Genomic DNA, 121,896 nt, shown 5'->3' with positions numbered 1-121,896 from the left:
CCTCATCAGGAAAGAGGGAAGGAGAGGGAAAGACGAAAGGATGTGGGTTTTAAGGGAGAGGGTAAGGAGTCATTCCAATCCCGGGAGCGGAAAGACTTACCTTAGGGGGAAAAAAGGACGGGTATACACTCGCACACATACACATATCCATCCACACATATACAGACACAAGCAGACAAATTCAAATTTGTATTTGAATATGTCTGCTTGTGTCTGTATATGTGTGGATGGATATGTGTGTGTGTGTGAGTGTATACCCGTCCTTTTTTTCCCCCTAAGGTAAGTCTTTCCGCTCCCGGGATTGGAATGACTCCTTACCCTCTCCCTTAAAACCCACATTCTTTCGTCTTTCCCTCTATTTCCCTCTTTCCTGACGAAGCAACCGTTGGTTGCGAAAGCTAGAATTTTGTGTGTATGTTGGTGTTTGTTTGTGTGTCTATCTATATTGTAGTTTAGACATCCCTCTCTTGTGCCAACCCTTTTATTTCAGAGTAGCACTTGTATCCAATTTTCCAATATCTATTTTCTGCTACAGTTTTTACCTTCTACAGTGCCCTCAAGTACCATGGAAGTTATTCCTTGGTGTCCTATCATCTTGATCCTTCTCCTGGTCAGTGTTTTCCACATGTTCCTCTCCTCACAGATTCTGGAGAGGACCACTTCACATATCTTATCAGTTAATCTAATTTTAAGCATTCTTCAATCGTACTACATCTCATATCCTTAGTTCCTATCATTTTCTGGTTTTCCAATAGTCTGTGATTCATTTGCATATAAAGCTGTTCTTCAACATACATTCTTAGAAATTTCTTTCTTAAATTAAGGTGCATATTTGATACTAGGAGACTTCTTTTGGGCAAGAATGCCCTCTTTGCCTGTGTTAGTGTGCTTTTTATGTCATTCTTGACATGTCTGTCATGCATTATTTTGCTTCCAGGAAGCAGGATTCCTTCACTTCATCTGCTTGATGGTCACCAATTTCAATGTTAAGTTTATCACTAATCTCATTTCTGCTGCTCTCATTACTTCCATCTTCCTCTGGTTTACACTTAATCCATATACTGATTCTCATTAGACTTCATCCTAGTCAACATTCCTTTTAATTTTCTTCGTTTTCAATCAGGATAGCAATGTATCAGTGAATCTTATCACTGACATCATTTCAGTTTGAATTTTAATCACACTCCTGAACATTTGTTTTATTTCCATCATTGCTTCTTCAATATGAAGATCAAACTGTAGGGATGAAAGACTGCCTCCCTGTTTCACACCATTTTTAATCCAAGCACTTCATTCTTGGTCTTGCATTCTTATTCTTCCCTTTTGGCTTTTGTACATAATGTATGTCTACCTACAGCTTCTACCTAATTTTCAGACTTCTTAACAACTTGCATCATTTTACATTGATGAATGCATTATCTAGATTGACAAATACTATGAACGTGTGTTGATTTTTTAAAAATCTTACTTCCATTACTAAGCATAATATCAGAACTGCCTCTTTGGTATCCATATCTTTCCAAAAGCCAAAGTGACTGACATCTAACAGATCCTCAGATCTTTTTCTATTCTTCTTTATATTACTCTTGTTAACAATTTTGATGCAACATGGTTTTTGAATTTACCTGCCCTCACTGTCTTTGGAATTGTGAGGATGATATTTTTCTCGAAGTCTATGTTACATCTCCAGGCCCCTAGATTCCACAAACCACCTTGAATTGTCACTTGGTTGCCATTTTACACAATAGTTTTATAAATGCCAATGGAATAAATGTTATCTATACCTCCCACGTTTCTTGCTTTCAAATCTTTCAAAGTTCTATTGAATTTTGACACTAGTACTGGATCCCTTATGGCTTCCATATTGAATCCCATTTCTTCTTCTATCACTTCAGCATACAGTTCATCCCCCCACGTATTTCTTCACTGTCCTCTTTCCACTTATCACCTCTAACTTCTACATTTAACACTGGGATTCCTCTTGCATTCTTTATGTTGAAAGCTTTGCTTTTAATTTCTCTGGAGGTTGTTATGACTTTTCTATATGCTGAATCTGCCATTCCAACAACCATTTCTTTTTCGATTTCTATACATTTTTCCTGCAATGGTTTTGTTTTAGCTTCCCTGAAGTAACTATTTATTTCATCCCTGTTGTTGTTGTTGTGGTCTTCAGTCCAGAGACTGGTTTGATGCAGCTCTCCAAGCTACTCTATCCTAGGCAAGCTTCTTCATCTCCAAGTAATTACTGCAACCTACATCCTTCTGAATTTGCTAAGTGTATTCATCTCTTGGTCTCTCTCTCTATGATTTTTACCCTCCACACTTCCCTGCAGTACTAAATTGGTAATCCCTTGATGCCTCAGAATATGTCCTACCAACCAATCCCTTCCTTCTTCTAGTCAAGTTGTGCCACAAAGTCCTCTTTCTCCTCAATTCTATTCAGTACCTCCTCATTAGTTACATGATCTACCAATCTAATCTTCAGCATTCTTCTGTAGCATCACATTTCGAAAGCTTCTATTCTCTTCTTGTCTGAACTATTCATCATCCATGTTTCACTTCCATATATGGCTACAAACCATACAAATACTTTCAGAAAAGACTTCTCGACACTTAAATCTATAATTGATGTTAACAAATTTCTCTTCTTCAGAAATGCTTTCCTTGCCATAGCCAGTCTACATTTTACATCCTCTCTACTTTGACCATCATCAGTTATTTTGCTCCCCAAACAGCAAAACTCATCTACTACCTTAAATGTCTCATTTTCTAATCTAATTCCCTCAGCACCACCTGATTTAATTCAACTACATTCCATTATCCTCGTTTTACTTCTTTTGATGCTCATCTTATATCCTCCTTTCATGACACTGTCCATTCCGTTCAACTGCTCTTCCAGGTTCTTTGCTGTTTCTGACAGAATTACAATGTCAATTTCATTCCTAAGTGACTTATACAGCTGTATTCCTATCTTTCCCTCAACACTTTTGTACTTTCTTCTTTTCCCAATTAATTGAAGTATTTCTTTCATTACCCAAGGTTGCCTCACAAATAACTTCCTCATATCTACATTTATTTGAGCAACCTACCATTTTAGAGATGCCCATTCCTTTTTTACTGAACTGCATACTGTGATATAGATTTCCTCAGTATCTAGAGCCTTAGAGAACTTCAAACTCGCCGGGACGGTAGCTCAGCATGTTCGGTCAGAGGGTTAGCTGCCCTCCGGAATAAAAAAACTGAGTTAATGGATCAGCGACGAACTGAAACCAGTGTCTTGTAATGTCCACACCAAGCAGATACAATGAACAGAAATGAACAAAATGAGACGAAAAAAAACTCATGCTATCATTCCTCAGTAGTTCAGTATTCCACTTCTCATTACCAAATTGTTCTACGAGTATATATCTGCTACTGGATATGCCTTACAATCCACTATCTGATTCAGAATCTCTTGTTTCATCATAGTATAACGTAACTAGAATCTTACATTGCCTCTAGGCCATTTCCAAATATGCCGCCTCCTCTTGTGATTTTTGAACAGTTTATTTGCAGTTACTAGCTGAAATTTATTGAAGCACTCATTATTCTTCCACTTCTCTAATTCCTACTTCCAAACACATATTTTCATGTAACTCTGTCTTCTATTCCCTTCCACACTACAGAGTTTAATAACCCCAATGATTATTAGATCATCATCTCCCTTTCACACTGAATATTACACATTTAATATGCTCACATGCCTTCTGTCTTCATATTTTGTTTGTGATGTTGGTCTGTATACCTGAACTATTGTTGTTGGTGTCAGTTTGCAGTCAATTCCGATTACAAAAATCATATTACTGAACTGTTCACAGAAGCTCATTCTCTGGCCCACTTTTCTATTCATGGCAAATCCTACTTTCCTTACACCACTTTCTGCTGTTTTTGATGCTGCCCTATATTTGTCTGACCAGAAATCCTTATCTTCTTAAATATCATTTTTCTGACCTCCAACTTTACATTTCTCTTTTCAGATTTTCTAACTTCCCTAGGACATTCAGATTTCTGACATTCCATGCAGCCACTGGTAGGAGTCTCCCTTTTGTTGCTTATTCAGTCTTTTCCTCATGGTCACCTCATAGATATATGAATAGCTGACTAACCTGGAATCTTTTGCCAATGGAGAGGTCATCATAATCATCATGACACTTTTCTAATTATAAGTCTATGTCCTGTAGATATACATTAGGTGTATTTAACACAGTTGTCTCCATTGCATTCTGCATCCTTGTGCCATTGTTCATTGCTGATTCTTCCAACTTTTTGAGGCCGTTACCCACCCCAAGTACAAGAGAGCACCATGAACCTCTGTTTCCTTCTCATCCCTCTTTGACCAGGCCACTGGTAAGACATGGGTGCCTCCTTAAACTGGAAATCTTCAGCCACCAATGCTAATGATTTTAATTAGAATTTAGTGGTTGCTAGAACAGAACCTGGCACCCAGGGCATTTTGATTACTGGTCAAAGATGCTACCCCTAGACCAATATATCCATTGTTGGCACTTCTATTTAAGTCAATAAACAAACAAATCAAGTGCTATGCTAGTGAAGCAAAGGTAGCAGAATTAATAAATGTCCATCATCTAGTGTCACCTACTGTTGACAGTGGAAGCTCTTAGTTGGATGTGATGGTGGCAAAAGAAAAGGGGGGGGAGGTAGAGGTGAAGTCGTGCCAGAAAGTTACATGACTTTCAATTTTCCTGAGTGTCATGAAAGCCACATGGAGTGCCACTATATTGTTTCCAAATGTAGGCTGGCAGTCTTGAGTAAAGAAAGCTAATGGTGAGGGTATGCATATGTATTATCAATGCATACAGAAACTCAGCATTAGAAGTTAGTTGCTTACCTTTATAAAAGGGTGTTACAGATTTATCCCTATCAGGAAATGTATCTGTATTCACTGACTAACAACAAACATATCAACTCAGAATAAGATTTTAATACTCTAGTAGAAACACCATCACAGTGACAAGAATGCCTGCTTTTCAAAAATCCAACTCAAAAAATAGCTTCTTTTAAATCAGATGCACAACAAAATGTAGACCAAATCAATATGACACCTAAATCTCCCAAGTGCTACTATAGATGAATACTGGCCATTTGCATATTTTTTTATTCAATGCTTGTTTCTACAGTCCTGGGAACTGACCTCTGACTACCCTAAAAATGCGACAAGAGTCATGGCAGCGGCTAGCAGATTCCCACCTTACTCCAATTACAGCATTCTCCTGACGTATTTTAATAAAAGGCAGTGCAGCTTGAAATAATTTTTTTAATTTGATTATCAGTTTTGGCCTGTAAGACAAAGGCCAGGGCATGAAGCTGCTGTGTAGTACTGGCTCATATCTGTCACGGCAAGGTACCAGTCAATACTAAACCGCAGCCCTGCACACTGCCTCCTCACATTGTCTGGAGCCTTGGTCTGAGGATGGTCTTGTAGACCAAAATTGGTAACCAACATAAAAAATATATATATATGATGTCAGTCGAGGCGGAAGTACAGAGGCAAAGATGTTGTTGAAAGACAGGTGAGGTATGAGCGGCGGCAAATTGAAATTAGCGGAGATTGAGGCCTGACGGATAACGAGAAGAGAGGATATACTGAAGGGCAAGTTCCCATCTCCGGAGTTCTGACAGGTTGGTGTTAGTGGGAAGTATCCAGATAACCCGGACGGTGTAACACTGTGCCAAGATGTGCTGGCCGTGCACCAAGGCATGTTTAGCCACAGGGTGATCCTCATTACCAAAAAACACTGTCTGCCTGTGTCCATTCATGCAAATGGACAGTTTGTTGCTGGTCATTCCCACATAGAAAGCTGCTTGTGCGAGTGTATACCTGTCCTTTTTTCCCCCTAAGGTAAGTCTTTCCGCTCCCGGGATTGGAATGACTCCTTACCCTCTCCCTTAAAACCCACATCCTTTCCTCTTTCCCTCTCCTTCCCCTCTTTCCTGATGAGGCAACAGTTTGTTGCGAAAGCTTGAATTTTGTGTGTGTGTTTGTGTTTGTTTGTGTGTCTATCGACCTGCCAGCGCTTTCGTTCGGTAAGTCACATCATCTTTGTTTTTAGATATATTTTTCCCACGTGGAATGTTTCCATATATATATATATATATATATATATATATATATATATATATATATATATATATATAGAGGGAAACATTCCACGTAGGAAAAATATATCTAAAAACAAAGATGATGTGACTTACCAAATGTTTGTGTTTGTTTGTGTGTCTGTCGACCTGCCAGCACTTTCATTTGGTAAGTCACATCATCTTTGTTTATATTATATATATATATATATATATATATATACAAAGATGATGTGACTTACCAAATTAAAGTGCTGGCAGGTCGACAGACACACAAACATACAGACAAAATTCAAGCTTTTGCAACAAACTGTTGCCTCATCAGGAAAGAAGGAAGGAGAGGGAAAGACGAAAGGATGTGGGTTTTAAGGGAGAGGGTAAGGAGTCATTCCAATCCCGGGAGCGGAAAGACTTACCTTAGGGGGAAAAAAGGACGGGTATACACTCGCACACACACCTCGTGTGTATATATATATATATATATATACACTCCTGGAAATGGAAAAAAGAACACATTGACACCGGTGTGTCAGACCCACCATACTTGCTCCGGACACTGCGAGAGGGCTGTACAAGCAATGATCACACGCACGGCACAGCGGACACACCAGGAACCGCGGTGTTGGCCGTCGAATGGCGCTAGCTGCGCAGCATTTGTGCGCCGCCGCCGTCAGTGTCAGCCAGTTTGCCGTGGCATACGGAGCTCCATCGCAGTCTTTAACACTGGTAGCATGCCGCGACAGCGTGGACGTGAACCGTATGTGCAGTTGACGGACTTTGAGCGAGGGCGTATAGTGGGCATGCGGGAGGCCGGGTGGACATACCGCCGAATTGCTCAACACGTGGGGCGTGAGGTCTCCACAGTACATCGATGTTGTCGCCAGTGGTCGGCGGAAGGTGCACGTGCCCGTCGACCTGGGACCGGACCGCAGCGACGCACGGATGCACGCCAAGACCGTAGGATCCTAGGCAGTGCCGTAGGGGACCGCACCGCCACTTCCCAGCAAATTAGGGACACTGTTGCTCCTGGGGTATCGGCGAGGACCATTCGCAACCGTCTCCATGAAGCTGGGCTACGGTCCCGCACACCGTTAGGTCGTCTTCCGCTCACGCCCCAACATCGTGCAGCCCGCCTCCAGTGGTGTCGCGACAGGCGTGAATGGAGGGACGAATGGAGACGTGTCGTCTTCAGCGATGAGAGTCGCTTCTGCCTTGGTGCCAATGATGGTCGTATGCGTGTTTGGCGCCGTGCAGGTGAGCGCCACAATCAGGACTGCATACGACCGAGGCACACAGGGCCAACACCCGGCATCATGGTGTGGGGAGCGATCTCCTACACTGGCCGTACACCACTGGTGATCGTCGAGGGGACGCTGAATAGTGCACGGTACATCCAAACCGTCATCGAACCCATCGTTCTACCATTCCTAGACCGGCAAGGGAACTTGCTGTTCCAACAGGACAATGCACGTCCGCATGTATCCCGTGCCACCCAACGTGCTCTAGAAGGTGTAAGTCAACTACCCTGGCCAGCAAGATCTCCGGATCTGTCCCCCATTGAGCATGTTTGGGACTGGATGAAGCGTCGTCTCACGCGGTCTGCACGTCCAGCACGAACGCTGGTCCAACTGAGGCGCCAGGTGGAAATGGCATGGCAAGCCGTTCCACAGGACTACATCCAGCATCTCTACGATCGTCTCCATGGGAGAATAGCAGCCTGCATTGCTGCGAAAGGTGGATATACACTGTACTAGTGCCGACATTGTGCATGCTCTGTTGCCTGTGTCTATGTGCCTGTGGTTCTGTCAGTGTGATCATGTGATGTATCTGACCCCAGGAATGTGTCAATAAAGTTTCCCCTTCCTGGGACAATGAATTCACGGTGTTCTTATTTCAATTTCCAGGAGTGTATATATCTGACTACTCTAAAAATGTGACAAGAGTCATGGCAGGGGCTAGCAGATTCCCACCTTACTCCAATTACAGCATTCTCCTGACGTAACATTACAAACGTTTCACTTGCAGATTTTCCTAGTTTGAAACAAAATTTGATGTTAACACGCTGTTCTTTCTGTACACTCAACATTTTCCGACGCACAGACAAAACGTCAACTACTTAAAACAGACGCCACGGGCAGACTGAGTGCAGGAGGCAGATGAAACTCAAGCAGTAGGCGGAGCGAGAGTCACGTGACAGGCCACGCGACTTTCAGCCCACATCCTTTCGTCTTTCCCTCTTTCCTGAGGAGGCAACAGTTTGTTGCGAAAGCTGAATTTTGTGTGTATGTTTGTGTGTCTGTCGACCTGCCAGCACTTTCATTTGGTAAGTCACATCATCTTTATATATATATATACACACATGAGGTGTGGCTAGAAAAAAACCGGACTAGTACTGGTGAAACAATAAAACGAATGCAATAAGGCTGAAAGTCGCGTGGCCTGTCACGTGACTCTCGCTCCGCCTACTGCTCGAGTTTCATCTGCCTCCTGCACTCAGTCTGCCCGTGGCGTCTGTTTTAAGTAGTTGACGTTTTGTCTGTGCGTCAGAAAATGTTGAGTGTACAGAAAGAACAGCGTGTTAACATCAAATTTTGTTTCAAACTAGGAAAATCTGCAAGTGAAACGTTTGTAATGTTACAACAAGTGTACGGCGATGATTGTTTATCGCGAACACAAGTGTTTGAGTGGTTTAAACGATTTAAAGATGGCCGCGAAGACACCAGTGATGACACTCGCACTGGCAGACCATTGTCAGCAAAAACTGATGCAAACATTGAAAAAATCGGTAAACTTGTTCGACAAGATCGCCGTTTAACAATCAGAGCAGTGTCTGAGTTAACAGGAGTTGACAAGGAAAGTGTTAGGCAGATTCTTCATGAAAGTTTCAACATGAACAAAGTGTGTTCAAAAATGGTTCCAAAGTGTCTCACAATTGAACAGAAGGAACGCCGAAGAATGATTTGTTCTGACATCCTGGAAAACATTGAAAGTGATCCCATCTTCTTACAAAATGTTATTACTTGCGATGAATCGTGGTTTTTTACTTACAATTCCGAAACTAAACGCCAATCGATGCACTGGAAAACTCCTGGTTCTCCACAACAAAAAAAAGTACGAATGTCAAAATCGAAATTCAAGGCAATGATGATTGTTTTTTTTGACATCAAAGGGATTGTGCACATTGATTGGGTACCAGAGGGACAAACAGTGAATCAGCATTACTACATTAGCGTCCTGGCTACCCTACGTGAGCGAGTACGGAGAAAACGGAACGATTTGTGGAGAAAAAAGTCATGGATCCTTCACCAAGACAATGCCTGAGCTCACAGTGTGTTGTCAGTGAAGACGTTTTTGGCAAAACACAACATTCCCATCTTAGATCATCCACCCTACTCACCTGATTTGGCCCCCTGCGACTTTTTTCTTTTCCCTAAAGTCAAGTCAGCTTTGAAAGGAACTAGATTTGAGACTGTTGAAGCAGTAAAAGAAAAAGCGACGGAAGTAATGTATGGACTTACCGAAAATGATCTGCAGCATTGCTATGAACAGTGGAAAATTCGTATGGAGCGGTGTAGAGACCGAGGAGGAGAGTACATTGAAGGAGATAACATGAAATTGTAAATAAATGTTTTTTCCAGCATCAGTCCGGTTTTTTTCTAGCTGCAATACTGCCCTTTTTTTCTAAGTACAATTGCTGCTATTTCATAATGATGCCAAAAATTATTATTCTTCTGAAGGCAGAGAATCATTAAACATCCATATACTCTCACAATATTAGGTCTGTTCAAAATATTCCGGAACATTCGTAATTTTGCGCTAATGGGGTGTAACTGCCATAAGTTTCATTGTTGTATGTCTGCTAGTTATTATTCAGTGCTATATTGAGTAGAATGTTGGGTCACACAGTTTGCAGATTTCGAGATGGCTGAGTTAGAGGAGCAATGCGTCTGCATTAAATTTTGCGTGAAACTAAAGAAAACCTTTAAAGAGATGCACCAAATTATGCAGGAAGCCTACAGTGATGTGTGCTTAAGCCGTACTTGGTGTTATGAATGGTTGACATAGTTTAAATATGGCTGGATAGAAGTTAAAGATGGCCCTCGTTCAGGATGCCCTCCAACGTCTACTGACGACACTAAAGTCAGGAACACAACGTAATTGTGCAAGTTAATCAAAGACAGACTGACAGAGAGATTGCAGGGTCAGTTCAAATGTCAAAGCCATGCTGATAGTTTTCTTTAACTTGGAGGTCTAGTCCATCATGAATTTGTGCCATCGTGTTGTGATGCTTGTGAAAACATGTGAGAAGGAAATGGCCTGAATTGTGGTGAGACAATTCATGGCTCTTGCATTGTGGTAACACACCCACACATTAATCGCTGTTGGCGCAGGACTAGTGCACAAAAAACGAAATCACTGCGCTGCCTCATCCTCCGTACTCTTCAGAGCTAGCCCCTGCACACACTTTTTTATTTCCAAAGTTGAAAACCCCATCGAAAGATTGAAGATTTGCAACAATAAATGAGATAAAAGAAAATTCGCAGATGGTCCTTCACGCAATCCAGTAAGAGGGGTATCAGGACTGCTTGTAGAAATGGAAACAGCATTGGAACTGGTGTAACATTGTGGAGGAGAGTATTTCAAAGGAGACCATGCAAAATAAGTAAAAGGTAAGCGTACAGAAATTTTATGAACAAAGTTATGGAATTTTTTGAACAGACATCGTGTATTCATCGTTAGCTCTGAAAGATGGATCATCACTGTCTAGAACATTTTCCAGGGACATTAGCCTTCAATATTTACTGACTGACTAATGTATTTCACTGTATCACACCATGCAGGAATTGAGTAACATCTCTCATATTAACATTAGGATGGTAGAAAGGGTAAAAATGAAGCATCATACTTTTTTCTTCAATGTATATCCAGTTTTTTTTTTACTTAGTTCATGAAATCATATGAAATTTCCTAATTTTTCCCTCCTCTTTACAACAGTGTATTACATTTTACAAAATATTTTAATTTAATTAAATTTATTTACATATATTTCATTTACATTTCATTCAATATACCTAGAATGATGTAACTGGTCAATTTGACACTACTGTAATCTCTCTTCTGAATGTATGTAAATAATGCAACAATGAAGTGTCATGAATTGGCCCTTTTTTATGTCTTGGAATATGCACATTCCAATGTGCCACAGTTTGTCATGTCATTCATATGATATTATTTGTCCATGAAAGACAGTTTTCGACATATCTTGTCAGTGAGGACTTTCTGATAAAGAGATGTTATTTCCCTTAGACAATTCTGACACTGAATCAAAAACTGAATTCACTGATGAAGGTGAGGATTTTGTACCACAGATAAGTGAAGATATTGTGAATGAGGAAGGATTAGTCGAGGATTCAAATACTGATATATATCAATCCTCAAGTAATCCGTCACAGCACTCCCAACTGAATGCCTCTACAAAGATGGTTGCTAATTGGGAATTGAGTATGAGACTGCCAATTTTTCATCTCCTGGAAGTAGGTCAGCTGTGAACTTTCCAGAGGAGCTCCGACTGCTTAAGCTTTCCAAAGACTAGATGACTGCCATCAGTGCTTTCCCTCATATTTTAGAAGCAGCATGAAGAAATACACAGAATCAAATGCTCAGAAAGTGCAATATTGAAGTGTCACATGGGGCTGGGGAAGGGGGCGGGGGGGGGGGGGGGGGTGGTGGTGTCATTTGCGCAAGAGGTATGTCTGCAGATAATCTTTGGTCACATTTTTGGGGGGGCCTACATTCATCAAGGACATTATGCCAACAGACAGATTTCTGGCGTTTCTCACTTCTCCATTTTCATGAAAAATCAACCCGAGTTGTATGCCTGCCAGCCAACATATTTGTTCTTGTACCTCAAAGTTCGTGGAAATCAGTATTATTCTTACTGCTCCAGAGAAAGTGTAACCATAGATAAGCAACGTTTACAAAGAAAACTAAATGTAAGTTCACACAGTTTTTTCCCAATAAACCTGAAAACCAGTGTCTCAAATTCTGGATTTCTGCCGATGTGGGCATGAGGCATATATCTAACACTTTCCCACACCTTGGGAAACAGAATACACACAGGGACAACCATGGGAAGTGCTCCCTTCTGCTTGTCTAAGGCTATATTTTCTCCATTGCATAAAACACAAATCGCTTGTAGTAAGTGCATCTAGCAAATTTGAATGATGCGAGTAGAAAGTGCAAAAAAGCTGTTTGTAAACACATGCAGCGATAATATGGAGCATATATGATAAATGTGTCTAGAAGATTTTACAGATAGTTAATATACTGAAGGAAAAAATCACAACACCTAAAAATAATTAACATAGACTAATGAAATTTTGGGTATACATTTGTCTAGGTAACATATTTAAGCGATCAACATTGCAGTATCACAGGTTAATGTAAGAGCAAGATAAGCCATTGCAAATGTGAAATTCCGGTACATTACTAACTGTTGTGACTGCCAGAATGTTGAACACAAGCGTTCAAACAAGCATGCATTATGTTGTACAAGTGCTGGATGTCAGTTACCAATATGTGGGTGAGCATTATCCTGTTGGAAAACACCTCCTGGAAACTGTTCATGAATGACAGCACAACAGATTGAATCACCAGACTGACATAAAAATTTGCAGTCGGGGTGCATGGGACCACCATGAGAGAGCTCCTGGTGTTATACGATATCACACTCCAGATCATTAATTCAAGATGTAGGTCCAATGTTTTCAGCGCGCAGACAGGATGGTTGCAGGCCCTTAACTGGCCTCCTCCTAACCAACACATGGCCACCACTGGCTCCAAGGCAGAATCACCTTTCATGACAAAAGACAACAGATCTCCATCCTGCCCTCCAATTAGCTTTTGCTTGACCTCACTGAAGTCATAAATGACGTTGGTTTGGGCACAGTGGGATGCACACTACAGGGAATCTGGTTCAGAGCTGTCCTTGAAGTAATCAATTTGTAACAGTTTGTTGTGCCACTGTGATGCCAACTGCTGCTCAAATTGCTGCTGCAGATGCAGTTTGATGCACCAGAGCCATATGCCAAACACAACGGTCCTTCCCCTCAGTAGTGCCATATGGCATCTGTAGCCTGGTCTTACTGCAACCCTATATTCTGGTGACCACCACTGCTAGCAGTCATGTACAATGGCTACATTTCTGCCAAGCCTTTCTGCAGTATTGCAGAAGGAACATCCAGCTTCTCGTAGCCCTATTACATGACCTCATTCAAACTCAGTGAGGTGTTGTTAATGGCATATTTGTCACCTTAAAGGCCTGCTTAATATCAACTCACCACATCCAATCTCAAAGGTAACTGAAGGTCACAGCTGTTGCAACATAGACAAGATGTGATACAAAAGTTTTAAGACTGATTCATTACTCAGTAGGGGAGTGCGCACAGACCGGTTCCGCTGGGTGGGGTAAGTAATGGGGGCTCTCAGGGAACGAACTGACACTGAGGCAGTTGCCTATGGAACCCCGGAGAGAGTGCATCGCTGGCAGCATGAGAGCGTGTCATTGATCTCAGTCGAAAAGTGGGAGATTGGATTCTCCACTACGACAATGCACCCGCTCACACGTCGTGCACCGCCGCCGAAGTTTTCGTCAAGTTCAACGTGACAGCACTGCCACAGCCACCCTACAGCCCCAACTTGGCTCCAAGTGACTTTTTCCTCTTCCCCCGAATCAAGACAGGCCTAAAAGGGAAGCAATTCGACTTAAAAGACGCAGATTATGGGCTTGCCAAGTCACTCAGTGGACACAACATTTTCAGGAGTTGGCAGTTGATGAAGCCAGTATGGCGAGATTTTGATAATTTCCCTTCATAATACAATTTCGTCGAAGAGGTTAAGTTAAACAAAACATTCCACAACTTGGCAGTTGTCATTGTGAAGAGCATTAACACTAGAGGTTCTAACATTCTGAAATTGGCAGAAAGGGGTCATTTTGATCCCACTTAAAGTATTTTTATTTTCGACTTAAACAAGTACTCTATTTTAGTGTATGTTAATCCCTACCATCTTGTGAATTATAACAATAATTATGTAACATGATAAACAATACTTATTTAACAAAAAAGTATCTAACCAATGTATTGTTGCTCATGCTAACAAGTTTCTTACACTCTAGGGTTTCATATACACTCTGATGGAAAAAAAATCGCAACACCCAGTAGGAGTTGTGCGACATAAGCGAAAGTTGGTAGACGTTTTCCTAAATCCAGCAGATGATGTCTATTCAAATTTTGTGCCAGTTGCATAAGAGTGGCACTAGTAGCACCACTATGAGGATGCAAATCAAGTTTTCTTTAAATACAGGATGTGATTCAAAAGTTTCAAGACCCAACTCAGAACTAGAAATTTATTGGACATTTAAGTACAGTGGACTAAAATTCTTCAAAATATGATCCTTCAGCATCAACAGCACTGCCAGCACATCTTCCACTATTCATAGGCCTTCTGGAAGGCCTCAGGCGTCACACTGTCAAGGGCGCTCGTCGAAGCCTGCTGGATGGCCCCAGGTTCACTGCTTGTTATAAAACTGAGCACTGAGGACTGTCCCAGGGTTAAAAAGTGGCCAGGGCAATGGGCTCACCACCCTCCCCTTCCTAGTCCCATCTTGAATGACCTGCAGTCAGGCCTGACACCCATTCACAGTTTGAGTGCCACATGCGTTATCTTGTTTTTTACCAAGACTTCCATAAGAAACCACTTCCCACTTCCTTGCTCAAGTCTTCTAGCAATATTCTATTATATGGTGTCTACCAATCACTGCACATTTCTTCTTTTACTTAGAAGTGGGCAAAATCTGGTTTCTTCTGCCCATCCACCACAAAAGGGATTCAGCTTAGTTCTTTCTCTACTATTTCATGGCCACTACCCCTATTTGGCTATTATTTGATATGTTTCATTACCAATATACCCTCTTCTGTATCCAAATTCGCTAACATAAATCTACATGTTGGTGCTCTGAAGTGTATGAAATTTTCGCTACTGGTATTTAGATAGCACAGTCTTTGCACTAATGTCCTGGACTAAATTCCAAGCTACTCTACTATGTGTTAATGGTGATCCATACACAGGATGGGAACATTAGGCATAATGCCTGTCCCTTCATCTTCATCTCCCCATGTTCTCACAACAGGTGAGGGATCCCTCTCATCCTGGGGGCCAAGTTACCTGCCCTTGCCCTTCCTTTTTAACCTTCCTCTCTCTTTCCCGAGTGGGGAACTAATAGTTCCAAAAGCTAGTAAAATTTCATGTGTGTCCATTGGTAGTACTTGATACTTCACCTCCTGAACTAACCAGCAATTACATCACAATTTTACGACTTATGTATAATATTACTATTTAGAAATTCTGGTATGTACTAGAAAAGGCTGATGCATGTGCCTGAGTAAGGATTGGTTTGGGGAGGGGGTGTTAAGGAGCTGTACAAAAGTTGGCATGATTTGACATAACCTTCAGAACTTTTTTCTCTAAAAAACTGTAAACATTTGATGGAATAGTTTTTCTAGTATGTTGGCAAGTTGCCAAAAGCAAACTTAAAAAAATGAACAATCGTCAGAAATAAGTGTTAATATAAGTGTGGTATATACGAGATTATCATCACATAGCTGTTGTATCTCATTATGTATCATGAAACTAATAGACTAATTAAAAATATAATTGTACCGATACTGTGTAATGCAATAGTATATTCAATGGCGGTAGGGTCAAGTATTCTATAATTTTTTGTAACGATAATATTGACCAGAATGAGATTTTCACTTTGCAGTGGAGTGTGCGCTGATATGAAACTTCCTGGCAGATTAACACTGTGTGCCGGACTGAGACTCGAACTTGGGACCTTTGCCTTTCGCGGGCAAGTGCTCTACCAACTGAGCTAACCAAGCATGACTCACGCCCCATCCTCACAGCTACAGGTACTGGCAGAAGGAAAGCTGTGAGGACGGGGCGTGAGTCGTGCTTGGTTAGCTCAGTTGGTAGAGCACTTGCCCGCGAAAGGCAAAGGTCCCAAGTTCGAGTCTCAGTCCGGCACACAGTTTTAATCTGTCAGGAAGTTTGATAATATTGATGTATTTTATATCCACAGTGATATGTGTGTGGTCCTCAGGAACACATAATATTACATACAAATAAATAATCATTATCTCACAGTCTTATCCCTCCACAAACTAGGCTTCATAATGACAGTGAGCTTTAAATTTGAACATTAAAGTATGATATTGCACTCACCAAAACAAAGGGCTAACCTAAACCACAAAGCACTTAAGAAAAACCAGATCATTTAATACACCCAATGCAGTAATAATAAAATATCTGTAACATAATATTGTTTGACTTGACACACACATGCACCAATTTAAGCAGAAAGTGAATGTTTTGTATCTACAAATAATATTACTGCTAAGCCACATTACTCTTAACATCCCAATGTGTACTTTATCAAATTATTTTTAATTTCAGTCTTCACAGAATTTATAAAAGCACACCACTTTATCATCTTTTAACATTAGATTCCAAAAAGTCAAAGCAACCACAAAAGACAAATAATCTTCTATCCAATACACCTTATAAAAATAATTGAATGTGATTTACAGAAAATATTTACAACTCTGCAAGCTATTGACAACTGAAGGGTTTGGTGCGAGGAGGAGGTGGTAGTTGGACTTACATGTACTATCTTGTGGTAATAATAAAGAATAATGGGTGATTCAGAAAAGGAATTTGGGATTTTGTCAACCAAACAGCTGTGCAGTGAGCTACCTTAATTTAAGTATTAACTGTATTTTTCTTATTTGTCACTTCTTCTTCCGTGTGTTTTTGCTTTTAGGAAGCTTTAATTTTCAAGTGCTAGTAATAGTGTTCCATAGATTTCGTGTTTGTTTTGAATACAGTCAGAGAGAGTCCCTTTAGTCAACCATAGTGACAGTAGTGCTAGTGTTTGTTTTCAATACAGTCCAGAGACAGGTAGTGCTATTTTCATAGTTTTCTACAAGAAGTGGCTAGCAATCACAGTTTAGTCAACAATCAGCCTCCTTTAGTGAATTAGCAGTCTAGTTAAAAGTTCCCAGAATGAGATTTTCACTCTGCAGCGGAGTGTGTGCTGATATGAAACTTCCTGGCAGATTAAAACTGTGTGCCCGACCGAGACTCGAACTCGAGACCCTTGCCTTTCGCGGGCAAGTGCTCTACCAACTGAGCTACTGAAGCACGACTCACGCCCGGTACTCACAGCTTTACTTCTCCCAGGGTTTTAGTTAAAAGTTGATTAAATCTCTACAGTAAATTGATTCCTTAGGATGGATAGGATGTGTGACTGCTGTGTACGGACGCAGGAGGAGCTGGCCACTGTACGTGAACTGCTGAGCGTGTTGATGGCCGTGGTCAGCCGTCTTCAGGCTGCTGCCTCGGAGTGTAGCGGCAGTGGGGAGTCTGGTGCGTCGCATGGTACACCCCAGGTGTTACATGCTTCACCCACTGTCCCTGCTGTCGAGACATTTTCGCGGGTACCAGGCGCGGTTGGGCCACCCTCTCCCCAAGGGGAGTGGCGGGTTCAGCGGCGTTCGTGGCGCACGGGGGGGAGGGTAAACGTGGAGGCTGGCCGTGTGGCATCGCCCGCTCTGCCTGTGAGTGGACATGTGGCTGCTCCTTCAGCAAGGTCCGAGCAGGCACACGGGGGGAGTGGTTTATTAGTTATTGGGAGCTCCAACGTTAGGCGGGTGATGGAGCCCCTTAGGGAAATAGCGGAAAGGTCGGGGAAGAAGGCCAGTGTTCACTCTGTCTGCTTGCCGGGGGGTCTCATCCGAGATGTGGAGGAGGCCCTGCCGGCGGCGATAGAGAGCACTGGGTGCACCCAACTGCAAATTATTGCTCATGTAGGCACCAACGACTCCTGCCGTCTGGGTTCAGAGGTCATCCTCAGTTCGTACTGGCGGTTGGCGGAATTGGTGAAGGCGGAAAGCCTTGTTCGCGGGGTGGAATCAGAGCTAACTATTTGTAGTATCGTTCCCAGAACCGATTGCGGTCCTCTGGTTTGAAGCCAAGTGGAAGGCTTAAACCAGAGGCTCAGACGATTCTGTGGAGATCTGGGGTGCAAATTTCTCGACCTTCGCTATCGGGTGGCGAAATGTAGGGTCCCCCTGAATAGGTCAGGTGTGCACTACACGCCGGAAGCAGCTACAAGGGTAGCGGAGTACGTGTGGAGTGCACATGGGGATTTTTTAGGTTAGAGAATTCCCTCCCTAGGCCCAACAAGAGGCCTCCTGAGACGCAGCAAGGTAGGAGTGGGCAAAATGCAACAGGGAATAACAATATTAATGTGCTAATAGTAAACTGCAGGAACGTCTATAGAAAGGTCCCAGAACTGCTCTCATTAATAAACGGTCACAATGCCCATATAGTACTAGGGACAGAAAGTTGGCTGAAACCAGACGTAAACAGTAATGAAATCCTAAACTCAGATTGGAATGTATACCACAGAGACAGGCTGGACAGTGAAGGGAGAGGCGTGTTTATAGCGATGAGAAGTGCAATAGTATCTAAGAAAATTACGGAGATCCGAAACGATTTGGGCGAAGGTCACGGTTAAAGCAGGCTCACACATGGTAATTGGATGTCTCTATAGGCCCCCTGGCTCAGCAGCTGTTGTGGCTGAGCACCAGAAGGATAATTTGGAAAATATTTCGAGTAGATTTCCCCACCATGTTATAGTTCTGGGTGGAGATTTTAATTTGCCAGATATAGACTGGGAGACTCAAACGTTCATAACGGATGGCAGGGACAAAGAATCCAGTGAAATATTTTTAAGTGCTTTATCTGAAAACTACCTCGAGCAGTTAAACAGAAGACCGACTCGTGGCGACAACATATTAGACCTTCTGGTGACAAACAGACCCGAGCTATTTGAAACAGTTAACGCACAACAGGGAATCAGCGATCATAAAGCGATTACGGCATCGATGATTTCAGCCGTAAATAGAAATATTAAAAAAAGTAGGAAGATTTTTCTGTTTAGCAAAAGTGACAAAAAGCAGATTACAGAGTACCTGACGGCTCAACACAAAAGTTTTGTCTCAAGTACAGATAGTGTTGAGGATCAGTGGACAAAGTTCAAAACCATCGTACAATATGCGTTAGATGAGTATGTGCCAAGCAAGATCATAAGAGATGGAAAAGAGCCACCGTGGTACAACAACCGAGTTAGAAAACTGCTGCGGAAGCAAGGGGAACTTCACAGCAAACATAAACATAGCCAAAGCCTTGCAGGCAAACAAGAATTACGCGAAGCGAAATGTAGTGTGAGGAGGGCTATGCGAGAGGCGTTCAATGAATTCGAAAGTAAAGTTCTATGTACTGACTTGGCAGAAAATCCTAAGAAATTTTGGTCTTATGTCAAAGCAGTAGGTGGATCAAAACAAAATGTCCAGACACTCTGTGACCAAAATGGTACTGAAACAGAGGATGACAGACTAAAGGCCAAAATATTAAATGTCTTTTTCCAAAGCTGTTTCACAGAGGAAGACTGCACTGTAGTTCCTTCTCTAGATTCTCATACAGATGAGAAAATGGTAGATATCGAAATAAACGACAGAGGGATAGAGAAACAATTAAAATCGCTCAAAAGAGGAAAGGCCGTTGTGCCTGATGGGATACCAGTTCGATTTTACACAGAGTATGCGAAGGAACTTGCCCCCCTTCTTGCAGCGGTGTACCGTAGGTCTCTAGAAGAGCATAGCGTTCCAAAGGATTGGAAAAGGGCACAGGTCATCCCCGTTTTCAAGAATGGACGTCGAACAGATGTGCAGAACTATAGACCTATATCTCTAACGTCAATCAGTAGTAGAATTTTGGAACATGTATTACGTTCGAGTATAATGACTTTTCTGGAGACTAGAAATCTACTCTGTAGGAATCAGCATGGGTTTCGAAAAAGACGGTTGTGTGAAACCCAGCTCGCGCTATTCGTCCACGAGACTCAGAGGGCCATAGACATGGGTTCACAGATAGGTGCCGTATTTCTTGACTTCCACAAGGCTTTCGATACAGTTCCCCACAGTCGTTTAATGAACAAAGTAAGAGCATATGGACTATCAGACCAATTGTGTGATTGGATTGAAGAGTTCCTAGATAACAGAACGCAACTTGTTATTCTCAATGGAGAAAAGTCTTCCAAAGTAAGAGTGATTTCAGGTGTGCCGCAGGGGAGTGTCATAGGACCGTTGCTATTCACAATATACATAAATGACCTTGTGGATGACATCGGAAGTTCACTGAGGCTTTTTGCAGATGATGCTGTGCTGTATCGAGAGGTTGTAACAATGGAAAATTGTACTGAAATGCAGGAGGATCTGCAGCGAATTGACGCATGGTGCAGGGAATGGCAATTGAATCTCAATGTAGACAATGTAATGTGCTGCGAATACATAGAAAGAAAGATCCCATATCATTTAGCTACAAAATAGCAGGTCAGCAAATGGAAGCAGTTAATTCCATAAATTATCTGGGAGTACGCATTAGGAGTGATTTAAAATGGAATGATCATATAAAGTTGATCGTCGGTAAAGCAGATGCCAGACTGAGATTCATTGGAAGAATCCTAAAGAAATGCAATCCGATAACAAAGGAAGTAAGTTACAGTACGCTTGTTCACCCACTGCTTGAATACTGCTCAGCAGTGTGGGATCCGTACCAGATAGGGTTGATAGAAGAGAGAGAGAGAAGATCCAACGGAGAGCAGCGCACTTCGTTACAGGATCATTTAGTAATCGCGAAAGCGTTACGGAGATAATAGATAAACTCCAGTGGAAGACTCTGCAGGAGAGATGCTCAGTAGCTCGGTATGGGTTTTTGTGATAGTTTCGAGAACATACCTTCACCAAAGAGTCAAGCAGTATATTGCTCCCTCCTACGTATATCTCGCGAAGAGACCATGAGGATAAAATCAGAGAGATTAGAGCCCACACAGAAGCATACTGACAATCCTTCTTTCCATGAACAATACGAGACTGGAATAGAAGGGAGAACCAATAGAGGTACTCAGGGTACCCTCCGCCACACACCGTCAGGTGGCTTGCGGAGTATGGATGTAGATCTAGATACCTAAGAATAATCATTTATACATATATGATGATTATTTTTGGCAAAAGATCCCCATATCATTCAATCAGTTCCCACAGCACTATACACACTCAGTGCTGATTGAAGATGTAAATGTGCTTTATTTCTTCTCATCTTCGAAAATAAAAATCACATTTTAATGCAATGCCAGTTTTCTCTGGTTAAAAGTAGGTGTTTGCATAATTTATTTAAAAGTACTTAGAACTTGATCACAGTTTTGTGACCTGTGATTGTGCCTTTGGAAACATTGAAAAGTGAATAAAACACAACAATAAAAATGTTTAACATTCAAAACAATACCTCCTTAACATTAATAACTGTCACCAATTAAACTTTCACTCCTTCCCACTTAAGATGGATAAATATACATATACATAATTGAACTAATCAGCAAATACGTCATCAAAAATTGTAAGTGGTTTTATGATGGATTACACACAGACAGTACTCCAGATGTTATAAGGGAGAATGTAAAGATTGAAAAATAGAATTCTATTTGTGAAGCAAAAATTAATTAAGTATCTCCAGTTTTTCATTAAATAAATAATTACAATTTTACAGCGTATTTTTTATGAAATCCATTTCCTAAAAAAAAACAAAGAAATCTTTTTACATATGTACGGTGGCAAGAAAGGGGTAGAGTCCAACAATGAAGCATGTGCCACAATATCTAGAAGATATATTTTTAAGTGAAAATGCTGTCCTAATGTCTAAGAACCATTACAGAATTTCATTAGAATAAAAATTTCACAAACCTGAAAATTCTGATTTCCAAATGTTCTTTTTAATTACTAAAAACTTGGAAAATCCTCCTTTCTACAGCAAACCATTCTATTCCTTTCAGTCATTCAGTTCTCATGTACTGTCTCAGACCACTCTGCTCATAATCAGTTCACGTACATGGTATTCTGACAGATGCAAGGAACACTTCACCACCTTAGTGTTTAAGATGCAGTCTATAACCAGCCTTTCAGATTCAGTTAAGTTTATTGGGTCCTTTTCTTTAAATTTGTAGTAGTATCTTCATTTATTTACCACCACAATTTTTACAATACCACAGCACATCTGGGCACATTTTTCCTAGCTACAAGTTTCTCCTATATGTATGATGAAGGCACCACACATTTCTTTCTCATTACAAAACGTTCTCTGAATCATTTTTAATCTAATTGTAAACACATTAATACAATTTATACCTCCCATAATATGTTCATGCATGAAAGATATATTCCCGTGATATTTAAAAAATGAGAATATGAATTTGCTTAAAAAGAGCATCATACGTTTGGTGAACCCGTGATAAACGAACATCTCCACATCCCAAGAGCATTATTAAGTGTGCAGCACTTTGTAACATTTATTTTCTATAGGCTTCCATATTAATTGAAGCCCATTTGTTGCAACCCATAAGTTTTCGAACCCAAATTAGAAAGTTTTTCCTGTGACAAAATCTTATTCCCTGCAAAGACAAGTCAGCTCTACTTTGTTGTGTTACGTGGATCTAAACCTTTGAAGTTAAGTGGCATGATGTCCTTACTGTCAATATATCAGCTTACTACAACTATAAATCACTAAAATTCTTAATGATGTACGAAAGCTCTTCATGTGAAGATTAAGCCTGCTTGTCTACCCAGTCCAATTATCCTCATTTCAGTTTTCCCCATATCACTCAAACCAAGTGACAGGATAACCTCTATTATTAAATCACTAGCCCAGAACCAAGTACCAATTGCAGGTTGCCGATCTTAGGGCTTCCACGTGAAAAGAATTGATTTTGCATATTTAGTGCAATTATTGACCAAATTTAGGATGCTGTCATGTTCTCCTTATTAAGAGGTATAATCTCATATTAAATGTTCAACACAATAAGACAAGTATTGCAGTTAGAAATTGTCTGTCTCGAGGCAGTGTAACTGACGTGCGCAAATACAAGCACTATGGCCAGAAAAATTGAGAAGGATTCTACAAAAGACCTGTTTACACCTGCACATCAACATGCATGCCAGTGCAGAGATGGCTTCACAAATTCTGGAAAGTAGTTAGCAGGAAATGTTTTGGGTTTTAACAAGTCTTCACCATGCCACTTAAATAATGGAGCCGGATGAAGTAAGACTCTACAACAAACACCATGTGACAGATCTAATGTGAGAAGTGGTCAAGACTTGTGATGGTGTGGGAATTGAAACTACAGATTATTGCTGAATCCCTTGAATCAGTCTGCTTACAATAATATTCTTGACAATAAGATGGTGGCTACTGCTGAACATCCAAACGATGCTCACTGTTCAGCACTCTAGGAAGGTAACAGTCAGCACATCAGACCAGAAATAACAGGAACTGTTTTAAGGAGCAGTAAGGAAACTTTTCACACCTCCAGTATACCAGGCTAATTATGTTACTGTGATTCTTCAGAGACTCTGTGATAGTAGAAAGGACATGTTTGCAGAAACAAAGGCATCCAATGAACCTACCAGAGGAGCAGTTTATATGAATGACAGGCACTTTAATAATTTATTATATTTTCTACCCACAAATTTCTTTAGCAATACGTAGATGCCAAAATCGGGTGCTGAATTTGATGACCAAGGTGTATGTTTCATCAATTTGTACCCCCCCCCCCCTTCCTCCTCCCTACAGTCCTTGTACTACAGTCATCTCATCACATACATTTTTGATAGAATTGGTCCACAAGACTTGCTCGGTATCTAAAAATTATTGTTTTACCTTTTGCAAAATTATAAATCAAGGGTTTCTTTCCTGCATCCCAGTAACCACTGTCCACAGCTGTTCCAGAAGGTGAACTCATAAGTGAGATTGGCTTCTTTTAACTGATTCAGGTTCTTCAGTTTCCATCCATTGCTTATAAAATTCACATAAATCAGTTCCTCACATCAAAGTGACACTTGACTGATGTTAAGAAATCCATTCACTGATGTAACGAATACAAAATCCATTGATATTGGCAATGTGCCCCTGTCATGATAAGAAATATTCACCACATTAATAAAACCAACAAACTGCAGGATGGGGTTCTGACTGGAAATAGAAGAAAAAGGTCCTATGAAGATGTGTCCAGAAATGCATCGCTGCCACAGTGTTCCTCATGAGTTGTAGGCTGTCTTACTGATGCAGTGTACTGTAAGCAGCAGAATGGTCTGGTATTCATGTAGGGGAACAAGCCAACATGGTGTTTGTGTGTGCCAAGCAGATGGAAACGGTTAAGAGCAGCAAGGCTATACCAAAACAAGTGCACTAACAGACACTAATCACATCAAACAACATTTCAAATCCTTTTTTGTTCATTTGTGTGGTCAAGGGTCTTTTCAGATGGACGAATGTGCTGGGAGGTGGTGGACTTTGCAGTCATCACAGTTTGTCGGTTTTATTAATGTTCACGCGGTATAATACTGTACACTTCTGCAGCTTGTAATTTTTGGGAAGAAACCTGTACTTCTCAATAAAAGCTGTTTCCTGTCTTGTGGTGAACATATATGGTGGTATTATGAGAAAAGTGTGGGAGTGATAACACTTAACAGACAGTGGGGTAGTATTAAATGAATGTACCATGTGCTCTTCTAAATTCTGTCCATTTTCTATGTGATACAACTGATATTCACTTAAAAAAATATAAAAGTCAGGTAATCATCAGGGTCAAATAAATACTTTTGTATTTAATAAAAATAAAACATTTTTGTGACATCATGAAATCACAAAAGTTCTTGGTGATGACTACACAAAAATATATAAATAAGAGCATTAAAATTATTGCTAATCATATATTCACAATTTGTGGAATCATTTAAGGATAGTCCGTTGACTTTAAAATTACCCGCAATGGCTGGCACTGTTTATTTAGTACAATAAATATGTAATACTAGTGAGTCTTTTTATCTCATAAATAGTTTCAAAAGCATTTAAACACTTATTAAAGATTTAGGACAGCTGAAAAACACACATTATGCCTTATGGAACTTGTTTTATAATTTTAAATAAAAGTGTTGACATACCAAAAATTTCATGGGCAGTGTCAATGCATGTCACAAATGATATCGCAAAATTTTTAATTTAACTGTTCCGTTGCTTCTCATAAGCCTTTAAGTTCCTTTACACGAAACTTAAAAGATTCAGCTATGCTTCATTACCTGTAATATATTTCTTGGTATGCACTGGCATATATTAGCTTCAGTACACCAGCCAAATCTACTAGCCACAAAATATATTGGGACCTCATGACACATATCATGATTTGTCAGTAATTCAAATTTTAGACTAGTGTAATCTGTCAGTATGGATAACAGAATGTTATAATAGCATCATTCATTCATCCATTATGCATCTAGTCGCTGAATTGTCATAACTGGCATTAAGTATGTCTAACTTAGGACTTTCTTTTTGTTGGATACCAACAGGAAGAAAGTAATACACTGAAAGCTTTTAAGAAAACTATCAGTGACTACTGCACATTTTGAAGAAATTGTAATATATGCAAGAGATACCAAACAATAAATGTGTTAGATGTGTGATCATTACTTCCTTCCAAAACCTAGAAAAATCTTACAGTATGTGAAACTGTATTTTAAGCTCAATAAAATCTTCTAACTACAATACAGCTAATATCTGATACCATGATAGCTAAAATGGTGCCTTTTACATTAGCAATCTAACAGCATATCATTAAGTTACAAATCCTCAACTAAATTTTAGATTTTCTAAATTTGAAATTGTAACTGAAAAGAAGACTAAAATCACTATCACAGGAATGCATGTGTTAGTGCTTGCATAGCACCTGACAATAAAAATTAACTTAGGGTATCACAAAAAATGATGATAATGTCTTAGCACATTTGCTCAGAAGTAATAAGTCCATGAAGTTTATTTGCAACATTAAGCCTTGGCTGTAACTACCTGCATAACATCCAAATATCCACACATGTGAAGCTGCTGGTCCTAAAAATATTTTAGCATAAGTTGGCAGCTTCCATTTATTAAATTTATGGAATAACCATAACATAGACACACTATACCTTCCTGCTTAACAGTGAAAGCCACTATGATTTTGAGCAGCCTAGAACATTTGTACAGTAACAGTTATAAACATTAACAGTTTCAGCTACCCCTTCCCACTTTTAATTCTCACCACTAAGGAAAATTAAAATACTCTTAAAATATGGTGTAAACAGTGTCTTATCTTTTTAAAAGAATGCCAGTTTAGCTTTACATAAACAATAAATAATGACAAATTTTACATATCATTATGCCATTTCATATTATAACGGGAAACACAATGTCCATAAACTTACAGCACTTCTATGCAATGCTACACATTGTACATCATCAATAATCATTTCATTACTTATGCCTTGCTGTGCTACAACTGTAACTGGCTTCTGGCTGGGAAACACTGAGAGACGATATGTCAAATGAACTCATTGCAACAGTCTTCCCTTATCTTGTCGTTGAAGTTTCGCCATATACCACCACAGGGGGGTAAAAAATACACCCTTGCAACAACGAGAATGGGCCCCATATTAACTTCCTCCATAGCACACCTAGCTACAGCAAAAAGTGAAGAACAAGGATGGAGAGCATTTCTCATGTATTACACACTTATAGATTACAACAGACACTGCACAAAAGCAAGAAGTTTGTGAAACAATGTTATCCCAACATGCTGTAGCTCAGTACTTATTCATCATCACTCTCCATTCCCTTAAAAAGAAATCCCCCCCCCCCTCTCTCTCTCTCTCTAATACACACACACACACACACACACACACACACACACACACACACACACACACACACCTTTCTTTTCTCTATCTGTCCAATAAAAATTCTAAAAATAATTTCAACTACTTTATGAAGCACACTGTCAGTTTCTCTAAATTTTCAGACTATAAGATACGCATATACACCTAATATCCATAGATATCAACTCCCCCTCCATCACCCCCCCCCTCTCTCTCTCTCTCTCTCTCACACACACACACACACACACACAAACTGCTACCACAAATTAATAAAAAATCTTTCATCTGATGGCAATTAACAGAAGACACTGAATTAACACTACCATTTATCCTTAATACATACTTTTTTTGGTAATATATTACTGTTAGTTGCATGACAACAGAGGCAACTAACATCAATGTTGTATGTTTGCAAAGCATTTTTCAACAACATTTCCTTCTGAAACTGATGTAATAACTTCAAGAATACAAATATTCATTTTATTATTGACCCAATAAACTACCACAATTAGATTCACTATCATTAAATAAAATATTGTTAAGAGAACCAATGAACAGATAAGGCAACAAATTCATAAACTGTGACATCAATAAAAATTTAGATGGAAGCCTATTAAGTGACCTCAGAACAAGATGTACACCGGTAACGTAACTTCTAACATCACACATCAAAATATATTACAAACATAGCAAATTAATAATGGTCATATTACAACACAGAGAAGAAAATAATCCTGAAACCTCTCAAACAGACTACATGACATACTAGCACAAAGCAACCAATAGTGTCTAAAAATTGAAACAGAACAAACCAAATAAAGTTATCTCACAGAAAGAAATATGGAATTGCTCATGGGAAATAGGTAATGTAGAGCATTTCTGAAAAGGTAATTTGTTATGATGAAATCAGTCAATATTTAAAATACATTATTATTATTATTATTGTTGTTGTTGTTGTTGTTGAAGAAAGAAAAAGGCTCAGTCAAAATACAAGGAAACAATATCTGGAAAAAAAGACGCAAGTTTTATAAACTGTTGAGGTTTATTCTTTTACTAGAAAATTATGCAAAAATCAAATTTCTACATTAATGCCTTTATAAAACCAACACAGTTAAAAAATATAAAAAGGAACAAAGGTAAATTATACAAAGTGTTTTGGCAGACTGACAAGTGACAAAATATAACATGGATACAACAACCAACTTTTAAGTCTTCCTTTGTCAGTGTACGGAGCACACCTGTTTTTCAATGTGAACTATTTCCTTTGGTTTCTGTCACTTATTAGTGGTCTACAAGGAATGGAAGACAAATTCTGATAAAAAAATTAACACCAGCTTACAGCATTTTTCAGTTATTTCTCCTACAACAAATGTTGAAATTGGCACTTCGGTGTTAACCCTAGTTCGATTTACCAAGCTGCACCTGAGACATCATTAAAACATGTTTCTCCTTTCACACAAATCAGTGACATGCTTTGTTTTCATGCCAGTATGCATGTCTTGCGCCACAATAAATAAAGAGTTTAATTCCAGACTTATACCACTAAATACAGAATTAAAATTACACTTTAGCTCAAACTGATGTCCTCCAGTCCTTAAACCATTCTCAGAAAACATTTTCAGAACAGGAATCTTTTTAAAGACATAAATGAATAACATAAAAGACATCTGAAGCATGCATACCTGCCTCTCACAGAGCTTTGTAGTATGAGAAAGAAACAATGGTACGCTGCGAAAAACTTATAAATGGGGCACAGAGAAGATTAACATTTCACCAAAATTACTATAAAATAAAACAAATAAAATCAGACCACATGCCAAACTTCAAGTTACAGGGCAAAATTAAAGTAATGCTTTGATAACTGCTGACGAACAGATGATGATGCAAGACTGTAGAACATTTATACTAATCACAGAGTATTTAAATTTTCTTCTCTTTTCCAGCCAAAGCGGCTTTCATTGTAAAAACAATGGCAATACTTTTAAACAAAAGTTTCCCACTGAACAAAAATTTTTAGCTATTGTTTTTCATGCACCTGTTGGGTGTATGCATACAGACTACAGGCACATGTTATACAGAAGTTCCCCATTTCAACGGAATACTGTAACACTACATGACAATGTTTATTTGTTTATGTAATAACAGGTAAGAAAATGCTTTGCAAGCACACATTATTTCTTATGAGAGATTAGGCTATACACAGCAAAAGAAGTGTTCTCCTGAGCCTATCGATGTTGATCAACAGGAGTATGACTGCAACACTTAAAACTCACTTCTGTAGCTTCTTTTACTTTCATAATCTTCTTTGGCAGATAGTTTAATGCTAGAACACCCATTTTCCCTTCAAATGTAGCTAAGACTAACAGCCTTTATAAATAAATGACAATCTAGGTTACAAAAATCAATCACAAATTCGGCAGATAATTTTGACAGATTTAAATATTACGGTTTCATAAGAACATTTCAACGATTAAATAATTGTCTGGAAAATATTACTATTTACTTCAGATTGTAGCTCTGTACAAGAAAATATCTGAATCTTGGAATCCTGTAAAATGGTTACTAAAGTAAAACAAGGTGACTCTACTTTTAATTCCATAAAACCTATCACAAATAAAATTAGGAACATTAACAAAAGCTTTTACAGTGCATCAAAATGTATTCTTAACACTCATGCACTGCACTATTCCAGTTTCCAACAGCGAAACATTTGTTTTCTTTTAAATGTCCTCTGCATGTTTCCTTACATGCATGATATAAAATGTGTTTGTACTAATCATGCCATTCTGTAAATATTTATTCAGACATTAACTTTAGTTAATGTATCACCATTCCATGTAGCCTAGTACTGGCATACAAATCACTCACAAAAAAACTAAAAAACGACCTCCACTAATTTGGTGTAATGGAGTCTCAATAAACAGGTTATACATTATCACATACTTAACAAATTTACATTTAACAAAATGTTATTCTGTACATATCTCTCCCTTATCATATTATATGTTTTTAACAGCATCTTATAACCAATTTTCTTGGTTGCCAACATCAAAAATGCATCAACCAGCTTAATCAGAATTGAAATAAGTATTGCTATATATTACAAATTTTCTGAGCCTCAACCCATCACTTTCAATTACTTCGATGTAATATTCTCATTCCTACAGTAACAGTAATTTTAGCATCTCATACAACAAAACAAACACCATACAAATGGTCAAGGAAATTAAATCAAAACCATAAACCATTTGTCAAACATTGTTACACTGAAATTTTAAAATACATACCAGGTACATAGCAATTAGTTATTTTCTTCTCACTATCACAATAGCAAAAGGTACCATAATTTCTAAAGCAACAGTTTCATCTTCCATTGAGTTCATAGCAGATGATTAAAAAAATAAGTCCCTGAAAACAGAAGTGCATCCTGACTGTTACTGATTCTCAATGCTCTTATTATTTTCAAAGATATTATTTACCATGTACCCAATAACACTGTGAAGTGTAACTGGTCTCTTGTTTCCTGACCAACAAATTCTAAAGAATAGATATTCAACAACGTTAAATATAACTTTCAAGAGACAGAGAAAATAAATTTTCTGGCAGTTAGAAATAATCTGCAAGAAAGATTCAGCTAAAAGAATTCTCACTTCTCAACAAAACCTTGTCTCATTTTTTCCCATCCTGTGTTCTGCAATGAAGCGTCTGTCAGCTGTGAATGTTAACTCATGTACAATGTAAGAAACCCACCATTCACATCAAATGCTGGCTTTGCAAAACCTGCCAGACCACAATTTCCAGGAAGAATTATCAAAATGAAATGAAACCAAATTATTACTGTTTTGCTACAGCCAATCAAAAGTTAAATGATAATCTAAAAGTCTTTCAAGGCACCACATAAACTATGAATTATTTTTAACAAATGGATTAAATATAAACCCCTCACTAAGTCAAAGAGATGGAAGACTTTGATGACATACAGCCTATTATAACATTCACATTAACTAACAGGCATGATGGTCCTGCAAGGACATACCACATCCTCACAGTTCAACACCAATAAAAGATCATAACATCCACAATACATTTGTGCCTATCAGATCTTCACAGTAAACCTTAATTTGGCTGGAAAAATAATACATATACATTAAAAGCTGTGGCTATGCTGATACAAATCAGATTTTACCCAACTATTACATTTAATAATTTACTAACAAAACAGATCAGTAACATCCAAAGTTTTTACCTGGGAAACATGGTTAACATTAACTTTTGTACATGCATGTATACTACACAAGTATCAAAAACTATTTTTATGGACAATTCAACAAACTGCAGAACAAAAACCAGGCAGCATAAATATTTATATCTTTAAAACTATCTTCAAGCATGTAACACAGTACTGTACATTTCTTGTCATTTGCATTTAAGCTCTGTGTCTATTACTGGCTTTATACTTGTGTCTGTATAGTGACACCACTAAGTAAACTCTATTATGAGACCCATACTGACATACAATATCAACACTTATTTCAATTATTCTTGTTGCTCCCCAAGATCTCTGGAAAACATTGCTTTTGTGTAAAGGTGATTAATGTATTTTCTCTTCAGCTTAATGAATGCCAGCCACATCCTTTGACAATTTGTAAAACACACTAGTTTAAAAATATTACTGGAAGGCTTAGGTACTCTTCTACTATGATGCCACTACCATGTCAAATTTGTAACAAATGCAAATAATGTCACTGCAATATATTTTACACGTAGCAAAATGTCAGGGCATTGTAATGATTACATTGCAGATACTCTTGTCACATGCCACTTTTGGATAGGGCAAACATAAAAATAGTTGTCCTTTTGTACAAAATGGGTAAATCATTTTGTAGAAACATAAAGTACCTAAAATTTCAGATCAGAGAGATGTAACAGCAAGTCTTCACCCCAAGCAAATATGGAATAACTGATACACCCATGGAGACTTCATGGCTGGAATTAAAATTTCTTAAGACGGTAGCAAGGAGCTTATACCATTAAGGCAGGCTCCCATTGGAGGCATTATCACTATCGTCGGATGCACCGCGGTGACAGTCACAGCGGGCATCGACGGACACCAACCATCACTTGCGCAAAGAGTCCTTGCTGCTGGCGAGCGACGTGCTGTTGCTGCTCTGGCTCTGCATTTCACTGCCACCACTCGCTTCTCCATTAAGTGCACTCGATCCGCCACGCATCACACGACGCATGGCTGCCAGCTCTTCTGCAGAGGTTGGGGTTGGCGGAGCACTACGTCCCTTCAGTTTTCCTAGGACCTTGTCTAGGCGATGTACAAACAGATCTACATCTGTTTTGCGCATACCGAGTGCTGCTGCAGCTGTCAGATATGGCACAGGGTAACTACTGTTATGTGCACCCCAGCCTGCAACAAATAACAGTAAACCAAAATTTACAACTGGCACTGATTGGAGAATAGATTGTAGAGTGCACAAGGGATTCTGTGATATGACAACACACATTGAAAAGTACAGTATTTTAAAGTAACTATTCTGTCACTTATTTCACATACTTCATTCATTTATTCATAATGTTCCACAGATATTATCAAGAAGGAAACATTTCAGGAATGTGAAACAAATCAAGGTACACACTAACAGAATATAAGAAGCAATTAATTACTAGTCCACCTTCATAGCTGAGCAGTTGGTCTGGCTCACTGCCATGTGGAGGACCTGTGTTCGATTTATGGTACTGTCAAGGATTTTTCCTTGGTGAGAGGACTGGTAGGAGCACATTCAGCCTCTTGAGGTCAACTGAAGTGCTATCTGACTGATTAGTAGCGGTTCCAAGGTCAGGAAACCAGACAATGGCTGGACTAGTTCAAAGGTCACGGAACCAGACAACGTCCAGGAGAGCGGTGTGTTAACCACAAGCCCCTCCATATTGTAACCGATGACACCACTAGCAGAGGACAACATGGCCGTTAGTCTGGCCTGATTGGTCATCTAGGGCCAGAATGCGGAACTGTATGTACCTTTACTTTAATTAATGACTAAATCTGCACCTTGTATAAACACTAAACTAATACTTAACATTTTCCACTCAGTAATTTTGAACACAGGTAAAAACTGGAAGATGTTGGATACATTGTTTTAAATTTCTTCTGTACATGTGAGAACCATTATTCTCTTGTGCTATTTTTAACTGTTTCAACTCACACTGTAAGTCAAATGTGATGTTGAAACTGAGTGTGTAAGAAGTTTCACTAAGATATATTTTAGCACATTTGGTAGTTTATTTTCTCACTGACTAGTTTTGAGATATCAATTTGCCACATATTTGCATCAAAAGTGTGAAACCAGTGGTGAATCATCTGCTCATGACAAACTTAAAGCTGTGACACAATTATGTAATTTTTTCCTGCCATCAAAACAGTTTTTAATTTTGTTAGTAATCAGCAATGTGTACATCCGTCTCTGGTATGACACACGTCCAGTCTTTATTGGCATCTAATGATGAGCCAATGGATTAGGAAACTATGTAGTAACAAAATACACACCCATTCAGGTAAAACACAACTGGTTCATTTTCCTTCAAGAAATTTCTTCAACAATAATGTACTTCTGAGTGTTCCGTCAAGCTGTTGTTTCCATTTTATGCACAATACTTCAATGATCGACTCAGTTGTCTTCCTCAGGTGCTGTGAGTTGTGCCATTGTGTGTTCTCACTACCCGGACTCCAACCAGGCACAGAACTATTCTTGGTCTCGTGCCACTAATTATAGTTGATTTTAAGTCTGATTCCCAACACCCACTACACCCTTTGACACACACTTGTTTTTCAGAGCCTGCACTAATATTGCATTAAACATTCACTAAGCATTTCCCTGCTCCGACAGATGATGGCCATCAAGATCTTAATAAAATGAGTGTTGCGTCCCACGTCTTTATTAAACTGAAATTTCTGTCCTGTTTATTATGTTTTCTGACATCTTTATTTCAATAGGCTCCTTAATTACTCTCCCCCAGAAACTTAGTGTATGCACTGCAATACTAGTCTCATCATATTTCATTTCAAGATCATAGTAGAGGAAGTGCTCAGTGACAGCTGATACATTTGGCTCTTTTAGTCAGGCATGTCACTGATGTTCCTTGTATCTCTCCTTGACTGTTCTAATAATCTGCATCATGTAAGACAAGCAATATTTGCATGGACTGCTGTACAAGTCCAGCTTTTTGAGACCTAGAACAACTAACACTTCAAAGGAGACTTTCTATATTTGCTTGCAGGAGTGAAATACACAGGATGTCTACTTTCCACACGAGTCTACTGACTTTTCCAAATACTGGGTCAACTTAAGAATAACTTGTCTAAGTTATTCTTGGCTTCTTTTTCTGTGTCTAAGTCTCAATCTCTTTCTCAGGCTTTCTTGATTTTGACTGCAACACCCACTCAATTCGACAATCTGGTTACAGATACCTAAGGAGCACTAATTGTAGGTGTTTTAATTCTTCGGTGAAGCTCTCCTTGTCTTTCAGTGTTCAAGCTCTTTAGACAAGAGTCTTTAGCAATGAATTTCTTTGTGACAGATGGGCGTGGCTCAAGGCACAGAGACAGAGGTCAGTGTGTGTGGGTTTCCTATATTAACTATGACTCAAGAATCTGCCCAGTCTTGTCTTAATTAACATGTTGAGAAAAGTAAGCTGGCCCTCTTTTTCAAGTTCCACTGTGAATTTTATATTACAACTGATCGAGTTTAAATGTTCCATGAACATGTAACTTTTCTCGTTCCCTGTAGCCACACCATAAACATGCAAATAGTAACAGTGGTTTGAATTTGGCAAATTCTAATGCCTTACCTCCAAAGTGTTCCGCGTATAGGTTTGTCACAACAAGTGAAAAACTACCCTTTTATCAAACATGAAATAAGCTAAAGTCAGAATATGCTTAAAAAGTTCAGTGAAACAATTGTCAAACTTTTACATGATCAGTTTCAAGGATTCACAAAATTGAACTCCCATTACATCAAAACTGACCATGACATCCATTTTCCAGTGCCCCAATTCACTGAGGTGGTGTGCAAAGTGAACGGAGTTGCAAATGTGATGTTTGGATTTCCCCATATTCTCGCTGAGAATGGTTTAAGGTATTTAGCTAGCTGGTATGCAGGTGCATTAATATTACTAATTATGGACGTTAGAGGAATGCTTGCTTTGTGTAACACAAAGATGCCATATGCAGGGTGTTCAAAAAGTCTTTCCGCAGTGCCGTATGATTGTTAGCCGCGCATGCTGTATGCCACAGTGAATATACTGAAATGAAACTCAGTGAAATATAAGTTATTAACTTATTGAATATTCATTTTTACTTACAAATTTTTACATTAAAAGTCGAAAGTGTCCCCCTGTTGTTGAATACACACTTCAGTTCGTCTAATCATGTTTCAAAACACAAGCTGTAACATTTCTTCTGTAACAGAAGCAGTGAAAGTGGATATTGCAGTTTTCAATTCATCGATGGATTTTGGACGGTTTTTATACACAGTTGCTTTCGCTGCAGCCCAGAAGGAAAAGTCAGGTGGGGTTAGGTCAGGCGACCGTGGAGCCGAAAGTCCCTGTGAAATTATGCCATCACTAAAAACATCAGCAAGCAGTGAAACTGAAACGTGAGCTGTATGTGCAGTTGCACCATCTTGTTGAAAATAACCGTTCAGTATTTCACTTAACACAAGTTCTCCTATGTATGGGTACAAAATATCACTGCAGTATCATTGTGATGTTGATTGTTTCGTTGAAAAATATGGGACCCAAAATCTGACGTCTAGAAATTACATTCCAAACTCCTATTTTCACAGAGTGAAGTGGTTCCTCATGACTACACAATGGATTTGCAGTACTCCACATACAAGAATTTTGCAAGTTCATGAACCTGGATAAATGAAACCATGCCTCATGAGTAAAAACGTTTCATTAAGAATATCCCTTCCATTTTGTTGAACGAAATTTTTGAACCATTAACAATAATGCAGTCTCTTGCCAAGATCAGTATTTTTCAGTTCTTGCACAACTGTCACTCTGTAAGGGAGAAGTTCTAATTTTTTCCTTACAGCTATGTGGGCCGTTCTGACACTAACATCGATTTACTGGGTGAGTTTTCTTACTGACTTGTTCAGACTCATGGACATTTTATCAGAAATATCGAGTAGTTTATCATCAGACAAAACACTAGGATGAACACTTCCCGGTGCACCTGTCACTGCACCCGTACTTCGAAATTTGTTAATCAAATCTTGAATAGTATCCCAATGTGGGAGTGTTGTCTCTGGGAAAACTTAATTAAATGTTTGATGAACTGAAACTGTGTATTTACTGCCAGCTTTGAACACTTGTTCGACTAAAAACACACATTCTTCAATGGTTAGCATTTTAACAGTGACAAAAACTAAACAAACGAACAAAGGAACTAAACTTAAATGTTCACGTCAACACGTAATGACACACACCAACGATACTACTGCTGGCTGAGATAAACGAAACAGTGGAATGATGGGAGAGTCCCCTTGAAGGGAATAAATCCAGGCAGGCGAATAATCATACGGCACACGTGGCTAACAATTATATGGCTCAGTGAAGAGATTTTTTGAACACCCATAGTCGTGGTGGCACAGCTGGTTATGTTCTAAGAGCCTTAATGACATTGCATGTCAAGCCTGACTCAGCGTATCATCATCATCATCACATCATCCTTATCCTCTTGACTTTATTTATAGGATCAACATCTACACTGTCCAATCAGGTGCATCCAGACATGCCTACAGAATGCAGAACTGACAACCAGATGCTACAAGAAGTGTGCCCAGCAGTATAAATGGAGGTGGGGAACATTGTGTTGTCAGTAGAGAAAGCAGTAAAAGCAGAATGGGTTGGTTGTCACCTGGGTAACAAATCCATCAGAGATATTGCAATCCTTCTAAAGTTGCCCACGTCAACTGTTGGTGATGTGATTGTGCAATGGGAAAACTATAGAAAATCCAGAGCTAAACAAAGACCAGGCAGACCTCAGGTACCACAGACGGGCACTTTCGAGTATTCTGGAGGATAGTAAAAAACACATGAAATCACTGGACGGAATCACTGTCTGTGTGTAGGCAGTTAAAAAGAATGGGATAAAATGGTTTAGCGGCTGCTTGTTAAGTCACACATTTCTGTAGTGAATGATAAGTGACACTTGAGGTGGTGCAAAGAGCAATGTCACTTGACAGCGGATGACTAGAAATGACTGATTTGGAGTGATGAATCATGCTAAATGCTGTGACAAACTGATCGAAGATTCTGGACAGGTTTGGATTGATACAGTTAAAGGTATCAAACTATGGGGTCATCACTGATGAAAAGGTTTGAGTTTAGTAAATGCCAGGAGAACTTTACCTGCTATCATGTGTAGTGTCAACAGTTAAGTATGGAGGAGGTGGTGTTACAGTGTGGGTGTGTTTTTAATGGGTGGGGTATCGTTCACCTATTGCACTTAACAAAATGATAAAAGAGGAAAGATATAAACACATTTTACACCGTTGTTTACTGCGTACATTAGAGGAACAATTTGGAGACAGACTGACTGTATCAGCATGACAATGCACCCTGTCATAAGGCAGCATCTGTGGGGCAATGATTTGTGGACAACAACACTCCTGGAATGTGCTGGCCTGCTCAGAGCCCCAACTTGAACCTGATGGAACACTTTGGGATGAGTTAAAACGATGACTTGAGTCCAGACCCCAGCATCCATCATCACTACCTTCTCTGGTTTCGGCTCTTAAGGAAGAACAGGCTGCCATTCCTCCACAGACGTTCAGATACCTCACTGAAAGTGTCTCCAGCTGAGTTCAAGCAGTACTAACAGCAAAAGGTGGACACACCCTCTATTAATGTCCACCAATAGGTGCCTGGATAATTTGATCAGAGGGTGTACTTGTCTGTACACAATGTCATTCAAAAGATAACAAAATCTTCAATTAAACCACAGTCACAAAATGAATTATAGTTAGTTAATTAGTTTCATGTACCATTAATCATTTGTACATTAAATCTTAACGCTGTGGAATGGAATAGTGGTCTTGATATATGTTTAAATTTTTATCTAAAAAGTACATTAATAAAAGAATAATTTAAACAATCAACTGTGACTTCATGTAGCTGATGGAGAGATGTGAGATCATCTTTCAACACTATTACAGGAAGTGATTTTATCATAAAACGCAACATCCACAAGAAGGTACTTCCCCATTCTCATTCATTTCCACTGTGAAACTAATTATAGGATGGAGGGATTTTCTATATTCTATGAATAAATCTAGCATTGTGTCTCCATGTGACATCATAATGGAATCATCACTGTATCTTGATAAACAAATAGGTTTCATTAACTGCTGACTGAAGTGCTTTTGTCCTCTGCCTTCCACAAGCCTTTAAAGATAAGATGCAATGAACATCAATGTCACACTAGATTAGATAGGACAGAAATATCTGACATTATCAGTTAGGGTGTAATAAAGGACGTGAAATGAAGTACGAAGAAACCACGATCCTCTTAGCCAACTTGGCCTTTTAGCATTTCCTCTTTAAAGAATCAGTTGAAATGTGTTTGGAAAACAAATTAATGAACAAGGATACTTCATAACAGTTCAAAAGTGTGTCACAATGATGCGTGGGGAAATAAATCATCACAGGTCACAGATCAATAAATTTAAAGTGCCAATGGGTGCTTAATGAACAACTGGACTGGGTATGAACTATATGTTTGAGTGTAAACACAATGATCTATTGAGGACAAGCTTCCCATTTTGGTCGGCGTAAGGTCTGTAGTTCATTTCTATGGCTGTGAGCTCTAGCTGCACATGCTTCCTGTAATAGCCTTACAGCCCCCCGCCCTCTTCCTCTACACATCTATGCTCTCCAAACCATCCAGATTACTTTGTCACATCCTTATACAGGCGAAGCTGCAACTGATAATGACCAACTGCCTCAAAGAAAAATTTTACAATTACTACAACATTGTGCCACAGAATCTTGTAAACAGTTAGTACTGCACGAACAGCACATCTAAGGCATCTCATAAATATTGCCTCAAACCTCACTGGTTAATTAATGTGTGAATAGAATAAGTAATTGCACTGTATTGTATTAATTCTGAATTGAGGCAAAATTACACAACTTATTGGCCACGTGTTAATTTCACATACAAAGCTGTATATTTACCTACTAAAATGTACTTTTAACAACGACAATGATTAGCTGGACTGTTATATTTATGGATGCAGCGAATATTATCCAGAGGTCTGTTACTGTTTATGTTTATGAGCAGGCAACATCATTGTACACTAATATAAACAGATACTGCGAAGATGTAACAACTACCAAAGAAAATAAATTGCTCCTAACCTTTCCTATCCTACCTGACACTGAGTCCAAAGATTAAAAGAAAAAGTCACCTGCTTGTAACAGGAATTTCTTTGACCAAGACAATTTGACACTTAATCAACTGTCATTCAGTCAAGATGGTATACTCAGTGATGAAACAAAGCAGTAGGCTCTCCCAGAAATATCGACTCTTAGACAATGTGTCTAATAGTGTATTTTAAATACGACAGTATGCCATCTTAGGCACTGTATAACACTTGTAAGTAAGCATTATAAATATGGAATCTTATATGGTTTAATCATTTGTTATGTATTTCACTGTTATTGTCTAATATGCTTTTAGAAAACACTTGATAATGGCACTTTGAAGCCGAAATCATGATTATATAAGTGTAAATGTAACACTGTAAATAAACAACAGTCTAATGGCGGTACTGACTTTAAAGAAATATATTACGACTGTGACCCCGCATTATGAAAAATGACTATATGTCAGTCCCAATGGACAAAATAGGAAACAGCTAAAAAAGGCACATGGAAAAAGAGCTAAAAAAACACCATGGAGGTCCAAAACCAAACATTAAATGGCCTTCACCATATTGCTTCGGCAGATAAAAAGTAAAACGCGGTCGACAGCCCGCGCATCATTCACTAAAACGCCTGACAAATCAGGTGGCAAACCCAAGCTGTAAAAAAAAAAAGAGGGCATTCCAGCAGGAAGTGGCGGACAGTTAAAATCTGGGCGCAATGCATACAAAATGGTGGGGCAGCGGCACTAAGCAAATGATGATGGCTAAAAAGGCAGTGCCCAATATGCAGATGAGCTAAAATAATCTCCTCCTGGCAGGAGGGTCGAGAGGAGGTCATCCAAGGCGCCGGGAGATGCTTAATAAGCTGGAACTTATTCCCGTGAAGGGAGAACCATTGACAATGCCAAAGGGATGCCACCTCCTGACAGACAACAATGCAGATCACTGGAGGGAACAGAGGTACTCGCGGGCTGAGGTATAAGGACTGCATCCTTGGCAGCAGTGTCAGCAGCCTCGTTAACTGCAGACCGACATGACCACGGACCCATAGAAACATGACACTGGCTCCACCAAGAGTAAGCAAGTGACGATTTTCCTGGACCCGCTGCAGTACAGTTCAAATGGCTCTGAGCACTATGGGTCGTAACAACTGAGGTCATCAGTCCCGTGGCCAAATGGATGCCATGATGATGGATAGTGTTGAGACAGCATAAAAGAGATGGATATGCAGATGCATAAACAAAGCACCCGTACTCTAGTTTCTAACGGAAAAGGGACTGGTACAAACGGAGGAGGGTGGTTCGATCGGCACCCCAAGAAGTACCATTGAGGACACGTAGGACATTGAGGGACTGTGAACAGTGGGCTGCCAGGTAAGAGACATGCGAGGGCCAAGAGAGTTTCCTATTGAGCATGAGCCCGAGGAATTTCATAGTGTCAATGAACGGAAGAGCAACTGGCCCAAGATGTAGTGATGGTGGAAGAAACTATTTGTGCCGCCAGAAATTCATACAAACGGTTTTGTCAGCGGAAAAGTGAAAGCCATTGGCAATGCTCCAGGAGTGAAGGCGATCAAGACATCGCTGAAGACGCAGCTCAGTGAGACAGGTCCATGGAGAAGTGCAATAGATGGTAAAATCATCGACAAAAAGGGAGACAGGCCATTATAGGGTTAATGGTGATAGCAAAGAGGATGACGCACAGGACAGAACCTTGGGGCACACCATTTTCCTGAATAAAGGTGTCCGACAAGGCAGAACACACACACACACACACACACACACACACACACACACACACACACCTTTAAAACTCGATCTTGTAAAAATGCCCGAAGAAAATAGGGCAGGCACCCATGGAAGTCCCACATGTAAAGAGTACGGAGGATACCAGTTCTCCAGCAGGTGTCTTAGGCCTTCTCCAAATCGATAAACATGGCTACAGCCCGGGATTTACGCAGAAAACCATTCATGACATGGATGGACAAAGTAACGAGACAGTCAACTGCAGAACACCACGCTCGAAATCCACACTATGCATTTGTGAGTAAATGGTGAGACTCAAGCCACCATACCAGCCGGGCATGAATCATATGTTCCATCACCTTGCAGATGCAGCTGGTGAGAGAGATGGGGTGGTAGCTAGAAGGAAGATTTTGCCCTTACCGGGTTTAGGTATGGGTATGGCGGTGGCTTCATGCCAGCATCCAGGAAATGAGCCCTGAGACTAGATGCAGTTGTATTTATTAAGTAGAAAGTGTTTGCCCACAAGAGAGAGGTGCTGCAACATCCGAATGTGAATAGCATCTGGCCCTGGGGTGGAGGATTGGGATGAACTGAGAGCATGATCTAGCTTCCTCCTAGTGAAGGCAGCATTGTAGCACTCACGATTCGGAGAAGAGACGGGTATCACAAGAGCCTACTCCACTCCTTTCCCATGGATGGAGGCAGGGTGGTATTAGGAAGAGCTCAAAACTTCCGCAAAACTGAGGCCCAAGGTGTTGGAGATAGCAACAGGATCCATGATGACATCGGCACCTACTGTCAGGCCAGAAATGGGGGAATGGATCTTGGTTCCAGAGAGCCGTCGGAGGTTGGCTTATACGACAGAGGAAGGTGTGGAATTGTTAAAAGAACAAGTGAATGAGATCCAACTAGCTCTTTTGCTATCCCGAAGAACTCGACGAGACTTTGCACGCAACTGTTTATAATGAATGCAGTTTTCCAGCGCAGGGAGGCGGTTAAAAACGAAGAGAGCAAGTCTCCATGCACGATTTGTGTTGCAGCATGCCTCAGTCCACCAAGGGACCAGGACACAACCTGGTAAAGACTAAGTGTGAGGAATGGAATGTTCTGTTGCAGTGAGGATAACGTTGGTGAGATAGTCCACCTGGTCATCACAACTGAGGAAATCCTGTACTGTGAAGGTCGCCAGAGAGGAGTAAAGCTGCCAGTCAGCCTTAGTAAGCTGCCATCTGGACATGCATGTGGATGGAGTAGGAGTCAGCAGACGTAGAGCGCATGGGAAATGGTCACTCGAGTAGGCGTAAGAAAGAACGGACCACTCAAGACGATGGGCAAGCTAGGCAGTGCAAAAGGATAGGTCCAAATGGGAATAGGTGAGCGAGGAGGCAGAAAGGAAAGTGGGTGTTCCAGTGTTAAGGCAGAAGAGGTTGAGTTGGTTAAGGTCAGTCAAGAGGGCACCTCTCTGGCAGGTCCTGGGAGAACCCTAAAGGGGATGATGCATGTTAAAGTCACCAAGTAGCAAAAATGGGGGAGGTAACTGCCCAATAAGCTGAAGGAAGTCTGCCCTGGTGAAATCGAAGGACGGAGGTACATAAATGGTACAGAGGGAGAAAGTCAGTTGTGGAAGGAAAAGGCGAACAGCAACAGCTTGAAGATGGGTCGTAAGGGAGATGGGTTGACTATGAAGGTCATCCCGTATGAGCAGCACGACACCCCCACAAGATGGGATGCTGACCCCAGGGGGAAGGTTAAAATGAATCAGTAAGTAATGTGAAAGCCCAAAGCGGTCTTGAGGACGCAATTTCGTGTCCCGAAGGCAGAGCACAAGGGGATTCTGTGATTCTAGAAGCAGCCATAAATCCTCTTTGCGGGACTGAAGGCCGTCGACGTTCCATTGGAGGACAGTCATGAGGAGGAAGAGACATAGGGATGTCAACTCAGTAGCCGCCGAGGGACAGCCAGTGGAGAGTCGCTACTAAAGGGCACAGGAGGAGGAGAAGCCTGCTCCATGGGGTCCACAGAAGCATCGGCAGGCTTGTGCAGTCTGTCTGTGGAGCCCAACACTGAAAAACGGTTGGTGGTGCGCACCGGCAAGACAGAGGCTGGCCAGGCTAAGAGACCACATGGCAACACTGTCGAGCAGCACCTTCGAGTTGGTGAAGGGAAGACCGTTTGTCTTTAGCGGACTTCTTCAAGCCCTTCTGGTTAGAGGAAGACTTGGATGTTGTTTGGCTGGAGGGAGTCTTCGAGAGTACTCTTTCTGTCCTTTCCTGCCTGCCGGTTGTGTAGTGGGTAGCTTCACCCCTTTAGGCGAGAGTTTGACAGTCTGTTGCACAGCGGGATGGGAGGACGGCAATGCTGCTTTGACACTGGCTGACTTAACAACCTCAGGGCTGAATTTGAGGTTGCATGTCTGTGTGGCCATGTCCTTCATGGAGCAAGGGGTAACAAGAACTGAACTATAGGAGCCAGATGGGAGAACGCAGGGTTTGTGACCAGCCAGTAACTTGCAAGCTACTGGATAAGGCACTTTTTCCTTTACCCGAATCTCATGAATGGCCTGCCCATCTAGATACATGGGACAATCCAGGAAGCAGGTGGCACGGCCACCATTGCAGTTGATACAGCGGGGAGAAGGAGGCAGACAATCGCTCTCGGGGCACATCCCTGCCACAGGTTACACATTTGGCTGGATGTCGACAAGATGTTCTAGTGTGACTGAACCGATGATACTGGTAGCAGCGCATCGGATTCGGAATGCATGGCCAGACTGTGATGATTTCATAGCCTGCTTTAACCTTGGACGGCAGCACTACCCTATCAAAGGTGAGGAAAAGAGTGCAGGTGGGCACCAAGGAGGAATCAACCTTTTACATTACATAATGAATGGCAATGACACCCTGATCAGAGACATAAGAGAGTATTTCAAGCAGCCTTGTGTAAATTACACCACGTGAAGAATTCATAGTTCTATGTGCCTTGACATGAACAGAATAGCCATGGAGAAGCGAGGCAGCAAGTAGTTGTGCTTGAAACTCAGAAGCCGTATCCAAAAGCAAAGTGCCATTCCGTAAAAGAGTGCAGGATTTCACAGGGCCAGCGATGGCATCAACACCTTTCTGAATAATAAACGGATTGACCGTGGCGAAGGACTGACCGTTTTCAGTACATGATACCACAAGAAAACGCGGTGCAGCGGGAAGAGTCTTCGAATCAGTAGCCTCATTACGTTTACGTTTCATCAACGTCGATGGAGAGGATGATTGACTCATCGTGAGGAAATCGCCCATGATTGCCAGCATCTCCGATGGCGCGCTCCTTCCAATTGGGGGCCCCCTTCACAAGGGGGCGCACCCGCCTTAGGTGATTGTTCACCCCTCAGGTCACACGTCCCGAACACCTGACAGAGGGCCCAATTGGCAGTTTGGAACAGCCTGTACCAGAGGGCAGGTGCGAACCCTACCTGTCGACCTGGGGCTGGGAATTACGTGTTACCCAGTCACTTTTTACGCGTCAGATGTGTAGGCTGGTCTTCGGGAGCGCACAGTGAGAAAGAAGATAAAAGAGAATCCTCGAATGCCGAAGCGGAGAAACGAGAGGAGAAGGGAAACAAAGTGAGGAAAATGGAGCCAAAAAGAAAGATGAGACTGTTCGTAGGTCAGCAACAGAATGCAGAACATTCCCATTAACACCCCATACGTTTCCTCAAGGAAGGGGAAAAAGAATAGCAAGAGGAGACACAGACAGCACGGAAGAGAAAAAGTGCTGCATAGGCTGGGGCCGGCTGGTAGCCAAGCACAAACCCGCCAAAGAGTGGCGAGCCTCCTGGGGGGATATTTTCTGTGTGACTGACTGTCTGTCCTATTCCTATAATAGCATTCCAAAACAATTTATTTTTAATGAAAACAATTCAAAAATGGTTAGACGGTATTGTATTTCCCAACAAAAGAAGCTGAAGACATGATGCGGGTGGCAGCACCATTGTGTTTATGCTCAATAAACTGGGAGAGGCAGTAGTAATAGTATTCACTGAAGTATTCTTATAGGTCGAATGCTACCATACATAACAAGCCTTTATGTCAATGCCCCACTTAGCTTGAAGTCCAGTCCTGTGGGACAAAAACTGTGAAAGTTTCGCAAAACTGGTTGTTCCTTGTATAGTTCATTTTGTACAAATTTCTGCCCCATTACACATTTAATCGTATCACCTATGGGAAATTTCTGTGTGCATTATGTTCTTTTTCTGTTGGGTCGATACTTGACTCCCACTCCACTCAAGATTGTATCCATCCAGCCAGTTTGTAACACTTTAACACAATCCACATATGTTCCGACATCTTTTCCTTCTACACTACACCTTCTTCTCCCTCCTTATTGCTCATAAATTCAATGGTGTCAATGGCAAGCCATCACTGTCACCCACAAAAGCATTTCTTGCAATCATTTCCCATACTTGCCTGCAGAGTAACAATGCAACCCGTTTTGCACTGTAATGTGGTTGTAACCAGTAAAGTGACCAAGTTAGTTGCCACCACAACCAAGTCTACAGTTCGCTTTGTCAAGTAGTAAATGGAGTTAAACAAAAGCATCAAGTACTATCCAATTAAAAAATTGTAGAAGTTTCTACCAATATCATGGTGCACAATACTACATAAAATAATAAAGGTGAAATACTGTCCACTTACACTGAGGTGATGAAAGCCATTGGATAATGATACGCACATACAAAGATGGAGGTAGCACTGCATATACATGGTACAAAAGGCCAGTGCACAGGCAGAACTGTTATTTGTACTCAGGTGATTCAAGTGAAAAGATTTCTGACATGACTATGGCCACAGAATGGGGCATGATACTCGAAGCTGGACGCTTGGGACATTCCATTTTGAAAATGGTTTGGGAATTCAAAATTCCAAAATCCACAGTGTAAAGAGCATACCAAGAATACAAATTACCAGGCATGAACTCTTATCATTGGACAATGCAGTGGCCGATGGCATTCACTTAATGACTAAGGGGAGTGGTGTTTGCATAGAGTTGTCAGTGTTAATAGACAAGCAACAATGAATGAAATAACCATAGAAATCTATGTGGGACATGAAATGCATTCTCTGTTGGGATACTGCGGTGAAATTTGGTGTAATGGGCAATGGCAGCAGATGACCGATTCGAGTGCCTTTGCTAACAGCACTGCACCACCGGCAGCATCTCTCTTGGGCTCCTGACTATATCAGTTGGACCTTAGATGAGTCCCAGTTTCAGGTGGGAAGAGCTGATGGTACGGTTTTAGTGTGGCACAGACCAAATTGTCAACAAAGCACTACACAATACGGTCGTGGTTCCATATTGGTGTGGGCTGTGTTTACATGGAATGGACTGGGTCCTCTAGTCCAACTGAACCAACCACTGACTGGAAGTGGTTGTGTTCAGCTACTTGGAGACCATTTGCAGTCACTCATGAACTTCATGTTCCCAAACAACAATGGAATTTTTATGAACGACAAAGTGCCGTGAGACTGGGCAACAATTGTTCATGATTGGTTTGAAGAACGTTTTGGATAATTGCATTGACCATTTATGGGACATAATGGAGAGGTCAGTTTGTGCACTAAATCTGACACCAGCAACACTTCTGCAATTGTGGACAGCTAAAGAGGCAGCATGTCTCAAAATCTGCAGCCGACTTCCAACAACTTGTTTAGTCCATGCCACATTGAGTTGCTGAACTATGCAGGGCGAAAGTAGGTCCGACATGATATTAGGAGATACCCCCATGACTTTTTTCATCTCAGTGTATTGTGAGGGGTCTGATGGTATGTTTATCAATTTTTTTACCTTCAAACTTGTGACCTGCTACCTCCTTTATATCAGTTCCTGTAATAACTCTTGTACCAGATACACAACGGAGGAAAAGCATAGACCCAAGCATTGTTATGGTTTTGGTATCAGTACCAACCAGAGAAGTCAGTGTCATACCTGTAACAGAAAAAAACATTTTATGTGCACATAACTATGAATAAGTGTGTGTACATATCCATGAACATGTCTACTATGGAACATGCATGTCACCACCCTTAAGATACCAACACGCAGCTCACTGTTTATCTTGTGACCTGTATTATAAAGAATGTAAATCACAATATGAACTACCATCTCTAACAGGAATTTAATATCTATGTGGAGTACATCAGCAGAATAAAGTCTTAAGGTACAGCCATATTAATAAGTGATACATTTAAGGACTGGCAGCAAAGCAATGTGTTCATCAAAGGATTTTTGTGACAATCGAATGGTTATAACTATAATCAAGGTTGATCTTTGCCTTACTACAATGTAGAAACTAAGTTCACTCAGCAGATTTAACAAGCATAGTCTCAATAAGGTCAAAATAGTGCTGCTGTTGAATCCTTACTGTTTTCACTACTAATCGGAGTAATCCTTGAATCCTTATTATTTTCACTACTAATCCAGGGTTCTCTCGCTTCCTTCAATATGTTTGACTTCCTTTCCATACAAAGAAATTTCTGATACTGAAATTCACAATTCAACTCACATTTTATTTGTGTTCATGACTGCTATAAAATGAATTAATTACAAAAAAAGACTTACCTGTGTTTTTCTTATGTATATAGTTTTGTTAGACAAAATATCAATAACCTAAATTCATTATCATCATCTAGTGACAGAAGTTCATAATAAATCTGACAAACTGACATTATAGAGGTCACCAAACTAGAACAAATAGCCAGCTCTTCTTAACATACAATGTACAGCCATTCATTAATCATGTTCCAAAGATCCCATTGAATGAATCAAGGCTTTTGTTACATGGGAGTTTGCTGAATACCTTTCATTAGTGTATGTAACTCCACTCTGAACACTCTAGATGGAGAAAAGACTACACAATTTTTTGAGACCTAAATTGTGACTGAGCATAACACAGTTCACCTGAAACTGATTTAATCAGCAGCTAATACCATTAAGGAATAAACACACAGGGAAGCAAGTTAAAGGCCTGTGCAAAGCATCTGGTTACCTACGTTACATAATACTTGCAGCAGTGAGACATGAACTTACAATGCCAAATCCATTAAAAACTTAACGATTATTCACAGAGCAGGGCGACGAGATGGGTGTTAGAAACTGCTGGAGACAGTAAAATAAAGAAATGGTCAGTGAACAAACAGTAGTAGAAGACAATTATGACTGTAATAAAAATGGAACAGATGTGGGCCAAATAAATTGATGATAGATGGACCAAGACAGTTTTGTGCTGGATTCCACAAGACAAGAACTAAACTCCATCCGAACAGGCTTTGAAGGCCCAAAGGTACTGACTGATTGCCATGTCACCCTTAACCCGTAGGCATCAGCGGATGCGGATACAGAGAGGCATTTGGTCAGCACACCGCACTCCCGGCTGTTGTCAGTTCATGAGACTTCTCAGTCAAGTAGCACCTCAATTTGTTTCACAAGGACTAAGTGAACTCCACTTGCCAACAGTGTCCGACTGATCCAAACAGCCACCCAGCCAATGGTCTTGCCACAATGGTAACAAAAGTTTCCACCATATCACTGAAGTTAAGCACTATCAGGCTTGACTACCACATGTCAAGAAAGACCAAAAATATGACCAAATGGAAGATGGATAGATGCCATTGGAGAACATGCAGTAACAGCGTGCATTCATATTTCCAAAGACTGTATAAATGCACATTAAAATCTTGAGGAAGCCTTTATTCAGCAGTGGATGTAAAATGGCCGAGGACTTACCATGATGATCAGCTACAAGATGGACATTTTTCATGGAAATGTTTAGCAGACACGTGTAATGGAGAGTTAATGAAACAGGCGCTTTATTTTGCAGAAAAATGCTTTTAAGTTTCTGATATTGCCAAGAACAAAGTATCGCTGCTGGATATGAACACCCATAAAAACTGTGACAGGTAGAAAGCAGTGAATGCAAAAACATAATATACAAACTCTATATTCTGTTTCTCCAGTCACTGTCTAGAAATCTGTTATTTGTGCTACCAGTGGGTCACTCACTTTATGGGACTTCTGTAACCATGTCTGAAATGTCGGTTTTATCCCATAATAATTATGTTACAATATAATATGGTACCATACCAGTATATTGGGTCTTTCTGTTTATTAAAGTACAATACATTTATTTATTATTTTTGTTAGGACACGTGCCAGTCTTTTTCCCATGTACTTTATCGTTAATGATCTCACTACACTTCATAACCATTTTCTAACATGTGCCTCTTGTACCTAACAATCATCTCTGAACAGCCTTAGAAAGTCATAAATCTTACTTGCTAGCTCCTTCATATGCCTATCACAAACTGTGACTGTTCTGTCACATTTCATTTAAATATACAAGTTGCAACTCTCCACTTTTGATTATGTCTCCCATCATCCTCACAACAAGTGGGACATGAGAAAGGCACTAGTAGTTGCAAAAGCTAGAATAGTGCAGTGTAATTTTAAATCTGTCCATCAGCAGTGATGGAATTAGGTCTCCTAAAGTAGGTACTGGCCAGTCACTCTGTCTCTCCTTGTATTTTTTAGTTTAAGAACAGGCTGCATCATATTTGAGACAGTATTACCTATAGATATTGGATTATTTTTCGTATCAAGCAGGCGTTCACCATGTTTCAATGCTACTTTGGTGAGCTCTTCTTTGAGGTAGTTATACATTTCTTTCCTCTGTGTAACAAGGTTTTTGTACCCTGACACACCAAGTGAGAGAAGTGTGATGAAGACATCCATTGCAGGGCTGGAAGATGCACGGCCTGAAAAATAAAATACATGTAAAACCAAACAAACTCTCTTCCTATAACATAAACACAGAAAATGCACTTCTTTTTCTAAAAATAGCAATTTCATCAAAAATTATACTAAACTACAAATGGCATTTTGATGACCAGTATATATTGTGTATGAGATTTACAGTTAGTTAATTAGCATGATATATAAATGAACAGGGGTCTTATCTTTATTTAAGTGTTCCTATGGATAAAAGACTAAATTTCAACAGCCAACCAAATATCACAGCAACCAAGCAACTCTATTCTGCTCTCAAATATAGTCTTAATTAGCAACTGATTTAACACTCTTCATCTCGGAGTATGTCACATACTTTTACTAGTGGCATCTACAAGCAACTGTGATTCAATGTCTCCTTGCTGACCCAATAAGGACAATTTGCTGTTCTGATATAATAATATTTATTTAATAAGAAAATCTTCATTACATACTATTATACAAGGTCATATCACCAACAATTTTACATTTCACGTCAATACCTCTACCACAAATAAAAATACAAATATTATCATGATGTAAAAGCTTACAGGACTTCCTAGTTTTAACACACAATGGCTTATCAATAAAAAAATTAGTAGATGTTTCTCCAACACCACGTACTTGAGACATAGTTATCATGAATGTCCGATAACCAAGAACATCACGAGGAGGAACTTGCTCCAAAGACGTAGCAGTTGACTTAGTAGTTATAACATACTGAAAAATCCAGAATTGTGCACTAGACGAGCAATTTTATGTTACTTCTCCACTTAGTGCCAGACTTTTACTAGTTTTGTAATAATGGTTCTTTGAATAAAGCAGTAGCTGCTACATGTATTTCTATTTTCAGAAATCAAAGTTAATGAAAAAAGTATCATTACCAAAGTATGCAATATGGTTATATTACCATGAAAAGAAACACAAGATATACACTGAGGTGACAAAAGTCATAAGATACCTCCTAATACCAAGCAGCAACTCGATGAGGCATGGGCTCGACAAGTTGCTGAAAAGTCCCCTGCAGAAATATTGAGCCATGTTGCCTCTATAGCCACCCACAATTGCAAAGGTGTTGCCAGGGCCAGGTTTTATGCACGAACTGAACTCTCAATAATGTCCCATAAACGTTTGATAGCATCCATGTTGGGCATCTGGGTGGCCAAATTATTTGCTCCGATTGTCCCAAGCGTTCTTCAAACCAATTGCAAACAACTGGGGGTCGATGACCTGGCTAAGTGTCATCCATGAAAATTCCATCATTGTTTGGGAACATGAAGTTCAGGAATGGCTGCAAATGGTCTCCAGGTAGCCGAACATAAACACTTCCAGTCAATGATCAGCTCAGTTGAACCAGAGGTCCCAGTCCATTCCACATAAACACAGGCCACAACATTATGGAGCCGCCGCCACCTTGCACAGTGCCTGGATGACAACCTGGGTCCGTGGTTCCATGGCATCTGTGCCATACTCTAACACTACCATCAGCTCTTGGCTAATGCAATCGGGACTCATCTGACAAGGCCACAGTTTTTCAGTCATTTAGTGTCCCACCAACATTGTCACAAGCTCAAGAGAGTTGCTGCAGGCAATCTAGTATTATCAGCAAAGGCAGACACACTGGTTGTCTGTTGCCATAGCCCATTAATGCCAATTTTGCTGCACTGATCTAATGGATATGTTTGTCGCATGGCCACATTGATTTCTGCAGTTATTTCATGCAGTGTTGCTTATGTGTTAGCACTGACAGCTCTACACAAATGCTGTTGCTCTCAGTCATTAAATGAAGGCCGTCAGCCACTGCATTGTTCAAGGTGAGAGGTAATGCCTGAAATTTGGTACTCTTGGCATAATCTTGACACTATGGATCTCAGAATACTGAATTTCCCCATGTCTCTAGCTCCAACTACCGTTCCGCATTCAAAGTCTGTTAATTCCCCTCATTTGGCCACAATCACGTTAGAAACCTTTTCACCTGAGTACAAAAGTAGCTCCGCCAATGCATTGCCTTTTTATACCTTGTGTATGTGATACTGTATATGATATATGGTTGTAAAATACTAAAACGAGTTTTTTACAAACGAATGGGAAAATTGGCAGAAGCCGACCTTGGGGAAGATCAGTTTGTATTCCACAGAAATGTTGGAACACACAAGGCAGTATTGACCCTACGACTTATCGTAGAAGATAAGTTAAGGAAAAGCAAACCTACGTTTCTAGCATTTGTAGACTTAGAAAAAGCTTTTGACGATGTTGGCTGGAATAATCTTTTTCAAATTCTGAAGGTGGCAGGTGTAAAATACAGGGAGCAAAAGGCTATTCACAATTTGTACAGAAACAAGTTGGTAGTTATAAGAGTCGAAGGGCATGAAAGGGAAGCAGTGGTTGAGAAGGAAGTGAGACAGGGTTGTAGCTTATCCCAGATGTTATTCAATCTATATATTGAGCAACCAGTAAAGCAAACAAAAGAAAAATTTGGAGTAGGAATTAAAATACATGGAGAAGAAATAAAAACTTTGAGGTTTGCCTATGACATCGAAATTCTGTAAGGAACAACAAAGGACTTGGAAGAACAGTTGAACATTAATGGACAATATCTTTAAAGGAGGATACAAGATGAACATCAAAGCAAGCAAAATTAGGATGATGGAATGTAGTCTAATTAAATCAAATGATGCTGTGGGAATCAGATTAGTAAATGAGACACTTAAAGTAGTAAATGAGTTTTGCTATCTGGGGAGCAAAATAACTGATGATGGTCAAAGTAGAGAAAATATAAAACGTAGACTGGCTATAACAAGGAAAGCATTTCTGAAGAGAAATTTGTTAACATCAAGTATAGATTTAAGAGTCAGGAAGTCTTTTCACAAAGTATTTGTTTGGAGTGTAGCCACGTATGGAAGTGAAACATGGATGATGAATAGTTCAGACAAGAAGAGAATAGAAGCTTTCAAAATGTGGTTCTGCAGAAGATTAGATGGGTAGATCACGTAACTAATGAGGCGGTCCTGAGTAGAATTGGGGAGAAGAGGAATTTGTGGCACAACTTGACTAGAAGAAGGAAGGGATCGATTGGTAGGACACATTCTGAGGCATCAAGGGTTCACCAATTTAGTATTGGAGGGAAGTGTGGAGAGTAAAAATTGTACAGGGAGACCAAGAGATGAATACACTGAGCAGATTCAGAAGGATGTAAGCTGCAGTAGTTATTTGGAGATGAAGAGGCTTGCACAGGATAGAGTAGCATGGAGAGCTGCATCAAACCAGTCTCTGGACTGAAGACCACAACAATGACAACGACAACAATGACAACGACGATGACGATGACAACAACAACAAAATGTGATACTACTGCCATTTGTGTATGTCCATATCACTATTCCACGACTTTTGACACCTCTGTGTACAATGATCTTGTCATTCCTATCAGTTAACTATAATTTAATATGACAGCTTGCATGTTATTGTGTTTTTGCTCACCCACTCATGCTTCCAATTTTTCCAAAAGAAAATAATCTAAAACTGTATTTTCCACTGTCCTTAACAACTAAAGAATAGGCAGATGGTGGTACTACAATGTTTTCAATATATTTGGGACAAAATGTTTTTGCATGTTGTCCTCTATACTAAAAATGCCTGAATAATACTGTCACATCATCACCTGCAATAATGCTCTTGTTCTTAGCATTTTAGCCACAGGCTATCTTGTTGGGACACCATTGGCTGCAAACTGATACACACTGTCCGCTGACAAAGGAACATTTAACACTAGAACATCGAACAGGGTCAAAAGACACCTTCCAACTTATACTTCAGCAGTAATAAATTAGATGGCAATTTCATGATGTATATGTTGAACAGTGGGAGAGGGGGAGGGTCAGCTGAGCCCTGACATACATTTTGTGATCAAAAGTATCTGGACACCCCAAAAACATATGTTTTTCATTTTAGGTGCATTGTGCTGCCACCTACTGCCAGGTACTCTGTATCAGCCACCTCAGTAGTAATTAGACATCGTAAGAGAGCAGGATGGGGCACTCCACGGAATTCATGGACTTTGAACATAGTTAGGTGACTGGGTGTAACATGTGTCATAGATCTGTACAAGAGATTTCCACATTTTTAAACATCCCTAGGTCCACCGTATCCGATGTGATAGTGAAGTGGAAACGTGATGGGACACGTACAGCACATGGGACTTTGAACGCGGTTAGGTGATTGGGTGTAACATTTGTCATACATCTGTACAAGAGATTTCCACATTTTTAAACATCCCTAGGTCCACTGTATCCGATGTGATAGTGAAGTGGAAACGTGATGGGACACGTACAGCACAAAAGTGTACAGGCTGACCTCGTCTGTTGACTGACATAACGCCGGCAGTTGAAGAGGGTCGTAATGTGTAATAGGCAGACATCTATCCACACCATCATACAGGAATTCCAAACTGCATCAGGATCCACAGTAAGTACTATGACAGTTAGGCGGGAGGTGAGAAAACTTGGATTTCATGCTCGATCAGCTGCTCGTAAGTCAAACATCCTGCTGGTAAAAGCCAAACGACGCATCGCTTGGTGTAAGGAGAGTAAACATTGGACAAATGAACAGTGGAAAAACGTTGTGAGGAGTGACAAATCATGGTGCACAATGTGGCAATCCTATGGCAGAGTGTGGGTATGGTGAATGCCCGGTGAACGTCATCTGACAGCATGTGTAGTGCCAACAGTAAAATTCGGAGGCTGTGGTGTTATGGTGTGGTTGTGTTTCTCATGGACGGGGCTTGCACCCCTTGTTGTTTTGCTTGGCACTATCACAGCACAGGCCTACATTGATGTTTTAAGCACCTTCTTGCTTCCCACTGTTGAAGAGCAATTCGAGGATTGCGACTGCATCTTTCAACGTGATTGAGCACCTGTTCATAATACACGGCCTGTGGTAGAATGGTTACACGACAATAACATCCCTGTAATGGACTGGCCTGCACGGAGTCCTGATCTGAATCCTATAGAACAGCTTTGGGATGTTTTGGAATGCCAACTTCATACCAGGCCTCACCGACTGACATTGATACCTCTCCCCAGTGCAGCACTCTGTGCAGAATGGGCTGCCATTCCCCACAGAAACTTCCAGCACCTGATTGAACATATGCATGTGAGAGTGGAAGCTGTCATCAAGGCTAAGGGTGGGCCAACACCATATTGAATTCTAGCATTACCGATGGAGGATGCCATGAACTTTTAAGTCATTTTCACCCACGTGTCTGGATACTTTTGATCACGAAGTGTGACTCCTTTCAAGAATCTAGCTGTTCTCATAACTGCAAAGGTACTTGCATTACATGTTGCTTTGATCAACAACTATGCCTCAAATGATGATAGACATATTGTCAAAATCTGCAATGACACTTTTTGGTCATTTTTTGTGTTGCTGTTGTTACACACCTCATCGCTCACATAATGTTTTTGCCCACAAAAGACCAGAGGGATGGAGGGTGAGTTTTCAGAAATTAGTAATTTTTATCGAAGGTTTATGTGTTGCCTTAATAGAAATCTCATTTTGTGTATTTGTTTCAATTCTTATGGGGAACTAACAACCTTTTAGCTGAACAGATTACAAGATAATCAGTGGGCTTAATTTAAAGTTATTTGTTTACTGCCCTGGAATACAGTGGACAAGCCAAAACGCAGCCTCACTGTGAATGTTGTTCTCAAACACAGTACGAGTTGGTTGACATTCGTAAGTAGACTGAAATTGCCCAGACTACTATCAAACGATTGGCAGTTCCTGCAAATCGGGGTGTTGGAGAAGTTCCAGAGAGTCATGCACTTATGGTACCGGTACCAAAGGTACCTCAAGTACTATCCTTTCCTTTGGTTCTTGTCTTCTCTGAAGGATATGCAGCATCTGTCATTACTCATCCACTTGAATGCAAGTGGCATTATCAATGGTAGAAGTAGGCATCCTGTACAGGGTGGACAGGGACCAGGGAGGACGACTATGTGCCATACCGATCCCCCTGACCAAGACATATGAGGTGCTACCTTTCACTGAAACTGAAACAAATATACTGAGTCAGTGGGACTCACTTTACCTGTTTTGGGGAAACCTGCCTCAAGAAGAGGTAAACACAGAAGGGTAGGGTCTATTAATAATAGGAAGTTCAAAAATATGGCAAACGATGGTACCCTGGTACCCCTAGGGAAACGGCAGCGAGGGACAGTAAAGGAAGCAAAAAACAACTGGGGCCATATGCACCCAAGCCAAAACTAAGAACATGAAGACAGAGAGGAGTTAAAAACGACTATATGACAGTCCCAATGGACATAATAGAAGACAGCTAAAAACAGGCATGAGGAAAAAGGGTTAAAAAAGACACCATACAGAAATGACGGTCCAAAACTAAAATAGGGTGAAGAGCTCAGCTGTAAATACTGAGCAGTGTGCCAGGAGCCGATATCGAACGACACGGGTGCCAATGACCAAGGCACACCCGACCCCATGGTCAGTCCAAGAGTCATCAGTGTATACAAAGGTACTTTCGCAAAGTTCCTTGCATAGGTCGTGAAACTGAAGGTGAGAGACCAAAGCTGGAGTAGTATCCTTAGGAAGCGTATGAAGGCCAAGGTTAACATGGGTTGCTTCATGAAGCCAAGGTGGTGAAGGGTTCACACCCACTGGGAATGATGCAGGGAGTGTGAAGTTAAGTCACCGTAGCAAGTGCCGAAAGCAGACTCCAGGAGGTAACAGAGAAGAGAGACATGCCAGAAACTGGTGATCAAAGGAATCATCAAATCATGAAGGAGGCATAGGATGTGTATCCATGCATGGCAGACAAACGACATGCATACCAGCTGAGAAGAAAGTCATGGTCGTAGGACAATGATAGTTCAGCAGCTTCAGCATACAGACTCTCAACCAGGCTAGTGTAAAAAGTGCCTATCGCTAAATGGATATCACAATGGTGGATAGTGTTGAGATGGCTTAAGATGGATGGATGTGCAGATGTATAAACAAAGTGCCCATAGTCTAGTTTCTAATGGACAAGAGATCTGTACAAATGGAGGAGGGTGGTTCGATCGGCACCCCAAGAAGTACCATTGAGGACACGTAGGACATTGAGGAACCACCTACAGTGGCTGTCAGGTAAGACACATGGGAGGACCAAGAGAGTTTCCCATCAACCATGAGCCCCAGGAATTTCGTAGTTTCAACGATTGGAAGGGCAACAGGCCCAAGATGTAAAGATGGTGGGAGAAACCAACTGCATCGCCAGAAATTCATACAGATGGTTTTGTCAGTGGAAAAGCGAAAGCCACTGTCAAAGCTCCAGGAGTAAAAGCAATCAAGACATCACTGAAGATGCCGCTCAGTGAGACAGGTCCGTGGAGAACTGCAATAGATGGCAAAATCGTCAACAAAAATAGAGCCGGGGATGCTTGGTGGGAGACAGGCCATTATAGGGTTAATGACGATAGCAAAGAGGACAACGCTCAAGACAGAACCCTGAGGGACACAAGGCAGAACCGAAGCACACCTTGAAAACTCGGTCTTTTAAAAATGCCTGATGGAAACAGGACAGGCAGCCATGGACGCCCCACGTGTGAAGAGTACAGAGGGTACTAGTTCTCCAGCAGGTGTCACGGGCCTTCTCCAAATTGAAAAACCACAGTCCGGGATTTCTATAGAAAACCATTCGTGACATGAGTGGACAAAGTAACGAGATGGTCAACTGCAGAACGCCGTGCTCTAAATCTACCTGATCATCACAACTGGGGAAATCTTGTTCTTTGAAGGTTGCCAGGGAGGAGTAAAGCTGCCAGTCAGCCTTAGTAAGCTGCCATTTTGGCCTGCATGTGGATGGGGCAGGAGTCAGCAAACGGACAGCACACGGGAAAGGTCACTCGTGTAGTAGGTGAGAGACAGAACGGACCACTTAAGACGATGGGCAAGCTGGGCAGTGCAGAAGGATAGGTCCAAATGGAAAGAGGTGTGCAAGGAGTCAGAAAGGAATGTGAGTGCTCGAGTGTTAAGGCAGAAGAGGTTAAGTTGATTAAGAAGATCAGCCAAGAGGGCACCTCTCTGACAGTTCCTCGGAGAACCCAAAAGGGGATGATGCACATTAAAGTCACTGAGCAGCAAAAATGGGCAGGCAGCTGCCAAATAAGCTGAAGGAAGTCTGCCCTGGTGATACTGAATGACGCAGGGACATAAATGGTACAGAGGGAGAAAGTCAGATGCGGAAGGAAAAGGCAAACGACAACAGTTTGAAGATGGGTGGTCAGTGAGATGGGTTGACTATGAATGTCATCCCGTATGAGCAGCATGACACCCCCATGAGATAGTATGCTGACCTCAGGGGGAAGGTCAAAATGAATCGGTATGAAATGTGAAAGCACAAAGCGGTCGTGAGGGCGCAATTTCATTTCCAGAAGGCAGAGTACAAGGGGAAGCTGCAATGCTAAAAGCAGCTTTAAATACTCTTTGTGGGACCAAAGGCTGTGAATGTTCCATTGGAGGAGAGTCGTGATGAGGAAGAGACGTAGGGTTGTCACCTCGGCGGCTGCCAAGTGACAGCTGGTGAAGAGTCGCTACTACAGGGTACAGAAGCAGGAGGATCCTGTTCCATGGGGTCCACAGAAGCATTGGCTTGCTTGTGCGGTCAACCTGTGGACTCCAATGCTGAAAAACGGTTGGTAGTGCATAACAGTGACACAGAGGCCAGCCAGGCTAAGGCATCAAGTGGCGACACCGTCGATGAGGATCTTTGAGTTTGTGAAGGAGAAGGCCATTTGCCTTTGGTGGACTTCTTCGAGCCTTTCTGGATAGAGGAAGACTTGGGTGTTGTTTGGCTGGAAGGACGGAGGAAGTCTTCATGGGAGTACTACTACTGTCTTTTCCAGCCTACCGGTTGTGTAGCTAGCAGCTTCGCCACTTGAGGCGAGAGTTTGACGGCTTGTTGCACAGCTGGACAGGGGGATTGTGATGCTACCTTGACACTGGGCGATTTCACAACCTCAGGGCTGAATTGGAGGTGACACATCTGCGTGGCCATGTCCTTCTTGGAGCGAGGGGTAATAAGAACAGAACTATAGGTGCCAGGCGGGAGAATGCAGGGTTTGCGACTAGCCAGTAACTTGCGAGCCACTAGGTAAGGGACTTTTTCCTCTACCTGGGTCTCGGACAGCCTGCTCATCAAGATTCACAGGGAAATCCCGAGAGAAGGTGGCATGGCCGCCATTGCAGTTGATACATCGGGTAGAAGGAAGCGAACAACTGCCGTTGTGTGCATCGTTACCACAGGTGACACACATTTGGCTGGGAGTCGACAAGACATTCTAGTGTGATTGAAACGGTGACACTGGTAGCAGCGCATCGGGTTTGGAATATATGGCCAGACTGTGGTAATTTCATAGCCTGCTTTGATCTTGGACAGAACCACCACTCTATCAATGGTAAGAAAAAGAGTGCAGGTGGGCACTAGGGCACTAAGGAGGAATCTACCTTTTTCATTACACAATGGATGGCAATGACTCCCAGATCAGAGAGGTAAGATTGGATTTCAACCTCAGTTAGACTGTCGAGCAGTCTTGTGTAAATTACACCACGCGAAGAATTCAAAGTTTTATGGGCCTCGACACGAACATGGTACTCATGGAGAAGCGAGGCAGCAAGTAGTTGTTGTGCTTGAGAATCAGAAGCAGTCTGCAAAAGCAAAATGCCATTCCGTAACCGATAACAGGATTTCTCAGGGCCAGCAATGGCATCAACACATTTCTGAAAAATAAACAGATTTACCGCGGCGAAGAACTGACTGTCTTCAGTATGTGAGACCACGAGGAACTGTGGTGCAGCAAGAAGGGTCTTTGAATCATTAGCCTCTTTACGTTTACGTTTCGTAGCTATTGATTGGGAAGATGATTGACTCATTGCGAGTAAATCCCCCAAGATTGCCAGCACTCCTTCCTATTGGTGGTCCCCTTCGCAAGGGGCGCATCCGCCTTAGGTGATTGTTCACACCTCACGAATATCTGACAGAGGGACCAATTGGCAATTTGGGAAGGTTGCAGCTCAGGCAATCACCCCTCCCTGGTCCTGGCCTGTCCCAGGGTGTACGTGCGAACCCTACCTGTGGAACCAGGACTGGGAATTACTTGTTGCCAAGTCACCTGTTATGCATCAGACGTGTCTGCCGGCATTTAGGAGGGTACAAAGAGGAAGAATAAGAATCTTAAACACTGAAGTGGAGGAAAGAGAGGAGAAGGGAAACAAAAAAAGAGAAAGGTAGCGAAAAACAAAGGTGAGACTGTTCTTACGTCAGTGACAGACAATGCAGAACATTCCAAATAACATCCCAGACATGTTCCCCAAGTGAGGGGAAAAGGATAGCAAAAAGGAAAGACATGCAGCACAGACGGGAAAAAATGCTGCAAAGACTGGGGCCCCATGGTAGCCAAGCACAAACCTGCCAAAGAGTGGCAAGCCCCCTGGGGGCAATCAACATGGTGAAGAGGCTATTCCAGCACCCCCTGAGGGAACAGTGTGAAACCAACTGCAGACTGTGACGCGCATTGGAACAAATTATTTTTTAGGGAGCACATTGTGCCATGTGGGAGCGATCTAGATGGTTGTGAAACAATAAACTGGTACCCAAGATCGCAGGAATTCATTTTATTCCATGATTACCGGTTTCGGCGAAACTAAAGCCGCCCATCATCGGATCTTAGGACACATGCAGATTACATCATCAAGGCAGACAATGGCGATATTAATAGTTGCCTATAACACGCAGGCTTTACAAAATTGTCATATGTAGCACATAGACGTCCAAGAGAGATGACATTATAAATGTCAAGTGTCTCCATCACATACAAGCGCATTATTTGACAGCTGTTGAGAGTCACCTTCCAAAAATGTTTATGCCATACAGGCTCCGCAATGTGCAGTAAACTGGCTACAGTTTAGAGTACATGTACAACACAAACATTCAATAATCAACAAACATCAAAGCACTAGAAACAGACAAAAATTGCAGATCACAAACAATGACCTATACTTAGACCTTAAAATGTCATCAAAATGAAGAAATATAAACACACAAATATAAAAAAGGTCACCTATAACAAAATAAAGACCTATAGCAATCCTCCGCTCATCTCCTCGGTAGCCCAAAACGGTAATGTTAAAATTCAATCTGTCATGTGAAACCACCTAAAACAGAAAACAATGTGTATCATTGCACCAACATTCTAAACACCTTCAACAATGAGTTGTAATATATTTGATTTTTACTGATCAGTTGATCATTCACCAAATTATCCTTATCAACATGCAGATGTGTAACAATATCCAATTCCTCAAGCAAATTCAGCTTTTCCCCTTCTGAGCCAAGTATAGTGACTGGCAAACAGATCTGTTGTTCCATGCACAGTTGATACTGCATTTATACTTGTGTAAGCATGGTCCTATGCTGTGCTGCTGAGGTGACGTTTGTTAGTGTGATTACAATAACAAATGGTCACTTTTTGAAAAGTGTTTCTGTCTTCTTCATATATGGGGTGGCTTATTTTTTCTTTTTTTTAAAAAAATCAGGACTACCTCTCATTGTGTATGACTTTACGATGAATGGGTTTCGTATGCAGTTCCTTTTCATAAGTTCTAGTATATATTTCAGTTCATGTACTTATGTAGATGTAGAAGATGCAAACATGCCCTTCCATCTAGTATGTTTTTAATGGATTGTTTTCCCATTTGAAAGAGAATCTGATGATGCCCCAAAATGATGAAATGGGTAATTGAAATAAATAACCTTTGCAACCCAGGCTGTTTGTCAATCCGAAGTAATTCGAAAGAGATGCTTTACCAGCCGACCAGAATGGAATGGAATAAATTCTACATTCATAAAAATTTTTGGAGTTAAAGACCAATTTAAAAATATAAAATGACACAAATGAGCATATTTAAATATAACAAGTACATACCAGGATACATTCGAGATATTCGCTCAACTAGCCCTTTATCAAATCCTGCTATTATTGCACCACCCACAGGGACAAGGAAATTTTTGTCAGTGCTCTGTACAAACACATCCACTCTTCCTTTCCTGTAAATTGTTTGACAGTGTATTCCAAGTAAGCAATATGTGAAAGCAATGAGCACAAAATTCACAATGAAACAAATAGGGTTAGATATTACTTCATTACTTACCTTGCTGCTTCTTGAATTATATGCATACATCGTGAGCTTTGTAAACCATAAGCGTTATTTATAACATGTGGTATATTGTATCTACTGCATAAAACTGCAACTTGTTCTACAGAATCACTAGCTCTTGGAGCAAAGCAGCTCGTTGTCGTCATGATGCAAGAAATATTTTCTGCTCCTAAGGTTGCTATCTGATGCTCCATTGCTGTTAGATCTGTTCGTAATTCATCACCTGATGTTATGGTTTCAATTATAATGGGCTGCAAACCTATTAACACAAAAATATAAATATAAATAAATTTAAATGTTATTTACAGCGCTAATAAAAATCAGAATGCCAAGTTTTTTCAAGAACTTATCACAAATGAGGTATGCTGATCTAAAACATTAAAAGAACATTTTTCTAATACACAAGGCCTTTAAAAATATCTGAAAGTAATGTGTACAATTTAAAAGACTGGTGTAACAAACTAATCAATTTATCAACTATTTTCAGTTACTGGTAGTTGCCTTCCACCGTTTTTACCTTCTGGTGAAGTTAAAAAAACTCATTTGCACTTAACTGATCATTCACTGTCAATGAGTACGTCAATTTTGTTGAAAAATGTAAAGCATAATATATCAAGCCAGAAAAACAACTGTAAACTAATACACCAAGACAAATAGTTCCTTATTAATGCAAACAGAGCTGTTTTTGCCTTCTTATCAGACCTTGTTTCAATAAAATTAAACAGCAAATACTGTATTTTCTAGGCATGCCTGATTAATTATGTACTTTCGGGTGCTCAGCTGAGTTTGTATTATCATTTTCGTACAATATTTCAATGACTGGGTCAGTCATCACAATACTGTGCAAAAATGGCAATACAAATGACTGAAAAGCTGGAAGTAATCCATTAAACCTAGAGAATTTTTTAAAAGGAATGTCATTAACTGTTGAGAAAAAACACTGTAGTCTTTACCCAGCACAGAAAAAGGATTACAGGGAGAGAGATTTCACTCATGGCTCATGGCTTGGTTCAAGTTTTGTCTGCTGATGCAACTTAGACAACTCACTTGTTAGGTGTCTCAACTGAAGCTGTCACATGCAGGTGATTATTATGAGTGCACATATAGTATAGCGTCATACTTGTGGTTGTGGTGGTTGTGAAAGAGAAGGCAATGTGTGAAAAAACAAGGGGTAGAGCACCTTGGACTAACTGGAACTTGTAAAAAAGATAAACACAAAACATGTCAGAAATAATGACAAACTGTAAAATAAAGAGGTATAAGATAAAACAAGAGTTAATTTCGGATTAAGCTCGTCATGTAAGTTTGCACGTGGTATTTATTCAGCACTAGATATAAAGTGGCTCTTACTGATATAATCAAATACACTGCCTTAAAGCCATTTATAACAGAAGCAAATCATATCTACCACTGAAATGTTCAGATTGCACTGGAAGTTCAACATTTTTCACAAATACAGATTAGACACAATCTAAACATATATTATAAATCTCACCTGCCGTTATTATACATTTAAAGCAAGCTTTTTGGTCAATTCTGGACCAAAGAACATATTTGGCATCTGGCCTTTCCTGTTTCAGAGTAAGCATGCACAATACCAAGCTCATTCCAGTGGCCATAGGAACAACAAAACAACCAGCAGTAGTCTTAACACCTGAAACATTAGAATTTGCAGACCAAGTTTAAGCTTTATATTATGTGGTACTATTATGTAGTATCACGACATGAAGTGAAATATTTCAATTTAATATATAGCTCAAATAATAATTTCTCTTATAAAATGTGACTGAGTAGAGCGCGAGACAAACAAATATGCTATATTAAGAGAAAGAATTTAGTTTCCAAGTGTACTACCTCTGAACTAGAGATTGCAGCAACTGAGGGAAAGCTAACAATAGAGTCGATTTTCCCCCCTTCACAAAGGTTCACAGTTGCAGGCACTTATAGTGTCATTTCAATAACATTAGATAATTAAATTTTACTTTAAAAAGTGATATCCTCTACTGTTCTAAAAAGATACCATCACTGTATACTTTGTCTGTACACATGGTCCTACAATTTGATAACACCACGATAATTCATGTCCAGGGAAGGGACTTAAATCCATTTTGCTTTTTGCAAGGAATTCTCTGCTATCTGCATGAAGTAGCATTCCTCAATGACTTAATTTGATGCTGCAAGCAGTCATTAACCCTCCTCTCTTCCCTAACTTCACACATACTCTCTGTTCCTGAATAAGCAACAACCACAACACACAAACCATGTTACAGTTCTAACTGTGTATTCTATCTATTTGGTCTTTCGCTAGTCTTGTGGAACCTTTGTGGATCCTGTAATGTAAGAGATAGAAGTGATGACAAAATTAGATACTGAGATGGCTCATTATAAGTGATCAGATAGATCAGTCAGTACAACATGGCCATGAAGAGGATATTCACGTTGCTGCAACAGTTCAACTCACCCATGTTTCCACAAAAATATAACATACAGCAAATATTTTTTACAAATATATCTAGCTTCCTTAATTACCTGAATATGAAAACAGTTATAACTGCACCATCATCAAAAGGATTCATAGTATTTATGCCATAATCTGTTCATGTTTTGCAGTAGACATTATTTTGACCATCAATCATAAAAATGTAATAACTGATTCCAAGAGAGGCATATATTGCGTTCCTGAATTGTGTTGACTGTAAGACACTGCTAAAGTAAATTAATTATTATTTATTGCATTTTTTTAGCTTCTGACTCCAAAGAAGTGTTGAATAGTGACAGAACTACAATTTTCAAAATGCTTGTAGAGTTTCAAGTATCATATGGTTGAAGGTAAAATTTCAGTAATTTTACACTTCTGAAAGAAACATGTGCACAACTGAAAGTACAGATGACCTTCAAACAATTTCGGCACTACAATGAAATGCGAAAAGTACAGCACGCTAAAGAACTAATTGCGGTGTGCAACCAGTATTAATGTACATACAAGAAACAGCATTCCAGCATCATTTGATATTGCCCACATTCATGCACACTACAGTTCTTAATTATTTTAGGAACTGTGGCATGGCAAGATATTTATAATGTCCAAGTCAACTGTAGTTATCATCATAGGTCATGAGAGGTTCTGTATTACAGCATACATCACACTGAAATGTGGCCTTAATTTCGAATGTTCTGCACATTTCCTCAACCACTAACTGTCTGCAGCCAACAAGATTTAGTCTCCTTACGGGCTGTTTGCCATGTGTAATACTGGTCAGCAATAAGTGCTCTCCTCCTGACTGTGACATGACCATAACTCACTGCTGCTTAAATTTTACTCATTCTGGTCGACATCACAAAATGTATCTATCTGATACCTCTAAACTTTGAGAACCAGACCTGTAGTGAGATGCCGCACATTCACAAGGTGCTGGCCAGCTTTGACTCAGTTACATGTCTACCACTGCACAGAGGTTATCAGACTTATTTTGAGCCACTCTGGGCTACGTATCTATTATAATTTGTTTTTCACACTGAATAAAGTTTTGTTTTGTCAGACATCACGTGTTGGTCTCTTTCAGATTAAACACAATGGCAATGAATAGGGTCATAATTTCTTGTGTTTTTCAGTAGTGCACTTGAATTTAGCATTTTGTCTTGGCATGAAGTCTCTGATTCAAATGTTGATGCAGCAACAGAAGGACCTCATCACATTCATACAACAGGTTTGCCAGTATAGCTCTCCAAAAATTCATCTGCAGTTCCGTTTCCTCCTCAGTTCCCACTGTTCAACAAGGGGGCAGAAGATTGAGAGGTATACGAAACCACTCACAGCAGCATTTTCACACCTTCCACATTACGGATGCACGCGTATGTGATGCACCGTTTTTGTGATAGATTCCTCCCATCTTGTGTCAGATGTTGCGGCAGATGGCCCCACTGTGGCAACCTTCCTTGTCATCATTTGATACCTTCACTGTTGTTTCCCTATTATCGCACCGCACGTGTCATGGCCACTAGGGTTGAATTTTACCAGAGCAAGAAACAGCACCATCAGTATCAGCATGCCCAGGCAATTTCCCTCCACAACCTTAGTCTCAAGTGCCATTTTGTCACGGACAAGTCAAAATAGTCATAAACAGATGTCACGGTTTGCAATGTTATCATCCGCTCCACCCTAGATAAAGAAGTCCGGCAATGGAGTCTCCAGCTACAAAATCCTTCCCTCATACAAGGTCTCACAAGCCGCTGGTCAGCAACTGGAAGCCCAGTGCGATGTCACAGTGGTACAGAGTTGTCCAGAGGTGTCTGGGAAGGACAACATTGTGGCAATGCAAACTGGTTGATCCAGTGGCTCCCCCAAAAAACACATACTGAGTTCCTGCCACTGTTCTCTGTTGCCATCATGTTACTCCAAACAAGACACTTTACAGTGTCCCCAATGTTGGACCACCTGGCGTAAATGTTGGCAAAAAGGCCACATTGTGGTAGTCTGCCATGCAACTGCACAGAATGCAGCATTAGAGACCATGGATATGGATATTCAGGAACCATCATTGTCAGGGACAGTTCCAGATCATGATTGAAACAAGGTTTTCATTGAGATGTTACTTCTCTCTTTACAGCTGTTACTGCAGGTAGACATCGGTGTACCAGTTTCCATGATTAATGCCCAAACTCATTCAGACCTCAGCTCTCGGTAATCGTCAGATGCCTCAGGGAATACAGTAAACAGCAAATCCCCTTGCTTGGCCAATTCATGGTGGAATTAACCTGTAAATCCAGTGACTCGACCCATTACTTTTATTGTTGTTCACGATGCTAGTTCAGCAAACCTTTTTCTGTTTGACGTCTTTCAGGCCTTTGGCTTTTCAGTCATGGACACTATACAGTGTTCCGAATTTCAGCATATCTTTGCGGAAGGCCTGGGCTGCACTACAGACTTACAGGCCACATAACCTAGAAACAGTTAGCTCACCCTAGATTTTTTTTCATGCTAGGGAAATCCCCTGGCTCTCCACTTCCAAGTCAACCAGAAGCTGGACAGGCTCACCTCTCTTGGAGTCGTGATCATTTCCTCTAATGAATGGGCCACACCCCTTACCATTGTTAAGAAACCCTCTGACAAATTGCACCTTTGCAGTGATTTTAAGGCCACAGTGAATTCACAGTCCATGGTCAACACATACCCATTGCCATGTCTTGATGAACTGTTCACACGCTTAGCTTCTCCAAACTTGATCTTTTCAAAGTGTATCTCTAGTTACCCCTTGATGATGAATCGAAGCGTATGGTCATTAATGTGCCATTCAGCCTTTATCAATACCATCTGTTGCTCTTTAGGGTGGCACGTGCCCCCGCAATTTTTCAGTGCTATTTGGACCAGGTCACGTCCAATATTCCCCACTGCTTCAACTACCTGGATGACATCATCAAAGGTGATCTACAAGTGACAACCTCCGAGCCCACTTTCAAAAACTCCTGACATATGTCTGTGTTGCAATTTCCAAAAGTCCAATCTTTTCCAACCCTTTCTTGAGTATCTGGCCATCAGTTCAAGGCAGGGCATCTGACTCAAGGATAGTCTTGTCAGTGGCATTATGGACTGCTACATCCCATATCGTTATGTGAACTGCAGGCTTTTTCTTTTTTAGGTAAAACTGCCTATTACCACCAGTTCATTCTCAGGATGTCCACCAACGTGCACCCACTGCATCTCCTTCTCTGAAACGGTGCTCCCTTTGACTGGTCTTCAGTGTGCAGCCAGGCCTTCACCACACTAAAGGAATGGCTCTGCTCAGCACCGTGTCTACCTATCTTTGATCCCAACAAACCATTGGTTTGTGAATGCCTCACAGTATGGCATTGAGATGGTCCTCATCTATCAGAATGCAGACACCTCGGAGCAGCCACCGGTGTTTGCATCCAAAGCTCTCAGTCCAGCACGGGTCCAGTACTCTCAAATCAACAAGGAGGCTCTGGCCATTGTGTATACAATCACCAATTTTTTTGTATGGCACCAAATTCCAACTTACTATGCACCACAAGCCCTTAATCTCATTATTTAGTCTGTCTGCTCATATCCCCAAGAAGGCAGCTCACAGGTTGAAGAGGTGGGCCTTGTTCCTCTCCTAGTACAAGTGTGACATTCATTTTCACCCCACATGGTGCCATGCCAACATGGATGTCGTATCCTTGCACAGTTGGCTCAGACCCCAATTTAAATAGTGAGGAGCTCTTGTGTTTTCTTTTGCATGTCTCCTCTCACCAAGCAGTAGAAGATTTTCCAATCACTGGTGCCGGAGTCACCAAGGCAACAGCGGCTGACCCATTCCTCAGGCAGGTAATCCCTTTCATCCAGCAAGGTTGGTATTCATCATCCATGGCACTTATCAGACCCGCTTCACAACTATTCGGTCTTGCACCATCGTCTCTCGGTCTCAGATGGGGTCTTCCTCATCTCCACGGACAACATAGTTCCCCGGGTAGTCATTCCCGGGAGTTTGCAGTGGAAAGTTTTACAGCTTTTATGTATGAGGCACCGGGGTGCTTCCCGTATTAAAAGCCTTGGCTTGCAGATGGGTTTACTTGATCGGCATTGACAGAGAACTGGAACACTTTGTTGTTGCGCATCCTCCGTGTGCTAGTCTAGAGACAGCTTGCAGGTCATCGTTTCTCCATGGTCTACAACAGCCCAGCCCAAGGGATGCATTCATGATGATTTTGTGGGTCCATTTCTGAACATGTTGTGGCTAACTGTCACTGACACATTTTTGCATTTTACATAAGTGATCTGGTGCAACGTTTTTTAAAGTGTAGGTTAGTACCATAACATACTTCTGATTTGTGGATGCACTCTATATTTCTGTCCAAAAAGCAGCTGTTAAGTGTAAAGGAATAGTAGCATTTTTTCCCTCTAAGTCGTCTTCCCATTGTTTACTAAGTATTTAAATTTAGACTGTGCAAACGCAAACACACACACACACACACACACACACACACACACACACTAGTGTGCAATACTTTGCATGATGCGTCACTGGCAAGTAAACTTGGAAAGAACTGCTACAGTATAGCACAAAAGGTAACTGAAAGAAATATGCAATGTTTTCTCACCTCTCGACTAAGAAAAGTAAGTAAGGCATCCAGGAACACTGTTGAACATGATCATTTTGGTGGTCTAGCTGTTATGCTGTGAGGAGGCATAATGTTGCATGGGCACCCTGACCTACAAACCTTTGAACATGGTACACTCACTGGATAATGTTATTGTGACGCTGTGCTCCTTCTTCATCTTTTCAGGGCTGCATTCGACCTAGACTTCATTTTTATCAATGGCAATGCATGGCCACATCAAACTGCACAGGTGGAGGAGTTTTTAAAACAAGAGGATATTCAGTGGCTGGACTGACTTGCCTGTTCCCCCAATTTAAATCTCATCAGGCATGAGTGGGATGCATTGGAGTCATGTATGGCAACATTTCCGAATGCATCAACGACCATCCAGCAATGGTGAACTGCACTGGAGGATGAATGGTACACCTCACCACAAGAACTCCTTACCAACCTTGTGCCCTGCATGGGAGCACATTGCAGAGCAAGCACTGCCCTATTAAGCACCATGTCCCACCTTTTGTAATATCCAGGGGACCATTACAAATAGCAGTGACTTCAGTGTAATTATTGTGCTTATACGAGGGTCGGTCAAAAAGTAATGCCTCCCATTTTTTTTCTACTTAAAGAAATTAAGTTAAGTGAAAAATTTGAATTTGGCGCCATTCCTCAAACCTTCTTCTGCAATCCACTGCAGTAGTAACTTTCTGTGTCAACAGGTGGCAGCACAGCAGAAGTTTGTAAGATGGCCGACATCGATGTTCGTTTGAGACAGCGTTGTGTGATTGAATTCTTGAATGCAGAAGGTGAAACGCCCATACGCATTCATGAAAGACTGAAGAAGGTGTATGGTGTTGTGACAGTGGATGTCAGCACTGTTAGACGATGGGTTCGTCGTTGTAAGGAAGCTGAAGGGCAAACACCGTTGACTGACGAAAAGCGGAGCGGCAGGCCGGTGAGTGCAGTGACTCCACACAACATTCAGCAAGTTGATGACATCATTCGTGGTGACCGTCGGGTGACTGCAGATGAAGTGTGTCGCATTATTTCTCTTAGTAAAGGCAGTGTGATCACGATTATTAAACAATTGGGGTACTCAAAAGTTTGTGCACGGTGGGTTCCAAGAATGTTAACCGATCAGAATAAAGAGGCAAGGAAAACAATAGCCTCCCAACACTTGCAGCGCTTCCGTTTGGAGGGAGATGAGTTTCTGAAAAAAATTGTGACCGGGGACGAAACATGGGTGCATTTTTTTGAACCCGAATCAAAGAGGCAGTCAATGGAGTGGCGTCACACAAGCTCGCCGAGGAAGAAAAAATTCAAAACTGTGCGATCGGCAGGGAAAGTTATGGCAACAGTTTTCTGGGATACAGAGGGTGTGATTCTGGTTGATTTTTTGGAGCAGGGATGCACAATAAATTCTGTTCAATACGTCACAACCCTCAAAAAACTTAAAGCACGTCTTCAGCGAGTTCGCCCAACAAAATCAATGGCAGATGTTCTTCTTTTGCATAACAATGCAAGACCACACACCAGTCGTCACACCTCTGACGAGATTGTCAAAATTGGATGGGAAGTTTTGCCTCATCCCCCATACAGCCCTGACCTGGCACCATCAGACTTCCATCTGTTCGGGCCACTAAAAGAAGCTCATCGTGGGATTCATTTTGAAGATGAGGAGGCCGTCAAAACATCCGTGCGTCAATGGCTTAGGAAGCAGAGCTGTGATTTTTACCGTGCTGGGATACATGCCCTTGTTCAAAGATGGACCAAAACTGTAGAGATGGGCGGAGATTACATTGAAAAATGACAAAATGATCCTCAATGTTGTGGTTTTCAACCTATGTAATTGCATTTAAATTTCCTGACAATCAAACGTAGAAAAAAAAATAGGAGGCATTACTTTTTGACTGACCCTCGTATATAAGTGTCGTTTCTGTTCATCTAATTGCGTATTTCTTTCAGTTACCTTCTGTACAATACTGCAGCAGTTCTTTTTATGTAAGATCCAAGTTTCATCGAGCTACATTACCTGGCAACACCACACCATGCGAAAGTTACTCTCATCCTTAAGTTTCGCATACCAGTTTAACATAATGTAGCATAGTGCTATTTTTTCTGTTAATATAGTATACAGAAATATTTTTTAACTGCTGAATCTATTTCTGTTAATGTGTATCTCAATTTGTCCCATATGGTTATCTTTTATAATGGGATCTTTGGAATGTGATGGATAGATGAACTAATTAATTAATAAAACTAGCACTGCATAATGAATTGAACCAAATGTTGATGCTTCAGTTTTGTCTCGTTATTCTGGAAAGTAACTCAGATTATCTGAGCAATAATGCAATTTGAATAGCAAAGAAATTCCTTTGATGGTTTATTCATGACACTGGTCATTTAAATATTCAGGACAACCAATGTTTGATACTTGCTGACTTCGATGCATTACGTAATGACATTGTGGTGTGTATTTTTGGTGTAGTATTTTAAGGTTGGTATATGAGAAGAGGGCTTCTATAACAGGTGTGATGCTTGAGGCAGCATTCTCTGGTGAAAAATTTCAATTTCAGAAAAAAATGTGAGGAATGCTGCTATTTGTAGAAGGTCATTTATTGAGTTGAGGTGTAATGGATCTAACTGTCAAATATAGGAGTTGTATCTTGGTGCAAACCATGGTTGATATGCTGAGCACCATAAGTTACTCCAGAAGTATGTTGTATTGGTGGAGAGTCACCATTGTAGCAAGGAAATAAAACTGGTAACGGTTGTCCCTTCCTGAAAATGCTACACTTTTATATGGTGCTGTGGGAAGACAACTTGTCAAGATTTATTCAGTGCGAAACCTGGTTTGAAAAATTTAGACTGGCAATCAGCAACATATTTTTCTTGGTTTCTTAGTTTTTGTAGCATCTGTGTGTGTGTGTGTGTGTGTGTGTGTGTGTGTGTGTGTGTGTGTGTGTGTGTGTGTGTGTGTTTGTCATCTAATTTGATGAAGGCCTTACTGGCTGAAAGCATATTTGTGACAGTCTTCTTGTTGTGCCTATCTGCGACTCAGCATCTCCGCTATATGGTGAGTAGCAATTTTCCTTTTCACAAACTTATGAGTCTACTTTGGAAAAAGTGAAGTATGGAAAAGGGAAGAAAGTTGTGAGTACTGGGATGTGTATAACTGTTGCATCAGAGGATTATGGTTCCAATGATATTTTCAGAGTATTTGAGGAGAGAATGAAGACTGTGCTTGTGGGGTTAACAGCAGAGTTGAAATTTTTTGCTTTTTACAGGGATTTGGGGAAAAGGGGTATAATCAACTTTAAATGATAGACTGGAATTTGGAAATGAGACTGCATCGCATACTAATACAATAGAGTGGCTGGGGGGGGGGGGGGAGGGGGGGATGTGATGGGGAGGGGGTTTGGAGTGAGGGTAGTGAGCATCCATTAAATCCATTTTCGAGAGGAGTGAAAGAAGATGATCTACCTTTTAGGATCACTTAGATGAGTACTGCTGGCAGAAGAGTTTGCTTGATAATTATTGAGCTTTTCAGTGTTTTTCTTTTTTAATTTATGGAAATGATGCACGTACTAAAGGAAGTTGGCTGAATTATGGGAAGGGTGTGGGAACGGGAAGGATTGGTTTGGGTCTGTAATTTCAGCTTGAGATTTGGGTGCTGATATGGTGGTACAAATTCTTTGTATTGCTGATACAAAGGGGACACATATTGGAGGAATAAAAAACCCTGAATGGGAAGTTTTATGTCTGTTTCTTTTGGTTTATTCCAAAAAAGATGTTTCTATATGTTTTACTTAATTTTAATTTGTTTGGAGTTTAGTGTATGAACATGGCTATTGGTGGTTGTGGTGGAGGGGTTGTTTGGAAGAAAACATGTATGGTAATTTTTTTATTATACTGTTTCTACTTTTTCGATGTTTGATTTGTTTGCCGAATGGTGTTTTATTTTATGGTTTCTTTGTATATTTCTAGTCTAAATTTTTTTGTATAACGGTGTTTTTAAGTAACTATGTTCTCAAAATCTATGTATTTCATTCTTTATTTCCTTTATGAATGTAGTGATGTATGTTTAGTGTATGACACGTACATCAGTTTCGCTGTACACAATGACACCATAAGCACATTCCTATAGGTGTGTTATTTGTTTAACTCAATTTCCAAATGTATTTGCAAAGGAAGATACAGAAATAATGATGTAGTTTAATTTTTGCACTACTGTAGTGATAAATGAGACAGGTATTAGTGTCAGTTGCATGGAGAAACAGCTGACCCCATCAAAATTAAATGAGGCTCTAGGGCCTGATGAAATCTTCCCCTGATTCTATACAAAGTTTTTCAGCGGAGTTAGCTCCTATTTTATTCTTAATATAATGCAGATCCCTCAAACAAAAGACTTGGGACCAAGGGTTAGAATAAAGCACAGGTCACACAAAACTACAAGATAAGCTAACAGAAGTGATCCACAAAATTACTGTCCAATCTCACTGACAACCATCGGCTGTTGAATCTTAGAACATATTCTGAGTACAAAGACAATGAGATACCTCAAACAGAGTGACCTATATGCCAACCAACACAGATTCTGAAAATATCAGTTATGCAAAACCCAACTTGCACTTTTGTCACACAACATACGGCAGGCCATGGGTCAGGGTAATAAGATGGGTGCAGTACTTTTGGTTTTCAATAATCCTTTGACTCAGTACCATGCTAATGTTTATTAACAAAAGTACAATCATATGCGGTATCAAACAAAATTTTTGACCAGATTGGTGGGGATGATGCAGCAAGTTATCCTGGGTGAAAAGAAGTATATAGGAACATTTGCTATTCATGTTGTACATTAATGACCATTAATCTCAGACTTTTTGCAGATGGTGTAGGCATTTATAATTAAATAGTGTCTGAAAAAAAGCTCCACAATTATCTTGACAACCCAGGTAAAAGTTCGAAGTGGTGTAGAGATGGTATTTGCTTTAAATTTTCGGAAACATAAATTGTGCACTTCACAAAATCCAGAAAAGTAGTACCCAATGATTATAATATCAGTGAGTCACAACTGGGACCAGTCAGCCTAAACAAATACATGAGTATAGAAATTTGTAAGAATATGACAGGCTCAGTTGCAGGTAAAGCTGGAGGCAGAAATTAGTTCAGTGACATGTTGCTGGGAAAATACGGTCACTTTACAAAGGATGCTTCTTACAAAACACCTGTGGATCCTACCTTACAATACTGCTCAGGTGTGTGGAACCCATATGAAATAGGACTACAAAGGGGATATTTAACATATACAAAGAAGGGCACCACAAATAGTAACAGGTTTGTCTTGCTCATGGGGAGCATCATAAAAATGGCGAAAAATCTAAACTGGCAGACAATTTATAACAGAAGTAAATTATCCTGCAAAAACCTTCTGACAAAGTTTCAAAAATGAATACTAACTGAAGAATGTAGAAATATATTTCAGCCCTCAACATAGCGCTCTCTAGCAATTGTCAATACAAGACTAAGCTAATTACAATGTGCAGAGAGACATTTAAACAGTCATTCTTCCTACACTCCATGTGCGAATGGAGTACAAGAAACCCCAAAGTGGTACCCTTTACCTTGCACTTCACAATGATTTACAGAGTATGTACATAAACGTTTGTGAATACTGTTTATTCACAGCTGGTGAGTTCTGCATAACTGAGTTTATCCTGATTGTCAACATCATCACAGAAAGAAATAAAGCTAAGATTCAACAAGGATGAGAATGGAAATTGGTCATTTTCTAAAAAAGAAAGAAGCAACCCTGGCAGTCACTTGATATGCTTTTTTATAACTGAAGCATATAATGCATGCAAAAATCCAGGAAATGTTTTTATCCAGCAGTGAATATCAAATGGATGGTGATGGTGGTGACAACTTCCTAATGTGAGTACAGTACCTTAACCATTTCCACCTTAATCAGTTCTGTTGACAGACATTATACTGACAGAAAGGAGAATAGTAGCCATTTATTAAAGGTTCTCTTAGTTTATATTGCACAAGACTGATCTGACATAACAGGTACAAAAAAATTATTTGCACTGTGCAAAAGAGGTTGGACATAACATCACCGTTAACAAGCAGAGAAACCGTTATCACAGATAAAAGATTAAGTCTGAAATTTTTCAGTTTGTATTTCTTATATTAAACAAAAATTGCGATCTTAGAGACCAACATGTTTAAACATAAAATGGAACTTTCAATAATCTGTCATACACTCAAAACAAACACATGAGTGATTACTTCTTGTACATTAGGACATAGGACAATCACAATACAAAATCATGTAACAGCAAATAATTAAGCTTTAACAAATAAAATAAAATAAAAGCCGTCACTTAAAAGAAACATTATGCAGATGTTTAAAAGGAAAACTTCATTCTTCAGCAGATAATATTACCCATATAACGGATCACATCCAGGACAAGAGAATTTGTGAGCTTGTTCATGAGACTGGAACCAGCAGCTTTTGGCTGTACTTCCCCCAGGTCCCCAGAACGCCCAATGCCATGACCCAGTCGATAATGTCTTCTTGCCACAAGTGCTGAAAGAAATCAAGTACTGAATATGAACATCTGCAGTGTGTAAACTTAGCATACTACACTTCAACAATAATATGACATATAGCAACAGCATAAACCATAAATGAGGTTTCCCTGTTAGATACATTCATCAGTTTCATTCAGTTTGCTAATTTGATGTAACACAAATGAATGATGAAAATGAATGAGCAGAGGGGAACAATGTTTTGAAATTGAGACTGTCTAAATCAAAAGCTCATTATACTTGAAATCTGAAACTCCCACCAATAAGTGTCCATATAATCTATATTATTACCTGCATATTCCCATCCAAAAATCACGAAAAGCAACAGGAAATGATGGTACCACACACCCCCTCCCCCCAAAAAAAAAAACAAAAAAAAAAAAAAAAAACCACATTCATCTAAAGAAATATGTTAGATGAAGAAAATTCATCCAAACAGCTACTTCATGTTTGTAAACATCAGGTTCCAATACACTTTTTTACCCTATGAAGTTTGTTGTTCTCTTCCTACTGTCAAATTTAAGTGACTTCTACATCTACATCTACATCCATACTGCGCAAGCCACCTGACGGTGTGTGGCGGAGGGTACCTTGAGTACCTCTATCGGTTCTCCCTTCTCTTCCAGTCTCGTATTGTTCATGGAAAGGATTGTCGGTATGCTTCTGTGTGGGGTCTAATCTCTCTGATTTTATCCTCATGGTCTCTTCACGAGATATACGTAGGAGGGAGCAATATACTGCTTGACTCCTCGGTGAAGGTATGTTCTCGAAACTTCAACAAAAGCCCGTACCGAGCTACTGAGCGTCTCTCCTGCAGAGTCTTCCACTGGAGTTTATCTATCATCTCCGTAACGCTTTCGCGATTACTAAATGATCCTGTAACGAAGCGCGCTGCTCTCCGTTGGATCTTCTCTATCTCTTCTACCAACCCTATCTGGTACGGATCCCACACTGCTGAGCAGTATTCAAGCAGTGGGTGAACAAGTGTACTGTAACCTACTTCCTTTTTTTCGGGTTGCATTTCCTTAGGATTCTTCCAATGAATCTCAGTCTGGCATCTGCTTTACCGACAATCAACTTTATATGATCATTCCATTTTAAATCACTCCTAATGCGTACTCCCAGATAATTTATGGAATTAACTGCTTCCATTTGCTGACCTGCTATATTGTAGCTAAATGATAAGGGATCTTTCTTTCTATGTATTCACAGCACATTACACTTGTCTACATTGAGAATCAATTGCCATTCCCTGCACCATACGTCAATTCGCTGCAGATCCTCCTGCATTTCAGTACAATTTTCCATTGTTACAACCTCTTGATATACCACAGCATCATCCGCAAAAAGCCTCAGTGAACTTCCGATGTCATCCACAAGGTCATTTATGTATATTGTAAATAACAACGGTCCTACGACACTCCCCTACGGCACACCTGAAATCACTCTTACTTCGGAAGACTTCTCTCCATTGAGAATGACATGCTGCGTTCTGTTATCTAGCAACTCTTCAATCCAATCACACAATTGGTCTGATAGTCCATATGCTCTTACTTTGTTCATTAAACGACTATGGGGAACTGTATCGAACGCCTTGCGGAAGTCAAGAAACACGGTATTTACCTGTGAACCCGTGTCTATAGCCCTCTGAGTCTCGTGGACTAATAGCGCGAGCTGGGTTTCACACGACCGTCTTTTTCGAAACCCATGCCGATTCCTACAGAGTAGATTTCTAGTCTCCAGAAAAGTCATTATACTCAAACGTAATAAGTGTTCCAAAATTCTACGACTGATAGACATTAGAGATATAGGTCTATAGTTCTGCACATCTGTTCGATGTCCCTTCTTGAAAACAGGGATGACCTGTGCCCTTTTCCAATCCTTTGGAACACTACGCTCTTTTAGAGACCTACGATACACCGCTGCAAGAAGGGGGGCAAGTTCCTTTGCATACTCTGTGTAAAATCGAACTGGTATCCCATCAGGTCCAGCAGCCTTTCCTCTTTTGAGCGATTCTAATTGTTTCTCTATCCCTCTGTCGTCTATTTCGATATCTACCATTTTGTCATCTGTGCGACAATCTAGAGAAGGAACTACAGTGCAGTCTTCCCCTGTGAAACAGCTTTGGAAAAAGACATTTAGTATTTCGGCCTTTAGTCTGTCATCCTCTGTTTCAGTACCATTTTGGTCACAGAGTGTCTGGACATTTTGTTTTGATCCACCTACCGCTTTGACATAAGACCCGAATTTCTTAGGATTTTCTGCCAAGTCAGTACATAGAACTTTACTTTCGAATTCATTGAACGCCTCTCGCATAGCCCTCCTCACACTACATTTCGCTTCGCATAATTTTTGTTTTTCTGCAAGGCTTTGGCTATGTTTATGTTTGCTGTGAAGTTCCCTTTGCTTCCGCAGCAGTTTTCTAACTCGGTTGTTGTACCATGGTGGCTCTTTTCCATCTCTTACGATCTTGCTTGGCACATACTCACCTAATGCATATTGTACAATGGTTTTGAACTTTGTCCACTGATGCTCAACACCATCTGTACTTGAGACAAAACTTTTGTGTTGAGCCATCAAGTACTCTGAAATCTGCTTTTTGTCACTTTTGCTAAACAGAAAAATCTTCCAACCTTTTTTAATATTTCTGTTTACGGCTGAAATCATCGATGCAGTAACCGCTTTATGATCGCTGATTCCCTGTTCTGCGTTAACTGTTTCAAATAGTTCGGGTCTGTTTGTCACCAGAAGGTCTAATATGTTATCGCCACGAGTCGGTTCTCTGTTTAACTGCTCAAGGTAGTTTTCAGATAAAGCACTTAAAAATATTTCACTGGATTCTTTGTCCCTGCCACCCGTTATGAACGTCTGAGTCTCCCAGTCTATATCCGGCAAATTAAAATCTCCACCCAGAACTATAACATGGTGGGGAAATCTACTCAAAATATTTTCCAAATTATCCTTCAGGTGCTCAGCCACAACAGCTGCTGAGCCAGGGGGCCTATAGAGACATCCAATTACCATGTGTGAGCCTGCTTTAACCGTGACCTTCACCCAAATTATTTCGCATTTCGGATCTCCGGCAATTTCCTTCGATACTATTGTACTTCTTATCGCTATAAACACGCCTCCCCCTTCACTGTCCAGCCTGTCTCTGCGGTATACATTCCAATCTGAGTGCGTCTGCAGGGACTTATCCCTTGCACGCTCCCCGTGAGATCCACATTCCCAACACGCACACGTTATGCCCGAACTCGTACGGGACTTGGTAGATTAATCTGCCACGAGTAATGAGTATGATGGGCAAACATCTATTAGGCACACTACGAATGTAGTGGTGTGGACATGCTGGGAATGTGGATCTCATGGGGAGCGTGCAAGGGATAAGTCCCTGCAGATGCACTATCCCCTGTGCCCGCGGTGGCTCAGATGGATAGAGCGTCTGCCATGTAAGCAGGAGATCCCGGGTTCGAGTCCCGGTCGGGGCACACATTTTCAACATGTCCCCAATGAAGTACATCAACGCCTGTTTGCAGCTAGGGTGTCCATTTAATTATCATTACATGGCAAAATGTTTATATTCGTATTATTCTCATGGTGACGAGAATACTGCATGTGATTCACAATTTATAAAAGTTCCTATTAGCAACCATCTCTTCTCACAGATAGAAAAAAATTCAGAACGTAGAGTTGGCCATATTGACAAACATCCTAAACATTCTTGCCAGTCGGGTTTTCGTAGTATATTGAAATGCTGCTACATTCGAAGATGAACAATACGGAATTTGTATTTACTTCGTTGGATAATGTATGAAAATGCAGTGGTCGAAACTCGGCGCGGAGAAAAAAAGCTTGTCTTCCACCTTTTTTTTTTTTAATTTATTTACTGACGCAGAGGTTTTGGCGCCAGTATTTATCTTTGTGCCTACAAAGCATGCCTGTGTAGCGCTACATATATTCGACAGCAGAACTAAGTTGTGGCGGCACCCACCGACATTTTTAAGAACTTCCGCTTGCTTTGCACTCGATTCTAAGCCGCAGGCGGTTTTTTGGATTACAAAAACCGGAAAAAAAGTGTGGCTTAGATTCGAGTAAGTATGGTAATTTCCTAAAATTCTATGGAATGTAATTTGATGAGTACAGAGAGAAACAGCACTGACATGCGTTTAACACACATGAAAATGTGAGAAATTCCATGTGTGTATCAAAAATTAGTGAAGAACATAACATTGCCACAAGCAGAAGAAAAAACATAGGAATACAGATGCAGTAATTCTGTGTTCCTTACATCACAACATTACATTAGATAACATGGATTGTATAGAAGACAGAAACACATTTCACACAATTAGAAAATTGTGCAGAAGGATAGCACCTGTAACCACTATGTGCATTTTTAGTTGTTCCTATTTTCCATACACCACAAGTTACATATAATTTACAAATACAAGATAAACACGTACAAAAAACTAATAATAATAACTGGTCTAATATATTTACATATAGTTTGTACATAACTCTTACTGTATTTGCTGAAAGACATTGACTTGAAACAGTAGAATAATCCCGTTAGTACCAACTTCTGTTTTGCTCTTCAATTCATTAATGTATGTGTCTTCTTCACATCCCACTTTCATTTCTTTCACAGTTACAACAAGCATTTCTTAATGACATTTATACTGAAATACAGCTTCTGATGCTGTGTAGTGGAGAATAATTTTATCAACCTACGCAAAATAAGAGAGGAATGGGAAAGGACGTCAGCTATACACTTTTCAAACAAACCATCCCATCATTTGCCTTAATTGGTTGAGGGAAGCCACAGAAAACCTAAATCTGAAGAATCAGACAGGGGTGAATTGAATGTGGGTCAACATTATCGCCACTGTGCCAAGTGCTCCGTCCTGACAAACAACCTTTCCATGATGCACATACAGCACCATTCACTTGTTTGTTAAAGCTAATAGGTACTATTATGAAGGAGAATCTTTATTAAGCCATTCCTCATCTTCACAAGCATGTAGTTTCTATCTCTGTGAGCAAATGGAATCCAAAATCTAATCTAATCTAATCTATGCATCCACTGACCACCCAATTTTCCAGTATCTCTACCAAAAATATTAATATGTTTAAAGGAAGAGGCACATGGGAAAGAACATATCCTTTAATTACAACTTCTCAACAATGGCCTGTTATAGAAGCTACAGATGTAAGTAACATCAAATGAGGAAGTTCTGATTCCACAGTCATCTGAAAGGAAGAGTACAGTCCGCATTTCACATACTTCTTTACAAAAAGAAAAATATACATTTTTAAGTTAATTCAAAAACAACTTAGTAAGTAATTAATGCTATTAAAAAAACACTGCTGCAAATTGGATTCTGTGTGTCACCTTAATTCATCACATTTGGAAACTTACATACTCTGAAAACAAATCAGAAAATACCTCTTATGGCCCCATAATATGACAAGTAGTTGGTTCCCTCATTCCATTTAATTTGTCTCTATTGTGCAACATTTCTGCCTGAAGTAGAGGTTCTCATTTCATTTCAGTACATCAGTGCAATTGTTATTCTATTCCTTTCTATTTTACAACAAGGCAAACAAACTTGTACGTCCAAAATATCACTACCCAACATTTTTTATCTATTACACTGAAATCTTCACTTTACATAGTGGTCTAACATCTGCTGTATTTCTACAATGAGGTCATTGGTCCCATCAGATTAGGTAAGGATGGGGAAGGAAGTCTGCCGTGCCTTTTCAAAGAAACCATACTGGCATCTGCCTGAAGCAATTTAGGCAAATCACGGGAAACCTAAATCAGGATGGTCAGATCCGAGTTTGAACCTTTGTTCTCCCGAATGCGAGTCCAGTGTACTAACCACTGCGCCATCTCACTCAATCTCACAGTTGTGACAAATAGGTGCAATAGTATTATTTCATTCTTTATACTTCCTATTATTACAACTGCTTCTCCCTATATTTATTGCAGTCCCTACTGATCATAAAAGGGGCATCTAACAAAACTTTTGAAACAGTTTAATTTCTTAAAGGGCTGTTTGCATGCTACAAATGTGTGTAGTATGTAGTAAATGTTAGCAACAAACTATCATGTCAAGTTGAAAGAAGCTAAGGGGAAGATGATGATGTATAGGCAATGACAAGCTCACCACAGATTATGTGAATATGTTACAAAACATGAACTTTACATGTTGCCTGGGCAGCCCTGCTTTCACTTTCAGCATTTGACACACATCAATATTTTTGGTATTGGTACATTAGCAGTTAGCTCACCTGTTACAGTGAAATAGTTATACATTATTTTATATGAAATACAAAATGTTAGTCGATAGAGGCAAACCTATAGCGCTTACTGAGGACTAGGTAAGACTGGAATGTGATGGCATGGCCGCAAGTTCACGAAGCCTATGGATGTGAATGCAAAATGGTTATAGAGATCTACAGCATACCTACTGGTCTGCATAGATTGGAAGGTCAGAGTTTTATTTGCAACAAGCAAACTACATGTCTTTAGTTATAAGGAAAAAAATATCTTCACACTTTGACTGCTAATGTTTTGCGTTAAAAGCTTATATTTGATCCTATAATCAAAAGCATATGTCTTTATTGTTAAGCAATTACCCACTGAGAACCAGATGTTTGTCTCTTATTTTCTTAATGATCATCATCATTCATGGCAGCTGTTTATCAACAGCACAATTCGAGAATGGATGGTCTTTAGTACAGTTTGACTCTTACAGCTAGGCCTGAGAATAGGAAGCAAACTTTACAGGTCAGTGAATAAATGTCATCATGTATCATAACTGAGTGTGAGAATCCTATGCCTCTTCTGCAATCCCACTGCTTTATCTTTTGCTGTAGTAACACATGATACAGATGTAAGCTGTTTGTGCACAAAATACGAACAATTGTGGACTGACTTATTCCAGAGGTATTCACAATTTCTCTGGCACTAATATGTGGATTACGAGCAACAGCTACAGAAAAAATTATTTCAACTGCTCTACTCTTGGCAGGCTTGCCTATTTTCCTATGAGTAGTACTCCAGCGCTTTTCCAATAATAATGTTTGCACATTCACTGACCTGTCACACTTTCTGCACATCATCTGTCAGGATATCTTTGTGTTTACAGCTCAGCTGTTCTCTTCACATGCCTTCTGCATTCTCCACAAACAAGTAAAGTATCTAGTTTGTCTTGGTACTTGAAACAAATTTAATTTTTAAAACTAATCAGCACTTTAACAATGCAGAACGTATGCTACATTTCCTCTGTGCCCATTTTATACCAGTAATGCAGTGGTCCAACACACTGTTTGTTCCTTATCTCATGTGACAAGTTTCATTATTTGGATATGAAATAATGAACTTCTACATAAGACAGCAATCCGTTTCATGTGCCAAACAGATAAATCTTAAGTTCTAAATATTGTCATTTCTTCAAAACTACCAATCGGATTTTGAACAGTGAAATGTCTTTTAGAGCTATGATACTAGCAGCAAAAATTATAGTAATTTCATTTGAAAATGTGAGGTTGATACTAATAAACTTGTAGTTAATATAGTTACGGAAAGAAAGTGTAAGTCATTTCGTGAGACAGTCTCACAGTTGTTATGGGTGAACACAAAATTATGAAATATTCGAGATGAACAGTTTAGCTGAATCACCCGGCATTTGGGCCAACTTTCCATTTAGCCACCTGTAACTTTCAACAAGATGTGCAAAATCTAAATGAGACAACAAAGATTGTGTTGCTGTAAAATAGTGATATCCATACGAGTTCACTTTGAGTAGTTGTAATAAAAAGGGGTTTCTACTAACAAAGTGTATTCGAAAAAATAATGAGAATTTTGTAGTTTAGTGTGTTATAGTTTCCAATTTGTTGTGTAGGTAAACGTGTCAGAAAATTATCTGTACAGTGTTAGTCATATCAGATATTTAGTTTGTAGTCAACTGTCAAAAAGGTGTTTTGCTAGCATCAGAGATTGCTTACTTTGTATAAAAATTGATCAGAAAGCCCCTATTACATTCATTATAAAAACAGAATAAAGTGCAGTACAGTTTTAGAAATGACAGTATTGTGAAAAGGATAAATTGTTACTCACCACATGGCAGAGATGCTGAATTTCAGATAGGCACAACAAACAGACTGTCAAACATGTAAGTTTTACAGCCAAAAAGGCCTTCATCAGAATTAGACAAAACACACACACACACACACACACACACACACACACACACACACACCACACCACACACACACACAGGTAACACAAGTCATACACACATCACCACAGTGTCTGGCTGCCTATGTCAGATTGTGAGCAGCAGCATGTGATGGGAGAAGCACTCTAGATGGGGGCTGGGGTGGGAAGGAAGAGGAATAGCTGTATAGGGATGGGAGATGGAAAAGTGCTGCTTGTGGGAGCATACACGGACAAGATGCAGAGAGAATAGGGCAGCCAGGTGCAGTCAGGAGGTTAGATGGAGGGCAGGGTTGGGGGTGACGGCAGCAGAAAAGGAGAGAGGTAAAAAGATTGTGGATGTGTTGGTAGAACACAGGGGTGTGTAGTGTTGGAGTGGGAGCAGGGAAGATGTAGGACAATAACTAACAAAGGTCGAGGACAGGAGGATTACAGTAACTTAGCATATAATACAGGAAGAATTCCCACCTGTGCATTTCAGAAAAGCTGGAGTTGATGCGAGGGATCCACATGACACAGGTTTTGAAGCAGTCACTGAAATGAATAACATCGTGGTGGGCAGTGTGCTCAGCAACTGGGTGGTTCAGCTGTTTCTTGACATCAGTTTGTCAGTGGCCATTCGTGCAGACAGACAGCTTGGTGGTTGTCATGTCAACATAGAATGAAGCACAGTGGTTGCAGCTTAGCTTGTAGCTCACATGACTGGTTTTACAGGTAGCCCTGCCTTACAGGATAAATGACACTTGTGACCAGACTGGAGTAGGTGGTGATGGTAGGATATATGAGACGAGCCTTGCATCTAGGTCTATTGCATGAATACGAGCCATGAGCCAAGAGGCAAGAGGTTGGGAGCGGGGGTTGTGTAGGGATGGACGAGGTTATTGTGTAGGATTGGTGAGTGGTAGAACACCACTGTGGGAGGTGTGGGAAGAATAGTGGGTAGGACATTTCTCACTTCGGTGCATAGTGAGAGTTATATGAAACCCTAGTGGCGAATATGATTCAGTTGCTCCAGTCCTGGGTGGTACTGAGTCATGAGGCGAATGCTCCTCTGTAGCTGGATGGTGGAACTTTTTGAGGTGAGGGTGATGAGAAAGAAGGCATGGGAGACTGTTTCTGTACAGGGTTGGTAATTATAGTCTGTGAAGGCCTCAGTGAGACCCTTGTTATATTTTGAGACATACTGCTTGTCACTACAGATGCAACAGCCACAAGTGTTTAGGCTTTATGGAAGGGACTTCTTGGTATGAAATGGGTGGCAGCTGTCAAAGTGAAGATATTGCTGTAGGTTGGTAGGCTAGTATGGACAAAGGTACTGATGTAGCCATCTCTAAGATGGGAACAACGTTCAGGAAGGTGGCTTGTTGGTTTGAGGACCAGGTGAAGTGAATAGGAAAGGAGGTGTTCAGGTTTTCAAGGAATGCGAATAGAGTGTCCTCATCCTGGATCCAGATCACAAATACATCACCAATGAATCTGTACCAGGTGAGGGATTTGGATGTTCAAATGGTTCAAATGGCTCTGAGCACTATGGGACTTAACTTCTGATGTAGCCATCTCTAAGATGGGAACAACGTTCAGGAAGGTGGCTTGTTGGTTTGAGGACCAGGTGAAGTGAATAGGAAAGGAGGTGTTCAGGTTTTCAAGGAATGCGAATAGAGTGTCCTCATCCTGGATCCAGATCACAAATACATCACCAATGAATCTGTACCAGGTGAGGGATTTGGATGTTCAAATGGTTCAAATGGCTCTGAGCACTATGGGACTTAACTTCTGAGGTCATCAGTCCCCTAGAACTTAGAACTACTTAAACCTAACTAACCTAAGGACATCACACACATCCATGCCCGAGGCAGGATTCGAACCTGCGACCGTAGCGGTTCCAGACTGTAGCGCCTAGAACCGCTCGGCCACCCTGGCCGGCGATTTGGATGTCTGGGTGATTAGAAAGGATTCCTATAAATAGCCCACAAGTACTGTGGCTTAGGTTAGTGCCATGCGGGAACTTGTGACTCAGTACCACACAAACTGGAACAACTGAATCATATTTCCCAACACGGTTAAAACTACCTGTCGTCTTGTAATGAAATGAGGAGAGTCGAACCCACTATCCTTCCTAACCTTCCCACAGTGGTATTCCATCGCCCACCAAACCGACACAATATCCTCATCCATCCCTACACAACCCATGCTCCCAAACCCTTGCCTCATGGCTTATATCCCCGTAACAGACCTAGATGCAAGACTTATCCCATACATCCTTCCATCACCACCTACACCAGTCCTGTCACAAGCATCACCTATCCCATCAGAGGCAGGGCTGTCTGTGAAACCAGTCATGTGATTCACAAGATAAGTTGCAACCACTGTGCTGCATTCTATGTGGGCATGACAACTAGCAAGCTGTCTGTCTGCATGAATGGCCACCAACAGATTGAAGCCAAGAAACATCTGGACTACCCAGTTGCTGAGAATACCTCTCAATGTTCATTTTAATGATTACTAAGAATGCTTCCACAATGTTCATCATTTTAATGGTTGCTTCACAGCCTGTGCCATCTGGATCCTTCCCACCAACACCAGATTTTCTGAAATGCACAGGTAGTAATTCTCCTTGCAATATATCCTATGTTCCCGTAAGCTTTCTGGCTTCAACCTTCATTTGTCATTGTCCTGTATCCACCTATCCCCTTCCCTTTTCCCACTCCTGCACTAAAAAGCCCTCTGTTCCACCAACACACCCACACACACTTTACATCTCTCCTTTCCTGCTGACCCTCCCCCCCCCCCTCCCCCCACACCATTCCCAACCCTGCCCTCCGTCTAACCTCCCGACTGCACCTAGCTGCCCTACCCTCTCTCCACCTTGCACCAGTATGCTCCCACAACCAGCACTTTACCGTCTCCCACTCCTACACTGCTAATACTTACCCTCCCTGCCCTTCCCCCCAGCACCCCCCTAACCCCACCACCCACACTGCTACTCCCATCATGTGTTGCTGCTCGCAGTCTGACCTTGGCAGCCAGAGACTGTGGCCATGTGTGTGGGAGTTGCATCCATATGTATGTGTGTGTGTTGTTTAATTCTGATGAAGATCTATTTGGCCAAAAGCATACTGTTTGACAGTCTTTTTACTGTACCTATCTGTGGCACAATGTTTCTGCTATATGGTGAGTCACAATCCATCCTACGGTTCACAATATTGTCATTATCCCATCCTGAATTTTCCATTGTTTTGTTTTCCTTTGTTTTTATTGTCTAATGCAGTACTATACTCTGTGCCCATCTTCCACTCTCTTCTTGCCTGTGTTTCACTTGTCACCTCCAAAATCTCAATGCATGCTCTACCTATGAGCCACACTGTAACAAATCTTGTCCGTGCACAACAGATGGCTACAAGACTGCTCTGACTGTTGATGTAGCATCTCTTGTCCCACATTACTCCCGCCGATATCAGTAATCCTAGACCTTCAAACTGGTCACACTCCCTGCCTCACTCTCAACGTATTTTCGCATGTTATTCTTCATACCTTCCTGTGCCACGTGAACTTCTACTTCATCCCACCAACTCCTCCCCAACCCCCCATTCCTTCTCCTCTCTTATTCCAGTTTGCACATATTAGCTTCATGTAATCTAGTCACATCTGCTGACCCTCTTCTTCGCACTTATCTGACTAAGGACCTGCAATCCACATTACAATCTTTTTATTTGTTTTTCTCTTTGATTTCACTGTGTTTTCACATTAATTTCAGTTGTTTTTACCTTTTAATATAGGCCTTCTCCCTGTGGTTTCATCTTGTTTCCTCATCATTCATCTGTTTCTTCCCTCCCACCCCGACTCCGTGATTTGTCCAATGTATTTTGGTATTTTTTGCAGGTATTTCTACATATTTGTACATATTTTAATGAATTTTTATCCTCCACCATGGACCCTTGCCCCTTCCATCTGCATCAATACAGAAGAGATTCCGTATTTCTCGCCAGAACGAACTCCAAAATACTTTTCCTGTGTTGTTGCTAGGCTCATGGAATGCCCCCAAATGGCCTTACCACCTAATTACCCATCATCGGTTACAACCCCTCCCTTGCCACCTGTTCATATTCTGCCAGCCCTCAACCTTCACCAACATAGACTTGCAAAACCATGTCAATCAGGCCCAAACCATCTTGCAATACCTCCTCTCCATCCATAAAATTCTCCTGCTATGCAATCCCAAATTCCTGGATTCCATATCACACAATGAAACTACTGCCCTCCAGGAACGAGAGCAGCATGTACATCATCACCCTCAAAAAACTCTCCAACCTGTTCACTTCCTACTCCCGTCTTGGACTACATTATCCACCACCTCTACAACAACCTCCAAACCTCCCCCACAGCTGACAAATCCCACCTCGCAGACCTACTATATTTACCCCATCCTCAAAAACTCCTTCCCAACACCCCACAGAATCGAGAACCTAAGCAAACCGAAAAAAAGTGTCATAAACCTTTTCTCCAAAACACTTATCCCCACAGAAGTGTAAGTCCTTCTCTAAGGTCTCACCTTCTGCCCCACTACCAAATTCAATCCTACTGTATTGTGAAAGACCTTATCTCCTTTTCTCTGAAAGCCTTTCTTTTCTTTATTGTCCTTGGGGCTATTATTTCATAGCCAGTAAGGCATGTCAATAATTAACAACATAATTAACACCACAACCTGATTCCAAAAGAGCCAATAATTGCAGGATATAATGATCACACACTTCACAAAATAAAACATCCCAGAGTGACCAATTTTGGCAGAACATAGCATTAGTGCTTTGTTTTAAAAGCAGAATATTCAACAGACATCAACATCAAGATACAATTGATACAGCTGTTTAATTCGATGATTACAAATGACGGTAGCATCCTTCCACAAGATACAATCAAACATCACAACCAAGTTGATACTTACTGGTGCTTTTGTTCTTCTTTACCTCTGTGATTTCACTTACAGGTTTTTGCAAAACTAATGTACCCTATCAGTCTTTTACACTGATCATTCCACAGGCCAATTCTTAAAGGACTAATTAAATAAAATGCCTTATCATTTAAGGATACAGGGTACTTATAAATGGTGGAAAAATAGAAATTTTTTATGGCTTTATTAAATTCTATAGTCTTTCCTGATTACATTATAGGCTTTCAAATGAAAAATGACCTATATATACCAAGTTTTAAAGTTATGGTCACGTATGCTGCCACGCCCCCTTTATTTCTGTTACAGAAACCAGTATTATTTCGAAAAGAACTGTGAACCTTCTGTTTCCAGCGTTTATGCATATGTTGGTAACAGTGCAGGTTTCTAGTGCCTGTAAATGATTATCTTTGCCAGTATTTACTTTTGTTTACATGAAGAAGTTTGTTCAGGTGTTACTGAATGTTTGTTGCCCAAGTGCTACAAATATTTGTGGAAGTACATATCCTTTAGTGTGCAAAAAATAAAAATTATTCCAAGCATCAAGGAATTCATTAAAGGAAATTCCGTGGTAACCAGTTCACACACAAAGCAAGCCACACTGTTGAAAGTAACCTATGTATCAGTTCTTCAAAGAAGAAACTCCCACATGGCACATCTCCTGGTAATTCAAATTTTTGTGCTAACAACGATGCTGTTTTTAGTGGATTTGTTGTTGTTGATGTAGGCATCTTATCTTCTTTGATAAAGAAAAGTGGCGAAATGTACACAGTGTGATTGTGTAGGTTGTCTGGAAATAACTGAACAACAAAGTATCAGGAGGGGTATAGCATCACAATTAGTTGTTCTGTGTAGATCCTGCAATAAATCTACCTCGAAAATGACTTCAAACATTGCGCATAATTCATGATGTGAATTTGAAGTTAGTGTATGCAATGTCTGCAATAGGACAAGGAAAAAAGGCTGCTCAAACGTTTTGTGGTTTGATGGACCTCCCTCCTCCTCCATCTCCTCCTAGTAGGTTCAGCAAGTACATAAAAATACTTTTAGGTGCCTTGACAGTTGTGTCTAAAGCATCTATGAAACATGCAGTAGAAGAAACTAAAAATATTAGTGAAACCAGGGACACTGCTGTTGCACTTGACGGGATATGGAAACATCAAGGAGATCATTCCTTGAATGGTGTTGTGAGTGCTACTTCTCTGGAGAATGGAAAATTTGTTGTTGTTGAGTGCTTATGTAAGTACTGCCACACCTGCTATGGTAGCACTGAAGGACATATTGAACATCTGTGTTCTAAGAATTATGATGGTTAAGAAGAGGTATGGAGTGTGATGGAGCTCTAAATATACTTCAGAGGTCGGTGCCCATTTATAACGTTAGATATACGAAGTACCTACGTGATGGGGACTCTAAAGCTTTCAATAAAATTAACAAGTTCAATGTTTATGGTGATACCTTGGTAACAGAACTGGAGTGTTGTGGACATGTGCAAAAGAGGATGGGTGCTAGATTGAGGAAGCCACAAAGAGAAACAAAAGGAAAGTTGCTATCTAATGGAAAAGCTCTGACTGGCCGAGGCAGATTTACAGAAACTGAAATAGACACCCTTCTGAGTTATTATGGACTGGCCATTAGACAAACTGCACCTCTGAATGATGTTACAGCAATGATAAAAGCTGTATGGGCCACCTACTTTCGTAAGTTGTCCACAGATGACCACCCTGCTCACAGACTTTGCCCTAAAGGAGCAGAGTCTTGGTGTAGTTACCAAATAACACAAGAAAGTGGTCAAATATGCCGTCATAAGCATTCTCTTCCTGAGCCTGTTATGAATGAAATAAAACCAATTTTTAGAGACCTGAGTAACCCTGTTTTGCTTAGTAAATGTCTTCATGGGGGCACTCAGAATACAAATGAAAGTTTCAACCAATGCATATGCAAAAGATTACCCAAAAATGTTTTTGTAGGACTAAATACAATTAAAGTTGGTTTACTAGATGCAGTGATATGTTTCAATGATGGAGTGATAGGAAGGTTGGAAGTCCTGAGAAATTTAGGCATAAAATGTCACTCTAATATGGAAGATTAATTGCTTGCGTGTGACAGACAACGGGTGCATGAAGCTGAAAGATGCGCTCTTCCAGTTAGCAAAGAAGCAAGAAGTGCTAAAAGAAATGCCAGAGGAAGCTTGAAGATGAAAAAATGCTGCAGGATGAAGACTATTCTTCAGGAATGTTCTGAGGCACAGTTTAATTGGACTCATATCTTCATTCACAATTTCCCGCAAGTTGTATTTTTCAGAATTCAGGTACAAATATTTCCTAAAGTTTATAAAGCATTGCTCTAATTTTTTTCTGTAACTTGCAATAGTCCGTACTCATGTAGTAGCCCTAAGCTTTACTGCAAAATCAACTAAATTATAGAAAAAATAACATTTTTATTAAGAAAAAAATTATGAATATTAAAATGTAAGATGTGATTTTTTTTTTTTTTTTTTTTACCTTTGTAATATACGTAATTGGTGGAATTAAATAAGTCTAGTACCTCAGCCATTATGTCGTGCACATGTGGTAAGAATTTGGTTTCTTTCAAATGTGTTAACATTGGATTAAACGGTACCTCAAATTTGAGGAAGCATTTAGGAAAAAAAAAAAAAATTGCATCGATTTCTTTGTAATTTTTTTAACAATCCTAATCAGGTTCGAAAATATTCAAAATACTTCTAATTTGTTTAGAAAGAGTGCTGTATTATCTGATATCAACAAAAAAATCTGTAAAACCTATACATTATAAACATTGCCTGAAAGAAATAGGTGTTGATATTTACATAATACTGAGACGGAAAAGTAGCCTGTATCCTTAACAGTATATTAAAAATCAGTTACATGCTGTTTTAAAATACAAAGTGAATGCAAAAAAGTTAACACTCTCTGTACCAAAGACAGGAAAACATCTTATTCTGTGTATTTGATATCTAAATCTGTGCAGTCACCTGAGGCAATTCTCGCTTCTCTCTCACCAATGCCACAGTTACCAGGGAAATTATTACTGTCCATCTGCGACAAATCAGTGAGAAACATCTCTATAGTGGTGTCATCCCATCCCTCTTCTGGCCATTTTCTCTGTAAGCAGAACACAAAAATCAATTTTCAGCAGTAGAGACAGAAGACCAAAACATTTTTCCACGACTGATAGTATGTTGGTAATGCATTTCACATAAGCAATCGGAGGGCAATTTTAGGTATCAATGGGAGGTCACAGAGCAATCAATATTATCAATGCTGAACATAAAGCAAAACCTGTGGTTGCGGTTAGGTTGGGACCTACAAGTTTAGCTTAATTTCACCAACACAAAACAGGCCTTTTGTTATTCTGTCACTGGCAATATAAAACTAGATGTCAACACACCATCTTGCTTCCGAACACCCAGTGAGAGCCACCTATGTCTAATTTAGATTAAAATAATTTTGTGATTGTCATTTGGCAAGTCACTAGCCAACCTTAGTTGTTTTTCTTCTTCAAGAGCCACATGCTCAATGTGTTGCTCGTTTAGTTGCCACAAGTGAAGCCTCATCAAGTATGGCTGGCAACATGTCCGAAACTTTGCCTTCCCACCCCCACCCCTCCACCAACTCAACCACTGCAATCTGTCAATCAAAAAGTTATTTTATTCAAGCCATAAACATGGTGGAATTTGTTCTCAGCACCACCACAGCATCTACCAATCATGCAGATTTTTATGAATTTAAATAGCAGGACTAAAAAAATTAGAGATAATGTGTCCACAGCATTATACCGCTAATTAAAAATATTATTTATATAGTATATAAATATTCAGTACATTAATACAGAGAAAAAACATTAGTTAACAAAATTATTTTTCATATTTACTGAAAGATAGTAAGCATATCAGTTTACTGTGGAAATAGCACGAGACTGTGCAGGCAGAACTTCAGAATACAACTTACAAAAGTATAGTCCTGCCAGTAAAAGAGAAATACAGATTAGACATTAATCAAGGGAGATGAATTCTCTGCTAGTCACATGCTGAGTTAGATTCAAGTAAATTTTCATACGAACACTTGCTTTAATGAATACTACAGTTCTATTATTATTTGATGCAACAGCGACGACTTCACCGAAATATTTATGCTAAGCAGGGTGCGAGAAAGTTGATAACTGGCTTTTGTGGAGAAATGTTATCTGAATTGCTACTGACCTGCAAGAAAATATTTGCCATCACAAATGTAGTTTTCTTGAATATAAATATAGCATATAATTGCTGTGTCATCTCATCTTATTTTTAATTTGATAATAAACTACAGGAGATTATTAAAATTATGTTGGGGACTAAAAACAATTCACTAATGTATTCACAAAAGTTGTCACTCCTTCAGTTCGTACTGCAGAACGGAAATCATGCTACTAAAGAACTTCCTTATACCATAAAGTGCTTTCATTATTGTAAATCAATGAATATTTGCTGCTCCTCTCATTTTTAATTTATTTATCTTTCCTTTCATCCTCCTTTCTCTATTTTGCCAATTTATTTATAATAATTTGGTAGTGTTATTGTATAGTTTTGTATACGTTTATTATAGGTTAACAGACTGATTCAATATGTCTGTCAGGAATTTAAAGAATTGGACGTTTACAATCAGCTGAACAAATTTATTATTATTTTCTACCAGTATCAGTCACAGCAACCATCTTCACAGGAACAGTATATCAACAAAAGCAAATGGACAATGTACACACAAGATAAAGCAAGTAAGTTGTCAGGCTGATCACTGTTATCATGTGGAAGTACTTAAGATACTTATCAAAAAGCTGTGCATTACAAAGAAAATTGAATTGTGTAGCCATCAAATGTACAGATTTTTTTAGTACTTCTACATATTTTCCTTGATAAAGTTGACAACTTATGCTTTTTATCCTGTGTGTACATTGTTAATTCTTATCCAACAAAAATAAGTGAACAAAGTGACAGAGTTAGTTGTTTACATTACTATAGCAACAACCAATCATAGCACGAGTTGAATTACACTCTCTGCTATGTGCACTGCTGCCATACCGCTCTACTACCTCAGCAGCAGAAAACTGTGCTGTATCACTTAATTGTTGTGATCTGTTCTTTGTTTTGCTTCTCTGTGTGGTATGTTTATTTAACAGAATGATTGACGCAAACTGTGAAATTGCTTACGAAAGTGATAAGTAGGATCCTGCAAAGTGAACTGAAGACTGCATGTTAATAGTGAACATGTGAACATACTCAGTACGGAACTGCACAGCTCGCGCTACCGGAGCCATGTTGTGCTTGCGCATAAAAGTGAACTGACAACATGACCATCTTTCAAGCTTAACTGGCAATCATTTTGTTATTCTAATCCATGTATAGTCTTTCAGTGACAGAAGTTGCTATGACAAACTAGAAGAAAATATTAATAAATCTGTATAGCAAATGGTGAACATGTAATTCTTCAAATACATGATCATGTTCTGTGAATATACTCATTTCTATGTAGCAATTTGCATTTACTAATAGGAGGTACATTGTTAATGTTATGGCTAGGTGTTAACAATGATAGCATGTTGTAAGCAAAATACTAAACCATTGGGTTAAGGCTACACATTCACAAGTACTACACAGCATACAAAGCCATACTTACTGGCTATTTTAATTATTCACTTTCCTGTAACATAGCTAAGCTGAAAGATCTACCCGCAAGAAATACATTGTAATTGAACAAAATAGTGTCAACTTATTATTATGTGGACGTACTTCTAGCTTCTCTCTAATTTAATCATACAAATTTACAAAACATTAAAACTACGATAATTTAAAACTGCAAAAACTAAAACAAATGAAACAAAAAGTGTGATGATAATGTTTTGCTAAGTGGCATTGGATCTTTGTGTCATCCCACATAGCCTAATAAAGTAAAGCTACTGACACTTCTGGCAACCGATTATGTTGAACTTCTTCAATGGAAAAAACTTCCCACTAACAAGGAGGAACGCCATCCCTACAGAGGGTACACTTACTTAGTGATCAATGCACTCTATTTGTTTTACAATGAGATGGGTTACATAAGCCTTACAAAGCTTACATTAGGCAGAGAAAGGTGCATGTTCCAGTTTTAACTCTGCTAAATGTGCAAAAAATGAATCGACAGTTCCCAAGAAATTGTACATACTGGTTGTCGGTGGGATGTAAACACTTGGAATGTTGGCAAATCCCGCACACAAATGTACAACAACCATTTACATTTATAACAAACGCTTCTTAAAATACAGGTAGTAAGTAGTATTATGCTATGGCGATATGAAAACTACAGAGTTCTCGTACTAATGCCAAATTTTATTAACACGCTAAACAAACAGAAATTCACACACCTGATATATGTAGACATTAATAATGCTTATCGAGTTTCAACATACTGCGGATGGCAGAGGGTATATTTATAGGCTATTCGTATTTCAAGATATGAAGGTAAAACTTTCTCGGGCCTACCTGTTCAATGAGTTGTCTGACGAGGCTCTCTCTCGTTTTCTTTGCTGCTGCCGCTTGTTGTAAGTAAGTCGCCGGAATTAGCCGTTCAGCTAATGTAAAGCTGTGACTATTCATATTTTCAAAAATCGGAGTCGGCTAGGGAGCTTTGCGGTGCTAATTTGTAACTGCCATTCCTAATAAACAGTGCGTCACATGAGGTATGATGTTGATACAGAAATGAAAACAGGTGTCATAGATGGCGAGCACTATCAGACAAATGAAGAGAATACCCCCAAGTACAAATACTAATTAAACATGAACTCAAGAATGCACTGTTATATTAAAACAATCGGCGAACATATTAACGATGCACTTGACACGTAAACTGCAAAACTCGTAACTACACATTTTTAACACTTTCCAGCATTTCGCCTGCGTTTCTAGGAAATATTTTTGACTTTTGTTTCAAAACAATCCCAAGTGCTCACAGAAAATACTGAAATAGCATAAAATTTGCAGAAACCACGTACCAAAACCTCAACACCCTTCCTCCGCTGCTTTCTTTCCCTTGACACATGCGCGCTAGGTATTTCGTCTGTTCACCGTTTTAGTAGCAGTGTTACTCAACAGATGCCGCTAATTGTAGATTAGTAGTAGACTCTATACAGGCGCTCTAATTACTAGGTATTCACAATTAAGGAATGTGTCCAGCAGCTCATACACGAATACATCAAATCAAATACCAAAAACGGCATTTAATAATCTCGTATTCATTAACTCAAAGCGTACTATAGCGCTCGAGGAAAGACTATGTAAATCACCGGCGAAATAAGAACGCTTGTAATATTTCAATTCTTTTCGGCTGTAAAAGTAATTGCAGTTTTGGGCGTGAGTCGGATCAAGTCCGCTTACATTAGGATGGAGTCATAAACATGCTCCGGCAAGCAAATATCCGCAGAAGTTCAAGGTACACGTCTCTGGAAAAAATATTGACGAAACAGTAATTCAGACCAATGACAACAGTTTGAATACCGGTAAGTAAGTATTAAAGCTAATAAAAAACGCTAATAAACCAGAAAATTTTTGTGTCAGCTCAAACTAGCATTTAAATGTTAATGAGAGTGCTGACATCGATGTCATTAGCGCAGTCATTGGAAAGAAAGAGACTGAGATTTCCCTTGAAATTGTTGAAGGATCCATTCCAGATTTCGTCCGAAACAACTCAAACAAGCCACAGAGAACTTTTTTAAGTACATATGGTGGTCAGAAAGAGATTTTAATACCGAAACTGCTACAACTACTCCACCTCACCTGCATTGTTAGCACAGATCCGTATCGGAATTAAAGAAAACTTAAGAACTATTCGCCGTCAATACCTCTTACAACAGATTCGTCTGTATCGATCGCTGATGGCAAGCAAACTGAAGAAATAACCTATGCCTACCTCCGTTCGATAACAAGAGCCAAGATAATGGAAAAAAGTGCGTAAAACTTTATGTTTGGGATCAAACGCCTCATTGATATACAATGGAAACTTTTTACTCGCTGGAAATTTTAAGAGGGCTTAATTAGCACGGCTAGCTGTTACAGTATGTTCACTGTAATTGCCCGATCACCTGTGGGTTTGTAGAGAGTGTAGTAAGCAAGCTCACCAAAGCTATCGGCAAGGGCTGAGGAGCTGCGGTGGGAGGCACCTTAACCCGCACCTCTTGCATTACGCACGGAGGTAAAAATCATTGTTTTTCGTAACAATAGCAAACTCACGCAGTACTGTTGGATAACCAACATTGGCTGTAAGCAAAAGCAAATTATCCTATAAGGTATTCAGGAAGAAAGTTTTGACGTTGGTGAGGGGAATCGTTTTGTCCTCTGCTAACGGCGGGAGTTAACCTTTTATCGTCGCGATCACTCACTTCATAGTAGTGGGTTTCGCGCTTTTTTTCTTATTAATATTTATTAATTATTTGCTTTGTTTTCGTGACAAATTGGAAATGTTTCGTGATGACTTGAATATTTTTTTCCATTGAGTATTCTTCTTTAAGAGAGGCCAAATATTTGAAAGAGAAAAATAATTCAGATTTTACCATGCCAGAACAGAGCTTCTACATTTTGCATAAATGAGAACATAAATTGATGAAGCATTTTTTTACATAACCCTTTATAAAATGAAAAAAATCAGCTCTATCCCAAGGGGAAAAATGACATCATTTTCTATGTAGAAAAAAACAATATAACAAGGTAAACGGGCTCTGTGTACTCCCTTATATATATTGTACTTACATATTTGTATTGGCAATTAAATGTCGATTTTGAAATGTTTCACTTCTCAGCAATTTACCACATAAAACTGATGGAGAATATCTGCTATTAAATTTGCTTTGCTCATAACAAACTTTATCTTGTTAGTTCCTCAATTCTGATACTACACTCCGACTTTTTGTTTTATAGGTTATATCTCATAACCTCACTTTCACCATTCAGTACTGGGCTAAGTAAATTGACATAATTTTGATGCCCATCTAGTTTGAATCCTATACCAATTGTTAATGTCATGACATGAGTGTCTGTTCCAGTCTGTTGATATGTTGTGTGAATCGACCTTTCTTCCGATTCAGGACTAGAGCTGATCGGCAAATTTACAGTTAACGTATTGTTCATATTATTGAAATCTCTGCATATTGTTGTGGTCATTACATTGGAAGTTTCGGGAACATATACAAGAAATATTATTTAATCATCACTGGCTGTTCTACAAGATTAAATGAATCCTAATTTGCCTACAAGATTGAACTTAAAATTTCTACTTTTAAAACTTAATCCTCTTTTTACCGTATGACTATCGAGTCAATGTACTTTCTAGTTCTTTGATTATTGAAGGCATCAAAATGTTTCATACGTATACAGGGAAAGAATGAGGCCATAAAGCTAGCATCATTTCGACTCTATATTTCAGGCAACTTTTAATCATTATTTGTTACGTAAAAACTAAATTTCAGCTTTAGAGGTTATGATCCTCATTTCATTTCGTATTGGGCTGACGACCAGTGGTAATCAATCTGTAATGATTTTTGCAAACAGAGTAACAATGACTTGCTTGACTGAGGAGAAATCACATATCCTGCAATGGAACTTGTCTCAAACGTTTTATAATCTTATGAATTCATTGTTTCCGAAGAGAGACAGTGACACAAATAACAAATCAACCAACCAAGCTAATCGACAATAATAACTGGACACAAGACGAATTGCATTTCATTGAAACATAACGTTCTGAGGAAGAGGGGAAGCAGTTTGGAGGGAGCTGGGAGTTTTTATCTGTTTTGTGCATCGCTGCTACATTCCTGTGTCGATCCACTTAAAATCTGCACTTCCCCTTCGGGTACTGCACATCATCAGAGTGCAGTTCCTCTTTTCCTCCAGTTGTTCTGCCAAATGACATTCGGATAGCAGGTTTCCAATTTATATCTATACTGGTCTACAACTTATAATATTTAGAATGTCAAAGTTCTCAGCCACAACTACATTTCTGAAGATAAGATAGCGAGAATAATCTAGCCATCAATGAGGAACAGAAGTTACATGTACCTTATTTCTTGAAATTAGGGTACTAATGCTCCAAAAAGATTTCCTTTCTGCTAATATTTGAGTTGCATGGGTGAATGTAGTTTCTTATTTGGGTTTGAACAGGAGTCCTCATGTAAGCAGTATCTAGTGTGTGACAAAAATTGTACTAAAATTCAATGAAATTGACTAGGAGGAAATATTTCTTCACCAATATTTGAAGATAGGGTCCAGAGACATTTTCTGAACAAAACTTAATTAAAAGGACTACAAATAAAAGTATGGTACAGCAAAACCTTTTGGGTGAATGGTTGTAATATCACAGACAAATTGTACTCTTTTCCACATTTCTTGTTTGTATGAGGAGAAGTCGAAAACCAAAGGGACTTTTGCGAATTCTCATCATAGTACTCGATGACTCTGCTAGTTTTGAGGGCTGAAGTATCGTCGTCTGCAACAGTTCTATTCAACATGTCACTCTTATTCCCACATTAGTCGCTGTATTGTGGGAGACCGTGAAACATGGCACCTACATTGTCTATCTACACCAAGGAGGAAATGAGGGCATTCGCGTTTTGTTTGCAGAAGGTGTTAAACCTGCAGAAAATATTCGTCAAATGCATGCGCAGTTTGGTGACAGCTGTTTATTGTGAAGCAATATCTACGAATAGATAGAGAGCTTCTAACAGGGAAGAACTTCTCTATGTGTTGAGGAAAGATCAGCAAAGTGATCGACGTCAACAAGTGGAAGTCGTTGAGCATATGACAATGGGAAACAGATGGGTCATATTGGACGAAATCGCCAATACTTTACATATCAGTCATGGTTCAGCGTATTTCATCTTACATAAGAGGATAAATTTTCGGGAAGTGTGTGCAAGGTGGGTACCGAAAGAATTATCAGTGCAGCATAACGTGCAAAATATGGACATCTGTCGTAAACACTTGGCCCATTATCATCACAAGGGAGATGAATTTTTACGGCAATTCATTACTGTGAACAAAACTTGGGTGCATCATCAAGAATCAGAAAATAAGGTTGTGAGAAAGGTCTGGAAACGTCCATGATCACCAGAAGTGAGGAAATTGAAACATCAACCATCAGCTGGTAAGATTATGCTAACACTATTCTGAACACATGGAAGGCGTGGTAACCCTTCATTTCACCACAAGAGGCGAAAATGTGAACAGTGAGAACTATTGTGATGTGTTGTAAAATAATCTGAAACCTGCAATCAGAACCAAACGTCACAAAAAACTGCGAGAAGGTGTCATCCTGGAGCAAGATGACGCTCGGCCAATTTCCGCCAAACGGACGGCCGAAACAGTAAAGGAGTTATGATTTGAATTGCTGGAACACCCGCCATAAAGTCCACACCTGGCTACAAGCGATTTCCATATATTAAAGGAAGTGCTGAGGGGAAGACGATTTGCAGCAACCAAAAAACTTTTTTCCGATGGAATCAAAAAAACTTGTGGAACGGTGGACAAAGTGAATTGAAGTGGAGGGAGGTTAGGCAGAAAAATAATGAATATTTCAGTTTGCTATCATTAAAATTAAATATTCCTTTTCTCAAAAGTCCATTTATTTGTTGACATCCCCTCGTAAATCAGTGCATATGTATAATGAACTGAAAGAAATACAGCTGGCCATGTTATAAGTGTCCTGCTTTTTACAGGATGTCACTGATACATTTGCGGTATAGGATCATGGAACAGAAACTCTAACCATGCTCCTTTAACACTGCATGCGATTTTCACACGACCTGAACATTCAGTTCACGATGGAGTTGAAAACAGATGGTACATTACACATTGTAGACGTTTTATTATAAAAGGGAGCTGACAGTACACTGGGGCACAGCGTGTACTGCAAGCCATCTCAAAGTGATTTGTATATGCAAGCTACAAGTTGTCACCATCAAGTACAATACTCAATGTGATTATGCATTACGCTAATAGAGCGTGTATCGTGTCTGATCCTGGTAGAGTCCCAGTGATCACTTTTCTGATAGAATGGCTGTTCTAAAAAACAAATTCGTTGCACACAGCGAAAAAGAGCGCAGCAAGCGAAAAAATGAAGAGACACAGGCACCCACTATTAAGGCATTCTTGACATGCTTTGGTGGTATTTCCTCAAGAATCGTTAAGAGTCCTCAGCAGACACAACATTACGATATATACATACTACAGTGTGTGTGTCATTTGTTAAGAAATGTTCCTTTAGACATGCATGTCCGAATGAACAACGCATCATTCTTCTCAGTAACAGAGGCACTGCAATGTTGTATTTATCCACTGATTCCAGGCAGTGACTTACAATTAAAATGTCCTCCCCTTTAGGGAATTACACAGTGTGTGTATAAGTACACGTTGTGGCTCAGGAATGACGACATACAGAAGTTAGATTCTGGCCTTGAGTCGTGCATAGACAGCCAAAACGATTAAAGCAATCGCTTGTGTGAAGTGGGAAATCTGGGCTCGAGTCCCAATTTGACTCAAAGTTTCATTATCGTCGTTCCATTATACAGCTGATGGTTGCCCATATTCACATCTGTGACTGTAAGACACAACATTATCTGAGTCCTTGGAGCCCTACAAAAATGAAGAATTTGTTGGGCCCTGTTCAATGAAGACTTAGATTTTAGGAAAAAAGGCATATATGAGATACTGTGAAATGTGACATACTGGTCGAAATGTTGTACAATGCAAATTAGATATGATAAACACTGTTGTCATACAACCAGATAAATTTGCAAAGTGGGGCATTGTGTTAGCACAGGACAACAAAAAGACTAATATTTTATCTCCTGTTTCGTTCTTCTAGAACTGTGGGATAAAAGAGACTATAGATGTCCACGTGACAGGTAACCTTATAGGGGTAGCCTTAGAATTCCACCTAATAGCAGATTGTACCCCAAGCTATTTGATAGAGAGGAAAATAAGAATTTCCAACCTTTGCTCTGTCACAGGGTAGTATAGGAATCACTGAGCACCAGTTTTAGTTTGGCTTACAGCCACAGTGATGATTGGCAGCAGTACCACCAATCCAGTTCATGCATAAGAGGCCACAGCTCACTTCCTCGTAGGGGACTCTGGGCCTGCTAATGTCATCCATCTGGAAACAACTATGTCATGCATTTGCGACTTTCACATGAGGCCTCCATAAGAATATAGTTGCAGTGTGGACATTGAGAGTTGCTACTAAGAGCAGCAACCACCTGAAGATGTCGAGAAGGCGATTGAAAGAAATATTGTTGATTTACACAATGTGATGTGACAGCAGGTCTGAGAGCCATACATTGCAGATATAAAGTCACAGTTCATATTTGTAATGGCTTCAAATATTTTGGCGAACTGTGAGAATGTACTACTACACATTACTACTCATTAAATTACAGGCTAGTAGTATATTCTGTGACCCATCAAAGTCATCTCACTGCTTGCACCACGACATTCTTATATAAATTAGAATTGGTACCGCAGGAAACTCGGCAAAATAGTCCTATTCATATCTCTGTAGACATAAGTGCACTACTTTATTTATCGAATTGAATACAGACACAGCCGTACCAAGAGGGTGGCAAGATTACTTCCTGCCAAGGGTGCAAGCCCATAAGAGACACAGAATCTGATAAAAAAAGGAAAGAAAGACACTTTCAGAATTGACTGGGAGATACTGGAGTGAAAAAAGACATTTGTGTCTCATGCAGATGACTCCAGTTTTTCTCAGTGGAAGGCAGCACCAAATGATGAACTTAAAACGATTGGCTTGTGACATTTAAGAAGTTGATAGGGAAATTGGACTACCAAAAGAGTGAAGAAGAAGTGTTGGATGAAGTTGTTGGATGAAACTTGTATGGAAGACATGTGATGTAGTGTAATCTGCTACGTTTTCCATCATGATTTGAGTTCAGATGTGGCTATGTTTTATGAAGGAAGTACACTGGAACTAAATTTAACTTTTGAACATTGAATACTGACTTCAAAACTACTGACAAAAGTACACAAATGAAAATGATTGTTGTTAATGACATTATGGCAACTTTTCCTTTTCTGTGATAATCAGCATTGAACAATACTAGTGTCAATTAGTATAATGGTAAAAGTTTATCACATTGTTTTAATTTTTCCAGACATCTATTTATAATCAAATAAATGTTTTTGCATTATTGATAACAAGGAGTTAATAATTACCGATTTTGGCAGTTCATCACCAACAGCTTATTATAAGTAAACAAACATCTTATATATTTCCATCAATCTCTCAAATGAACTAGTAGCTGCAGAAGAAAGACATATACCAGAATGTGAGAAGTTATTGAGTAGTTTGTGATGAATGTTGGTTGTTGTTGTTTTTAAGAGAATGACCATGAGTAATTTTTGGGGAATTTCAAATATAATTTTGACCAAATGAAATGTATTTTGCTGTAATTTGGTTTGTTATCATTACAAATTGACTGTATGAAAATTTGTTGCTTTTGGATTAGCAGAAATTGGTTTCCAGGTTAGGGTATTTTGGAAATCAGTTGATTTCTTCAATCACCACCAATGCCAAGTATTCCATTACGAAGTTCGTAAGTTATTCTATCCCTCGTTTTCCTCTCTTCTACCTATGAGGAGAAGCCTTTCCCTCAAAACACGACTCTTAATGCACAATGTTATGTCACAGTGACACTGTCTTTCTCCACTTTACGTTGAACTAAGTGTGCAAAGTGAAGAATGGCGCACCAGTTCAAAAATTATACATTTCGGACCCTTTAAAACTTTCTAATCGATATCACAAAGAAACGATGCTGTATTGTGAGATGTAGGTGGACCTACACAGTATTAAAAAGCCATTCCCATTTTCGAGAACTGTCACGGAGCTGATGCACACAACTATAGGTTGTCAGGTGTCGTCTGCTGAGTTTAAAAATGAATGAATAGCTGCATTTGGTCTTTCAATGCATAAGTTCAACCGTAGGGGAGCAGGTTTGATCCAAAAATCACTGCTTTAGGTACAAAATTCATTGCTTTTGGTTCCATATTATTTTAATTTTGGTACTATTGCCCTCGCAAATCGAGCAGGTGAAAACGGCCGTATTCTTTCGTACTGGTCACGATTTCTCTGGTCTTTGTGGTCCTTATGTGAGATTTACCTTCAGTACAGTAAATCGTCCTGCAGTCTGTCGCAAATGTCGATTCTCTAAACTTTCTCGATAATGTTTCACGAAAATAATTTCTGCGAACCTCTGAATTGCTTCATTGTCTTCCTAAACTGACAAGGATGGGTGACATGCCTCAATGTGGTGAACTGGGGCACAGCACAGCGACCACATGGCATGGTGCTTGTAATACCTACGCCTATATTTTATTCAAAATAAAACTCATGACAGCATTGTATGTGGACTGTGACTGAAATTTGATCCTGCCCTTGTAACACTAATAAAAAGGACTTCATCATGAATAAAATAATAAATGATTATTGTCAACGACAATACCCATGTAAAAAGATAATGAAAATCTCAATCTTTTGTTACCTATGATTTTTGTAGAAAAGTCCTTGTTCTTGTTCGAACTGTTGTGCTCATAGGATGTGATTGATGCGTCATAACACAGAGACCTGTAAAAAATTGTATTGTGTTGCTAACCGATATTTGAAAATAGAGTTTATCTGTTATTGACATGCATCTTCTTTGTTTCGAGTTTTATTTCATTGTAATTTTCGTCCTGTATAAGTGTTAAGTTTTCAGCTCAGCTACAAAAGAGTGCAACCATTAGTGCTATTGATCTACACCACAGTTTATTAGTAAATGATGAATATTAAGTCTTGTAAAATTGAGAAATACTTTAAAATGTTAATGCATATAGTGAAGATGCAAAAAGAATATATATATATATATATATATATATATATATATATATTATTTAGGAGTGAAACATCCTGAACCAGAACCAATAAGTGATTGTCTTATATTAGCCGCCATCTTAGTGAAATATTGAAGTTAATTTTAATTTTAAAAATCGACAGCCTCAGTTGCACAGATTACCTAGATTTACCTAGGTTTCAGTCAAGAAAAACCAACCTTCTTCAGAATAAAAGTAATTACTGTTTGTCTATAGTGTACATTGTCAAGCTAAAACTACAAATCCATAAATTACCGTCAGACTGTAAATTTTCAGATTAGTTTTTACAGACTGACTATAATTGATGGATTTGTAGTTTTAGCTTGACGATGTCCACTATGGACAAACGGTAGTTACTTTTATTCTGAAGAAGGTTGGGTTATCCCAACTGAAACCTAGGTAAATATAGGTAATCTGTGCAACTGGAGCTGTTGATTTTTAATATAAAAATTAATATTTATACAGTTGGTGACAGGGCGCAAAATGTTGAAAATATTTAAATATTGAAGTAGCAGCATTTAAATTGATTTTCTATACAGACATAAATGTTGTTGGTTATAATTGCGATACTAATTGTGTATTGGTGGCTGAGGACCCACTTTGAGATAATAAATTCCAGTTAGACTGTGAATACATTGAACATCTATGAATGCAAACAGCATCTTACATATAAATTCTTATTTGATGATGTATGAAGCCTGGTTATTTCGTAACAATTTTTATGATATATTTTGATAGGAAAATATATTAGTGTTGTGGACATGTGGTATTGTGTGACAAAACTGCTCATTTTGCTTAAAGAAAAGTGTTGCCACCTCGAATAACACTAGTGTTAAATTTGATAAACGATCTGCAACTAGCAAAGAGTCTTTTAAACAACAGCCCTGAAATTACTAAAAAAATCATTACTCTTGTTTAGTTCAGATTACTTATCATACATTCAGCTTGTTTGCTGGTTATAAATGATTACTTCTGTGAATGAACTTAGTGACATTTACACTGACAATTTGGGTTGTCGGGTGTTCTGCCGGATATCAGCGTCGTACTTGCACGATATTTCGATCACGTAGCTCGTAACCTTCATCGGGTCGCACCTGATGAAGGTTACTAGCTACGTGATCGAAATATCGTGCAAGTACGACGCTGATATCCGGCAGAACACCCGACAACCCAAGATGTCATTAGATCGCCAGGAAAGCCTGAAGAGTGACATTTACACTGCTTGACAGACGTTCCGAGGTGGAGATTTCTAAAATAGTGATCATTAGCTGGGAAAAGCAGTGATTAAATAAAACCTTGTGTTACATTCATAATAAGTAACTAGTCTTATTGTAATCACACTGAAACTGAACAACAAAAAAGATATGCAGTTACATGTTCTGTCAACCTGTTTGGGCTGTGGAGGTACCACTTCTTAGTCACCTGACTGGGTGTGTGGTCTACACCTATGGAACTGCACAGATAACACATAGATTGACCTTTTCCAGACTGCTAGCTCTCCTGTCTTTGGCATTCAGCATAGCACCTGGCAAGAGGCAATGAGCTTCTTGCGCATAGAGCCGTCAACTGTTTTTCATGGTGAAATGCCGCATACAAGTAGGTAGGTTACAGATAACTGCACTTGAAACAAATAGTTAATTTCCTCACATATACAGGGTGTTTCAAAAATGACCGGTATATTTGAAATGGCAATAACAACTAAACGAGCAGCGATAGAAATACACCATTTGTTGCAATATGCTTGGGACAACAGTACATTTTCAGGCAGACAAACTTTCGAAATTACAGTAGTTACAATTTTCAACAACAGATGGCGCTGCGGTCTGGGAAACTCTATAGTACGATATTTTCCACATATCCAGCATGCGTAGCAATAATATGGCGTAGTCTCTGAATGAAATTACCCGAAACCTTTGACAACGTGTCTGGCGGAATGGCTTCACATGCAGATGAGATGTACTGCTTCAGCTGTTCAATTGTTTCTGGATTCTGGCGGTACACCTGGTCTTTCAAGTGTCCCCACAGAAAGAAGTCACAGGGGTTCATGTCTGGCGAATAGGGAGGCCAATCCACGCCGCCTCCTGTATGTTTCGGATAGCCCTAAGCAATCACACGATCATCGAAATATTCATTCGGGAAATTAAAGACGTCGGCCGTGCGATGTGGCCGGGCACCATATTGCATAAACCACGAGGTGTTCGCAGTGTCGTCTAAGGCAGTTTGTACCGCCACAAATTCACAAAGAATGTCCAGATAGCGTGATGCAGTAATCGTTTCGGATCTGAAAAATGGGCCAATGATTCCTTTGGAAGAAATGGCGGCCCAGACCAGTACTTTTTGAGGATGCAGGGACGATGGGACTGCAACATGGGGCTTTTCGGTTCCCCATATGCGCCAGTTCTGTTTATTGACGAAGCCGTCCAGGTAAAAATAAGCTTCGTCAGTAAACCAAATGCTGCCCACATGCATATCGCCATCATCAATCCTGTGCACTATATCGTTAGCGAATGTCTCTCGTGCAGCAATGGTAGCGGCGCTGAGGGGTTGCCGCATTTGAATTTTGTATGGATAGAGGTGTAAACTCTGGCGCATGAGACGATACGTGGACGTTGGCGTCATTTGGACCGCAGCTGCTACACGGCGAACGGAAACCCGAGGCCGCTGTTGGATCACCTGCTGCACTAGCTGCGCGTTGCCCTCTGTGGTTGCCGTACGCGGTCGCCCTACCTTTCCAGCACGTTCATCCGTCACGTTCCCAGTCGGTTGAAATTTTTCAAACAGATCCTTTATTGTATCGCTTTTCGCTCCTTTCGTTACATTAAACCTCCGTTGAAAACTTCGTCTTGTTGCAACAACACTGTGTTCTAGGCGGTGGAATTCCAACACCAGAAAAATCCTCTGTTCTAAGGAATAAACCATGTTGTCTACAGCACACTTGCACGTTGTGAACAGCACACGCTTACAGCAGAAAGACGACGTACAGAATGGCGCACCCACAGACTGCGTTGTCTTCTATATCTTTCACATCACTTGCAGCGCCATCTGTTGTTGAAAATTGTAACTACTGTAATTTCGAAAGTTTGTCCGCCTGAAAATGTACTGTTGTCCCAAGCATATTGCAACAAACGGTGTATTTCTATCGCTGCTCGTTTAGTTTTTATTGCCGTTTCAAATATACTGGTCATTTTTGAAACAACCTGTATTTGCCACGTTACTGGCGGTCATGATTCGACTTGCAAATTAGCGTAAAGGTGTTTTGTTCTGAAACATTGTGATACGTGTTAGGTGGATATGAGATAAGTGCCTTTTCCGCGAAACTGAGGCTTGGCAATGGACAATGCTGCCTTGTTTAACAGCTGCCACACTTTCTGCACACTAATTTTTTTGTGGTGATTTTTATAATATGTGACATAATATGTGACCATTCCACTACACAAATTCTCTCAGATGACACATGTGCTTGATTTATGGATTACCTTCCAGGATAATTAAAACAAACAGTGTGGTGTGGTTGCAAGTGTGAAACTCTGGTCTTTTCAAATTTAGGACAGTTTTGAATTTCCCATTAATTTTAAATGTGTGGTAAAGCATTAGTATGTTATCTGCATTTTTAAATTTCTAAGACATATTAGCATAGAACGTGTTGGCTGTGATGTCAGAGGAGTGGTGAAGGCACCTTCAGTGCCACCACATACAACATACTAGTTGTGGAAATCGGGCCTCCTATCTTGTATTTTGAATTTTCTCCAAGTCTTCGTCAGGGTGAGTGGGTTCTGTGATGATGTAAGAGATTGCTAAGCACTTTCCCTGCTTCTCCTGAGACAGTCCATTGAACCTGGCACAGTGTGGTGCAGCAGCAGCAGTTGAGTGGTCAGACTTGGTGTGGTATTCGATGCACACATTCCCATTGGAGGTGGCATGTGGTTGGTTGCAGGGGCAGAGGATGTTGCCCATCCCAGTCGGTGTGTGTTTCCTTCTTGCTTGATGACACAACACCCTTGAGGTGTGGTGGCTGTCAGCTGCTATCCCTGCCACTGCAGAGGCCAAGTGTCATGGAGATCAGTGCAGATAGGCATAGGAGCAGCATAAGAGCGGCATGGCGTTTCTGTAAGCAAAGAGGTAATTGTTCCTATTGAACAAACACATCATCATTAGTAACCACAGACAAAATACGGTCGCTAATGAAATTTCAACACGGACAGTGTGAGATAAATAGACAACAAGAAGGGGCTACTAAAGTGCTATATGAGCGCATGGCCTGTTTAGAATTACACATGAAAGGTGTAACAGTCCATGAAACTAGAATAAATGAGCGCAAGGGCAATTACTTCGACAGTGATTCCAGGAACGATGGCGAGTTTGATTGTCGTTATGATCATGGTTCTCGTACCACATGCGAATGGCGCGAATACCCTCAGGAGTAGAAATCATGAATTTGATTTCAAACACTTTCTGACAGTGAGGAAATTTGAAGCTTTCCGTAATTTGGCCACGGGAATTCACCAGCAGGCCTGGTTGCAACGATTCGAATTCTCCCTTACTCCGACGTGGCCACGTGTGCACAAAATTGAATACATGTGCAGTTACCTCGAACGTGAGCCAGCGGAGGGTATGGGGGCAATTGCATGCAATTGCTACTCAGTCAAGGAATTTCGACAGCATTTTCTTTCAATTTATTGGTCAGTAGCAGCCCAAAGTCGAGTAAAACACGGACTTATCACGCTACCAGACCTCAACTGGTCGAAATTCTCCAGCTCTGTGCAGATGTTCGAACACATGCTGCAGGTTAATGAGTATTTAGACGATCCCTATGGGCCTACGGAAATTATTCGCATTTGTCTGGGAAATTTTCCCATGCAATTGCGGCATGTTATCCTTGCAGGACGGTGTAAGGATGACGTAGAGGGTTTTCGTAATCTGCTCCTAGAACTTGAGTGCGATGCGAACGGCAGCGCCGGAGCGTCTACGAGAAGCGGCTGCGCGAGCGGAGCCGCAGCCGCCATGGCAGATGGCACTCACAGCGCAACGGGTCACCAGGGCGTCACAGAGCGAGCGATCGTTGGCAGCGTCGCGACTCTTTGCGGAACTCGGGTAGAGTGAATGATGTCAATGGTCACCGATCGCCAAGAGGGAATCGGACACACCCCAGAGAGGTACAGAGATATGGAAATGAGCAGCGATTTAGGCGTAACTACGACAGACAAGGGAATGGTCGTCCTAACCGGTCTAGATTGATTACCGACCAAGCAATGGCAGGGGTGTTATAAACAGTGCGGGTGGTCTGCCAGCGGGTGTAGAAATTCGTCTGGCAAACCCCTGACACAATCCACCTAATGCCCCTACTCAAATGGAACAATGACAGTTGACTGATGCAGAAGGCGTCAACTTACTGGGGACCAATGCTATTGTCGATATTGGAGTACATTTGAATGGGTAAGAAACAGATGATCATGCACCTCTGAGATCAGAACGACATGTTTCCCCTATGTTTTTGATTCATTTCTTATGTAGGTAACCCAGCACCGTGCGCCGGTGCGTGGCCCCAATCAGCGACCAGGGGCATGGCCTGCGACGGCATGCTTTCTGCACTGGGCGGCAGTCTGGGGTTGGGGGAAAACCAGGATCCGCCGTCCTCTGGCTTGGAAACAGCTGTGACTGCTCGCCACACCACTGGCTCGCTGTTGATAGCAAGGCTCCGGAACACCTGCCGTTGCAGCAGGTCCCCTAGCTTCTGATGTGCAGGCTCACTAGGCGGTCTGGTGATGTGGGACCCACTTAATAGCTGCACTCACAGAGAGTTTCACATAATATGATCCATATATTACAAAAAAAAATCTGCGGAAATTCCTACTACTGAGTAATACATGAAAAATTGCCCGAAATTGGTTTTACAAACAGGGTCTTCCTAATAATCTAAAAAAAGAAAACTTATATGACGAATTATTAAGCATTAGGATTAGCTTTAACGATAAAGAGAAATGAATTTAACTGTTAGGAAATTATCTGAGTTCCCTTCACAAGAGCGACATGAAACTCAAAATTTAAACAATGAAGATACTTCTTATATAACATAGATACAGCATTACATACATTGAAACAACGGTTCAGGACAGGTCTTTTACAAGATTTGGTAAGTAACGAGTAGATTTGGTAATGCTCCTAACTACTAACACAAAACTTTATCTACTACTAGTTACATTACCACACACAATCTGCAGAATTTGTACCAGTCACCACAAACATATAGGACGACTATAATACCCACACATAAAAAATGTATTTTTTCGATACCCATATTGCTAGTTTTTTTAACTGCTTCTCCATAGTTTGCATTAACGTTTGCTAATCTGTGGAAAATTGCTGTAACATCTTTTCTATGAACATTTCACAATAGAAATTATGGCTAATGAGACACAGTAGGTTCATACAAGTCATACCTGGAATTATAACGTGTTAATATTTAGGCATCAGATTGATCTAAACGGGATCAGTGGGCATAAAACAGAAGTCAGAATCACTTTACCCTATACATAAACACATAAAGGGTTGTCAAACAATCAAATCATTTGCCCATGGTCATTATTTTTCATCTTACTAATTGTCATGCAATACCAACAACCATTGCACCATTACTCACCACATGTCGCCAGGGATCCTCACGTATCTTCACGTTATTTCACACTTATAGGTTGTTACCTTGATTACTTACCAAATACAAAATTGCATGATGTTAAAACGTGTTTCAGTAGTCGTCTTCCAGGGCTTCCATATTCTAGTATCCTTAAACTACCTAGTAGTAGCTGGTGGCAAATTACGGTTTCCAATCATCTCACAATGTGGCATCACTGAAAATCATACACCGTTAGTCCTCACTTCATACACAAATCCATCAACCTACAAGTCGTCAAATCATCTCATAAACATCGCAGTACAGTTGCAAATCTCACAAAATCATCTTCACCTAGAGGGAATATTACGCTACAATTGGAATCAATCATAAACAGCCACTTTGCGACCATTTACCCGCCGCATCGCTGTACTCTATACCTTTTCACTCATGAGGAAAAAAATTATTTTACTGTGAGAGAAAGCACCTCATCTGACCCTCATAACCATTCATACCATACAAAACGACCCTTTTCCGCTGAAAAGAACATGCAACAGTAAACATATTGAGGAACCCTTCACAATTCAGAGGAAAGATTTGGGCAGTGCCCGAGGTATAGCCAAGAAACAATAATGTGGTGTCACTGCCAGACACCACACTTGCTAGGTGGTAGCCTTTAAATCGGCCGCGGTCCGTTAGTATACGTCGGACCCGCGTGTCGCCACTGTCAGTGATTGCAGACCGAGCGCCGCCACACGGCAGGTCTAGAGAGACTTCCTAGCACTCGCCCCAGTTGTACAGCCGACTTTGCTAGCGATGGTTCACTGCCAAATTACGCTCTCATTTGCCGAGACGATAGTTAGCATAGCCTTCAGCTACGTCATTTGCTACGACCTAGCAAGGCGCCATTATCATTTGCTATTTATCTTGTGATACATGTACCGTCAGACCGATGTTCACCAATTATGGATTAAAGTTAAGTATTCCAGAAGCTACGTACTTTTTTACTAGACTCAACTCCTTTAACTGTTCCAGACCTCACGCCAGCCTGCGTGAGCTTAAACGCGTGCCTTTCGGCTATCTCGTAGTGGCTTGGCTGTCTTGCCAAGTCACAACAAATAATACAGCCTGACAGCATGGCTCCTGGTCTATTGAGACGTTACCGACTCGGGAAGATGGTTTTGCTGAGTTTCACGGTACGGGGGCATGGCCATGTGACAAGTACAAAGCTGACCGCTACCAAACAGCACCTGAAGTGGACGTTCCCTGCTTGCTGAGGGATGTCATGAAGAAGAGCTTATTAGTGCCCTCCTCGCATGGGAATGTCATGACGAACATTGCATGGCTCTACCAACTAAGCTGCCCACAAACAATATGACAATGGTATGAAGACTGAAATGACGTACCCTGATGTTCAGAAGAAATGCAATCGTGATCGACATTCCTTGCTTGGCGAGGGCAGGAACTTCAAACGACCACAGTGGGCTAAGATGTCCTAATGGAAGAATTGACACCAGCCAAGACGAAGTACTTCCGCGAGGTTTGGAACTGCCGATTAGGAGTGGTGAATAATGTCATGTGTGCTGACAGCTATGCATGCAGGAGGCATTCTACCAATAAGGTCCTCCACTCTGTGGGGTGACGGTGTGCGATCTAATAGATTCAGGGGTTATGTCACTGCACGATCAGTTAAGTACCAGCAAGTTTCATGCTGTGTTACAGCATGAAACTTGCTATGATGATAAACAAAGTATAACGGAAGTTGTGATGTCATACTTATAAACCACCGACGTAATATTCTATTGTCTAGCCTTGCACTCAAGAGTTTAACCTTGTAGTATTCTATTTCTTTTTTGTTTGTAAAACTGTATATTTGTGTACTTTTTATGTATGTTTCTTTGTTAATTATGATTTTTTGTTGAATATCGTTATAACTGTGCACTCACGACTTTAATCTTGTAATATCGTATTTTTTTAAACCTATATATTTTGTGTACCTTTTATGAATGTTTCTGTGTTAATTATGATTTTGTACTGAATATAGTTAAACTATTTAATTTCCAATGTTACTTTGATGACCGACAGAGGTCTGTTTTGTCACATACATTTCATACTTGCAATTTGGCTCTTGTATTGAGCATGATGATCAGGACACAAGTACTGATCACCTTATAATAATCACTTTTAGTAACTGTTTAAAGCAATTTTTAAGATGATATCTCATGTCTGCTATTGCAATACGTTGGGTGATATGATGTCAACTTCCAATGTCATACATTTCATTTATCTTAATCTGGTTGCTTTGCGGACCACATGAGGTCACAACTACTGACTAAAGTCATCCAAAATTCATTTAAATATTATAGATTAGTCGTTTCTTTTGAGCTGCTATTTGCCTGTTGGGATAATTGTTTGTAAGCTATGTTTGTTTCGAAGGCTGTTGGCGAACCTCCTAGTATGGCTAGAAAATTCATGGCACAATCTTCTCCAGGACGCTTGGCGTGATGAAAGGGTCCTGTGGTCCCCTTTCATTATCATTTTACTTGCTTTCCAGTGATACAGATCTCTCTGGCATGCGTGAGGTAATGAATGTGGGTGTGTCTCATTTTGCTATACGGTGGTTTAGTCTGCTGCAGAGAATCAGCGGTAGTCATACAGAATGGCCAATCCTTGTAGTTTTCAGGCAAAGAGGTTTGCTCCCCTTGTGTGTAAGTTACTGGTGTTAGGTTGGTGGCGGAAGCCTCATCTCTGGGTTTTCCTGGTCACGGGGTCACGGGGGGACATTGGAGTGTGTGAGAGGATCAATCTGCTTTCAGCTCGCCGAGGGTCTGCAGCCGAAGTCTCTTCGAAGAAGGGTGAGTTGACGTAACTGCATGGCGCATTGTCTCATAGCAAGAGGGAAGCTTTTAGCTTTCATCTTGTAAAGATTGATTTGCTGGGTCGCAGCAAGGAATTCAAGGCCTTTGCAGACTTTCAGTTTGATTCCTAATGCAGACTTGACTTTGATCCGTAACAAGAACATAGCACAAAGGTGTTGCATATGTTGAAGCACCCTCGGTTCAGTGTGAATGTTTGTGTGACTGCAACTGCGTGTGTATGCATTCTAATCTTTCTAGAATCTTGGTAATTTTTGCTTTCTTTCTCTCATTACTTTATGTCTTGTGGAAACCACCCACATGGGTTAATATTAGAGTTTGTAGGCCCTCTGCCATTATCCTTTGTCTATTCAAATGTGTGCTCTGTAAGATGTTAATTGCTCACGATTTCCTGGTTTGATGTTACTAAAATTTGGCCATGGTATGTAGAAATTGTGTCTTCATGTACCACGAGTCTGTTGTGAAACGTATAGCGTTTCACAAGCAATTGTGCTTAGTTACCACGCAACAGCATTCTATAGATGCATTACATCAATGTTTTAAGGAATAAATAATTTTGCCTCCAATCCTATCCAGTGTACCGATGTTACATCTCCGTTACCTCCACCATTTACCTTGTAGTTTTCCTTGTTAGTCCATCCATATCGTTTCCATGTGCACAGGTCCAATAATTAGTGTCCTTTTTTTATTTAAAACAAACGCTCTGCAATAGACCTTCAGGAATGTTGCTGCAAATTGAACTTATGCAAAGTGTTCATGCACTCCTTACTTTATTCAGTATTTGATTCACAAGATCAATGCCTGTGTCATATTAATAATTACATCCCATTCTTTATTAGTAACATTACAATGAATGTTCTTTTGTGAGTTTTCTTATGAATAAATTAAGTAATTTTCTGACTCAGCGCAACCTCTTATTTGTGTGTGGCTAGAGTTGGTGGCGACATAAACTTTTACGTTGATTTCAATGTCAGATAGCATTTTCTTATTCAAAGTGCGCATGGCTCTTTTAGCCATCAGGATACATTCAAAGTGCGCTTCACGCCTCTTACACATAGCGACCTTTGATTCACGCTCCTTACACTATCCTATCCTATCACACACACACACACACACACACACACACACACACACACACACAGCACAACTGAGTTACATAGTTTTAAAGTTGGGGCAGCCTGGATTGTGGCAAATCCTGTAGGGTTTTTGAATTTCCCAATCTTTTAAACTTAGGAAAGGATTTGAAGTGTAGGACAAGCGACCTGGAAACCATGCGGACTGCATCAGTGAGGTGGGGAATCTGGAAACCATGCAGGCTTCGGCAGTATGCACTATCTTCTATCGCCATCTTGCATTAAATCATAAGAAGTCTAGCAGGCTGTGCCTGTATCTTCATGTCCACCATCTTAGACTGTGACTTCATAGAGTTGAGGAAAACACAGGAAATCTGGCAACCATACTGGCTGCTCCAGCATCTTCAGGTCCACCATCTTGGATCACCATTAGATTTAAGTGACCTGGATCATACAAGCTGTGCCAGTAACGACGAGTATGCCACCTTAAATTTTTTAATTTCCCACTTTACAAACAAGTGATGGCAGAGGGCTGCACTGCAATTGCACTGTTTTGAATCTCCCATCACTATTTAATTTCTCGCCATTTTATTGATAGGGCAACTGGCTTACATCTGCAGTGATATCGGAGGGTTAGGGCGAGGAGTGTGGGTAGAAATCTGGCAACAGTGTAAGTTGATATCATTAACGATATCAACAGAAATCTGGTAGTAATGTAGACTATGCCAGAATCGCCTTAGCTGCTCTACATCTTTGTTATGAATCTATAACAATCTACTCATTTTCTCATTGTGACAGTAAAATCGAAAAGTAAAAATGTAGAGTGTTGAATTAGAGAAGTTAATATAAATTGTTGAGGCTTTCACAGCCACTTTTTGATGGTATGCTGTTAGCAGTCTTCAGACTATGTTCGTTTAAGGTTTTAATTTGACATTTCGCCAGCACTAGTGACTAGCATTGTATAAGGTTTACCATCTGTTAGTGGTGGCAGACTGGAATCGAGGCACAAAAGGAGGTTCGCCAACACTGACACTGAAACAATCAGGAAAAGCAATAAAATTTTTTAAGGAATCGAATAGCCAGCAATTACTGTTCTACCTTTGCTTTATGTGGCGTCTCATATTGTACACAAAACTCAGAGAGAAACTACAATAACAAATTCTGGATAATACAAAACAATCTAATTAAGATTCATATCCATTATCGCGTTTTGCGTGATTATTTAACGATTATCACTGAAGCGCCAAAGGAACTAGTATAGTACATATACAGGCAGAATATGGCGCTGTGGTCGGCAACGCCTATATAAGACAACAAGTGTCTGAGGCAGTTGTTAGATCGATTACTGCTGCTACAGTGCCAGGTTATCAAGTTTGAACCTGCTGTTATAGTCAGCGCATGAGTGATGGGACACAGCATCTCCGAGGTAGCGATGAAGTGGAGATATTACATATGACCATTTCACGAGTGCACCATGAACATATGGAATCCAGTAAAACATCACATCTCCCAAATTCCTGCAGCTGGAAAAGATCTTGCAAGAATGGGACCGGCGACAACTGAAGAGAATCATTCAATGTGCCAGAAGTGCAGCCTTTCCGCAAATTGCTGCAGATTTCAATGCTGGGCCATCAACAAGTGTCAGTGCTGACCATTCAATGAAACATCATTAATATGGGCTTGATATGGCTGTCAACACCGACATTGGACTTTGGTGACTGGAAACATGTTGCCTGGTTGCATGAGTCTCGTTTCAAATTGTATCGAGCGGTTGGATGTGTAGGGGTATGGAGACAACCTCATGAATCCATCGTTGGAATCTGATTTGGCATACTTTATTTTAGTTACTTTTAAGCAAACCAGAAGGATAATCAGAGAAAATATATGTAGGAATCTGATTACTGAAAATTACAGAATATTTGAATAAAGAATGGTAGAAATAAATATTCTGTGGATGTGGATCCACCAATTACATTCAATATTGGGACAGCGTTATAAGGGAGGCTATCGAAATTCGCACCAGGGAAGATCTCATAAACCGAGATTGCGGCTACAATCTCAGCAAGGCTTGGGATCTGGCATTGATTTTAATTAAGAAGACTCTCAGCAAGAAGTACGAACTGGCGACCAGGGCAAACGTAGCAAGCGCATCAACGCTACGACAGATTCCGACGCCCACGTCCGCGGGCGCGGACTGCGAAGAGAGCGGCCCGCGGCGGGAGGGGATTTAAATCGGCCACCCCTCCCCCACCGACTGCAAACCGCTTCGGCGCGCTTGCAGACGACGAGTTGCCGGAGAAGTCAACGTCCTCGCAGACGGCGCCCACGACTACTGCAGAAGATGGCTGCTCAGATGACGAAAGAGAGACTGCACCCACCACCAGGCGGTCTCATCGACGGCCACCGCCGATTGTCTTTGAGGTGGCCAAAGATTACAAGGGCTTCCTACAGCTCGTGAGGCAGTGGACGACTGCCGACTTCACCCTACGAGCTGCCTCAGGAAACCTTGTACGGTTGCAGGTGTCCGATACGCAGGATTACATGAAGGTGACGACAGAGGCGTCGAACCAGGGCCTGCACTGGTACACGAACGCCGCCGTCCCCGAGAGCCTACTGAAGGTAGTCGTCAAGGGCTTCCCCATGGCAGCGGAGCCTGGCCTGCTGAAAGAAGAGTTGGCGGAACTCGACTTCCACGTCAGAAACGTGACGCGGGTTAAGTCCCACGTCAGTCACAAAGAGTCGCCTTCCCTGCTGGTGATTGCCACCGATACACCAGAGAACAGGCGGCTCTACGAGCTGTAGAAGGTTGCCAACACAACGGTCACCGCGAAGAGCCTCAAACAGAAGAGAGGACTGGTCCAGTGCTTCCGCTGCCAGGGGATGGGACACGTGGCTCGCCACTGTTCTTTTCCCGAGGCATGTGTGAAGTGCACTGGCGCCCACGCAGGTAGGCTCTGCCCACTTCCGAGGACGCACACACCGAAGTGTGCGAACTGCGGCGGCCTGCATGTGGCGAGCTATCGTGGCTGTGAAGTATTCAAAGTCGCGGTTGCTCGCCAGCGCGGGCAGAAAGCACAGAAGACTGCCAGCCGCTCCCTCAGCCGTCCGCGCCCAGGCGCAAAACTAGCGAGGCGGCAGGCAACAGCGAGGTCGACGATGGCAGCTGCAGGCGCCAACGACGCCCCCACCGCTGTGGGGAACACAAGAAGGCGCATCCGCACCGGCAAACGGGCTCGTGAGGGCACACCCGAGGACGAGCGCGTTTACCCCCTCAAGGGGAAAATGCGCAAAGAAGATGTCACAACAACGGGTGGAGGCAGGAGTGGCAACACGCCACTGCACCAAGGCAAGGCGCTGCCACTGCAGCACAAGAAGAAACCCTGGTGGCAGCCGTCTCTGCACTGTCTGCGGCGATCGACAAGGTCGCACACCTTGCCGACACGCTGCAGCGTGTTGCAGAGGCAATGATGTCGGCTACATCAGCGGCCGCCAAACAGCCGCCGCAGTGAGGCGCTCCCTGCTCCGTCCGCGCCGGGAGATCTACAGTCGGCCCGCCCTGGGCCAGCACAGTTGCCCACACACGCGGGCAATAGAGAAGACTTCAAATACCTGAGAAGGGCAACGAGATGACACGAAAGAAAAAACAATAATCCAACATCACATCAAAAATGAGGACTTGGAGGCGAAGCAGGGTATCCTGCAAGAACTCCTCACATCCAGGGGAAGACGGGGTCCCTGTTGAAGATGCTCGAGCGCGAGGAGCTCAGTTCGTCAGCGCACCTGACGATGGCGACATGTCTGATCGCTGTAATATTGTGCTCGTTGGACACTATGAACTGGCAGTATACCCGTGGACTGGTCGTGCAACAAATACGCTGGGAGAAACTGAAGAATCACCCTTATGTATCGTTTGCACATGTTTCAACAATGCAATATTTGGATCAGTTTAACCTGTATATAGTCTTCATGTTTTAATTTATCTCAGAGAAAGTAGTACAATGGTGTAAAATGTTTATGTGTTGCAACTGATAACGACTGCACAGGCCTTTCAAGCGATCAGAAAAAAGGTGAATGAGCTTTCTTCCTAGCTATTTTGGTTACCAGGCTTTTTCTAATCAGAGTCAGAATATTTAAAGAACATAATACTTCCAACCTGAACGAAGTGGTGAATAATTTAATAAGTGTATTTTAACATCATTTTTGCTATAAAAAGACACACTATAATATAAAAAGCACACAATGCAGTTAACACTATGTAATTTTTTCCTTTGTCATTACTGAACTTGATTTTAAACTTCAATTTTTGCTTTTTTTTAGTGCTGGCATTTGATTACTTTCACTGCCTAACACAGAATGCATTTGTAAAAATATTTCACAAAGTACATAATGAACTGTTACGACGACGAACTGTTTTCATTGACTTCTGCATCATTACTGAAGGTGAATAAGTTCAATGTAAACGCTTTGAGTACTGGTTTGCCAACTTAGCTGTCTCTACACCCTTATTCTTCTTTTGAAGCCTCAAGTTTTCTGTTTTCAGCACCACTGAGTGCGACGGTCGACGCCTAAACGTACCCACTCTGTCGTCATGTGGGTGTGCACCCATGTCCCTCTAGCGGCAAGTTTGCGGCCTCAGTGCTCTTACAGTGACCCCATCCTCTTCTGTAGGAAATGGCATTATGATCCATTCAGCAATTTCCATTTTACAGACTCCAGCTCGTTTCTTTTAGAATAACCCCAAAAACAAGATTCAAATTTTATCAAATAGTAAAAAGATAACAGCGCTGCGAACCATTGTTATGCTGTCAGAAGAAGAGGTCCCTCAATCGCCTGTCCTGCTGTTCCAAACGTGAGCAAATAGCGGACTCAGGTACAGTTAGTCTGTTTATTAGTAGGACTGTAATATTAAATGCTACAAATATTGACCTTGGTCATTGATACAGATTATAAAATTATTCTGGTCAGTTATAACTGAACAATGAATTCCATCTGGACTTCCTGCAGCATGGTTCCGTGTTACACAGCATTTAATGTCTTCAGAAGATGCTTGTGTTTTCTTGTACATGTCACTTTCTAATATTCGCCACAGATAATAGTTCAGACTGGTAATGTCTGGGGTGAATGTAGGCCATTTTATCTTCCCCACACAACTGGTCTAACAATCTCCTAATGTTCTGGCTAGAAGATCTATAAAAGCTTTTAAATATAGGAATGGGTATCGACCATACTGATACTAAATGGACTATCTTATGTCTGGTGCAATGTCTTCAGTTGACTTTTGTTGCACCTCTGTTAAATACTGTAGGTTCCTGTGGCTCTCCATAACCCTATTAATAAAATGGGGACGAATGACACCATTCTTGAAAAGCCCATACCACACACTGATAGACCAAGTTAATTGTTTATCCACTTCTATCAGCCAGTGTCAGTTCTCAACTGACCAGCGATGCATATTGCAAAAACTGATTTACCAGAGGTTTGTAAACGATGCTTCATCTATACAATAAAACTTGTATGGGAACACCATCTCGCTTCACGCTTTTCATAGACACCATTCATAAAACTTTAACTGATTATGATAGTCATTCATTATTATGAAGTTGTTGGAGACATGGAAAGGGCGGACAGATGAAAAGGGTTAGAATGTAATATTTTCAAACTTATCTACTTTAGCTGCTGTGTAGCAGCGCATTTTTATCTTCACACTTCCAGTTTCTTGAAATATTGGTTACACTTGGTGTAATATGGTTGGCTTTTGTGTGATCTCTTCTCCTGATGGAGGAACAGTGGTTTCTGGTACTTTTGTTTTGTTACTTTTTACCTAATCACATTCCACAAATGTTATGCCACTGAAGTCTTCTCTGGAAGCTCTTTCCAATGATACAGAAAAAGAATGTAGTTTAATTTAAAAGGAAAGGCTGTCAGTATAATTCAGTACCTATAGAAGATATAAATTATTTGTCTGTTTATGAAAACTCCTCATTCTGTCGACAAAAACTTAGCGAAAAGCGAACCTCCATATATTAACATATTCAGGAGACATTTGCATGGTCTGTCTTTGCAGTCACAACCTTCATGTACACAAACAACACATACACACAAACTTCTGTATATATTAATATCAAATCAAAAGGAAGGAAGGACGATTAATTCTGCAACTGGAAACCGTGCCTGAGCAAGAACACCTTACATTAAACTAAAGTTTTAAATTTGCACCCATGTGTACAATCTTAATTATTTAATGACACACATGAATATACGCATCTTGTGGGAG

General features: G+C 40.4%; 1 protein-coding gene and 1 non-coding gene across 2 annotated transcripts; one reads left to right on the top strand and one right to left on the bottom strand.

Moving 5' to 3' along the window:
* Positions 1-24,948: 24,948 nt before the first annotated feature.
* On the bottom strand, positions 24,949-96,294 carry LOC126251555 (O-phosphoseryl-tRNA(Sec) selenium transferase). The gene is made up of 10 exons (XM_049952072.1): positions 96,147-96,294; positions 95,638-95,810; positions 92,116-92,245; positions 75,803-75,946; positions 63,755-63,913; positions 62,254-62,518; positions 62,028-62,149; positions 49,854-50,039; positions 47,074-47,214; positions 24,949-32,469 (listed from the first exon to the last, which is right to left on the bottom strand). Exons 2-10 carry the CDS (start codon positions 95,749-95,751, stop codon positions 32,171-32,173), a joined length of 1,560 nt encoding a protein of 519 aa, XP_049808029.1. The 5' UTR covers positions 95,752-95,810; positions 96,147-96,294; the 3' UTR covers positions 24,949-32,170.
* Positions 79,362-79,436, top strand: Trnat-ugu (transfer RNA threonine (anticodon UGU)). The gene has a single exon. It is a non-coding gene; the product is annotated as a tRNA-Thr (tRNA).
* Positions 96,295-121,896: the final 25,602 nt, after the last annotated feature.

Source organism: Schistocerca nitens, chromosome 4, assembly GCF_023898315.1.
Source record: "Schistocerca nitens isolate TAMUIC-IGC-003100 chromosome 4, iqSchNite1.1, whole genome shotgun sequence".
NCBI classification, from domain to species: Eukaryota; Metazoa; Arthropoda; class Insecta; order Orthoptera; family Acrididae; genus Schistocerca; species Schistocerca nitens.
Note: the sequence above shows the minus strand (reverse complement) of the source record. Positions and strands in the feature narration are given on the sequence as shown.

Coding starts and splice junctions, on each gene's coding strand:
- LOC126251555 (XM_049952072.1), bottom strand. CDS start 95,751: ATGAATAGTCACAGCTTTACATTAGCTGAACGGCTAATTCCGGCGACT. Junction 92,246..95,637: donor TCAGACAACTCATTGAACAG/GTAGGCCCGAGA, acceptor TTCTGCTTACAG/AGAAAATGGCCAGAAGAGGG. Junction 62,150..62,253: donor ATAATTCAAGAAGCAGCAAG/GTAAGTAATGAA, acceptor AACAATTTACAG/GAAAGGAAGAGTGGATGTGT.